The sequence below is a fragment of the Odocoileus virginianus genome, chromosome 9, assembly GCF_023699985.2.
Source record: "Odocoileus virginianus isolate 20LAN1187 ecotype Illinois chromosome 9, Ovbor_1.2, whole genome shotgun sequence".
Taxonomy (NCBI): Eukaryota; Metazoa; Chordata; class Mammalia; order Artiodactyla; family Cervidae; genus Odocoileus; species Odocoileus virginianus.
The window spans coordinates 68,544,159-68,688,021 of NC_069682.1; the positions used below are offsets into that span (position 1 = coordinate 68,544,159).

General features: G+C 43.1%; 4 protein-coding genes across 4 annotated transcripts; 2 read left to right on the forward strand and 2 right to left on the reverse strand.

Annotated features, from left to right (window-relative positions):
• Nucleotides 1–3,744: 3,744 nt before the first annotated feature.
• On the forward strand, nucleotides 3,745–93,376 carry STK4 (serine/threonine kinase 4). Its single transcript, XM_020911481.2, has 11 exons — nucleotides 3,745–3,852; nucleotides 9,333–9,413; nucleotides 16,247–16,375; nucleotides 19,210–19,324; nucleotides 21,780–21,944; nucleotides 24,138–24,305; nucleotides 27,055–27,192; nucleotides 30,394–30,522; nucleotides 31,403–31,589; nucleotides 50,994–51,151; nucleotides 89,112–93,376. Exons 1-11 carry the CDS (start codon nucleotides 3,818–3,820, stop codon nucleotides 89,268–89,270), a joined length of 1,464 nt encoding a protein of 487 aa, XP_020767140.1. The 5' UTR covers nucleotides 3,745–3,817; the 3' UTR covers nucleotides 89,271–93,376.
• A 5,912-nt stretch (nucleotides 93,377–99,288) lies between these two features.
• KCNS1 (potassium voltage-gated channel modifier subfamily S member 1) lies at nucleotides 99,289–106,224 on the reverse strand. The gene is made up of 2 exons (XM_020911417.2): nucleotides 105,199–106,224; nucleotides 99,289–102,377 (listed from the first exon to the last, which is right to left on the reverse strand). Exons 1-2 carry the CDS (start codon nucleotides 106,222–106,224, stop codon nucleotides 101,907–101,909), a joined length of 1,497 nt encoding a protein of 498 aa, XP_020767076.2. The 3' UTR covers nucleotides 99,289–101,906.
• Nucleotides 106,225–112,287: 6,063 nt separating this feature from the next.
• LOC110149079 (WAP four-disulfide core domain protein 5-like) lies at nucleotides 112,288–114,630 on the reverse strand. The gene is made up of 3 exons (XM_020911418.2): nucleotides 114,518–114,630; nucleotides 112,521–112,661; nucleotides 112,288–112,427 (listed from the first exon to the last, which is right to left on the reverse strand). The coding sequence occupies exons 1-3, from the start codon at nucleotides 114,600–114,602 to the stop codon at nucleotides 112,288–112,290; spliced, it is 366 nt and encodes a 121-aa protein (XP_020767077.2). The 5' UTR covers nucleotides 114,603–114,630.
• Nucleotides 114,631–125,370: 10,740 nt separating this feature from the next.
• On the forward strand, nucleotides 125,371–127,175 carry PI3 (peptidase inhibitor 3). Its single transcript, XM_070471852.1, has 3 exons — nucleotides 125,371–125,525; nucleotides 126,400–126,462; nucleotides 126,805–127,175. Exons 1-3 carry the CDS (start codon nucleotides 125,444–125,446, stop codon nucleotides 127,173–127,175), a joined length of 516 nt encoding a protein of 171 aa, XP_070327953.1. The 5' UTR covers nucleotides 125,371–125,443.
• The last annotated feature ends 16,688 nt before the right edge of the window (nucleotides 127,176–143,863 follow it).

Here is a 143,863-nt window from a genome sequence, read left to right on the forward strand (position 1 = left end):
CAACTGAATCCATGTGTACCTTTAGTTGCCCCTCTTTGTCTCAGGTTCTGCATCCTGGGATCCAAACAACCTCAAATTGTGTAATACTGTAGCACACATTTATTTGAAAAAATCCACATGGACCCATGCAGCTAAAACCCATGCTCTTCAAGGGGCAACTGTAATTATTTGTGTAAACTCATAACCCAACCAGACCTTAAACTTTCTGAGGGCTGGGTAGCTCTTTCATCTGAATCCCCTCAGTACAGCATAGGCCCAATACAAAAGCAAAGAAAGAAAACTTAGTGGGGTGGGCAAACCAGATCACTCAAACACACACACATACACACAAATGATTATCTACTCAACAACCTCCATCTTTACTTTCATAATTTTGCTTGAGATTGTCTGGGCCTAGAAAATGAATCAAGATTTCTCTAAAGCAATCATAATAATCTCATTCTTTTACCAATGATTGGGCAAGGAGTGAGCATGTGACCCTGATCTAGCCAATCAGACAGAAGCATGTGTGTTAGGTACTTATGGGAAAGGTTTCCTTCCCAGGTAAGAGATACAGGATTTCAAATAGCCTTTTTTGATGTTTTTCTGTTGGGTTAAGGATATGACACCTGGAGTTTTGGCAGCCATTTTGCATCTGGGTCAAGAAGCACAAGTATGAAAAGCCAACATGCTGAACTGGGCCAGGGGGATGATGAAATTGACCTTGTTGTGCCAGTGAATCAACCCGACAAGTGACTCCTGGACTTCTTAGTAATAAACAAGAAATGTGATACGGTTGGGCCACTCAAATGGCTGTTCTCTTATTCTCCATACATCCCCTACCCAAACAGAGCCTGCTTCACCTACACCCTACTTACATGACTGACCTTCCTATGTACCTGTCCCAAGCCCCAGCTAATCACAGCTTACCAAAGGGGTGGTGAATGGCTAGCCCCTTTGCTGGTTTCCTTGGTTACTAATGAGCCCACCTGAGATCCACTCCTCTATAACTGATAATTCCCCGTTTCCCAGCTGGGGAGCAAAGACTGCCACTGTGTCCTGCCTGCCATGCACTGCACACAGTGGGGTGTCACCCCAGGACCTTGCTTCAGATGTGTAACATCCTCCATCTATTAAACCACTGATGTCTCTGTTGCTGATTTTGGGCTCTTTCTTTGGTCTAAGCTTGGCACACACAGGCCTGCAGACATAAGGAGTGCAGCCCAACAAATGCATGATGTCTTAAGCCACCATTTAAAGTCTTCTTCAACTGTTTGAAATGGAATATATACTAAGTGTTACAGCAGGCACGTAGTATGCCAGACAAGTACACGGGTGGCAAGTTGTATTTTCTCCAAATGACTGAAACAATATTCCCAGTTCTCCATGCTCTTCTAGAACCTTGTCAATCCCCTAACAAGAGATGGAATCTCATGTCCACTCAGCTTTAATTCACGAGTGTCTCTCAGTTGCCCCTTCAACAGTGGAAATGACATTACGTATCTGCCTACTCTATGCCATAGAATGGCATGACACCTTCCTCCTCTTCCCAGAAATAAACTTTGGAACTCAGCCTTCATTCTGTGAGGCTCAAGAAAAGAGGAATCCACCCCCGCCACCCCCACCCCAAATCCCTGATCACCTAGTGGGCTCCCAGCCAACAACCCGCAGGAACTTGTCAGCCACGTGAGTGAGCCACTTTGGACAGAGATTCGTCCAAATGCTGATGCCCCTGTCTGACACCAGGAAGCAGAATTATGAGGATAACTCCTATGTCGTAAGGTTTTAAAGATTAAGTGATAGCTTAGAATTGTGCCCAGCACCTAGTCGATTTTCAGTAAATATTTTCCTCATGTGTCAGGAGAATGACCCCATTACTCTGATTTTAACACGCGGTGGTCCATACCTGGTGACCCTGAAAGGTGGTTTGCTCAGGTGTTAAAAGTTTTGTAGATGGCGTACCAGAGGCTGCTTTGAGTAACTTTCTCTACAAGCAAACTGGGATTTTTCCATTTTCTTAATACTCATTGATGGTGGTAGCAACTGAGGATTTATGAATTTCCATAGCTGGAACTGGAGTTCTGAGTGGAGCCAAAGCTTTGACTCTCACGCCGAATGAGAGGGTCCAAGTGGTTGTCCAGTTTGGTGGTGCAGGCTCTGGAATTCTATCCATCTGGATTTAAATCCCCAAACCTATACTTTTAGCTATGTGAGCTCACCTCTCTGGCCTTATGAGAGTAATATTACCCAACATAAACAGTTTTAAAACTACTAAGTGAGTTAGTAGTAGTAGTAGTAGTAGTAGTAGTAGTATTTAGTCTCTAAGTTGAGTCCGACTCTTGCGAGTCAGACAGTAGCCTGCCAGGCTCCTCTGTCCATGGGATTCTCCAGGCAAGAATACTGGAGTGGTTGGAAAAAAAAAAAAATACTGGAGTGGGTTGCCATTTTGAGGTAGTAGTAGAGTATCGAGAACATGATAAGCAGTGGAAAATAATAGATAAGACTGGGATAATTACAGGCTTGATATAAGGATTAAATGAGATAATATAAAATGGCAAGTACATGGTTAAGAGCTTCAGTTCAGTTCAGTTGCTCAGCCCTGTCCGACTCTTTGCGACCCCATGAATCGCAGCACGCCAGGCCTCCCTGTCCATCACCAACTCCCGGAGTTTATTCAAACTCATGCCCATCGAGTCGGTGATGCCATCCAGCCATCTCATCCTCTGTCATTCCCTTCTCCTCCTGCCCCCAATCCTTCCCAGCATCAAGGTCTTTTCCTATGAGTCAACTCTTCGCATGAGGTGGCCAAAGTATTGAAGTTTCAGCTTCAGCATCAGTCCTTCCAATGAACACCCAGGACTGATCTGCTTTAGGATGGACTGGTTAGATCTCCTCGCAGTCCAAGGGACTCTCAAGAGTCTTCTCCAACACCACAGTTCAAAAGCATCAATTCTTTGGCTTAACGTGTGCTAAATCGCTTCAGTCGCGTCCAGCTCTTTGCGATCCTATGGATTGTACCTTGCCGGGCTCCCCTGATCATGGGATTCTCCAGGCAGGGCTACTGGAGTGGGTTGCCATTCGCTCCTTCAGAGGATCTTCTCCACCCAGAGAGGTTAACACGAGTCTCGTCTCCTGCACTGGCAGGCGGGGTTCTTTACCACTAGCGCCACCTGGGAGGCCCCAAAAGCTTAATAAACCTTGGCTATTTTTATGTCCTCAAGCTGAGTCAAAGGTAAGGCTCTCACGAGGGTGGGGCAGTTTGTAGGCTGATGCTCCGTGACATCCAAGGAGACGTTATGCACGTTCCAACGTCCACCTGGAACAAGAATTCAACCACGGAAGAACGGCAGAAAACCACAAATAGTTCCAGGGATACCGGCAGCAGCGCTTCCCAGCAACAGTGAAACCTTGGCTGGTTAAGAATTGACAGTTTTTTATTAAGTCGGTTCTTCGCAGGAAGTCTCAGTATCTGTGTCTGAGAAACGAGGGGGGCAGGGCCCGAGGCAGAGATGAGTTCTTGGGTCTCAGACCGAGTTTCTTGGGCGAAGTCTCGCAGAGAGACAAGAACGCCAAATTTCGAGACCTGACTGAAATTTCCTCCCGGAAGGAGCCTCCACAGTTCCGCGATTCTGGGCCCGCGCCCTAGCGCACCACGTGACTGGTGTCCGCACCACGTGAGCCGGGGGCCAGCCCTCGCGGCCCCGCCCCGCTCCCGCGCCCCACGCGGCTTCCGGTAGGGGCGGAAAGCGGAAGTGTGGGAGGGTCTGCTGGGCGGGATCGAGGAGGTCCCGGGGGAGGATGGAGCAGTGAACGGGTCTGGGCGGCTGCCGGCAGCGCCATGGAGACGGTGCAGCTTAGGAACCCGCCGCGCCGGTGAGGGGCCGCTGGCTAAGAAGAAGGGGGTGGAGGGAGGGAAAGACGGGGACCGGCGGAGGGGAGACCCGGGCGTGCGAGCCCCCTTGGAGGGGACGGACCTGCGGGGCGAGGTGATCCGGCTGAAGGGGCACCTGCTGAATGGGGGAACCTCCGGCCGGTGGGGGTCCGGCCCCGGGGGATAAACGTGGGGCTGGTTAGAGAGATCGCTTGCCGAGGCGGACATCCTGGCGGAAGGTGGGGGACAGATGGGGAGGGCAGCCGCTGGGGGACTGGAGACAAGTTAGGGAGAGCACCTGCTTAGGGCGGGGGCCGCTGGGTGAAGCCTGTCCTAGAAGGGACTCACTGAGATAGGGAGGATGCTTAAGCCAAGTGAGGACCTACGAGGGGGGTCTGGCTAAGGGGTGGGTCGGGAACTAGCAGACAGGAGAGCTGGGCAGACTTTCTAAGGGAGGGAGTCCCACCAGAGGTGCAGTGGGGAGGGTCCGTTGAGGGGAGAAACTTTGCTGCCTGAGGCCGAAGGTGTGCCGTGCCAGGTGGACGGTCTAGTAAGGGAGGCTTCGTGCAGGGCAGCGATTTAGATGTTTTTGGTAGTGTCTCCTCTCTAGATGATGGCATCTTTCCTCTCTGATATCCAGGATCTTCCTAATCTTCCTCACTCCCGCACTGGGAGGTAGATAGAGAAATAAGAGACTGTTTTCAAGATGGGCAAATTGAGGCCCAGAAGAGTTGAGAGACAATCCTGTGTGTTTCCTTTTTTTTTTTTTTTTTTGCTCTAGGTCTGGCTCACTGGACTCAGCCACACTGTGCCCTTTTTTCAGGTCTCTATTGTTTTGTATCAGCTCCAAATCCTACTGCTCCCTGGAACTGTTTTAAGTCAAGATCGGGGGAGTGGCCTATCCCAGATAGTCTGACCTCCTGAGTTGGTTGCAGTTCTTTCAGTGATTTACTCTGTGGATCCCTGGGGTTTTTCAATCACTCTGCCACATCTGGAGAAAATGGAGAGTACTGCTTGAGGTGCCATGAAGTTTGCTTCAATTTCATAGAGCCCTCTGACTTCCTGTAGCAGAATGAACTCTAAAGTAGGAAGTGTTCAGTGTGTGGGAGTGCGGGGCAGTGGAGAGGTGAAGGGAAGGGTTCCACAGCTGGGCCTGTGCCCTTGGCTTTGTTTGAAGTGCACAAACACTGCAGAAGGCAAATAGCTGGTTGGGACAGACTTGTAAGTCACCCTACTGTAGTGTGCTGAGTCTGAAATAAAATGATTATTGCATCCATCTAGCACTTAACTGGGTGCCAGACATTATTCTCAGTGCTTTCCATGTCTCTCATTGAACCTTATGGATTTGCTGATATTTGACCATTTTTGATGTATAAAAATACTAGTTTCATATGATTCACCTTCACTGTTGACTCGTTTGACCATCACAGCAGTCTTCTCACCTGTATCTCTGTTTTACAGGTGATGAAACTGAGGCCCAGAGAGGTTAGCAATTGGCCAGAAGTTGCAGTTACTAAGTGACAGAGCTGGGATTTTAATCCAGGCAGTCTGGTCCAAAGTCCATGCTCTAGCTGTATCACTCTGATTCCTCTCTGGGAGTACACTTGTTTCACAGGGCCTTGTGTGTATTAGCAGGTATTTGCTGTTGCACCATAGATCCAATTATAAATGGACACTGGTTATATTTCCTTCTGAAATATGTTCGTTCTCTCCTGGACGCGCTGGTTTAATTGAAGAGAGGATTAGGAATCTGAGTTTTGTTTCTGCTTTTACTTATGCTGTATAATCTTGGGCAAAAAAGTAAACCTTTTTGGTTTTTGACACACTCATTCCTGTGCCTTTTGGATTAAAAACAATTTTTTTTAATGTGCAAGAGAAAAGTGTTGCAGGGTTGAATTTTTTTTTTGTATTTGAATTTATTTTAACTGGAGGATAATGACAATGTTGTGATGGTTTCTGCCGTACATCAGTATGAATTGGCCACAGGTACCCATGTGTCCCCTCCATCCTGATACCCTCTCCTACCTCCCTCTCCGCCCTGTCCCCTCAGGCCGTCACAGAGCACGAGCTTTGGGTGCCTTGCTTCATCCGTTCTGTGTTTCACATATGGTATTGTATATGTTTCGATGACGCTCTTTTCTGAAATCATCCCATCCTCCGCAGGGTTGAATTCTTGAATGACAGGTGCTTTCCTGCTCATCATAGCTAGTGAACTGCCTTTCAGCCAGTTAACTTTATTACCAGTGATATTAGTTTGTTGGGACTGCCACGTTGATCTCACAGATGGCATGAGTTAACAGAAATTTATTTTCTCACAGCTCTGGAGGCTAGAGGTCCGGGGTCTGGGCATCAGCAGGGTTGTTTCTTTCGAGGCCTCACTTCCTGGCTTGCAGATGGCTGCCTCCTTCCCGTGTCTTCACACGGTCCTCCCTCTGTACCTATGTCCTCATCTTCTCTTATGAAGACACCAGTCGTGTTGGATGAGGGCCCACCCATATGACCTCATTTTTACCTTAATTAGCTCTTTAAAGGCCCCATCTCTAAATACAGTCACATTCTGAAGTATTGAGCATTAAGACTTTAACCTGAGTTTGAGGAATTGGGGTGGGCACGTAAATTTTATTTTCATTGAAAAGCTCCATCCATTTATCTTACATATTTTTTGTATCCCATAATGAATTCTGTGTGGAAAGAGAATAGGTATATATAAATAAAATGGACCTTACAAAAGTTCTAAGATGGGAGAAAGAGGTTTAGGAGCTAGCCAGACCAGTGAGTTATGACTTCATGAACATCCTTATTTGTGTTTGGAAAGGTACTGGTGTCTTTTCAGAGATTCAGATGGCATGTGTTTCCAATAAGGGAAAACGATCCCAAGGTAGGAAACGCTCTTTGTGTTCCTGAGTTTGATATTTGCGTGTGACTAAGAGAATGGTGATGGTGAAGAGCCCACCCGCCAGTGCAGGAGTCGGATTTGATCCCTGGGTCAGGAAGACCCCCTGGAGAAGGAAATGGCAACCCACTCCAGTATTCTTGCCTGGGGAATCCCGGGGACAGAGGAGCCTGGCGGGCTACAGTCCATGGGTCACAAAACAGTTTGTCGTGACTTAGCGACTAAACAACAACCAACAACAAGAGAATAACGATAAGGTTGACAGGTTGCATAGGAGTTTTATGTTTTTTCACTTTCTGTTTATTTTTTAGAAGTTTATGATTTTAAGAAGTGAGTTGCCATTAGATACAAATACCATGGTGGAGTGTGTAGAGTGCATTTCTGGGATGCTGACCATCCATGCAGCTGACTTAGGAGTGGAACATCCCCTGGTATCCGGTCCTTGGGGGCTGCGTTGGCTTGGCCTGTTCAGTTATGAGCAAGCACTGAAGCTACCTAGGACCTGGGGAAGTACAGTCGAAAGGGCTGAATCATCAGAGTTGGGCGGTTTGCTTAGAGTGCTTCTTCCGTGAAGACTCATGTAGAAAACATCATTGAGTCCCTTGTCAAAAGTTTTTCCATAGAGTTGTTATTTGTTGATAGCACAGTAGTACTTTCTCGGGGCGAACTTCTTTTTAATTTTGAAAGCTCATGAAGAGTACTGAGAAAGGTTTATGATTCTCATCATTGCATTCATTAGTCCATTTAGCAAATGTTCTTATAGACCACCTCTAGGTTCAGGCACCAGAGATGATAAGATCCTTTAAGCCCAAACCAAACAAAACCCCACCTAGACTGTTTTAAAGGAGCATCTGAACACTCATATAAAGTTTGTCTGTCAGAATATTATCAGAGGCCTGCAGCTGTCTCATGGCAGTGGCGGTTTCCTTTGTTATGCCGTGTTTCTAATAGTTGAAATAGTGAGTTTTGCTCTTTATAAACCACAAAGCCACCACTTCAAAGGGACACATTGATCTTTCTTTACATAAACTGTTTATAAAACTTTATACTTGAGAAAAGAGGTATTGTGTCCATTGTTTATATAGTTATAAATCAATGCTTTACCCACTCCTGCCCCCCCAATCCCCATTGTGAGATGTTCATTCTGATTTCTGGGTTCATAGAAATTTCACTTCTGACATTGAAGTTTCAGTTCAACCCTTTTTGTTTTGAACCTGGGAGTTTTTGTGATGTCATTGGAATTTAATTTTTAGGACCTTTTGATTTTCAAAGGTCAGTGTGGTTGTTTCTTTGGTTAATTTTCAAGTCATGGCAATTATTGACCTAGAGCAGTTCTCCCTTTCTCTAGTCTTTGATATTTTATAAAGTCCTGTTGAGATTGTCTTCTTGAAATCAGCGTTTACTGGAAGATACATTTGATGTGTTCAGGTATGTGGGGGTTTTTTGGCTTCTCTTACCATTTTACCATTTTCTCTAGGAAGGTACACATTTGTGTGCGTGTGTATTTTAGTTCATCTTTCCTTGTAAAAGCTGGTATTGTCCAGCTAGTTTAAACATTTTTCTTTACAAAGAAATTTCCAGGGGACTGCTTCCATATTTCACCACTTCCTGAGCTCTCCTTTCTTTGTTGTCCTTTGTAGTTTCAGGAAACCATGGTGTAGAACTTACACATGCACGCACACAAGTGCTCCTTAGCAGACAGCTCATCTAAGACTGTTAACAATTTTCACAGTCCTCAGTTAAAAAAAAACCCTATGCTTAATATATAACCTCTATGTTGATCATGGTTTGTCATAGAAAAATCTGAATTATCTGGAAGTTGTGTGCAAAATCTTTGATTTTGGGGAATAGTCAGCTACACAGTCACCCCAGGAGAGTCTTGGTGAGACTATTTGAAACTTCCAGCTGTCTGGTTATTTTTTCACTTTTAATCACATCTAAGCATGTGCTCTCCACTTTCTGTTTCTGTGATACCTTATAGAATCCATGTGTTTCAACAAAAATAAGTGCCAAAATCTTGCTAATGGAGAGCAAGATTCTTCTCCATCTTCCTTGACCTCCAGTCTAAGACTATGTTTCAGTTCATTACCAAGCTTGCATTAAGCATCTTTTCTGAACAGAGTTATGCCATCTTAGTTGACGGAATCTCAAGATTTAAACGGATTCTAGCTAATGCTTAAATCTACTCTACTGCATTTCAGCTACACAAGAACTCGTTTTCTGTCTAGATGCTCCAGTGATGGGAATCTAGGGACTTCTTAATTGCAGCCTAAACCACTTCAGAGCAGCTTTTATTGTTAGAAAATTCTTACACCTGTGGAACTGAAGTCAGCCTTATGATAGCTCTTTATCCTCCGGTAAAGAGGGTTTTTGCTCATGAAGGTGACCCGGACACAAGTAACATTTCCACAGACCAGCCCTTCAGCTTCCCTTAAAGGTCTCTTAGCTTGCCTTTATTGGCATTTACCAGCATAGGCTTTGTAGAGAAATTCCTCAGATGCTAATTGTAAAATAAATAATGTGTTTTGTGTTCTCGCAAGTTGCTGGTAAGTACAATGTTATTTTATGCTTAAATTTCTTCATTCACAGGCAGCTGAAAAAGTTGGATGAAGATAGTTTAACTAAACAACCAGAAGAAGTGTTTGATGTCTTAGAGAAACTTGGAGAAGGGTGAGTGCCCAGAAAAATATAGGTGGACTGCTGCTAAGTCGCTTCAGTCGTGTCCGACTCTGTGCGACCCCGTAGACGGCAGCCCACCAGGCTCCGCCGTCCCTGGGATTCTCCAGGCAAGGACACTGGAGTGGGTTGCCATTTCCTTCTCCGGTGCGTGAAAGTGAAGTCACTCAGTTGCTCAGTCGTGTCCGACTCTTAGCAACCGCATGGACTGCAGCCCATCAGGCTCCTCCATCCATGGGATTTTCCAGGCAAGAGTACTGGAGTGGGGTGCCATTGCCTTCTCCATAGGTGGACTAGTAGATCTCAAGTCTTTTTCCTGCCCCAACACCAGCAAAATATGAACCTTTCTCATGCAATAATTTGTAAAGCTAAGGAAAAGAAAGGGAAATATTGCATATCAGCCTTGCTGTGGGTGGGGTGGGAGGTAAATTTACAGCTTGAAATGCCCTTTCTCTCATCCCCCAATCACTCAATAGACAGAGTTAGTGATTGCTGGTCTTTTCAGTACCATGGACATCTGTTGTTTTCTCTCATAAAATCTGTGGTATGCATGATTACATCTATTCAACAGATAATACTAATTAGTTTATACTTTGTTCAAGAAATTTTATTAATCAGACATACTTTAATTTTCTGTTTGTAGCCTCTGAGAGATATGCAATAACTTGTTTCTTTCTTTCTTTTTTTTTTTTTTTTAAATAAAAAAGGAATCCAGCATTTTAGTTAGTCACTTTGGGAAATACAGAAAATAAATCAAGGACTGTCACTACCTTTACAACTTCCTAAGAGATCTAGGATCCCAGGTTGGGAACTGCAGGACTTCTTGAAACACAGATTTGTGAATGAGTTTATAGAGTACAAGTAGTATGATATTTGGTAATAGATAGTGACCATCATTGGCTTTCATGATACAACAAAGATCACATCATAATTTTTTATACTTTTGATATTTGTATATTTATTTCTTTTTCTGTAATGACCAAGACATTAAAATATCAGATACCCTTTCAAAGTTTTTGTTGTTCATTTTTGAATAGGTAATCAAGTCACATGATTCAAGATTTGAAAGGCATAAAAAATGGCCTGAAAAAATTCTGCCTCTTATCTCTCTCAGCTACCCAGAAGCAACCAGTATAGCATTTTTTTATGTATTTTTCAGAGGTAGTTTATACATCAATAAGCATGTAAATGTGTGGGTGTGTGTTTGTGTATTATGTAAAATCTCTTGGAAGTAATTCTGGTTCAAGAGAAGACCTGAAATGTTAATTTATAAAAATGTCTATTGTCTAATTAGTGTTTGTTCTTTACAATCAGCTTTTATATATCATAAGTTTAATTTGGAGTCAGTGTTATTTATGCCTAATATAGATAACAAATGCTAAACCCAATCCTGGATTACATGGAATAGGATTTCATGGATTACCTCCTTGTGAAAAATATTAGTCATCATCTTTTAGAAAGTTGGAAAAATACTCTTGGAATCAAGCAGGAAATCAAGCAGAGAAGGGAAGTAAAAGATGACATCTGTGCTACTAAAAGACAAGTACATGGTGAATCTGAAACTACAAGTTGACTTGGCATCCTTAAAGGTATGGGGAAAGAAAATCCAATCCCTCTATGTCTTTTGCCTGCCATTTTCAACTCTAGCATGATATCCTCTGTAGTTTCCTCCATGTAGTGAGTGCAAGGCCCTTAATCTAACCGTGCTCACAGGTTATACTTAAAATAAGATCAAGAGTGGTAGGCATAATTGACTAGGTATGTAACTGACTTGTTTTATTTATTTATTTATTTTTGACTTGTTTTATTTTTAATGAAAGTGTGTTACAGTAGTAAGAACATAGACTCTGAAGGTTGATGAACATCTTGAAGCTTCACAAGCCTCAGCTATGAAGTGAAGATATTAACATCTCCCTCATAGGATTACATTGAGTATTACATGAGATAATGAGACTAAAGTACGTAGTACAGTGTCTGTCATCTAGTAAGGGCACAGTAAATGGCAGCTATTATTTTATTTTTAAATATATCAATCGAAGCACTTTTCAGATCTTATCTTGCCCAAACAAAGTTAAATCTTAAGTCTTAAAGTATATTTAGATGTTCTTGAAGGGAGCTCTGTTTGGGTGGATTGGGTTTGAGGAGTTTCAAAAGAAAACTACAGATAGAGAGTGATCGGAAATATAAGGAGAAACTAAGCTAATTATGATTGTTTTAAATTACATTTTAGATCTGTGGATGTCTTCTTTAAGGACCTTGGAAATGTCCCTGTAAATCTATCACGAGAAAGAAAATAAACAAAGCTTCACATCTTCGCATGTTGTCATCATATTGTTGTTTTAAATGTTACCACAAGTGCTTGCATTTCTGTCATCCTGACTGAATGAGCCTGAACAAGCTTCATTTAATCAGCAGAATCCTGAAGGAAGACCTGAACTGCACTTCCTTCCTGAACACAAAAGACCATGCCATGGTTCTGGAAAATGAATGGGCTGTGAACTCGCATGGATTTGGGCCTTGTGTAGTGAGCCCTGGCTAAAGGATTGTGTCGGATTCCCAAGACTGCTGCCATTCTGTGTTTGAAGGAAATCGTGGCTCTGTGGCAGAGCAGGGCCACAGCTCCAAACCAGAATGGATGGACAGCCCTGGAAAGTGTTTTGATTAGAGCTCTCACCTTTCTTCCTTCTATTATATTTAAAGTTTTACCCATTGACTCATTTACGTTTTTAATCAGGGGAGAAGAGCAAAAACATTTTGCCCATGGTTTTGTAATCAGTGAGTGATGTGGTTAAGACTGATTGATACCTGGTTAATTTGGCCTCAGATACTGTGTAATTTCTAATTCTCTGCATTGACCCTTGCCTTGCAGAACTTGTGTGAAGCACCTCCTTTGTAGTAGTATTTGTTTTGTTCTCTGCCAGTTAAAATTCATTGAGTCACTGTAGGTTTTTTTTGTAGAGAGTCAGGTCTTGGACTTACCTTCAGCAAGTGGTTCTTGCTGAAGCCTTCTAAATTGTACTCTTAAGTGCAGTCTGGAATTGTGAATCTTAATTATTCATATGAGCTCTTGGAGTTTTCTTGGCTGTCAAGATAGCATAGCGAGGTGTGGAGGGTTTTCTAGTCAAGATTTCTCAGTAAGTGCATGCAGGAACCTCTCTTTTCCATTTCAAATATACAAGAATAATGAATGAAAATTAGTTTTTAAAATATAAGGATACATAGCCAGCTATAGACCAGGGATAGAAAAGATAGCTGTCATAGTAATAGGAGGGAAAAGCATTTCATGTTGTTGTCGGGAGATTGGGCTTCCTTCAGGAAGTTTTTGTATCAGTTGCCTGTGGCCTGGGGAAAAAGAGGGACTAGTCTGACTATAGGAACTGGGCCTGGAGTGTATTTAGGTATGGTGTCTTGAGGGCTGAAAACCCTAAATCCTAGTGCAAGATCTAGTTTAAATTGTACAGCCTAGATGACTGAGCTGAGGAAATCATGAAACCATCATGATGTCATGAAATGCTCAAGAACAGTGAGCACTGTATAGAAAAGAATCATTCAAAGTAAAACCCATACGAGGAAATCCAGTGCCATTAAATAATCAACAGACGTAACAAATAGGAAATTCCCACCCAAGGAAATAGAAATAATGGAGCAATCTGAAATGGAATTTCATGTTTGTTTACAATTTTCAAAAAGATAAAAGGAGGGAATACAATCCTTAAAAGACAAACACAAAATTATTAACATGAACAGCCCCGTGAAAAAGAAACAGTTGAAGGGCTTGACAATGAAAACTATAATAATTGAAGTTCTAATACCCAATAAATTGCAAAAGCTGTCAACTGGATAAACTGAAAAGAGAATTTGTGACTTGAAAGCTCGAAATGAGATTGATCACAAAATGCAAGACAGAAATGCAGTGTTGGAAACTAGGGAGACAGCATGGATTGACAAGATCCACTATAGGTCCAATAGGAACTCTAGAAGACAGTTGGAAGAGACAGGAAATAAGTAATACTAGGAAATTTCCAGACTTGAAGAAAGACATATGCCTTCACACTGAAGAAGTTTATGAAGTGCGAATAAATCGACTGCTAGTTATAGTAAAATTATAGATTGTGAAGGATAAAGAGGAAGTCTTAAGAACTACAGCAGAGATTGCCCAAGATTACCCATGAAAAATGATAACCTGGTAACAGTTGACTTCTCTACAACAATAGAAGCTGATAAACTATAGTACAAGTGCTGAGAGAAAGCTATTGTCAAAGAAGAATTCTATATCCAGTAAAATTCTTTCCAAAGTGAAGATGAAATAAAGAACTTTACACATATGGGACCTAGGGCAGTGGTCCCCAACAGTTTTGGCACCAGGGACCAGTTTCATATAAGACATTTTTTCCAGGGACCGGGAGTGAGGGGAATGGTTTTAGAATGATTCAAGCATATTGCATTTATTATTGCCTTTGCTTCTAACCTGTGGCAATCTCAGGCTATTCTGCCTTGACTTTAGGTTAGGATGTGTGCTCCCATGAGAATCTAATGCCACTGCTGGTCTGACAAGGAAGCAGAGCTCAGGTGGCAATGCGCGAGGTGGGGAGCGGCTGCAAATCCAGATGAAGCTTCACTCGCTCAGTTGCCCTCCACCACTCACCTCCTGCTGTGCAGTCTGCTTCCTAACAGGGAGTTGGGGACCCTTGACCTAGGGTATCAAGAGTAAATTTGGATGAAAGTTACAGACTCCCCAGTTAACAGTGGCTAACCAGTAAGGGCATTTAAATAACGAGCAGAAAAGTCTGGGGTTGAAAGATTCCAGAATGGCTAAGTGTTTGATAATGATTTAGCATTTGTGTAAGTCACAGTCTCAAGATGGCCACTTTAGAAGCAGGTGAAAATGGGCCACCTTATAAGCTGCTTTTTTTTTTTAATCAGGGAAGAAAGTCTTTCCCAGGGACCCTTCAGAAGAATTCCTCTCAAATTTCACTGGTCTGTACTAGGTCTTAGACTTACTGCTAGTTCAGTCACTGGCAGAAAGGGATCAGAATCTTGGGACTGGCTTGGACCACCAGGCTTTATCCCCTGGGACCAAGCATTTGGTCACAAAGATTTGGTCACAAATCTTGGGGTTATCCTATCAAGGAAGATAAGGCAAGGCATGTTTCCTATGGATCTTAGTTCCCTGACTGGGGATTGAACCTGCAGCCCCGGCATTGGAAGACACAGTCATAACCACTGGCCCACCAAGGAAGTCCCCCTTGCTTTTTTTCATTATACTTTTGTGGTTACTCTCAACTGGCTAATACCCTCATTTTTCTTGATTGGAGGGACCAGAGTAAGGTAGCAGTTTTCTTGTTTTGTTTTTTGGTAATAGTTTCTTTTGTGCATAAGATATATGATGGCAGATTTTTCTAGTGGGCAAGGAAGAAGAGGCAGTGGTTGGATCTTCCACACATGGACAGTGGTTGTCTTTCCCTTGCAAAAAATAAGTTTTAGGCAACATTTAAATATCATTATATTAGTTTTGCCAATAAGAGAGTCTGATGGAATGGAAATTTTTTATGTGCTTTGCATAGACTTAAAAAAAAAATTTTGTGTGACTTTCACATTGAAACAATCCTTGAGTAGCATTTTGTTAGCTAGAGCACTCAGCTACTTTGATGTATTAGGTGCACTGTTATTTTGATCTTTTTTTTCACCAAGGGAGTTTGAAGAAACAGGTGTGTTTGGGAACTATGAAAGACAATTTGCTCATTATTTCACTGACAGCCACCCAGGATTTAAGCGAAAATATAATCTATGTAAGATAATGATAATGATACCTCATTTAACAATTGCAATTCTCTTGTAATGTTGTCATCTTACAGGTGAGAAAATTGAGGTACAAGGTTAATAATATGTCTGATATATACTGTAATACTGTAATAATATTGATAAGTAGTGGTGGTAGGACTCCAGTCTTGGGTCTTTAGATTCTAAATGTATTGCTTTTGCTGCGGCTGCTAAGTCATCGCATCAGTCGTGTCCGACTCTGTGTGACCCCATGGACTGCAGCCTACCAGGCACCTCTGTCCATGGGATTTTCCAGGCAAAAGTACTGGAGTGGGTTGCCATTGCCTTCTCCTGTATTGCTCTTATAGCCCCCAAATTGAAAGGCTACCTAACCTTTTATTTATCTTGATAATAAACTCTTAAGGGAAGATGAAGCAAAAGATAAAAAGAATTAAAGAGAAGTAAAAATTTCCTAATATTTTAAATATTATTGCAAGTAAGAGGAGCAAGGACTAAAGACAGCAAGGACTAAAAGACCTTGTGATGCTAGAATGAGTGCAAGAAAAGGAAGACCCCCCCCCTTTTTTTTTGCCCTAATACAAATGTAGAGAGAATATAGGCTTTGTGTTCTGACACACCTGGATTCATATCCTGGACTGACTGCTTATTTATCACTTAATGTAACCTTGGGCAAGTCGTGTAACTTCTCTGAACCTTTTCTCATTTGCCTGTAATAATGACCCCTTCATGGCTTTTCTGTAAGGGTGAACCTCAGAGTATGCTGCTTCCAGCAGACGTGGTAGCTACTGCCCTTATGACTGTTACTTCATACTTATACATTCAGTAAACTTTAAATTTAAGTTTATAAGATAGAAGTTCTCTTAAGGACAGTTTTTCCCCAAAGTATCAATACTTTAGCTATCTGAGTTTTGCAAGTGTAGCTAAGTATATATGTCTCGGGCGCCTGGGGATGTAAATTAGAATGGTGAGTTGTTTGAATTTTAATTACTTTTTAATCTCTTGGCTTGTTTTGACTTTGTACGTATCCTTGTCCCCCCCAATTACAGATCCTATGGCAGTGTGTACAAAGCTATCCATAAAGAGACCGGTCAGATTGTTGCTATTAAGCAAGTTCCTGTGGAATCAGACCTGCAGGAGATAATCAAAGAAATCTCTATCATGCAGCAATGTGACAGGTAAAGGCTTATGGTGTTGCTCTGGAGATAATAACAGTTTTGAATTTGCTGTGATTATTTAGAGTTTGATTCCTAAAATTGCATCGACTTAGATATTTTGCAAAAGGGAGAGTTAAGTGGACTTACTACATGTTTCTTTTCAGAAAAAAAATGATGAAAAAGTTTGTGTGTTTCAGCAGCTAAAGTTTCGGAGTTTCTATTTCTGCGTTGTTTTGTTTTGTTTCAGTTTAGCTCTTTTCAAAACTAGGAAGAAGAGGCAAAGAGGCAGAAGGTGGTGCTGGCTAGACTTTTTTTTTTTTGATAATGATCTCTCTTACTTCCTACTGAGAAAACATTTCTGCAGACAACTCAGAAGAGATAGTTCAAATGCTTTTACTTCCAGAAACCTTAGAGCAGCAAACGGTCCTATAAAAAGAGAACACTTATTTATATATTACTGTTCTGTTCCTTCCTTCACAAGTTTAAGAAACTATTCCAACTGAGAGTAGTTAAGTGTTTATTTTTGAGGAACTAAGATTTGTCAAATGCTGCAAGCAGGAAGTTGGGCCACAGGCGACCGCAGAAATGCACGTGGTTTGCCCCGAATTTCCATGACAACATGGTGGGGTCACTTCAGGGGAGCAGGCTTCCTCAGTTCAGACTGAGAAACACAAACTGAGGGGCTGGGGCAGCTCTTGGGAGTTGAGAATGAGATAGTCGTGCAGCCCAAGGCTGTCTTTGTACTTCTGAAGCTCTTTGGGTCAGCAGATCAGCTCAGTCTCTCCTCTTGGTAAAGCTTAAGATAGATGGGGCTACCTGCTAGGCATTTTGCCCAGGAGCCCTTCAGTCTTGTAGACTTGTGAATGCAATCACTTCTGTTCTCCCCACCTTTTTTTTTTTTTTTTTCCTTTTCAGGAATAAATTTGTTAAAGATTTTTTTATATGGACTATGTTTTTGAAGTGTTAGTTCCTCAGTTGTGTCTGACTCTTTGCAACCCCGTGGACTGTAGCCCGCCAGGCTCCTCTGTCCATGGAATTCTCCAGGCAAGAATACTGGAGTGGGTTTCCATTTCCTTCTCCAGGGCATCTTCCTGATCCAGGAATCAAACCCAGGTCTCACACAGTCCAGCCAGATTCTTTATCATCTGAACCACCAGGAAAGCCCTCGACCATGTTTATAAAATCTGTATTGAATTTGTTACAGTATTGCTTCTGTTTTATGTTTTGGTGCTTTGGCCATGAGGCATGTTCCCCGTGGATCTTAGTTCCCTGACTAGGGATTGAACCTGCATCCCCTGCATTGGAAGACACAATCTTAACCACTGGACCACCAAGGAAGTCCCCTTTTCTTTTTTTCATGATACTTTTGTGGTTACTCTCAACTGGCTAAAACCATCCTTTTTCTTGTTTGGAGGGACCAGAGTAAGGTAGCAGTTGTTTTGTTTTGTTTTTGATAGCAGTTTCTTTTGTCTTATGCATAAGATACATGATGGCACCTCTTTCCAGTGGGCAGGTTGGACTTTGTCACTTTTGATAGGCTGTGTAAGAGCCGTGTTTCAAACAGTGTGCACATGTCTCTAAAGAGAGATTTCAAAGAGCCTACTCTATACTAAGCATCATAAGTAGTACAGAGAAATTCAGGGCAGCATGCTTGTCCTCTTGGAGTTTGCAGATTGTAATTGGACAGCCCAGGCTTATATATGCACGGAAAAATCTAGTTGATGATGCATGATTGTATAGGATATATTCCAGTAGTAAATACCTGACAGTAATTGCCTTATGGAGACAATAATTACTATAGAAATTCAGAGATGGGATTGCAGATGTGGTACTATGTATCTTAAGAGATTTATTCATCCATTTCTCCATTAATATTCATTTTGCGTGTGTGTGTGTGTGTGTGTGTTTTCCTGATATCCTGTCATTTTGTTTAATTTGTTTGTTTGTTTAATTTGTTTCCCAAGGATGAAGGGGCATTTGAAATTTTGAGAGTTAATGCAACTGAGTTGGTTTTAGCCTGTGCCATTACCATATTGCGCAATATAACTTAGCCCTGATAATGATCTAGCTCGTTAAAGCTGGTAGCTTCAGAAGATGCATTCTTTTTTTTTCTTCAAATTATTTCATTTTAAAGGGATTTTGACTTTTTCCTGAAATCTTTCTTCAAGACTTTATATTTCAGGTCTAATTCTGAATATTTTTCCCTTATAATAGATTGTAGTGTAGTTTTATTTTTCCTTATTATAAAGTATATGTAACTTCTTGGAAAAATGCAAATCAGAAAGGAAAACCACGTTTCCCTTTGGAGAGATAATCATTGTTAAATACTCCCTGGTATACATGTCCTTCTGTAAGTCTTGGAGTTTTACTGTGCTCACTATTATGTAACCTGCCTTTTTTGTTTGTGTTTTGGTAAACAGAATCTTCTTATCAAGTATTCTTCTATTACATTTTCCATGGATTCATGGTTATTCCATTATACGGATATATCATTATTTCTTAAATAAACTCCCTAATGTCAGACATTTAGATGCTTTCTAAATTTTCACTTTTTTAAGCAGTTCTGTGACTATGGTAACTATTTCTTTTTGAAATCTGTGATTCTTTTCTTAGGGTGAGTTGCAGACTTAGAAATGCTGGGTTAAGGGACCCACACAGTTTTTGCACTGCTGTTATTTATTGACCTCCAGAAATCAATACAATTTTAATTTGTTATCAAGAGGGTGCCCATTTTAACCTTGAATACGAATAATTGATCTTTTGAACTGAAAAATGGATTTTCATGTATTTTACAGCATGAATTCATAGGGATGTTTGAAGGTTGTTCCACTAATTAGTATTGTTTCTCTCCCTAGCCCTCATGTAGTCAAATATTATGGCAGTTACTTTAAGAACACAGACTTGTGGATCGTGATGGAGTACTGTGGGGCTGGTTCTGTATCTGATATCATTCGATTACGAAATAAAACGGTAAGTTTACCTTCTGGAATCGTGCAGCTGCGCTGGTCTCTCACACTATCTTCTTTTCTCTGCTCAGTATTCATGTACACTCTCCTACTAATGTATCTAGACAGATGACTGTTTCATCTTCCCCTTTCCATGGTTCTTTCCCCTCTCTGCTTTTTGTTGTCTACTAAATGTGGCAGTTTTGATACCAACCAACCTAGTCCAGTGAAATGCGTTACTTATTTCTAACTGGGGAAAATGACTATCAGATCTTAGTTAGGTCAGGAGTTCTTTCTTGTGTTTTGGCCGTGCCAGGTCTCCGTTGCTGTGCTGGCTTTTCTCTAGTTGCAGCTGGTGGGGGCTCCTTTCTAGTTGCAGTGCACGAGCTTGTCGTTGCGGTGGCTTTTCTTGCTGCGGAGCACGGGCTCTAAGACGCGTGGGCTTTAGTCGTTTCAGCTCTCATGCTCTAGAGCACAGGCATTGTGGTGCATGGGCTTGGCTGCCCCGTGGCATGTGGGATCTTCCTGGGTCAGGGACTGATCCTGTGTCTCCTGCATTGGTGGGCAGATTCGCCACCAGGAAAGCCCAGCAATGAGTTCTGAGTGTTTAAAGTTGGTTGGGTTTTCTCCTTCTGCCCCGGTGTTCACAGGTTAACTTCCACTAAGTCCTCATTAGATTCCTCTCTGTGAAAGATAGTTTGCTGTTACTCTGATGTCTGGGAGAAAAGCTAGGAGTCATGGTTTCTAGTTTTGGTTCAGTTGCGTTAACTCTTTGTTTATTCATTTAGTAAGTATTTCTAGAACACCGATCTAGGCCTTCGGGATCCAGTAGTCAGTAGAACAATGACCCTGCTCTTGTAGAAGTGCATTTTCTAGTTATTATGGATTCTTCCATGCCTTACTATATCGTTTGATTTTTGTGACACTCTTTAAAAAAGGTGATTTACCTATTTTTCTAGATTGAGAAACTGAGATTCAGATACATTACTAGATAACTTGCTTAAGTCATGACAAGGAAGTAGAGCCAAGGCTAAAGACTAGATCTTTCTAAACTCAAATCACATGTTTTTTGCCCCACTGCATATTCTCTAAATGTGCGTTGTTGTCATGAGGGGGACTGACTGAGGGTCTGTTGGTTGAATTTGCAGGACTGGACTGGGAGCAGCGCAGAGGCAGCTTTGGACTGATCAGGTGTTCTGTGTCAGCCTCCTGCATTCTTGCTTACATTTATTCATCATCATTTAACAGATATTTTTTTCAGGACCTGCTATATGCCAGGAGGCTTTCTTGGTGCTGGGATCCAGTAGTAAGCAACTCAAAGGCATTTTAAAATGGAGTTCACATGTTTAGTAGTGAAGATGTCACATGAATAGGTATACAGATTATGTATAGTATGTGAGAGGGTGATAATGTTGCATTAAGCTATAAGTACTATAAGGGGATAGAGAATGATCTAGGAGTGGAGGGATCTGGTGAAGGCCTCTCTAATTTCCTAATGAGGTGATGTTTGGGCAGAGACGGTGACGTAAGGAACCATCTCATCCAGAAATCTGGTTGAAGGGCACTGCAGGCAGAGAGAACAGCAGATAAATGGGCCCAGAAGTGGGAGTGTGTTTAGAATGTTTGTGAAACAGCAGGGAAGCCTACGTGGCTGAAACAGGATGAACGAGGTAGAAGGTGGTAGAAGATAAAGGTAGCTGGGAGCCAGATAAGGGGAGGCCTTAGTGAGAACTTGACTTAGGAAGCCATGGGGATTTTGAGCAGATATTGAGCTAACTCTTAGTTGCAACATGTGGGATCTAGTTCCCTGACCAGGGATCAAACCCAGACTCCCTGTGTTGGGAGAGCAGAGTCTTACGGACTGAACCACCAGGGAAGTACCTGGCTTACATTTTAAAAGATTCGTTTTGGCTACTGTGTAGATATACATTATATAAGGTTAAGGGCAGAAGCAGCGAGACCAATTAGGAGATTATTAGAATAATTCAGGCAGGGCATGATGGTGGCTTGAATCAGGGTGAACCCAGAAGATATAATTGCATATAGTTTGAAGATAGAGAAGAGCCAAGCATGACTTCAAGATTTTTGACCAGAGCAGCTAGAAGAATTAAATTCCCTTTTACTGAAAAAGAGAAGACCGTGGAAAGAATAGAGTAGGTGGGTGGTATGGAAAGGGGTAGCTTGGTTGTAAAAATAAAGAATTTGATTTTGACATGTTATGCTTATGATGCTTGTTAGGTATTCAGCTGGAAGTGTGGTGTGGGAAGATATATAAATCTGATTTTTGGGGCGAGATCTGGCCTGGAAATATAACTTTGGGAGTGGTCAGCATAGCAATGGTACTTTAAGCTGTCATGCTCTTTTACACATTGAATGAGATCTTATTTATATTTTGGGAGAGGAGTTTGGATCGAAATTTTTTCTCCTTTCTCAAATGTGCTGATGTAATCTAATAGAATTTTAATTTTTCATTTTTTCAGTTAACAGAAGATGAAATAGCTACAATATTACAGTCAACACTTAAGGGACTGGAATATCTTCATTTTATGAGAAAAATACACCGAGATATCAAAGCCGGAAATATTTTGCTCAATACAGAAGGTCATGCAAAACTTGCAGATTTTGGGGTAGCAGGTCAACTTACAGTAAGTGAAAGTGTTACTTGTGTTGGTAACTTTCAGGTCTTTCTTGAGAACTGTTCTTTTTATTATTTAAAAATGTAATATTTGATATAATTGTGTTGTAAAAGATTAAAAAATGTGCCAATGGGTTACAAATGAGCTGGTAGGTTACTTTAGATCCTTCCTTGGAGCTCAGGTCCCATAGTTTAACTCTGTTTATCTTGAAAAAAAATTAAAAGCTAAAAACAGGAAATGATAGAGTAGATGTTTAAATTCTTTTGGGCTACATCATCCTATTTACAAAAGGAATAAAAACTAATCAGCTTTCCTTGAATAAGAAATAATGTCATCTCATTCGCCCTCTAGGTAGCAATTGGTAGCTGCTTTACTGAAAGCATTCTCCTCATTTGGTTCCAAAATACAGGCTGTTGATTTTCCTCCTACCTCAGTAGTGCATGGCCGTGAAAAACACTATGCTTTCAAAACAGGAAGTCTAAAATTACATGATTTTGTAAAATACATAAGATGTGTGAAATTTGTGTAGAAAATAGAGTTCTAGACAGATGTATACAAAAATTTGCAGCAATGTCATATATCAGGTTTCTTGGGTAGTAGACAACTATATATGCATATATAGTTTGTTTAGGGCTGTATCATGTATATTTTTTATTTTTAAAAAATTTAAATGAAAAACAAATCAAAAATTGCTTTGATGTTATTAAAAAAATAAAAAAAACCAAAACCACCTCAGGAACTTACTCCATATCATGATTTGTGAGCCCTTCAAAAGATTTTGTTGTTAATACATAAGTAAACAATACCAAACATTATTATCTAAATTACAGTCTTAATAAGGAAACCAAATTGAAAAGAAAGATTCTTCTGGAACTGTGTAAAAGATATTATAAATTTAAAGTTATCAGTTGTTTTTAGTAACTGATGATTTTCACAGAAATAGAAAGTAACACTCTTGAAATTCATATGAAACTAGAAAAGGCCCCATATATCCAAACCAGTCCTGAGAAAGAACAAAGCTGGAGGCTTCATACTTCTTGATTTCAAACTATGTTACAAAGCTAAAGTGATCAACACAGTATAGTATTGGTGCAAAAATACACACATAGACCAATGGAATGGAATCAAGAACCCATAAATAAACCCATGCTTAGACAGTTAATATTTGACAAGGGAGCTAAGACTGCTCAACGAGGAAAAGATGGTCTCTAATAAGTGTTCTTGGGTAAACCTGATACTCACATGCAGAAGAGTGAAACTAGACCACTTTCTTACACCACTCACAAAAAATTAACTCAAAATGGATTAAAATAAATGTAAGGTCTGAAACCCCAAAACTTCTGGAAGAAAACATAGGGGAAAAGCTCCTTGACATTGGTCTTGGCAATGATTTTTTGGATATGACACTAAACATACAAGCAATAAAAACAAGAATAAAAGTGGGACTTCATTTAGATTTTGGTTGGGATTGAACTGAATTGTGTTGAGATTGTGTTGAATCATAAATCAATTTGAAAAATACTCCCATCTTCATGATGTCATGTTTTAAAGTCCTTTTCTGCTCCAACCTTATATAACTATTCATCTGTACTTTCCTTGAGTGCTTTTTGGATTTTGTTCTTTACATTTAAAATTTTAACCTATTTGAACTTATTTTGCTGAAAGTATAAGTTAGGAATTCAGGTGTATAGTTTTACAAATGAATAGACAGATGCCCTTTTTCCAGCCCTTCTATTATAATTATTTTTATAATACCTGTGCATCTATCTTGGGATAGTTATACATAGGATACATTTCTAGAAATAGATTTCAATCAAAGGATATGGACATTTAAAGTTAATAAATATTGCTGAATTGCCTACTAAAACATTGTACTAACTTATGTTCCTTTATCATTGTATTTTGATATCTGATTTTTTTCTATGCTATTATCCATATGAGTTATTAGTAATCTTTTTAATTTTTGTTAGTCTCATTTTAGTGTTTCATTAACTGGTTGATAGTTATTTTTGTGTTTTAATAATTGATTGAGAATCTTTTATGTTTCAATGTCATTTGAATTTGTTTTGTGACTTACTTACTTGATTGTGTTTGGGTATGGTTTGTGTATGTATTTCAAGCCCATGACAGTTACTATTGTTAGAAGGACTCTTTCTCAACAGTTTCAGTGGTTAATGTTGATTTCTCTCCTTTCTGTTTCAGGATACCATGGCCAAGCGAAATACAGTGATAGGAACACCTTTTTGGATGGCTCCAGAAGTGATCCAGGAAATTGGATACAACTGTGTAGCAGACATCTGGTCATTGGGAATAACAGCCATAGAAATGGCTGAAGGAAAGCCTCCATATGCTGATATCCATCCAATGAGGGTAAGGAAATGGACAGGAAACCAGTGGGATGGTCAGTTACTGGTGATAATGAGAAACTGAGTTAAATGAGTTTCTTGGTTAGGTACCAAACAGTAAATGAATTAATTGTAAATAATTGATAAGTGTCAATCTAGACTTATCAGATGACTTCAGATGATACACTTCCACTAGTTGTAATCACTAATTAAGTCAAATGTAATCCACCCCTGTTCATTCTAGAGGTTGTGTATTGATATCCCTCTGGCAGGACTTGATTGGTTTGACTTGTGCAGTGTATATGTTTTTAGTAATTCAAGCACTCACATATTAAAAATTTTTTTTTTAATTTATTTTAAAAATTTTGACCGTGTTCCGCAACATGTGGGATATTAGTTCCCCAACCAGGGATCGAACCCACACCCCCTGCATTGGAAGCATGGAGTCTAAACCACTGGATCACCAGGGAAGTCCCCAGGTGCTCATATTTTAACATAACAACATTAATTGGAGCTGAGAAACAGTCCTCTCCTTTATACAGGGCATGGGCCTTGCACTGCCCTCCCCAGTTCCCTGTTCACCCGTATCAGTTATAATGTATTGCTGTGTTTTCTGTTTTTCTTACGCTAGCCTTAAGAGGAAAGCATATTATTCTTTTCAACTCATATCACTAACACTCAGCCTGATTCATTGGTTGTCTTCTTCCTGCCTGGCCTGGGTAGGGATTTACATGTGCAATTTCTAGAGGCTCTGTGCTCCCTGACCTCCATCCAGTTCTGGAGTGTGAAGAGCACAGATTGTTTCCATTGACACTCCTTCAGTGTTTCTACATTAAGTGGTTTCCTGACTTTGCCCACCTCTAGAACACCTCATCACAGCACTGTTACAAGATCTCGACTCCTGCCTTCCTCAGAGGCTCCAGAGTCGTTTCCATACCACCCAGCTCAGCTCCTCCTCTCCTCTGATTAAGCAGTGCTTCTTTTAATAGACTTAACAGTTTTTGTTTTTTGTTTGTAAGCTATTCACATGCCCAAAGGTAAGCACGTCTCTTTTTTGGGGGACAGAAATAGAGAAGGATGGGAAGATGTACTGGCTTTATTTTTAGATTCAAATAACATAATTTAAGCTGCCTATTGCAAAGAGTTTTATTTTTTTTTAAATCTGTACCTTTTCTATTGGAAACTCAATAAATAATTTTACAAGCGTACCTTATGTTATTGCACTTTGCCTTATTGGATTTTTATAAATTGAAGGTTTGTGGCAACACTGCATCAAGAAAATCCAACAGCATTTGCTTACTTCATCTCTCTGTGTGACATTTTGGTAATTCTCACAATATTTCAGGCCTCTTCACAATGATTGTATTTGTTATGGTGATCTGTGATCAATGATCTTTGATGTTACTATTGCAAAATAACTCCCTGAAGGCTCAGTTGAAGGTTAGCATTTTTTAGCAATAAAGTAATTTTTAACTAAGCTATATACATTGTTTCTTTAGATATAATACTAGTGCATACTTAATAGACTACAAAATAGGGTAAGCCTAACTGTCATATGCACTGGGAAACTTAAACAATTCATGTGACTTGCTGTATTGTGATATTCACTTTACTGCAGCAGTCTGGAATGGAACTTGCAATATCTCCTGTAGTTTTCTTTTTTGAAATTGTAAAATTTCAATGCAATGTAGTGGGCCAGTTTTTAATTTTCAAGTATGTAGAGTTGCTGTGACTTGGAGGTTGATGAATCCCTTGTGATTTGGGGGGACTTCTGGTTTTATGACCTCCTCGCAGTCACCACTTGCATCCAGTGGTGGGGGTAACTTTCAGGAAGGAGGGACGTTTAACAGCTCTGAGGCTGAGGTCATGTTCAGGATATCGATGCTCTTAGAGCTCGCCTTTTCACTTTGAAAGGCAACATGGTCAGCAAAAAACAAACAAAAGTCGCTGGATATTGTTTCAGTTCAATTTGGTCACTCAGTTCTGTCCAACTCTTTGAGACCCCTTTGGCTATAGCACACCAGCCTTCCCTGTCCATCACCAGCTTCTGGAGCTTGCTCAAACTCTTGTCCCATCGAGTCAGTGATGCAATCCAGCTATCTGTTGTCCCCTTCTCCTCCTGCCTTCAATCTTTCCCAGCATCAGGATCTTTTCCAGTGAGTCAGATTCTGCACATCAGGTGGCCAGAGTGTTGGCGCTTCAGCTTTAGCATCATTCCTTCCAATTGAGAACTGATTTCCTTCAGGGTTGGCTGTTTATTGTTTAGGGGACAAGAATACATACGCAGGAGAGGGCGGGAGAAAAGAGAGCAGGAGGGAGCAGGAGAGCTTCATCAGATTCTCTAATGCAGTGGTTCCCAACGTTTTTGGCACCAGGGGCCAGTTTCATGGAAGGTAATTTTTCCACACTCTGGTTGGGGTGGGTGTTGATTTCAGGATGATTCAAGCACGTTACATTTATTATGTTGCCGCTGTTCTGACAAGATGTGGAGCTCAGGTGGTGATGTGAGTGATGGGGAGCAGCTGTAAATCCAGATGAAGCCTCGTTTGCCTGCCCACTGCTCACCTCCTGCTGTGCAGCCTGGTTCTTGGGGACTCCTGCTCTAATGGTCATACTTCCTCCTTTGAGATACTTAGATTTTTGTTGCAATTAGGATGGTCTTATAGAGGAGAAGAGGAAAATAATTTTATCAAACTTTGAACTTATGTCTAGTCATATTTTTGTTGGAGTATCACTTTTATTTTGCCAAATCATTTTTTTTTCTTTCCAACCAGGCCATCTTCATGATTCCTACCAACCCACCCCCCACATTCCGAAAGCCGGAACTGTGGTCAGATAGCTTCATGGATTTTGTGAAGCAGTGTCTGGTCAAGAGCCCTGAGCAGAGAGCCACAGCCACTCAGCTCCTCCAGGTATGACTCACCCTGGGATGCTGCCTTTCTCTCTGTTTCATTCACAAGTTATCCATCCAGGATGCTGTTGACCCACCCACATGGAGATGGTGAAGAGCTGTAAGGCATATTCCTTGCGTCCTGTGAGGTTTGAATGTACCTGCTTAGAAGAACATAGAAAAGAATGTTAAATCACTGAACAGGACAATCATGCAAGAAAATACAGGACTGTATGAGATTAGAGAACAGGAATTGGCCTTTATTGAGCACCTGCTGTATGCTAGATACTTTACATGTTGTGCCATTTAATCAGCACATACACCCTGTGAGAGAGGAGTGTTATTTTACTTTTATAGATGAGAAAACAGAGATTTGGAGAGATTAGCTCATTTAGAGCCACTCGGTTGGTAAACAGCAAAGCCAGTCTTAGGAGCTAAGTCTTTTTGATTCCAAAGCAGGAGTGCCATACCCAGTTCTGGCAAGAACTGGGATCAGTGGTAGGTCTACCATTTTGAACTGGTGATGCCAGGACTGCTTTCCTGGAGGACGTAACTTCTGACCTTGGGCCTTGAAGGATGGGTAGAATTTGGCAGGCAGTATGCTTAGTTGGCTCAGACAGTAAAGAATCTGCCCGCAGTGTGGGAGACCTGGGTTTAATTCCTGGGTTGAGAAGATCCCCTGAAGAAGGGAATGGCAACCTACTCCAGTATTCTTGCCTGGAAAATTCCATGGACAGAGGAGCCTGGTGGGCTACGGTCCATGGGGTCGCAAAATGTCAGACACAACTGAGCGACTAACACTTTCACACTTTCTTGCTTAATATTCAGGAGCTTGGATTCAGGAGCCTGACTGCCCAGGTTTGAATCCTGGCTTCCTGTTTGCTAGCTCTGTGACCTTGGGCAAGTAACATAACCTCTCTGTTTAGTTTTCTTATCTATACGGTAGAGATCAAGTACCTGCCCCATAAGTTGGTTATGAAGATTAAGTGATAAAATATGTGTGACTTTGAATAACATTTTCATATATTAAAGATAGTATATTATGGATTTGACATGTAGCTATTATTGAGCTAGGCCAGTGGTTTTCAATCATGTCAGATCCATTGCTCCTTTACCAATACAAATTTTTTAATACTTATTACCTTTTTGGAATGAACCCCATAGATACTAAAATCTACTTGTGCCCATAATTTAAAAAGAAACAGTGTAATATCTGTGATATGATGGAGAAATATAAAGATAATTATTTATAATAAAGTAATATATGTGTTAATATAGAAATGCTCCAGCTTTTCAACTTAGAGACGTAATGAAGTAATCAGACACCTGTACTTAACATCATGAATGAGTTTAAATTTAAGAGCAGTAAGAAGAACAGAAACCGTTCCATTCAAGAAACACAGGAAAATGAGTGGGTGGATACTAACAGAAATCTTATGTTAAGTAATAGCAGACTGATTTGTATAAGAGGAGGGAAATGACCTTATGGACTTGCCCAGTGGGGAGAACAAGGAAATAGTTACTCTTGCAGACGAGCTGAGTCCTTTTTCTGAGTAGTGGCAAATTCTTTTCCTGCCTGGATGAGGTACTGATACAGTTTTATAGAAAAGATATCTCCCATATTTAAATCCCACTACACGTTGAGGCATACTGTCCACTTAGAGTTCTTGCAAAGACCTTGCAGCCTGTATCTTCTGATGGGTGGTAGGGAACAGAGAATGGATTGCAGATAAACACTGGGGACAATGTTAGAACAAGTTTGGAAAACAACAGCAACCCCCACCCTTCCAGAAAAGAATTTTTCTGTGTAACTTTCACAGCATAAATTTTTTTATTGTGTTATAAAGGCAAACAACAAAATTGTAAGATGATATTAATAATAAAAACTTTGAGCCTAGGATGGATGATCAGCAAGTTCCTACTGTATAGCACAGGGAACTATGTTCAGTATTCTGTGTTAAACCATAATGGAAAAGAATATAAAAAAAGAATGTCTATATGTGTATAACTTCGTAACTTTGCTGTACATCAGAGATTGGTGCAACATTGTAAATTAACCATATACTTCATTGAAAAAAACATTAAAAAAAAAAGACTTCCCTAGTGGTTCAATGGTTAGGACTCTGCTCTTTCACTGCCAAGGGCCTGGGTTCAATCCCTGGTTGAGGAACTAAGATCCTACAAGCCACATGGTACAGAAAAAAAAAAAAAAATCCCAAAAGTTTTAAGTCCTTTTTTCTATTGAGGAAAGTCAACAATATCCCTGTGTTTCAAGTGCCTTTGCAGAGGCATAATACTTGGGCTTACATCTGTTACATATTTGTGACCAGTTGTATTATTTCTGCAGTAACTATCTTTTGGCACTAAAATCTTTTTGCATATGCATGCATGCTCAGTCATTCAGTTGTGTCCATCTCTTTGCGACTTCATGGACTGTAGTCTGCTAGGCTCCTCTGTCCATGGGATTTTCCAGGCAAGAAAATTGGAGTGAGATGCCATTTCCTCCTCCAAGGGATCTTCCCAACCCAGGGATCGAACCCAAGTCTCCTGAATTTTCTGCACTGGCAGGCGGATTCTTTACCACTGAGCCACTTGGGACGCTGCCAAATCCTTTTTACCCAAATACATAGTTGGAAATGCTATAGGACATTGAATAGAAAGAACAAGCAAGATGAGTAACCTGTTCAGTGATTTCTAAACAGTGTCTTTATCCCACTTATGCCCCCCTCTCCAAAATCACCAACTCTCTAGAGTTGCTAGAAATGGAGGAAACATTCCAGCCAAGCCAAAAACCACATGGGCAAAATTGAACGTACCTGCTCAGAGTTATAACGCAAGTTTGAGTTCAGTTCAGTCGCTCAGTTGTGTCCAACTCTTTGCAACCGCATGGACTGCAACACTCCAGGCTTCCCTGTTTATCGCCAACTCCCGGAGCTTGCTCAAACTCATGTCCATCAAGCTGGTGATGCCATCCAACTATCTTATCCTCTGTTGTCCCCTTCTCCTCCTGCCTCCAATCTTTCCCAGCATCAGGGTCTTTTCAAATGAGTCAGTTCTTCGCATCAGGTGAGAGTGTGCATTAGGGTTGGCAGTTGTCCAAAGCATAAAGAGAACAATTAGATTCACTGGTTGAGTCAGCAAAGACTATAGCGGGCCTTCTCTGTGCTGGCTAGTATTTTGGCACCAGTGCCACGTAAACCATCTTCAACTTTTCCTGTTGAAGCACCCGTTTGTCAAGAGTGCCAAAGGAGTGTCCATACTGCGGGACTTGATCAACGAAGCCATGGATGTGAAGCTGAAACGCCAGGAGGCCCAGCAGCGGGAGGTGGACCAGGATGAGGACGAAAACTCGGTGAGTGCAGGCGTTGTGGTGGGCCTCAGGCGTTCATGCTTGTCACTTTGTGATTGCCAGCCAGGTGAGACGAGTCAGAGTTATGGGATCTGCCTGGAGCCGGAGACGCTCCTTGCCGCACCGTGTCCTGTCATGGAAGGGCTTGCTGGATGTATGTTTGTTCTCCCAGTGCTTCCTGAGACACTGCCACATTTTGTTCTTTTGCCTCCATATCTTTTCTTCAGTTTAACTTTTTATTCAGTAAAGAGAACATTCAGGTCTGAGACTGTGTTTTTCTGTGCTCTTTTGGGGCATCTAGTATCCATACTAGCTATGTAGACTTTACACTGATAGACTCTCTCACAACCCTGAGATTCCAAAGGTGTGTACCTTAGCTCCTTAGAGCAGTGTTAAAAAAAATATGCAGGTTAGATATGCGGCTTTCATATGGATAAATGCATGCTCTTCTTTGGTTGACTAGGAGTGTTCTCATGGAGTATAGCTTTTAGAAATTGTGAATCAATATACTGTCACCTGTAACATATATAATGGTCACTCAGCGGTAAAGAATCCACCTGCCAATGCAGGAGACGTGGGTTTGATGCCTTGGTCAGGAAGATCCTCTGGAGAAGGCAACCCACACCAGTATTCTTGCCCATGGACAGAGGAGCCTGGTGGGCTACAGTCTATGGATTGCAAGAGTCAGACACAACTCAGCGACTAAACAACAACGACCTGTAGAATACTGTACGCCAACCACACTTGAATTAAAAGAGTGTTCTTAGTTCTACGAATAAGCCTGAAATCCAGAAATATTTGCAACAAGATGAATAAAAGTAATTCAGAAAACTCAATCTTTTTAAATCAAATTAGCCCTCATTTGGATCTCCTCCTTTTCCAGGAGGAGGACGAGCTAGATTCTGGCACGATGGTCCGAGCGGCGGGGGATGAGATGGGCACCGTCCGCGTGGCCAGCGGCATGGGTGACGGGGCCAATACGATGATCGAGCATGATGACACCTTGCCATCCCAGCTGGGCACCATGGTGATCAACACGGAGGACGAGGAAGAGGAAGGCACGATGAAAAGTAAGGCCCTGCTTAAACAGACTCACTTCACACGCAGACCTGGTGCATTCCAGAGAAAGCAGATCTCGCAGTCCACGTGGACTCAGTCTTGAGGCTCCACTCTGTGGTTACAGTCTGAGGAGCGAGAGCATTGGAGCCTTGGGGCAGCAGTGGAGGGTTGGAGGAGGGAGGAAGCTGGCATCTGCAGTCAGAGGCAGGGAAACAGCAGCAGTGAGGACTGACTTTCGGACCTGAACGGCCATTCACTTTTTGATTGTCATTTTTTTTTTTCTTTTTTTCCTTGATCTGCAGAGGCAAGCACATACATTGTTTTTTCTTTTTTCCTCCCAAAGTGATTGTTTATTTTATTTTTAATGTATAGTGTTCATTGTTGATTTAAGTGATTAGATGACTGTTTGTATTGCCCAAATCAGTAGTTCCAGTGGTTATCTGGTCTACTTGATGTGGGTGGTGTTTGTCTATGCAGACAATCTAGCTGGTGTGTTGTGGTATTTCATAGTGGTTTTAATTTACATTTCCCCATTGACTAATGCTTTGGAGCATACTTTTGTGTAGTTCTTGGTTATTTGTATCTTTTTTTGCTTCTCCCTCTTCTCCTTTGTATGTTGTTATACATTTTACTTCTAGAGTAGTGCATACACCGTTTTGATGCGTAATTCATAGTGTAGTGAAACTGAGCTATTTACCATTCGGATTATCTTCAGTCTGTTGTCATGATCTTTAGTCTGTGTGTCTAAATCAGGTTTATGAATTCTCAGTCAGTATCTTAAGGATGAGTGTACGAATTGAAGCATCCTGTCAATCACTTCTAGTTTAAACACATCTCTAATGTTGCTGAAAATTTTTATTCGGCCTGTGACTGAGGCCGAACTGTGCTCAGTTCCCATCGAAGGGGGCCATCCTCCCCTCTCCTTTGAGTTATTTTCTTTTCCCCTGTCTCTCTGCATCACAGACCAAGTCACAGAGGAAAGGAATTTGGGAGTAAAACGTGGTAATAATAATAATAGAGTTGAATCCTAAACATACAGTGTAGCCTAAACTCTGTGTGGGTTTAAAGCATTAAATATCTATGGTCTTTTCATCATTTTTTATTTTTTCTTCATCTTTTAAAACTGTGAGCTTTAAACTTCTAAATCAGGGGTTATTTGGCAAACTACGGTCCACAGGCCGAATCCAGCCTGCCCCCTGGCTTCGGCAGTGCAGTTTTCTTGGAGCACAGCCATGCCCGTCCCCGTGCTCGTTGTCCATGACCACTTCCACTGCAAGGACAGAGCTGAGCAGTTGTGAATGAGACCAGGTGGCCCCCCGAGCCTGAAGTGCTTGCTGTCTGATCCTTTACAGACAGAAAAAGCTCGCTGACCAGCGCTTTAGACCTGCTGCTTTGTGACTCATTCATTCATTCAGTAAACTTCTCTTCAGTGCCTACTGCTGTTTCCCAGGTACTTTGCTAGATGCTGAGGATACAGCAGAGAAGGAAGAAATAGCCCGTGCCCTGAAAGAAGTCGTTGTCTAGTCTGGGAGACAGACCATTTAATTATACTTCAGCGTACAAAATGGGCTTTAAAGCAGAGGTAATCCGAGGGTGTTGGCGAAGCAGAGTGGAAGACTATTTAGCTTAGGCTGGGGATTACTGACAAATTCCTGGAGGGAAAAGGCAGGGAGGTTGGCAGTGAGGAGGGTGGGTAGAGAGATGCCAAGAGGAAGCCGGGTCCACAGCATCCAAAAGGCAGTTCGTTCAGGGGAACCGCAGCTGGTTTATTGCAGCTGGAACAGACCGTTCCAGAGCTTTGGTTCTCAGGCAGCCCCCTCGAATTTTCACCTTCCAGGTCTGTGTGTTTATAATCAGCCCTTTGTTTCTGAAGGGAAAAGGTTTTCTTGTTTTCTTTTTTCTAGTTTGGGGCCCAGGCTCATCATCTGTGTTTGACTCTGGGTCAGAATTATACAGATGGTGAAAGAGTAGTCACACTGCCGATGGATGTATAAATTGCTCTGACTTTTCTGGAATGTAGTGTGTATCAAGAGTTTAAAAAATGCAAACCTTTGACCCAGTAAATTCCATTTCTAGGAATTTGGCCCAAGAAAATAATTGAAGATCTAGGCAAATTAATATTCCAGCTTTATAAAAGTAAAAAAATAAATTAACATGTTAATATGGTCACAGAAAAAAAAAGACTAAAAAAAAAAAAATCAAAAGACTAGAGAAAAATCAACCAAATATTAAAAGTAGGTAAAGGGATTATAAATAGGTACTTTCAATTGTGTTTATTTTCCAAGTTATTTTCTAGAGTTATTCTCAGAGGAAAAAAATACCACCAAAAATACTGCTGATATCATAGTGTATCCTGTAAATTATTAATAGGACTTTGAATTCTGCATTTCCTTAAGAATCTTTGTTTTTCTTCCTTCTTAGTCCTTATATTGTTGTTTATGGCCTTAAAAATGGATATTTACAAAGAGTTTATGGGCTTCCCTGATGGCTCAGATGGTAAAGCGTCTGTCTGCTACCTGAAGACCTGGGTTCGATCCCCGGGTCGGGAAAATACCCTGGAGAAGGAAATGGCAACCCACTCCAGTATCCTTGCCTGGAAAATGCTATAGACAGGGGAGCCTGGTAGGCTATAGTCCATGGGTTGCAAAGAGTTGGACACACCTGAGCGACTTCACAAAGAGTTTATAAAAACATTTTCACTCCCTGGTAGTCTCAATTCTTATTACAAAAGTGTTCTTAGGGTATATTTCATCCCCTGAATGAAAGATTTGGTGTTCCGTAAATTGTCAAGTGAATGCTATGTACTAAATTTAGTTTTTCTTTTGCTCTTTTAAGTAGCTAGCCTATGTAATTTGTTAGGTTTGTTTGTTTTGCAGTAATGAGCTGTTGACTCCTGGTTCTTTTCATTGACTCTAAATGCTATATCGTCTCCTTGTTTTGAGGGCTTTAATTTTGAAGATGATTATAATCCCTATGTGATATAACTTGGCTGACCCATTAATGGGTGTTGTGCATGCACGTGTTATGGAAAATCTGCCTTTTTTAAATTTAAAGAATTCATTTTGTTCTAAAATTTTAAGTGTCATATTTTAAGTGCTCATTAATTCAGTGGGTTGTTTGTTCAGTTTCTGAGCTTGGACAGTGTTAGAATGTCTAATGAGAAACATGCATCTTTTATTATAGACATGAGGGAAAAACCCACTTAAAAGCCTCAATAGTCACAGCTAAGTGACATTAAGTAAACTTTGTTCACAATCTGTTTCAGGTTGTATAATTCAATTTTTGAGTCACAGGTTAGATTTGCCACTTATTTTGAGATCTTTACTTGTTACTTTAGGAGTTGTTGAAACTTTTCACTATGGAAAATTAAAATAATTTTAATTTTCAGAATAATGTCATAACCTCTATGGACATATAGCCAGTTTCAAAAATAAGTCACTGCCCATCATATTTCAGCCTTATGCCAAAAAAAATAACAAACTGAATTAATTTAAAGCAGATCTCAGACATTAGACCATTTCTTCAGAACTGAATTTTAAACATTTAAAGGAGACCAACCAAGCCTGACTCAGATACTGTGTTATGTTGGACAATTCTCTTTCCTTGTATGGGCCTCAGTGCCCCTAATCAATAAAAGCAGAGTTATCCATCTTATTTTTTCCCTTGTCCCTTTTAGTTCTACTTGTCCACATGTTTATAAAAATTATAGAACTCATGACTAATACAGAACTGAGATTTCTGCAAGTTTAAATTTTGTGATAATAAATAGGCTTTCACTTACTACCTTAGAAAAGGTACTGCAGTTGCCTCTGTTCTTATTTACTGTATTCAAAATTATTTGTGTCAGCAGTATTCTAACAGTATCAATGCCCTCTCGTAAAAGAAATTAGTTCACCCCTAAGTCCTCTCATCCCAGCAGATCACTCCTGTTCTTGACCATATGCCTGTATAGTTCCTATATGATAATAATTTGCCTAGATGTTCTACTGGCTGATTATTTTCTGCTGAAAAAGCATATACATTTTCCCTGTTGTTTGTATAGTCCTTTTTATATTCATCACACTTAACAGTGTTTTTTGGTCATTTACCCATTGCTGGGCATTTTGGCTGTGTCTAGTTTTTCACTATTATAAATAACTCTGCAGGGAACAAACATCCCACATATAAATGTTGCCTTCCTTTTAATGTTTCCTTGGGAAAATTTCCTAGGAACAATTTTTGTTTGAATACTTATTTAAACAACATAATGTGCACATGCTACCATATTGTCCTCCAGAAGGCTTATACCAGTCATACATTCCACAAGGATTAATAGCAATTATCAGTATCCTTTGTTTCTCCCCTGGACAGCCAGCTATTTCCCCTTTGTAGTTTCCATCTTTAAATCTCTCTGTGCCACTTCTTGAGTGTTTTCCCTGGGTTTATCTTCTAATTCTAAAATTCTTTTTTGAGTCATGTCTAATCAACTGTCTGACCCAGACATTGTGGTTTTTTCAGTAGCTAATATTTGCTGATAGTCATATGGCTAGTAAACACTGGAGCTGGAAATTGAAAGAACTCCCAAGTCTATGGGACTTCCCTGTAGCTCAGATGGTAAAGAATCTACCTGCAATGCAGGAGACACAAGTTCAATCCCTGGGTCAGGAAGATCCTCTGGATAAGGGAATGGCAACCCACTCCAATATTCTTGCCTGGAGAATCCCATGGACAGAGGAGCCTGGTGGGCTACAGTCACAAAGAGCTGGACACGACTGAGTGACTAACACTAAAGTTTCTTAATCGTAGTCCCAAAGTCTATGCTCTTTTCATTCTACTGAACTTGTGGTTTGTTTGGGAAGCCTATCCTTGTGTTAATGTGTATTGTGTGTGTGCACACACACACACGCACACACATACATACTCTGTTGTATCCTGCTCTTGGTGACCCCCTGGACTGTAGCCCGCCAGGTTCCTCTGTCCATGGAGTTTTCCAGGTAAAAATACTGGAGTGGTTTGCCATTTCCTTCTCCAGAGAATCTTCTCCACCCAGGGATCAAACCCGAGGCTCCTGCCATGTCTCCTGAATTGCAGGCAGTTTCTTTTACCCCTGAACCACCGGGGAAACCATAATGTGCATTAGATCCATAACATAAACCTATCAAAATTCATGTTAAGACTGGTGTTGGCTTCTGAGGAAATTCCAGAGGTACCTTTTTTTTTTTTAAAGAAACAGTTGTTTTTTATGTATATTAACTGTACCCCAGAGGATAGATGTTATAACTGGTAATGATAATCATTAATGATTAGACACTTAATATCTACCAGGTGTGGTGCTTAATCCTTTGTAAGCATCTCATATCTTGTAATCATTGCAGTCATGCTGTGTGGTTTTCCATAGCCACCTCCACCCCTTTCAGAGCAGCAGAAACTGAATTGCAAAGCGATTAAGTAACTTGCTCGTGATTACATAGTGAGCAACAGAAGAGCCAAGACCTGGGGCCAGATGCATCGGATTTCCAGGCTCATGCTCTTAACCATTATGTTACCCTGCCCCTCAGCAGAGCCCCTTCATTAATTGTGGAGGGACAGGACCAGGGCGTCTGATGGGAGGTCTGAGCTTGCCGTGATCCATGCTGGTAGCTTGAGGAACTCACCTCTCTACATGTTTCCCCAGGATTTCCAGAGGCAGAGAGCACAGAGTTTTCTGAGGGGACCCGCCTCTGATGATTCTGTTCACATCTGAGGGAGTGTGTCTTGGTTGTATGTGTCTGACTACCACAAGGAATCAGATTGCAGTTGGAGAGAGGGTTGAAGAGGGGTGCGGTATGCTTGTTTTATGAGCGATCGCACGAACCACCTTTCACAACCACAAAGGTCAGTCATGGCCCACACTACTTTGAAAACCCCTGTCTGGATAAAATGCCAGTTTGGGGATTTGGGTAGGCTGCTTCTGTGTGTCTGTGTCAGTGGGGTCTTACTTTTCTTTTTGCATAAGGACTGGAGAAGAACTTTTGCCCCCATGATTCGAAGTTCACATTCCTGAGATGACTTGAGAGGGTTCTGTGTCAGTCACGGTCCTCGTACTTTCTCCGCACCAGTAGAGGGAGCCCTGTCATAGGTTATGAGTTTAAATGGTATTCTCACTTGTGTCCACAAATCCCCTTTCTATGGAAGGCTTCATTCTAGATCAAGGCTGTGAATTATTTATTTTAACACCTATTTTAAGTAACTACAGCAACACTAGGGCAGTGTCTTTATTTTATTTAGGTAGGAGTTTGAATACCTCATACTTGGCAAAGTTCATGTAAGACCAAAGTCGGTCAGAACGTCTCAAAATAGCTTAAACTTTTCCTCTCTCTTCCCAGATTTCTCGGTAGCCCTTAACCAGAAGTGAGGTGTTCTTTCTGCAGCATGGTACCATGCATATAGTTTTGAAACTATCATCTGCCAAAGTGTCCCTAACAAAGTAACTGAATATATATATATATTTTTTAAAAACTTAAAATTCTTCTGCAGAAACTGACTTGGGAAAAGTTATTTTATGTATCATAATAAACATTAACAATGACAGTTTATATCTTTTCTTGTGTAGCCACTTTAGTTTTCCTCTAATTTATTTCTATATTGACTTCACAAATCCAATACTTCCTTTGAGAGTAGATGTTGTCCTTTTTTTTTTTCTTTCTTTTTTTGTTACTGGTTTGCAGTGGTTCTTTGTGTGTTGGATACTAATTTTTCATCAGTTATATGCATTGTAAATATTTTTTCCCCAGCTAGTGATTTGTGCCTTTAATTTTTCAGGATCTTTTCTTAGAAAGCAACTTTTGTTTTCATGAAGTCACATTTGTCAGAATTTTCTTATACCATACGTTTTTTTGTGCCTTAAGAAATTCTTAATAATGTATTTTAAAAAATTTTATTTTTATATTGGCATATAGTTGATTTACAATGTTGTGTTAGTTTCAGGTGTATGGCAAAGTGATTCAGTTATACATACATCCATTCTTTTTCAGATTCTTTTCCTGTAGGTTACTACAGAATATTGAGTAAGGTTCCCTGTGCTATATATAGTGGGTCCTTGTTGATTATCTATTTTATATGTAGTAGTGTGTGTATGTTAATCCCAGACTCTTCATTTATCACTCCTCCTACTCTTTTGGTAATCACGATGTTTACTAGACAATGCATGGTGATCATTTCATAATGTATGCAAATTTCAAATCATTATTTAATACACTGAAACTAAAATAATGTCATGTGCCAACAATATTTAAACTAAGAGAAATTCTTTGCTACTCAAATGTCTTAAAAACTGTCTCCTATTTTTTTTTTTTTTCCTAAAGGTTATAAAATTTTACTGTCCACATTTAGGACTTTAATATATCAGATATTTTTAAAACTTTGCAATATGACCTATAGTCATCTAATTTTATTTCTTCCTTGTGAAAGATTTGCTTTTCCCTCCATTCAGATCTTTGGTCCTGTTACCTTCTCAGGCCTTCCTTGCCTATCTATGAAAAATAAATTCTCCTTCTCTTGTTTTTCTTTTCAGTTACAGGTTACTGTTGAAATTTGTGTTAATCTTCCATGCCAATTTTAGTATCAGTCTATGAAATTTTGTAAAATACCTCTGGGATATTGACTGAATTGCATTGAATACACAGATTAATTAGGCAGAATGGCCATCTTTATGATGTTAATTTTTCCTATTCGTGAATATAGTTTATCTTCTCGTTTGGCTTATATCTTCTATTCTTAGATAACTTTATAATTATATCCATAAAGATATTTTAGATCTTTTTGTTAAATTAATTTTTGTAGATTATTTTATTTGTTCTAATAGGTTTTTTTTTAAATGAAGACAATCTAATTGTCTGTGAATTGCATTCTTAGTTTTTCCTTTTGATCTTTTTTACTTAATATATTTTTCTGTCTTACTAAGACCTCTAAAAATAGAGATGGTAGTGGGCATTCTTGTCTGATTCCTTATCTTAAAGAAATTTCTTCTAGTAATTTCCACTAAGTCATTGTAGTGGATCTGGTATATTATCAAGTTAAAGAAGATGTTGTCTATTTCTAGCTTAAGAGATTTCTTTTTTAATCAAAATTGGTAATAAGTTTTATTGTTAGTTTTTTTGGTTGAACACAGCTGTTCAGTTTTCTTGCTTACTATTGTATTCAGCTAACATAATTTTTTCTCGAAGTTCAGTTTTCTCTGCATCCTACAGGTTTCATATGTGGGACATTGTAAATATTTTTTCCCAGTTTGTGGTGCTTTGTGCTTATTACATATTTCTTTTTTAACTCTTGAATTATTCAGAAGTGCTTTTTAAAAACCAAATTGAATGAATTTTTTAAACTACTTTAAATTTTCAATTTCAGAGAATTATAGCTAATGAACACATTTGACCTAATATGTCAGTAAATTTTGTTTAATGTTGTTTGTGGGCCTTAGAAAGAATGTGTGTTTTCAAATTGCTTGTAGGAATCTATATGTATCTGGTAGATTTAGCTTACTAATTGTCTTCAAATATAGCTATTCACAACTAATTCTTGATATTTGATCTTTTGGTTTCTGAGAGAGATATGTTAAAATTGTTACTCTGTGGTTGTGATTTGTCTAATTATTTTTGTTAATTTTGAGATTTATATTTTTTGGGGAGAGGTCTTTTGTATTTTGAGGTTGCATTGTCTGATGCATATAGATTTAGAATTGTTAACTCTTCCTGGGAATTGTACCCTGAGATACGGGTTTAATCAGTTATGAACTTCCTGCCATACATAATGAGGAAGTTCGGGTTAGAAGTTCAGTGTCTTGTCTAAAGTCACCCTAGGCAAGCCTTTGGCTTCTATCCTCATTGCTTCTGTGATTTAGGGCATCTTGTTAAAAATTGTGAAAAGCCTGCCTTTCTTACCTTTTGACACCTATTTCCAGGATCTTGAAACCTAAGACTTTGGTGTTTTGGGTTATCAAGACTCACAACTGTGATAAGGTTTTATAGCTAGCTAGCTAGGTTGACTGAAGGATGATAACGCAAATACAATAAGATGTTAACATTTGAGGAGTCTGAGTGAAGGTTATCTGGATAGTCTTTGTAACCTTGAAGGTTTTGTACATCTGGTACATCAGCATAAAACTACATTATTTTTAACTCATGATTTTCAGTTTTTAGAAATAAATCTCAAGAGGCTTAATTTGAGATATAAGTTTGAAAGTGCTTCACTTAACAGTTTCCTAATAAAATAATATCTAGAGGTTGCTGGTTTCTACTGATTCAAGTATTACATCTGTCTTTAATACTGATAGAAATATGTGCTTCAGAAAATCAAGCATATCCCACAGATTTATAAAAATGTTAATTTTTTAAAAAAAATTAGCAGCCCTCTTAATTGAAAAAAATTACAGTGTCCATTTTTTAAATTGAGGTATAGGTGTTTTACAGTGTCATGTTAGTTTCAAGTATACAGTACAGAAAAGTGATTCAGTTATATTAATTATTAATATATGTCATTCAAAGTAACATATTGGGCACTGAAGATCAGTAGTAGTGCTATGAAGATAATGAAATTTTGTTACATGTGAGGGTTTTTTTTGGTGTGTCTTAATATGCAGGAAAATGGCTTCACTATTTCATCCTCAAGCAAGCATCTTTTCTTAAAGGAAGAGAATTTCTTCTGTTTTACTTCATCATGATCAAATAGGATATTATAATTAGGAGCTCAAATGAGAATTTCTACTTCTATATAAGAAGTAGACAAAGAATCCAAGCTTTTAAAACATATGAAAAATATTTATCACATAAACTGTGTTATTATACTTTAGTGATACTTTAGAGTATCTTTGAAAATAACAAAAAAATTTTTTTTCAGAGGCAGAGATAACAAAAAAATCTTGGAGCAATTTGAGCCTGATTGGCATAAATTAGTAGTTTAGCAGTTAATGCTTTTGTCCCAGATGAGGAAATGACAGGCCAAAGGAGGACCCCTTAAAATATGTACCTCATGTGCTAAAGATTTGACACGCAGTGGTTCTCCCTTCCAAGACTCATTGGCTATGATAAATGGTTTTCTTGTCCTCACTGCATTCCCAAGAGATACATGATGGCCTGTTCCTCTCCTTATCTCCAGGCTGATTAGGCCATTGATTAGGCAGAACTTGGACCACTGAATTAAAAGATTATTTCCACTGACGCAAGCCTTTTTAACTAGACTAAGTGAACTAAAGGGAGGGATTGGATAGTTTTCATTTGAAACTTAAATTTCTAATTGCATTCTAATCTCTTGTTGTTGTTCAGCCTCTTAAGTCGTGTCCGACTCTTTGAGACCCTATGAACTGCAACACACCAGGCTTCCCTGTCCATCACCATCTCCTGGATTTGCTCAAACTCATGTCCATTGAGTTAGTGATGCCATCCAACCATCTCATCCTCTGTCGCCCCCTTCTCTTCCTGCCTTCAGTCTTTCCCAGCATCAGGGTCTTTTCCAGTGAGTCAGCTCTTCTCATCAGGTGGCCAAAGTAGTCCTTCTAGTGAATATTCAGGGTTGATTTCTTTTAAGATTGACTGGTTTGATCTCTTTGCTGTCCAAGGGACTCTCAAGAGTCTTCTCTTGCACCACAGTTCGAAAGCATTAATTCTTCAGTGCTCAGCCTTCTTTATGGTCCACCTGTCACATCTGTACATGGAAAAACCATAATTTTGCTTATACGGACCTTTGTTGGGAAAGTGATGTCTCTGCTTTTTAATACGCTGTCTAGGTTTGACATAACTTTTCTTCTAAGGAACAAGCATCTTTTAATTTCATGGCTGCAGTCACCGTCTGCAGTGATTTTGGACCACAAGAAGATAAAATCTGTCACTGCTTCCACTTTTTCCCCATCTGTTTTGCCATGAATTGATGGGACTGGATGCCATGATCTTAGTTTTCTGAATGTTGAGTTTTAAGCCAGATTTTTCATTCTCTTCTTTCACCTGTATTAAGAGGCTCTTTAATCTCTTCGAAATATTATTTTATTTTTTAAAGATGTCTTTGCTGTGGGTCATTTTTAAAGTTTTTTATTGAATTTGTTACACTATTGCTTCTGTTTTACATTATGGTTTTTTGTTTGTGCGGCATGTGGGACCTTACTAAGCTCCCTGACCAGGAATTGAACCCACATGCCCTGCATTGGAAGGCAAAATCTTAACCATTGGACCACCAAGGAAGTCCCGAAATGGAATTCTAAAGCATCATGGCATTATTAACTCAGAGCAGCTCAGAACTATGTTTTGGGTAAACTGCTGTGATAGTATTATGTGATAAAAACTTTATGTATTCACAGTTTCCCAGAAAGTCCTAGGTCTCGTGAAGGCACCTATTGTTGTGAGTTTGCTCATGTTAAAACCAAAGTCGGGATCTTGTTGAAATAATTTTATTTCAACACCATCCGTCAGATGCTAATTTCAGAGCCACATAAGATGGAATTCTTGACTCACAGCCTGTTTTCTTTCCACCTGCAGTTTTTTGAGAGGACTTTGTAACACTGCCTCCCTTGTGTTTTCTCTGTCTCATTCTCTCAGACTCAGATTTTAATATTTGCAAGGATGGTAAATAGGATATAAAGTACTACAGAATGTGTTTTAAAGCCTCTTTACTACAGTGACCTTACTGTCTGATTTCAGATCCCTTCAGATTGTTTAAAACTATCATCAGAGAATATTTGTATTCTCAAAAATACAGTCCATATATCTTTGTCATGCACAGCATCACATGAGAGTTTCAGATAGCATTAGTGTGCTTGTATGTACCAAAGCTAAAAGCTAAAACATGTGGTTTGGTTAGAAATGTATCTCTCAGAAAGGGTAGGAGAAAGAAAAAGGAGTAGTAGGGGGAACATTAATTTTTGGAATCAGAATCTTTGGTTTGAAACTTTGTTCAGAATCCTATAAACTTTATCAAGCTTTGGCAAGTTACTTCCTTTTTGGAGCCTCAGTTTCCTAGTCTGAAAAAGTGGAGCATATAAAAGTTCCTATTTTGTCAGATTAAGATGGTAAGAAATACATATTTAAAATGCTTAGCATAGAAAAGCTTAAAAAGAGTAAGTAGTATGATATTTGATATAGGGTATGACAGTGGGTTTTTGTGTTTGTTTTTTTTTTAGTGTATGATGGTGGGTTTTTTTTTTTGTTGGACCTTCAAAAATTCCTTCAACCAGAGCTATACTTTTCTGCACTGTATTCCTTTTCTCTTGCTAGTCATGCTTTTTTAATTTTTACTCTTGGTATTAATGGTATTTTATAAGTGCCACTTCTATGGCCCTGACTTGAAGCTGATTGATCTAAAGGGAGGTCACTTGTCAATTTCAGTAATGTTTTTAAAATGTGGAGGAGGGAGGGTAGGAGGGGAGACCTAGGGGGAGAGAAAGACAGATTAATTCTAATTCCTTGGCAAAAAGGTAACAGATGTTTTGAGACTCTGTTAAGTAGTACCTCAAAATATGAGACTGTAGATTTTAGAGGCTAGATTTTGGATCCTTGTGAGCCTTCCTTTTTGAAGTTTCAAAAGGTTATCTTAATACTGTGGGATTTATTACCCACTTGATTTTTTTTCCATCCCTGAAAGATAATCTCTGGCGTTCACTGAGCATTTATCAGAAGCTCCCTCTAGGGTGGGATTCACAACAGAAGAGCAGAAATCTTGGTCTTTAGACTATTCTTACAAATAATTTTTGCACAAGTAATTCAAGGTCATCCTGCCAGAGCGGAGACTAAATCCTAATTGTTTGTGCAGTTTTTCTAATTACATCCAGATGTCGGGCTCACTTTTATCTTTGGAAACCTTCTTGATTCTTGTGGGATGAGCCAAAAAGCCCAGACACATGGTGCCTGAAAATTCGTTCAAACCCCTCATTGCCAGACCACATATTAGGATATGAAAGTACTGGATCTCAGTGTGACGTGGCTGAAGGGCTCACAGTCTATATTTTGGGGAAGATAAGGTGCTGCTCCACTAGAGTTAGGTAGGTGAAAGGAGAGCCAAGAATAGCCATGGGGGGAAAAATCTATTTTCCAAAAGAGGGTAGTCATAATGAAGATCAAAGGGAAAAGTCCAAAAGATATTCTTTGGCTCTTATGTCTAAGAGGCTGATAAATCAGTTTTGATCAGTTAGGGGAATATATTTTCCTGGTGCTCTAAGCTTTCCGACCTGCTTACCCTTGTTCAGCAAAAAGATGGAGATGCATTATGATCAAATTAAATGGTCCCAAAGAAAAAGTAGATGATTCTTTTAAATGTTTATGCTCTAAAAAAAATCAGCTTGGAACCAGTACTTGTTAAAAAGAAATATTTAATCCCAACCAAATAATATTTATTAGGTATTCAGTATGTGCCCTTACTGTGTAGTGTACAAAAAGCCAAATGAGACGTTTGCAGCCAACCAGGAATTTGTAGATTGAAAGGAGATGATGACATTTGTCATTATCGTTGTCTTAACACGTATGGAGTGCCTACCATATTCTTAACATTCTTTCTAATTCCTTATGTATCTGGAGCTTTACCCTGGGTGCTTCTGATAGTGGTATTTATGTTGACATCACTTAGTTAAGGAGGACCTTTGCAGAGGCAAGTAGTAATGTTAAGCCAAATACTCGGTAAGTGATTCAGAAAAGTGTTAAAGGATTTGTGAGAACTTAGGTATACAGAGAGGTGGGAGGATGATATACCAAGCAGGTGCAGACTCAGAAAGGAGGGGGTATGTTATATATGAAATGTTAAGTTTGGCTGAAGTGTGTGGGTGTTGCCCAGATACTGGAGAACCTTGAATGCCAGAGTAAGAAGTTTGAACTTGATCTTGTTGGTAATAAGGTAGTTCAAAGACATTTTGATCAGAAAAGTGATATAGCAAAGGGTTTTTTAAAAAGGAGATTCAGTTGGATGATATGGAGTTTGAAAAGACCAGGAACAGTAAGACCAATTAGGAAATTGTTGCAATAACCACAACTGAGTATGGATCATTCTCATCTGTGAACCTTTTGTGTCTTTTTGGGTATGCCGCCTCTGTTGCTCTAGTCAGTAACACCTTGAAATCTGGACTTAGATCTCTTGAATAGGTATATGGTAGCATACTATACTTAAAGAACCAGAGCATCATTGCCCAGAAGTCAGTTTACATAGAGGCAGTTACCAAAACTGGTTCCTAAAAGAGTTATTTGGGTTGGACTCCAGGGAACCTTGTAACTTAATCATTCTGGCAATTCTTAGTGGTTTCAAAGAACATTCAAAGGAATATTTATGGCCACATATAGAAACTTGGATAATAACTTGTGCCATTAGATGGGTTAATACATGTAAAGCACTTAGGTGTCCCAGTCTGGAAACCAAAAACCACACACATAATGAAAGTTAGATTAAAAAACAAAACAATAACCCTATGATAAGGCATATTATTCCATGCTAGAAGAAAACATGTGAGAAAACTTGTTTTCTTGTAAATATTCATGCATGAAACAGAGAAGAAAATGGAGACTTTTTCCAGTTCTGTAGTTTAAACCAGGTAGGAAAGAGTGACTGTAGAAGTTAAGGAAAGAATAGATTGACCATTGTGGATTACTTAGTGACAGTCTTAAAAATGAACATTTTAAATGGAAGGCCATGAAGTTTGGTGTCTAATAGATGGTCATTCCAAAGGAAAAGGGCCCTCTTTGGTCAAGCTTCTTCCCAGTTATGACTGCCTTGGCATTGTGTTATAGTTCATATAAATCTAGAAATATAAGTAAATAGGGAAAAGGGGTCCTTCTGTTCTTTTAATTGAGTTTGATATATAATTCACTCATTTAACATGTACAGTTCAGTGAAATGTACATGTTAAGTGAGTCTAATTTTTTATGGACTCACCATGGTCTAATTTTTTAAATTATTTTTTAATTGAGATATAATTCACATATAAAATTCACCATTTTAAGGTTACAGTTCTGTGGTTTTTAAGAATATTTTAGCAGGGTTGTGCAATCATAACCACTGTTGAATTCCGTACATTTTTGTTACACCTAGAATCAGTGTCCTGTTAGCAGTCACTTCTTGTTACCCTTTTCCCCCATCCCAAGGCAACCATTGATCTGCTTTCTGTCTCTTAAGGATTTGCCTATTCTGAAAATGTTATGTAAATGGAATCATGCAAAATGCAGCCTTGGTATCTGGCTTCTTTCACTGAGTTTATGTGTTCAGGGTTCGTCAGTGTTGTAGCATATATCAATAGTTATTCCTTTTCATAGCTGAATAATATTCCATTTATATGGATATAGCCAATTTTGTTCAAAATCTAATTTTCGAACATTTTGATCACCCTCTAAAGAAACTCTGTATCCATAATACTCACTGCCCCAATAACCCTAGGCAACCTCTAATCTACTTTTTGTCTCTGCAGATTTGCTTGTTCTGAACATTTCATATAAATAGAATCATAGAATGTGACTTTTTGTGACTGGCTCCTTTCATTCAGCATCCTGTTTTCAGGGTTCCTCTATGTTGTACCATGTGTCTGTATTTATTTTTTATCTCCCAATAATACTCTACCGTATCTATATATAGACATTGTCATATTTTATTTACTCCTTCATCAGCTGATGATTTTTGGATTGTTGTGTCCTTCTGCTTTTACATAGCATTTTTTCAAAGAAAACTAAATATAAGATACAGTTGCTTATGAATTTGCCCTTTTGTGGACTTTGACAGATTGTCTATTTAATTTATCAGGTGCTGCTTACAAAGAGAAACAGGCCTGTCATAATGTAGGAATTCAGGGCTTTCCTTACATCAGATGAAAGAATCACAGCAAGACATGGCTGTTTTCCGAGTTTGACTTTTCTATTGAGTCCGTTCTCCCAGTGGCTTCAGGTTTCTGGTATTATCATTCAGTGGAACGTCTTCATTTCCTGGGATACACCTGAGAAAAATACCACAGCTCACATTGAAACTCAAAGCCCACGGGCTGGCAGAAGCCCTGGGGATAGCATTGTCGTTAGTCAGCGGGGAGCGGTTCTCTGACACCTTTCAATGTCGTCAGGCTGTTGTCCAGCATGCCTGATGCTGTCCTCAGGAGTGCTGAAAGAAGAGTCCAGAGATAATGTTACTGGGAAAATTCCTTTCCCCCGGTCTTTCTGCACTCAGCCTAATGGCAGTTTGGACATGTCAAGAATTTTCATTTTGATTTTAGAGCATTTGCAATATGAGAGGCAGCCTTGAAGCCTGATGATCACGGTTCAAATCCTATCCTTGTATGACCTTAGGCAAATTTCTCATCTAGAAAGTGGAAGTGATAGTGGTGGTGGTGGTCTAGTTGCTAAGTTGTGTCCGACTCTTCTGACCTCATAGACTGTAGCCCGCTGGTCTCTTCTGTCCATGGGATTTCCCAGGCATGAATATTGGAGTGGGTTGCCAGTTCTTTCTCCAGGGGATCTTTCCAGTCTGGGTTCTCAAAAGATGGGAGGACAAAGGGAAACGATACATCGTGTAGCACTTGGTAGGTGCCGACAAGGGCAAATCATCTTCCCTCCTACTTTATTTACATGGTGTTCCTGAAGTTTGGATGGCAGCATCCTGTGGAAGCATCAAGTCAAGGGCCTGAAACTTAGAAAAGCATTCAGTCAATATTAGTTGCATTTGAACCTGAGTTCCCAAAGTCTGGAATTCCTCTTTTAGGTATAGTTTGATGTGTGCTGGGTGTGATGGAAAGAGATGGAGACAGATCTCAGATACTGTATCAGTCAGTTTTTGCTGTGTAACAAACCGCCTCAAAAACTTAGTGATCAGCTGGGGCTGACTGGCTTCCAGAGGCTTCATCTAAAACCATGTTGTCAAGGCTTCTCTTTGCTTCCAGGTTTTAAATACATTGCATTTACACATGTTTTCTTCTAGTACTTATGATTTCCATTTTTATAATTAGAGCTCTTTTTCATTTGGAGTTTTCCTGGTTGAAGATAGGAGGTATGGTTACAATGTAGTCTTTCCCCAAACAGCTGTCCAGTTGTTTGATAATTTAGGCTTTCTGCCTTGTTCTGGTTATTCTCTTCAGCTGGTCCGAACCAGTCCTTTTTGTTTTTTGGTGGTTTGTTTTTTGCTGCGCTGTGTGGCATACAGAATCTTAGTTCCCCTGACCAGAGAAGAAACACATCCCCCCTGCATTAGGAGCACAGAGTCTTAACTACTGGATCACCAAGGAAGTTCCAAGATATTTTGTGTAAAAGCACACTGCTTACTGCCTGTGTCAGCCACCTATAGCATGTCACAGTTGTTTGGTTCAAGGAGGCCCTCTAAGCACCCATTTTTATTTGTAGGATTAGGGGTAGACTTGCTACAGAGTTGTCTCTGAGCCAAACTTCTCCTTTGGTGATCTCCATAGGAAAGGACTGATCAAAAGGACTTTATGTCCTAACTTGTCAGAAAATCCAAAACACCCCCATTTTTACAAGTTTTATTTTGTTGCAGTTCCTTCAGAACTATATTATGAAATAATATCTTAAATTTAACTTTAAAAGTGTGTAAAAAAATTAAAAAATAAGTGTAAAAAGCACTTAACATCGTACCTAGAACAGACATACCAAAACAGACATTGAACACGATTATTGACTGGTCCTAGCAAATATCGTGTTTAATCCCTAATAAATGAGGGGGCAATAGTGAAGTAAGCTACTGGCAGCATCTGGAAGTGGGCAGATCTGGGAAATGGGCTGCTGTTGAACTTGGCAATGGTGATGGTAAGTAAGACAAACATCTGAGAGACAGTCAGGATGCTAGCTTGAAACTGGGACTGAGCAGATGTCAGGAAATGAGACTGCAGGGAACAGGGGTGCTTGGAGAGAAACACGTGCCGTTCTTTATGTTCTGGGCCCCTACCTGTCCACTTCTTATAGCTCTGAACCTTTTAGTCTTTTTTCCTGGTTACTGGGGGAAAAGGCAGTATAAATCCACATGCAGAATACTGGGGGAAAAAAAAGCTTCTGAATTTCCCAGGATTAGATTGTGGTGAACTAGGTACCTTCAGCCAACTAGGTTTTTAAGTCATTCCAGGTAAAGTTGCTCTTTCTGCGATTGTTACTAGTTCTAGTGAGTAACTGCTGTATTCTGCTCTCATATGATAACTGCTGTTACATAACCACTGATTCTGCTCTCTAAGCTGCCCTGCTGTGGGACTGCTAACCTGAGTCCTTCAACCAGTCTTCCCCGACCACCTGTCTTACAAGATCTTGCCGTCTCCTGGGCGTGTGTAACTCTTACAGTCAGCTCTATCTATTTAATATCCTATACGATCTTCTTTACATAGTGAAGTAAGTTAGAAAGAGAAAAACGATATATTAACTCATGTATATGGAATCTAGAAGAACGGTGCAGAGGAACCTGTTTGCAGCACAGGGATAGAGATGCAGACGTAGATAGCGGATTTGTGGACACAGCAGGGGTAGGAGAAGGTGGGACCAAGAGGAGCACTGAAACGTATGCATCCCCATTTGTAAAACAGATAGCTCCTGGGAAGCTGCTGTTAGCACCGGCGCGGTGCTCTGTGATGACCTCGAGGAGTGGGATGGGGTGGGGGGTGGGAGGGAGGTTCTAGAGGGAGGGGTATATGTACAGTTATGTCTGATTCACAGTTAGATGGCAGAAACCAACACAGCATTGTAAAGTAGTTATCCTCAAATTAGAAGTAAATTTTAAAAAGTAAGGAAAAAATATTTAAAAGCATTCAATAAAATCACCTATAATCCTGCTATCAGAGATAAATCCTGGTAACATTTTAGTCATATTTTCTTCTAGTCATGTTTTTTCTCCTATGTATATAATTTTACTGAGTTGAGATTGTACTGTATATATAATATTGTATCTTATTTTTCCTCCTTAACTTTATCATAAGCCATCTGTAAACAGTGTTTTAAAAGTTATATAATATTTCACGGAGCGGATTGTGACATACCTGGATTTTCTTTTTCAGACCTGTTTTTCTCATTCGTCAAATTAGATCATGAGATTGCCAAGGGAAATCAATCAGTCTGTGGTGTCATCCCCTTTCCTGACTCTGATGCCTATGGAACATGTTATATATGTAGACGATTAATAAATATTTTGGCTTGTGTGCCTCTTTTCCGTCTAAATGTTATAGAAAACTCTTTGCTATCAGGGATCCACAAACTAGGGCTTGCAGCTGACTCAGAGTCGTTGCATCACCAAGTCTCTCCGTTTAGGAAAAGGGACCCGGAGGGGCTGTGAGTCCTCTGAAATCCTATGGAAGGTATTATGAATGAGAATTTTTGGGGTGCATTTTCCTGTACTTTTCACTAGAACATTAAAGGATTATCTAACAAAAAGCCACTGATTCCATAACAGTAGCCCACCTGGAGACAGATCCATTTACTAAACTTGTCTGAAATCTGAGATAGTATATTTCACCTTGTATTTGTCTTGGTTTTCAGGAAGGGATGAGACCATGCAGCCTGCCAGACCGTCGTTCCTTGAATACTTTGAACAAAAAGAAAAGGAAAATCAGATCAACAGCTTCGGCAAGAGTGTCCCTGGCCCACTGCAGAACTCTTCAGATTGGAAAGTTCCCCAGGATGGAGACTATGAATTCGTAAGTAGAGTTGGAAGCAGATGGTCATGTCTGCTGTGGAAAGCTGTTTGAAAGATCACATATCCAATTCTGTTTTTACTCTCGAAGTGCAAAGTGCTTGAGCATTTTCTTCTGCAGCTCACACTTCCTCCAAATGCCCCTGGCAGTAGCTCCTGGCCCGAGGGCCTCCAGGGTCTTGAGACAACATTTTGACTGACATTTGAACTGTTCCGAGGACCCCCAATTAGTGGCATCCACTTTTTTTGTGACCATCCAAAGCAGCTTTAATAATTATTTCCTCACTTGTCATTTTTCTTTTGTTGAGTTTGAAATTGTTAACGGTAAAAGAAATATTCAGTCATCCGATGAAGATGCACTGTCTTTCATAGCCTATCTGGGCTTGTGATTTTTTTAAGAATTAGACCGCAGGGAAATTAGTGCTGCTTTATTGCATCTTTGTTGTTTGGTTAACCATTATCCTAATATTAGGCTCTCTGACAGGATTATTCTGAATTTTGTCTGAGGATGAATATTAAATCTTTCCAAAGTTTCCTATGAAAAACTGGGTGTGTTTTTCCTTTTTCTGCTGTGGAACATTCTCCTTCAACCACAGACACTTGCTAATGTTTGCAGAGATTTAATGAGTAGAGTCAGTTTAAAAAAAAAAAGGAAAAAAATAAGCTAAAGAGTCTGCATTCCTTTTCTAGAATTTTCTCTTTAGGATTATTTAGTTTTTATATTTGTCAATTCTGTCATAATTTTGTTGTTGTTTATAAGAGCTTAGTTTTGGGCATTCTGTTTGGACTTGGGGAGACTTTCCAGTCCTGGCTTTCTCCTGTCTTACTAACTGGCCCAGAGGAAATGGTGTCATTCTTCCACAACATAGTTTCTGCTTTTGTAGAGTAGCAGGAATGTCAGAGTTTATACAACTAAGGATAACAATCTTCTGAGGACCAGAATAACTCACCTGAAGTTACTTAACCTGTTAGTCCCTGAACCCATGTTAGGACCCAGGTTCCTTTGTTTTTATCATCTGTTTGTTTACTCACTGATTTATTCATCATCTGCTATTATCTTCTATTTTTTCATTCATTTATTTATTAATTCTTTGGGTGCCAGTATGTGCCTGACACTTTGCTAAGGGTATAGGGGTGAACAGAACCATCAGAAACTCATTCCTCATGGAGGTTCATTTTAGAAGAAGAAAAATTAAAAAAAAAGAAGAAGAAAAATTAAAAAAAAAGAAGAAGAAAAATAAGAAAGTAAACTATTGTGTCTGATAGTGATAAGTGTTGTAGAAAGTATGGAGCAGGAGAGGGAGATTGGTGGGGAAGGGAAGGGAAAAAGGAGGTGTGGGGGGGAGTGTGTGTGAGTGTGTATAAATATGTAGCAGTTTTAAATAACCAGTTGAGGAAGGTCTCATTGGTAAGAAGATAAGAGAGTGAACTTTGTGACTATCCAAAGTGGCTGGAATAGCAAGTGTAAAGTCCCAAGGCAGCGATTTGCTTAGTGTGTTGGCAGAACAGTGAAGTGAATGGTACATCTGGAATGGCATCAAGGGGACATGCTGTAGCAGGAAATGAGATCAGAGGAGTAATGAGGAGTCAAATAACATAGGGCTTTTTGTGTAATAATAATAACTTCAACTTTTACTCTGAGTAAAATGGAAAGCTACTGGCAAGATGTGACTTGATCCTACTTAATGTTTTGAAAATATTATATTGGTTGCTGTATTGATACACTATAGAAAAGCTAGATTTGGTGAACACAAGTGTACCTGTTATACAAAACAGGCCCGTCTGCTGCCTTTTCTCTCTTCTAGATCTTTGGCATTCATGGTTTTGCACTGTCAGGATTCAGCTTCAGAATCCTCCTTAAGACAGTGTTCCAGGCTGCCACTATTATTTAGAGTAGACCCATGAGACTTGAATCATCAGGTTTGCAATTCCATCTTGCCTCTGTAGTTGTCTTGGACATCTTTGAAAGGACTGATTTTCTCAGTGAGTCTTTAGGCAAAGTGAAACAATTCCCAAGTGCCAAATCACATCACCATTGTGTTGGGATGTTTGAGAATCCTCAGATCTGTAGTCCCCAGGTCTAGTTAGTGATCCTAGAGATTCTGGTCACTTTAATCATTAATTTGGGATCAGTAGTTCCCATGTTTGAAGAACTCATTTCTCTCTGCCATCGTTTTCCCAAACTCAGATCCCTGGCAGAGAATTTATTTGGACGGGCAAGCTACTTACACACAGGGGCTTTAGTAGGTCTTTAGAGAAAGAGCTTTTTATTTGGGAAGCAGATGACCACTGGGGCGAGTGTGCCTATGAGCACAGTGACTAGATTAGAACTTTGCCCAGCATGTATTCTTCCCGGCTGGTGCAGGAGGAAGGTTCTGAGACTTACCAGAAGTTATTACCTGGCATCATCCAGCTCACATACCTTTATTTGTGTCCTATGCAGTGTTTAAACATTTTAAATTAGTTGCCTGTGTTTGAAAATTGAGAGCTTCTACATAAAATGTTGGAACTCCAGCTTATTTTGAAAACTTGGAAGAGCTGACCGTAAAAGACCTACATTAGAAGGAAATCTATTTTTATTAACGTATTGGTTGTGCTGGGACTTCCTTGCTGCGCAGGCTTTTCTGTAGCTGTGGCAAGCAGGGGCTGCTCTCTAGTTGCGGTGCGCAGGCGTTGCCGTGGCTTCTCTGGTTGCCAAGCACAGGCTCTAGGGCACTTGGACTTCAGTAGTTGCAGTGCGTCGGCTCAACAGTTATGGCTCCCAGGGTCTAGAGCACAGACTCAGTAGTTGTGATGCATGAGCTTATTTGCTCTGAGGCTTGTGAGGCTTCCCGGATCAGGGATCGGACCTATGTCTCCTAAACTTGCAGGGGGACTCTTTACCACTGAGCCACCAGGAAAACCCCCAGACCTACATTTTTTTAAAAACTTTTTTTTTTTTTTTTTTTTTGGCATTTTTGGCTGCACTGGGTCTTTGTTGCTGCATGCAGGCTTTCTTTGAGTTGCGGTGAGTGGGCTTCTCATCATGGTGGCTTCTTTTGTCGTGGAGCTGAGGCTCAGGCGTGCCGGCTTTGGTAGCTGTGACTTTCAGGCCCTAGAGAGTGGACTCAATAGTTGTGCTGCAGTGAAGAGTTTGCATGCTCCAAGACATGTGGGATCTTCCAGGACCTAGGACAGAACCCATGTCCCCTGTGTTGGCAGGTGGGTTCTTAACCACTGGACCACCAAGGAAGTCCAAGATACACGTTTTAAAAATTAATTTATTTATTTTAATTGGAGGCTAATTACTTTACAATATTGTGTTTTTTGCCGTACATTGACATGAATCAGCCATGGGTGCACATGTGTTCCCCACCCTGAACCATCCTCCCACTTCCCTCCCACCCCATCCCTCTGGGTTGTCCCAGAGTACCAGCTTTAAGTGCCCCGCTTCATGCATCGAACTTACACTGGTCATCTATTTTACTTATGGTAATATACATGGTTCAATGCTGTTCTCTCAAATCATCCACCCTCACCTTATCCCACATAGTGCAAAAGTCTGTTCTTTACATCTGTGTCTCTTTACTGTCTTGCATATAGGGTTGTCATTACCGTCTTTCTAAATTCCATATATATGCATTGGTGTATTGGTGTTTGTATTGGTGAATTGGTTTTGATGTTGGTGTTTCTCTTTCTGACTTACTTCACTCTATGTAATAGGCTCCAGTTTCATCCACCTCATTAGAACTGACTCAGATGCATTATTTTTTAGAGCTAAGATCCATTTTTGATTGATAGGTTGTCTGGAGCTGAGTAGAAGCTGCTCTCTTCAGATCTGACCACCCCAGTTCTCCTCAAGATCCCATTGACTTCACTCACTTGTATTAAGTTTCTGACCTGTCTGGCGTATAAGCCATTTGATCTGGGGATTCCTGGTCTAAATCATTTGGATTTATATATGTCCACTTTGTGTCTGAGTCACTCCATCCTGACAAAAAATTTTATTCTAATGTTACCTTGAAAATTTCAAGAGAATCCGCTTCTAAGAGAATTTCAGACTAAGCAGTGAGAGAAAATTGAGGTAGGATGTACATGGTCTGGGCTTCCCTCGTGGCTCAGATGGTAAAGACTCCACCTGCAATGCAGGAGACCCGGGTTCGATCCCTGGGCTGGGGAGATCCCCTGGAGAAGGGAGTGGCTCCCCACTCCAGTGTTCTTGCCTGAAGGATCCCATGGACAGAGGAGCCTGGCGGGCTACAGTCCACGGGGTCGCAGAGAGTCAGACACAATTGAGTGACTACCACTTCTTCCATACATAAGCTACTACACCAAAAGTTTCCAAAGATCAGATGAAAACTGTTCTTAATGCCTCAGTACTCTTGCTGTATGGCCTGAATCCCAAATCAAGTACTTAAAATAATAGTCCTCTGTCCATGGAAGTCTCCAGGCAAGAACACTGGAGTGGGTTGCCATTCCCTTCTCCGGGGATCTTCACAACCCAGGGGTCACACCTGGGTCTCCTGCATTGCAGGCAGATCCTTTACCGTCTGAGCCACCAGGGAAGTCCCCTAATCTAAAACAGTGTTTCTCAAAACAGAAACAGACTCACAGATACAGAGAACAGACAGGGAGTTGACAGAAGGAGGGGTATGGGCAAAATAGGTGAAGGGGATTAAGAAGTACAAACTTTGTTAAAAAATAAACAAGTCATAGGCATGTAATGTACAGCAGAGGAAATATAGTCAATAATATTGTAATAACTTTGTATGATGATGAATAATGGACTGATCATAGTGATTAATTAATAATGTATATAAATGTCAAATCACTATGTTTGAAATAACATAATATGTCAACTACACCACAATAAAAATAGAAAATAAATTAAAATAAATAAATAAATAAATAAAACAGTGTTTCTCAAAGTGCAATTCCCAGACAAGCAGTGTCAGCATCACCTGGAAACTTGTTGGAAATGCAGGTCTCCCGCATTGCAGGTGGATTCTTTACCAGCTGAGCCACAAGGGAAGCCCTTCTTTTCTCAGTTCAGTTCAGTCGCTCAGTCGTGTCTGACTCTTTGCGACCCCATGAATCGCAGCACGCCAGGCCTCTCTGTCCATCACCAACTCCCAGAGTTTACTCAAACTCATGTCCATTGAGTCGGTGATGCCATCCAGCCATCTCATCCTCTGTCGTCCCCTTCTCCTCCTGCCCCCAATCCCTCCCAGCATCAGGGTCTTTTCCAGTGAGTCAACTCTTCACATGAGGTGGCCAAAGTATTGGAGATTCAGCTTCAGCATCAGTCCTTCCAGTGAACACCTAGGATTGATCTCCTTTAGGATGGACTGGTTGGATCTCCTTGCAGTCCAAGGGACTCTCAAGAGTCTTCTCCAACACCACAGTTCAAAAGCATCAATTTTTTGGTGCTCAGCTTTCTTCTTTCCTACTAGATGCTATAAAAATTCAGAAATCAGGGTGAATCCATATTTTAACAACATGGCATGATTTTTAAATTTCCTTTCTACTCCCCTTTTGAGTCTCCTGTACTCTTAGTAGAGGAACCAAAGCAATACCTAAAATCAGAGAAGTGTTTGTGTGAAAGTGACATCTGGCAGGGACTTCCCTGGTGGTCCACTGGCTAAGACTCTGTGCTTCCAGTGCAGGAGTATGGGTTCGATCCCTGGTCAGGGAACTAGATCCCATGTGCTGCAATTAAGAGTTCACATGTCGCAACTAAGACCCGGTGCAGCCAAATAAATAGATATTTTAAAAAAGGAAATATAAAATGACATCTGGCAAAGAAAGAGCCAATCCATTGAGTGAAGAAAGTGTTCTGAGTAACCCCACTAAGCTTAAGAGAGAGGGGTGTGTGTCAGACAAGCTGCCATGTTCCCCTCAATGGCCTTTCAGAGATTTTCTGATTTCCCAGCAGGCAGTATTTAGTTATAAAGAAGATATTCTCTTTCTTCCTGTGAAGGCAATTGCTATTTTGAAATGATTTTTTTTTGCCCAGACATGGCAAATGGGAAGTAATTTAATCAGTCAAAAGTGGCAGAATTTGATACTGACAAAAAAACTTATTTTCATCTGCAACTGAATTCTTGTTGCATTTTTAAAATTGAATTGCCTTGTTTGCCACACTGAAAAATAACAAAGATTTCCTTTAATTTTTGAGACATAATAGTAATTAAAGTATAAATAAAATATACTTATAAATGCAGTGTTCTCTCAAATTTGTATTTCATAGTCTATAAACACATGCATTTTTGGAAATGAATGTTGCTTTTATGAGAGTTCAAACCCTCCCATTTGCCATCATAAAAGCCACAAAAAGCTGTCAGCTTAAACCCGATTTGGCTCACGGACCTTCCAAAAAGACACTGTAGTATTTTCGTCTAAGGAGGCTCAATACCAAGGGGATGAAGAAGACAGACCAGCCCCAGGCTCTCCCGGAGTTGACTGTGGTGAGGGAAACAGACATTAAGTCAGATAATATACCAGTTCAGATAATAGTGGCTATTTTTATTTTAAAGGAGCTCAGTAAGAGATGGTGTAAGAAAAGGCCTTGCAGAGGCAGAGCTGAGAAGCCCACCTGTGTCTGTATAGGAATTTTTGTGTGTAATAGTGATAAAATGCAGAATAATGCAAACAGTGTGATAGCATTTGTATAAATGTTTTAAAAACCACAAACCGTGCTACCTGTTTCTGTTATGCACACATGCAACTGAATAGGTAGAAAAGGATATGAAACTACTTGGTAAGAGTCACTACATTTGAGGAGAAGAATTTCCGTTTTAACTGTTTCTACAGTGAGAATGTATTGCCATATTAACGTATTACTTGCGTAAATTTAAAAAATAGAGTGAGGTATGTCTTTTTAAAATTCTCCTGAGGTCTTCCTGGTTTTAGTCTAAATGGAGTAGCTGGAACTTCCGCAGAACTAGATGAACCACGGTACTTTTCAATCTTAGTAACTTTGCAAAGATTGCTGATCATCAGCTCTTGGTATATAAGGTCTAAGAGTAAGTTTCGTATTTATTCAAATAATGTTTCCAGATTTCTTATGACTTATTCTTTAAAAAAAGAGTTGATAGTAACTGGACCCCACATACTCATTCAGTCTGTGTACACTGAGTCTTCTATGTGTGAGTAGCCAAGACTGTAAGATCCTTGATGGCTGGGAATTTTACTCATCTTCATATTCCTAAGACCTAACAATCGCCTGGCTTATAGTTAGTACGGACTTTTCAGTTAACCTCAGAGACAGTTTCTGAATTAATTGATTCTCTTAATTCTTAAAAATTAAGAGTAATAATTCTTTAATGCCATTAATTAATCCAGTTAACTAATTGAATTAATTCAACAAATATAGTCATTACCCTGAGAAAGCACATATGTAGCATAAAAAGGTAATCAGATAATTTCGATACCTTGTGCCTATAATAGCTTACATTGCTTGAGAACTTACCGTGTGCCAGGCATGGATCTAAGGTCCTTTATAAACATTAGCTCAGTTCTCATAACCATTCCAGGTGGTAGGCAATATTATTGCCGTTTTATGGATGAGAACACTGAGGCTTAAAGGAAGCAAGTCATTGATGAAAGTTGTACAGATTGTAAGTGGCCGAGCAAGGATTCAACTCCAGAGCCTATCCTGTAAACCTTGTTTTGGCCTCTCTCTAGGCTCTTCTCGTAAATTCTGTTCATAAAGTACTTACAAAAAATGCCCAGAAGAGGGAGCAAGAACCTCAGGAAAAAGAACCCCAAGAACAGCATCAAGAAATCTCATTTGAAGTGTGTTTTGAAAGATGAACAGGCATTCTGCAGCTGGAGGAGGGAGGGCCCCGCAGGCTGAGACACATGCAGAGGGAGGGCGGTGTGTGTGCGGGCAGCAGGGGTGTGGCATGGACGGAAGTCGCGAGTCGTGGTGCCCGGAACGTGGGTGTGGGTGTGTGAGGACGGGGCCGGGGGCAGTGCTGCTGTGCCCTTCAGGTGAAGTACATTCGTGCCCGCTGTGCCCTTTTTTTTTTTTTTCTGGAAATACTTAGCACCCTCCTAGATTTTTTTCCTTGATGTAACAGAGAAATTAAAAATAGAATCCAATGCAGAACAAAGAACTAAGCTAACAGCCCTCTGACATTGTCTGATAATGGGTCCGGCAGGATACAAAACCACCAGACTCTTAATTCAAAATTAATTTGATCAACAGAACCTGAACAAGATTGACTGTTTGGATTCTGTGCATAGTTATAAACCATTTGGATGGCTTTTTGTGGTAGTGAAGGATACATTTTAGCCCTGACTTTTTCCCTGGAGGGTGACAAAACCCTCTGATTTTGTGAAACTATCTTAAGCATTCTTTCCTGGATCAGGCCTTCAAATCCGATTGTTAAGTAGAGATTTCTTTGGGCTTTTATTAAGCTTTCCTGAACTGTCAGGACGTAGTCAGTTACTAATTTCTTATTGGATGGCACTCTTTGCTTTTGGCTGTACACTTTAGAAGTTAGACATTTGGTGAGTGATGAGAATTATTGCTGTCTTATTTATAATTTAAATTCATGATTGGTATGGTGGCAGAAATGTTTGATTTACTCATGTTTAAATTAATACTGCTAAGGATGCTTCTTAATGTTTTCTGGGAACCCAAATATCTACAACTTGAAACTTTATCTGCCATTTTATGAAAATAAAAGGAACACTCCTAAAACGTTCTATCTTTGGATTTATTGTCCATTTGTTTCAAGATGAGTTTTAAAAATGCATATCCTCAAAAAAGACAGGCTCTAGTGAAGCTCCCGTCACTCAGCTGTAACAGCCATCAACTCATGGCTTATTTCCCCTAATCCTCCTCTTCTATTATTTATCACCCCTGCTGCATGTTTATTCTGAAGCAAATTCCAGGCATACTTCACCTTAAAATACTTCCATATGAATCTATAAAAGATCCCTTTCAAAAAATACAACCATGATACCATCATCATACGTTTAAAAATTAAGAACAATAATTCTTTAAAGCTGTAAATTACCCTGCCGGTATTCAGCTTTCCTCAATCGTCTCATGCTATTTTCTCATTGGCTTTCTGTTTTTAGATTGTTTTTTATTGTTTTTATTTTTATTTTCACTTTATAATTCTACAAACTAATTGGTTCCAAAGACAAACTACAAAACAGAATTACTCAGATTTGGCTTCTGTCCCTATCCTCTCTACTTTATTTCCTCCTTTTTCGGTTGTTTCATTTCAGTTATATATATACACACACATACACACGCAGCCATCTCTCAGCATCTGTGGGGGATTGGTCCCGAGCTGCTGATGGCAAAAGCCGAGGATGCCGATGTCCTGTAGTCCGCACTATATCTGTGAGTTCTGCATCCGTGGATTCAGCCAACCATGGGTGATCCCCTAAGGGCCAACTTTATACAAATACATGGATATTTGTACTTCCATTCTTAAATAAGTAGATACACGTTAAGATATCCCATTCTTGGTTAAGTAGATACACATAAGATATCCCATTCTTAGATAAAGATACACATTGTTATCTGCCTTTCTGTTTTCACTAAACTCTATGTCCTAGGAATCACTCCACAGCAGTATATAAGGATAGCCCTTATTTTGTTTTTCCTGATGTTTTAGCATTATATTGTGAAGAGGTACCATAGTTTATCCAGCCAGTCCTCTGTTGATAGACGTTTAGGTTGTTTGTAGTGGTTTTCAAGTTGATTACTTCGTAAACCTGTTCATAAACAGAGATTGAAACTTTTTATAATTGCTACCTTCGTTTTTTAAGGTATTTAATAGCTGTAGCCTTTCAGTTTTGAGAAGCAAGTTACATACTTTAAATCTCTAACTTTTTTTTCTTTTTTATAGTTATGTTGTCTTTTATTAACAATGAATAGATTGATTCTGTGATATCTCTCTGCTACAATCTGGGGCTAGTGATGATAAACTAATGAAATTCTAATTTAGTCATAACACTGTGTCACAGGAGTGTGCATAATCAGTGTCCCAGCGAACATTGTTAGATGCTCCTGATATCAGAATTTTGCCAGGCTGGTTTTAAGAACTGAAGCAATTCCTGGAGGTCTGGGATTCCCAATTGCTGTAATCAGAACCTGAAATTTCCTTAGTTTGAATCTGTTTACACCTGAAGCCAGATTTGGTCAGTTACTTTAATGTTTCTAAGTCTGAAGTCAGAAAAGAAAAACTATAAGTTTAGTATCATTTACTTGTCCTCAATCAGAAGCTTCCAAATACTTAAAAATGGGAATTCGTTATTAATCTAGAAAGTAGTTTTCCATTTTCAGTTGTGGTGTCAGTTATCTTTTTTTCTGCTGAATCCACAGCCATGACATTGAATTGTGGTCTCATGTACCCAGACCTATCCTTTTTCACTCTTCTTCCTTTGAGCTGTCAGATCCTTTCTTCAGTCTTTCTTTACACTTCCCCTCCCATTTTTTTCTCACATGGACTCTTGGCAGGTCAGTAATCTATATTCCTGGGACGTGAAATGTTGAGAAAGACAGGGAAAAGGTTTATGCCAATTTTCTCACCCCCACCCACAGACACTCTCTGTTAGAATTCTGAAAGCAGTATTTGCTTTTGTAGCCCCAGTGCCTTTGAAAGAAGGAAGATAATGCAGGACTCTCCTCATTCCCTGAGATGTAGTACGTATATCATTTCCCTCCCCAAATGTGACCATATTTACTTAAAAATCCTGGTGCTTGTTCATCACTCAAGTGAAATACAACAGAATTGAGCATCTTTTGTCTTTGCTGACATGTTCTCTCCAAGCACCAATAACTGAGTAGAAAGCGTGTCTTTTCCTTTCTTCATCTCACCATTGGAATTAGATGCTAATGTTATTGGGATTTTGAGCTGACAGTGTAAGAAAGTATTGACAGCTTTGAGAAGATGACTCAGTGAGGAGAAGGCTGATCCATGGTAATTTATTGTATGGTAAAGACACAACTCACTGTGTGTTATTGATTGCTCGAGACATCCAAGTTTTTGGACAGGAAGAGTGTTAGATTTCACATGCATTTAAATGTGAAATGGTGTCTGTTTCTAAGAAAATATATTATGCTTGTGGGTAGTTAGTGTTGATTTTGGTTGAGGTGGTTTGTGTGCCTGGGGTGTTTAGATCGTACGGTCAGACCTTTAGGTTTCTATTCCTGACTTTACCATTTATTGAGTAGTTCGGGGCTAGTTTCTATTCTCTACGCCTCAGTTTCCTCACTGTAAAATGGAGATAATACTATTACCTATAGTATAACTTTCATGTGGGAGTGAGAATTAAGCATGGTAATGCTTATAAAGTGCCTTCAACACAATAGGCATTTCATAAATGTTAACTTCCTTCTCTTTCCCTCCCCCCTCCCCTCCATTCTTGAAACATCATCCATGGAGTAAATTTCAGTGACCTAAACACCTTTCCCCAGTGATTTACCATTGACTTTCATTATTAAACCAGATATACATTCCTAAAGAAAACTTGCTCCCAAAGAGACTGATTTAAAACTGCTCTAAAAGAAAGGAGTCAGAACTTTTACCAAAAGTGATTACCCAGAGTGGTCATGAATCACATTTTTAGAACATCCCAGTGCTTGCTGGCTTTCCCCTACTTCTCTATTCCATGTTTTTTTGCCTTGTACCCTCCCCTCATTTCATAAACTGTTAACATTACTGATCTTTTTCAAATCTTAAAGCACTGAGCCTCCACTGCAGTGCACACTTTCACCAGTAGATGTCACCATCTCTCTGCTTGTGTGCGCAGCTTCCTGGGAAGAATTCCCTTATGATACAGAGAAGTTGCCAGCTGCGTCAAATTAGTGATAGCATTACTCCATCAGCCTGGAAGTTGGACATTATGTGAAGTGAGTTTCCTTGAAAATAGGGGTGCCTTGTAACTCTCCTAGACCAGGAGAATGAATAGCAAAGTATGTCAGAAGAGGGTTGAATGGCCCTGGCTTCAGCTGGGAACTAGGATGGGTGACTTTTCTCTTTCAGGCTTGCGTTTGAGGTTTGCAGTCTGTAAAAATCAAGTGTAATTCCACCTGTCCTGCCTTTCCTCCAGGGTTAGAGGAAGGATCATGTGACCGTCGGGTGGGGGTTTTTTGAATCACATTTATTTTTAGAACAGTGATAGAATTCTATTAGCAGAGGATTGTAAGGCTGTTTATGTTTGCTTTTGGTTCATTGTATATTACTGTTAGTGCTTACTTTATTATTATTATTTTACTGTTTATCTTTGTAAAAAAAACTAGGTCTTTGAATAAGAACAGATAATCCAGAGAGAAGGCCAAAGGGGCAGTTAAGCCCAGACTTCTGGAATGCATCTATTGCTCATGACGGTAATATTATCATCACTTTTGTTAATACAATATTTAATACAGTTAAAGGTGCATTCATATTTTCCTCTTTAACTTGGCTATTCTTAAGGGTACCTCTGAGGGGGCAAGACGAGTTTTCTTATCCCTTTTATAGGTTGAATATCTGAAATCCAGATGCTAAAAGACAGCTTTCCTACTTAATGCCAAAATTAAGTCTCGAACCAAAACTCCCAGGTTGCTTCCTACCTCTGTTGACTCTTGGGTATTTTCTCACAGGAAAAACAAAACAAGCTAATTGTGAGCTCCAGTGACATGCATGCATGCATGCTCAGCCATGTCTGACTCTTTGTGACCCCATGGACTGTAACCCACCAGGCTCCTCTGTCCTTAGAGTTTTCCAGGCAGGAATACTGGAGTGCGGTGCCATTTCCTCCACCAGGGGATCTTCCCGACCCAGGGACTGAACCTGCGTCTCCGGTGTTGGCAGGCAGATTCTTTACCCAATGACATACTGCGTACTTACTTAACTTTACAAAGAGGGTGAAAGAATCCTCTTTCAAATAATACGTGATGGGGGTTCTAGTGACCAGGAAGAATGGTTTCAGGTTTATCACATCTTACTGGGAATTTTGTAAGAAGAGTATTTATTATTGGCTTGAATTTTTTTCATGCTTATTCAGAGTGCATGCAGATTGGCCAGCTTTGCATTTCATTATTTATATAACTAATCCCCCTTGTCAGAACAACGTGATTTTTACCTTCTCTTGATGTTCTTTATTATTTACTTTGTAACTGTGGGTGTTACAGTAATCGTGCTGTTGTTCAGGAAATGTCATGCTAACTGTAAAAAGACATTGTTATTGAGTTTTGATGAAATATAACCTCTGTGAAAACAAAGGTATCAATTGTAGAGAAGTCTTAATAGCTACAGCAAACAGTTGATATGCCCTCAAGTGCCTTTTGGTCTCATTCAGGCACTCATTCCCAAATTTTTCCTCCCTCATAACCCTGTTATCTCTTCAGTGTTAACTTTTCTGTCAATTTACTCTTCTTACCTTAGTGGTAGAGACTGAATATTTTTACTAACTTTTTATTAATTAAAAAAATTTTAATACAATTGTTAAAGGTCCCACTCCATTTACAGTCATTGGAAAGTGTTGGCTGTATTCCCCCGGTCATGTGATACCTTCTAGCAGCCCGTCTTACACCCAGCAGTGTGTACCTCCCACTCCAGTAATCATATTGGCTGTTCATCATCTTCTTTTCCTTCCCACCTTCTGTATTTACTTTATTATATAATTTTTGTGTTTTTGATAAGAACACTTAACGGAGGAACTACCGTCTTGGCAGATTTTTAGGTACATACAGTACAGGATTGTTTGCTGTAGGCACCGTTGCGGCATGGCAGTAGATCTCTAAGACATACTCATCTTGTGTACCTGAGCTTGGTACCCTTGGGCTCATACCTCCCCATTCCCCTGTTCATCTCCTTTTCAGTTTTACTGTCGGGGACATGTGCTCTCTTCAAGTTGTAGAATTTGAGAAGAAGTGATAATAGCAGTTACTGTGTGTTTATCCTGTGTCCGGTCCCTTAGGCATCTTGGTCCATTCGCCTCTCACAGCATCTTGGCCCAGAAGATGCCAGCTCTTCCCCCTTGTTGACTGAGAGGCCCAGACACTCGCTCATGTGCCCCCCCTCCCCCTCGCCCCCAGGGCACCTGATTCGTGGATGGTGAAGTTAGGCTCTCAATTTAGATTTTCTGATGTCAAGACCATTTGCTTTTTTCAGAATAACACGCTGCTGTGGCAGGAAGCATCACACATGTGCCGGTGGTGAGTGTTCATTGATTCAGGGGCTGAATTGTCTTTCTCAGTGGGGCCCAGCCCTTGGCAAATTCCTGGGGCACACAGGCGCTCAGAAAGCATCATTTGATTACATTGTTCAGATCCTTTGTGCCTTCTGTGACAAATTTTCCAGTCTTTTCATATTTCTTCCTGTGATATCCATTCGTCTGTGTGTAGAGGATCATGTTAACCACCTTGTAAAACTGATGTGTGACATTTAAGTCGAGGTCCCCTTCTGTGGTCCATGTTAGTAGAAAGCATTGATTGGAACAGCAGTGTTGGGAAACCCCTCCCTCAGAGTTGGAGAGAGGTGTAAAGCATCTAGCAAAGTGCCTGGCATTCCTGCTCTATTATTAATAATGTTGGTTCCTTTCAGAGTGAGAGCTTAGATGTGGTGAAAGAGCGGTGGGTTGGCAGCCAGACCTCGGTTGTGACAGTAACCAGCTTTGTGTCCTTCAGCAAGCCACCTAATCTTTCTGGGCTCTCGTTTCTTCATCTGCTAAGTAAAAATGAGATGAAAAAGTCTTCAAGAGCCCTCAAATTCTCTCAGGCTTTGTTCGCTAACCTTTAAAACAGAGATAACGCATGCCTGTCAAAGGGGGTATTTGAGCTGGAAAGACAGAGCCTGTGTAAGGCATATAAAATGCTCAGCATATGTCAGGCTTTTGTCCTTCCTGTCCTTCTACAATGCGGGGAGGTGCTCTGGACACCCTGGAGACCAACATGAAACCAGGAGGCAGGATGACATACTGACCAGAGCCAGACACACCTGGATTCGGTCCCGGCTTCACTGTTGATGAGATCTCTAGCTCTGGGCAAGTCCTTTAACCTCAAGCACGAATCATATTTACTACAGGGTGATTGGGAAGGTTAAATTAGAAAAAGCTTTTAAAGTGTTTTAAAAGAGTGCTTCACACACAGTAGGCATTTAGTAAATTTTCTATTGATTTGTAAGATGTTGGTAGGAGAGATGAACTACCAGAGGGAAAGAGCTAAAGACGATGAGATGTGTTGCCCCAAACAAGAGAGGCAGGAGGCAAGCCCCAGACTCACTCACAGCTCTGTCTAGGGCCTTGCTGCTGCAGCTGCCGCCTCCTAGTTAAATGGGGTTTGCCTTGAAGTATTTACTTAACACCTGTGTGAAAGTCACTCAGTCGTGTCCGACTCTTTGCGACCCTACGGACTCTACAGTCCACGGAATTCCCCAGGCCAGAATACTGGAGTGGGTAGCCTTGCCCTTCTCCAGATCTTCCTGACCCAGGGATCGAACCCAGGTCTCCCTCCTTGCAGGCGGATTCTTTACCATCTAAACCACAAGGGAAGCCCAAGAGTACTGGAGTGGGTTGTCTATCCCTTCTCCAGGGGATCTTCCCGACCCAGGAATCGAACTGGGGTCTCCTGCATTGCAGGCAGATTCTTCACCAACTGAGCTATCAGGAAAGCTGCACTTAACACCTGAAATGAGCTTAATTCTGTTGAGACTTTGTTGTGCATGGAGTTTGAATATCAAACTTAACCAATTCCTACAGACCTTGTGTGTCTTCTCTGATGAGATCACTTCCTTTCTGTGCCTGCCTGGAAGCTGTAGGACCTGGAAAGTTCTCACATCGGTGTTCTTTTTCAGGACAGTTTTAATCCAGATGGTTGTGGTTGTTCATATAAAATAGCTCATGTGAATGTGTATGTGTGTGAGTGAGTGTGAGAGAGGATGAATGAGATAAAGATAGAGACCCAGGGCCATATCTGGGATCTGTCACCTGCCAAGTGCCCTGGCCCATGTAGCTGAGTTCAGATTGCACACGTCAGATCAGGAGGTGGGCAGCTACTTGAGGAAGAGCAAACTCAGATCGACTTTACAGACCCCACCCATCACTTCCGTTTGCTCTTTGCTTAGCACAGTCGTAGTAAAGACTGTTCTAGGATTTTGTAGCCTTCAGATTTGGATGTCCCTTTTTAAAAAGGAAAATAGATTTTTATTTTGAGATAACTGTAGATTCACATACAGTTGCATGAAATATTACAGAGAGATCCTGTGTACTCTATACCAGGAGTCCCCAACCACCAAGATCTCATGTTTGATCATCTGAGGTGGGGTTGATATAATAACAATAGAAATAAAGTGCACAATAAATGTGATGTGCCTGAATCATCCCCAAACCATATCCCACCCCTCCTGGTCCATGAAAAATTTGTCTTCCACGAAATTGGTCCCTGGAGCCCAAAAAGGCTGGGGACCACTGCCTTCTCTACAGTTTCCCCAGTGGTCACATCTTGAGAAACCGCAGCACAGTTTCACAATGAGAATATCTAGATTCATCCACCCAGACGAGAGACGAGCATCCACCGGGCATGAAAGAACAGTTCTGTCACCACAAGGACCGCTCCTGTTGGCTTCTACAGGTATATCCTCCCCACACCGTTCCTCATATGTGGCCACCACTCGTCTCCATTTGACCTACCTCTTTGGGAATTTAACAGATCTTAAGGAAGCGGTATTTAAAATGCAGTAAAATCAAGAAATTGGCTGTTCTCTCCCAAGGGTTCTTACCCCAGATGGGGCAGGACCAAGCAGCAAGTTATTTTCTCTGGGAAGAAATGTTCCATTCCACATTCAGGTGGACATTTTCTACGTCTGACCTGCTGCCGAGACTGAAATTATAATCTACAACCATTCTGGGATGAATTTGGTTAAACCGGTTCCTAGGATGAATTAAGATCTTGTGAGAAAAATACCACACATCATGTCATATTATCCGTGGCAGCCCTTCCCTGTGCCAGCTTGGTTAATGAGGACAACAGCTGCCCAGAAGTCTATTGCCGAAGGAACACGTAACAGTGGTGCTGGGCACTCAGCACTTCGTGCAAGAATTCTCAGAAATCATGCCTGATTTCCTGGTATTTGATCAGCATGTGCAGTTTTAGGGACACTTCCATAGAAGGTATGTGATTCGGAGGACTTCGCCTTTTTTCATTCATACAGCCTTTCCTCCCGTCTCAGTTTTGTTTTTATGAAAAATGAAAATCCCACAAGAAAGCCTTCTTCCCTGACTGCTGGCCTTCCCCCCATCCTTGCCTTCCCCTCCCCCTGTCTTCCTTCTGTACCTGGGACTGTTCAACAAGGCGGAACTGACCATAGCCTCAAGGAAACGTGGAGACAATGACCTTCACGGTTTTATCCGCTCTGGGAGCCAGTGATGTTGCCTCAGTGAACTCTTGTAGCTTCTCCAGTGTGATGGGCTAGAGGAGCATCCCGCATTCACAGTAAGGGGGTCCTCCTGCGTGTCTCAGAGAGACCAGGCTGCCGTACGTGCTGTGGATCACACATCAGCCCTGAGGGACCGTGGAGACTGGGGAAGGGAGAGCCAGTGTGGCCATGAATACGTGATTTTTATCATTTGGATTACCAAAAGGGTCTGAACTCTCCAGTTCACCCCAGATCTCAGCACTTCCTGCTTCCTTGTGTTAAAACTAGCCCATTGAGGTCATTTTCCTTGGCCGTACTGACTTATGAAAACAGCTGCATTTGTGACCTCTGATTTAAGTAACCCCCAAATCATGGACCTCAAGGTAGCGGCCAACTTTTGATACTAAGCAAGCTTTAATGAACCTCTTTGCACGATATGTATGTCCTTAGAAGTAATTCTTACAAGTAGAACACTTGAGCGTCAAACCTTATAAATTTGGGATTGTGATACAGATGGTCACATTCCCCTATCATTTTGGTGTCTAAATTGTCACTTTGTGTTATTTGTCAGTGGAGTTTTTATTTTCCTATTGATTCCAAAGAGTTCTTCATATATCAAGTGAGCTTATGAATTTTTAAATAAAGGTCTTTTCCTAGTTTTAAAAAACTTTATGTAAGGTGTCTGTTCAGGTATTTTTAATTCTATGTATTTTCATTTAGCAGCTTTTCCTTTGTGGTTTCTGGGATTTAATGCCACGTTTAGAAGTTTTTCAGATCCCAGCATTATAAAAATATTGACCCTTACTTTGTTTTAGAATGTTTATTTTTTTCTTTTTCAATATTTATCTTGTCAGGATGTGTCTTGGTATGAAGACTAAGGTTGCAGTCCAGTTTCATATTTTTCTAAACAGCTAGCCAATTTCCCTAACAACCAGTATTTTTATTATACATGGTGAATTTGGAATTACCAAATCTCAATGACTTCTCATAGCTACTAAAGTGGCTTTGTTTTTACAGATAGCAAGTTTCCACTTCAGACTTTGAGTTTAAATATTTTTCTGCTTTTAAAGCCTCTAGAAAGGAGCTGTGAACAGAACACCATATTGGTTTTGGCATTAACTTTAATGCATCTCAAAGAGGCTGATTCTACAGAATTTAATCCAAAGCACTTCTATGTCTTGATGCCTTTTTTGCCAAGCAAAATTGATTATTTCTGACCAAAAGGCCTTCAGTGCTGGACTGAAAAAAGAGTCAGGATCCTCTTAGGCTGGTTGCAGGTTATATAATTTGGCATCAAGTACAATGCTTTTTTCTTTTTCTCCTAAGTTTCTTTCTATTCTCTAGTCTTTAAGAGTCAGTGCCCCTTTTTGCTGGGTACTTCATATTTGGAGGGCAAATTCAGTTCCTCTTTGTCCAAACCTTAGTAATTATAGCTTAAGTATGCTAAGTCGCTTCAGTCGTGCCCGATTCTTTGTGACCCCACAGACTGTAGCCTGCCAGGCTTCTCTGTCCGTGGGGTTCTCCAGGCAAGAATACTGGAGTGGGTTGTCATGACCTCCTCCAGAGGATCTTCCTGACCCAGGGTTTGAACCCAGGTCTCTTATGTCTCCTGCATTGGCAGGTGAATTCTCTACCACTGAGAGAGTTCAGTCTCTCAGTGAACTCTGCAGCCCCATGGACTGCAGCACGGCAGGCCTCCCTGTCCATCACCAACTCCCGGAGCTTACTCAAACTCATGTCCATCGAGTCGGTGATGCCATCCAGCCATCTCATCCTCTGTCATCCCCTTCTCCTTCTGCCCCCAATCCCTCCCAGCATCAGGGTCTTTTCCAATGAGTCGGTTCTTCACATCAGGTGGCCAAGGTGTTGGAGTTTCAGCTTTAGCATCAGTCCTTCCAATGAATATTCAGGACTGATTTCCTTTAAGATTGACTGGTTTGATCTCCTTGTAGTCCAAGGGACTTTCAAGAGTCTTCTCCAACACCACAGTTCAAAAGCATCAATTCTTCAGTGCTCAGCTTTCTTTATAGTCCAACTCTCACATCTGTACGTGACTACTGGAAAAACCATAGATTTGACTAGATGGAACTTTGTTAGCAAAGTAATATCTCTGCTTTTTAATATGCTGTCTAGGTTGGTCATAACCTTTCTTCCAAGGAGCAAGCGTCTTTTAATTTCATGGCTGCAGTCACCATCTGCAGTGATTTTGGAGCCTAAGAAAATAAAATCTGTCACTGTTTCCATTGTTTCCCATCTATTTGCCATGAGGTGATGGGACTGGATGCCATGATCTTAGTTTTCTGAATGTTGAGTTTTAAGCCAGCTTTTTCACTCTCCTCTTTCACTTTCATCAAGAGGCTCTTCATATCCTCTTCTCTTTCTGCCATAAGGGTGGTGTCATCTGCGTATCTGAGGTTATTGATATTTCTCCCAGCAATCTTGATTGCAGCTTGTGCTTCATCCGGCCCAGCATTTCTCATGTTATACTCTGCATCTAAGTTAAATAAGCACAGTGACAATATACAGCCTTGACGTACTCCTTTCCCAATTTGGAACCAGTCCGTAATTCCATGTCCAGTTCTAACTGTTGCTTCTTGACCTGCATACAGATTTCTCAGGAGGCAGATAAAGTGCTCTGGTATTCCCATCTCTTGAAGAATTTTCCAGTTTGCTGTGATCCACACAGTCACAACACTAGCGCCACCTAGCCAGTCTCTACCTCTAGCACCAACTTAAAATGCTTTTATTTATTTATTAGTTTGATGAATAGCTACCTGAGGTCTTTTTTTGACAGTGATTCCCAGCTTTCTCTTGTATTGTAGAATTCAGCTGTGGGTTGAATTTGTTGTGCTGGTATATTTTCACCTACAGTGATGATTCACTCTTTCACATCAGTTCTCTTTAAAACTTTAATTGAAAGTGCTTTTAGTTTTTCCAGTTGGAAACTCAAACCCAAGTATCTTAGCATCTGGGCAGATTCCTCTTTTGTAGTCATTCTCCTCCATTATGATAGTGTCTTTTCAAGATTTTTATCATCGATGCTTGTTTCTAGGTCCAGCTTGCAGGCAGAAGGGCAGATTCTGCTGTTGTGTTCGAGAGGTGGTGTAAGTCTTTGTTAAAACCACCAGCCATGGTGGAAGAAAGGTTATGACCAACCTAGACAGCATACTAAAAAGCAGAGACATTACTTTGCTAACAAAGTTCCATCTAGTCAAATCTACGCCTTCATGTCCTGTCTTATCCATCTGTTATGCCTCCTGGCTAACCTTCAGTTTCCTTATCAGATGTGGATAGAAGTCACTCTCATCTCACAGGGTTGTTGTAAAAACAAATGTGCTAATGCATGTGAAGCCCTAAGGACAGTTGCCTGGCCTGTACTAAGCCCTTAATAAATGCTGTTTCTTATCTTCTTTTTCAGTGCTTGTTTGCTCTTCTGGCTGTTGCTGTGGTGTTTTCCTGCCTTTAAGGTGTAAAAAGAATACATGCCCATTGTATAACATTTAGAAGTTTAAAAGCTTGGGGAAGACAATTTCTTCCATGGTTCCACCACCCCCCACCAATAATCCCAGTTCACATTTTAATATATTCATTTCTGATTTCTTACACTTAGATATTGTACACAGCTGAAATCATTTTGTGTATATAATATGGCATCTTGATTTTTTTTTCACTTAACATGTCAGATATTTTTTTCCTATCATTAGAAACATCTATAAAATTATCATTCTGATGGTTATGTAATAGTTCACCACATCTTGTGATTTATTTATTTTTTAAAATATTTATTTAGTTATTTGGCTGTGCTGGGTCTTAGTTGTAGCATTACAACTAAGTACGTTACAGAATGTGAACTCTCAGTTATAGCATGTGTGATCCAGTTCCCTGACCAGGGTTTGAACCCAGGTCCCCTGTATTGGGAGCCTGGAGTCTGAGCCACTGAACTGCCAGGGAATTCCCCCACATGCTATTTTGATTAACTTCCTCATTCTCCTTTCATTTGATGTTCAGTATTGGTAGAGTTTTTGGTTGCAGTTAGGTTGCTTTGAGGAGCTTTCCAGGTGGCATGAATGATAAATGCAGGAGACATAAGAGACCCAGGTTCAGTCCCTGGGTTGGGAAGATTCCCTGGAGAAGGGAATGGCTACCCACCCCAGTATTCCTGCCTGGAGAATCCCATGGACAGAGGAGCCTGGCGGGATACAGTCCATGAGGTAACACAGACACACGACTGAAGCAACTTCATACGCATGCAGGTTGCTTTGAGATCATTCGAACTTATTAAGCCAGGCTTTCTCTCTTGTCAGTGAGAGGTTTAGGAATTGAGGCTTCCTGTTTGCTTTTGTTGGTGGTGTTTTGTCTGGGGAGTGTGTGAATGAAGTCAGGATTTTAAACCTCAGATGCTATTCTCTCTGTAGCGGCATCTCTTGCCACCATCTCTCTGTCCTGGACTAACTCCATTTGTGTGCTTGTTAACCTTCCCTTGATGACCTTCTTTTCATAATCCTGTGCTGAAAGAAAGGTGAGCGGAGACTGTGATTAGTACTCTGGCCTCCTGCTCTGCAGTGCCTTGTGAGCGCCCAGAGCCAGCCAGGATAAACACCAGTTGCCCATTAATGGTCTTTACTGGGGTAACCACGCCGAGCAGCTCCCGGTGAGAAGACTGTCCTAAATTGTTCCTGACAAGGTATACTATTTTTGTTTCAGATTTCTTATTTTTCCTGTAAAGCTGGGCTTAAAGTATGTTAAGGCTGAATTCATTTGTACGCAGGAGTATAACGAGATCTTGTACTTTTTACTGTCAGAAAACCAGCCAAGAACAGCAGTCGGAAAAAGAAATATGTATCCAAAATTGCCCGGGCAACCTGCTGTTTAGATGTGCTTTGAGAAACCACATGGCAGATGAATGTCGTCTTTGTCTCGAGTCACAGCGGCCTTGTTCTGCTGGGGAATCGTGCAGCTGAGGGAAGCTTGCGTTTGACTTGGTTATTGACATGTCTCCAAGAGCACGGCTTCAGCACTGTGGCTCGTGACCCCAGAGGGTTGCTTAGAACGCTTTCAGCCCGGGGTGGGGGGATGGCGGGTGGTGGGATGAACTGGGAGATTTGGATTGACATATACACCTTACTATGTATAAAATCGATAACTAGTTGAGAACCTACTGTGCAGCACAGGGAACTCAGTGCTCTGTGATGACCTGAACGGGAAGGAAATCCAAAAAAAGAGGGGATATATGTATACGGTGCAAGAGAGGCAGGATCAGTCCCTGGGTTGGGAAGATGCCTTGGAGTAGGAGATGACAACCCACTCCAGTATTCTTGCCTGGAAAATCCCACGGACAGAGGAACCCGGTGGGCTACAGTCTATGGGGTCGCACAGAGTCAGACGTGACTGAGTGACCGCACACACACGTGTGTGGCTGATTCGCTTTGCTATATAGCTGAAACTAACACAACCTTCTAAAGCATCTATACTCCAGTTTAAGGGGGAGAAAAGAATGATATCAGCCTGTGTGAGCTTGACACTCTTTCTTATTGCCTTTGTTTGGTTCTGAGGTGGCCTGATCCCTGTCTGCTTGGCGCTTTTTTCTTTTAAGTTCTGTCTTCATGGCCAGTTATTCTCAGCTGTTACAACATAGGATGTTTTTTTTTAATCTCAGCCACATGGTGAGCCAAAGAGCAGAGTCCAGACCATGGGTTCCATGAATTTGGGTAGTGGCAGTGAGAACAGGAGTAAGAAGTAATTTAGATCTTGATGGCTTAGAACAGAAGAGCAGAAACAGCTCCTAAGCCCCATGAACGGTGTACTGACAACGTCAGGCTCTCGGAAGGGCTGTCTTGAGGTCGTGTCCACCAGGCTTCGCAGAAAGTGCAGGCAACAGCCTGTGTCTCGGACTCCTGGAAGCCGTGTCTCCCTCCCGAAGCTCCTCTGGCCCCGTGTCGGCCAGAAGAGTGTTGGGCTTTCAGAATGGAAAGGGGCCTTAAAGGGGATGTGTTCTAGTCCCACTATGTCTCCAGCAAGAGACATCGTCTGGCATTTCCTTGCCTGCTTTTTAAAAATATATATATATATTTTCTCTATTCTGTGGGTTGTCTTTTCCTTGATTTTTTAACGTTTATTTATTTGGCTGTGCTGGGTCTTAGTTGCCACATGTGGGAGCTAGCTCTCTGACCAGTGATTGAACCCTTGCCCCCTGGGAGCGTGGAGTCTTAACCGCTAGAGCACCAGGGAAGTCCCTTCTTGACCACCTCTGGTCATTTCTGAGAAGAGAGGATTCCGTAGTTGGGAAACACACATACTGTTGTTTTAAAAGGTCTGCCTGCAGATACTGTGCTTTTTGATTTCAGCCAAAGTTTGTCCTCAGGTGACCTCTACCCACGTGTTTATTTTGGTCATTCCTCACAAAACCTTTCCAAGAGGTTAGCTGGGATTGTCTGGCTTTTCCATTTTACAGATGGAGAAAGCCAGTCAGTTTGGGTCTCCGTCTCCTGCTGACTGTAACCTCAGGCAAAGTATGTCATTCTGCATGCCTCAGATTATCTATACAATCAGGTTGACAGTCACAGCTGTAAGATTTAGTGACAATCAAACGAGACAATACACAAAAAGTGCTTGATGTAGTGACCGGCTAAGAACGTTTTCAAAATACTGGCTTATATAATTGTAATTATTACTATAATCATTATACACTAATTTCCTTAAATCTTAGCCTTTCACCAAGGCAACCAGGGCGGTGGGGTGGTGGGGGCTTCTGTTTATCCTTCCATTCTATTGTCCTTTATATTTTCTTGATTTACCAGGAACTGCACTGTTAGTATGGAGAAGGCAATGGCAGCCCACTCCAGTCCTCTTGCCTGGAAAATCCCATGGACGGAGGAGCCTGATAGGCTGCAGTCCATGGGGTCGCTAAGAGTCAGACACGACTGAGCGACTTCACTTTTCACTTTCATGCATTGGAGAAGGAAATGGCAACCCACTCCAGTGTTCTTGCCTGGAGAATCCCAGGGACTGGGGAGCCTGGTTGGCTGCCATGTATGGGGTCGCACAGAGTCGGACACGACTGAAGCGACTTAGCAGCAGCAGCACTGTTAGTAGTATAAGAAGATAGGATTACTGTTATTAATACAACAATGATTCTGGCCCCTGGAGATTTCCCTTCTTCCATAGGAGGAAGTTTCAGAGGAGTTCTGCCAGTAATCTGCCTTGTTGGGAGAACTGGAATTCAGTTCATCCTGTATCCTTCGGTCCATATTTCTTAGTCCATGGTCTTTTTGGTTTGATTCCAGGTAAATCTATGGTATTTTCCCCCCCACCTGGAAATCTTCATTTCGTATAAGTTTTTGGATTTTTTGACATAAAGGTTTAGATTTAAGAATCTATAGAATCAGTAGTGCAGCTTGCTTTTCATTCCTAGTAGTTTTGTTTCCTCTTTTTTTCTTGATTAAACTTGTCAGCAGTTTTCTGTGGGTTTTTTTTTTTTTTCCTTTTAGTCATATGAAAGAATCAGCTTTTGGTTTGGGAGATCCTTGCCACTGAGCTTTAACTTTTGAATTCATAATTTTATATTACCCATATCTACTTTCTTTGGTTTTTTTCCTGGGCTTTTTATTCTTTAACTGGATAATTAAATGTAATAATTTTAAATCATCTCTGTAATCTATCCATGTAAGGTATAAAATTCCCTTTAAGTATTACATGAACTACCTTCCACAGTTGTTTTTTTTTAATTAAAAATCATTTTTTTTGGCTACTCTGTGTAGCTCGTGGGATCTTAGTTCCCCAACCAGCAATTGAACCCAAGCTCTCTGAATTGGAAATGCAGAGTTTTAACCACTGGACTGCCAAGGAAGTCCCCCTCAATTCTTTATATGTATTTAGTTTTTTGCTTTATTAAGATCAGGTTTATTGAGGCTTAATTTATATACCATAAAACTGGCTTATTAGTGTGCAGTTTGCAGAGTTGTGACAGATGTATACAGTGGTGTAAACACAACCATAATCAAGACATAGAGCATTTCCATCGCCTCCAAGAGTTTCCCTCACGCCCTGTCATTTGTCCTGATAGTTTTATCTTTTCTGTGATGCTATCTGGATGGAGTCATTCAGTGCATAGTCTTCTGTGTTGGGTTGTTTGAGCATTCCTTTTTGCGATTCATCCATGTGGTTGCACGTACCTGGAGTCACTCCTTTGGGCCACTGAGTAGCTTTCAGTTGTCTGACTAAACCACGGATTGTTTATCTGTTCATCATTAGTACAGTTTTCAGTGGGAGCAAATGAGAGTATTTTAGTTCCTCATTGGGGCTGTAAATAAACATACTAGGCTCTTCTGGATTTGAGATTGTCTGGGCATTTTCACACGGGAATTTTTCTTGGGGTTTGGCCTTGTGGATGTTTCTCCGTTCGTGGGCAGGCACGTGCTCACGTTGTCCTCAGTGGCGGCCTTCCTCCCGGCAGTAGCCTGGGTCCAGTCAGGAGGCAGGAGCCGCATAGTAGGTTTAACAGGGGAGGTTTCATATGAGGAGTCATCCAGCTGAAACACAGTACAAATGGACTTACCTGCAAAACAGAAATAGACCTACAGATGCAGAAAACAGGTTACGGTCACCAGGGGCCCAGGAGGGGTGGCATAGATTGGGAGCTGGGGATTGACGTACAGACACTACTGTCCATGAAACGGGACTGGTAAGGGCCCACTGTGGAGCCCAGGGGGCGACTGCGCTGTGATGACCTGTGTGGGAAAGGGGTCTGAAAAAGAGTGGCTGTATACGTGCATGTGTGTGTATGTATGTGTGTATGTGTATATATATGTGTAACTGATTCACTTTGCCATACACCTGAAACTAACACAGCATTGTATTAATAAATCAACCATACTCCAATAAAAATTAAGAAAAAATACAAAGAGTTACTACCTGTGATAAATGAGGAACTGCAAGGTGTAAGAAAACTCTCTGTGGTTCCCTAGGGCTGAGGGAGTGTCCCCAAGGAAGGACAAACTGCCAGGGAGGGGTTCAGACCTCAGTAGAGAAGGCAGGGTTTGGCCGTGGCATCGCAGAGGAGTTTGCTGGTTTCACTGGACCCAAGCTGGCACATGAGCTCTGGGGAAACCATAGATGGCCCTCCGGAGTGCAGGCAAGGAGCAGGCAAGCGGCGGCCAGTGCCGTGGATGTGCACTGGGGGCCTGGGTACCAGTGGGACCACGAGACCTTCAGAGCCCACCAGCCATGTGGGGGCACTGGTATCCACGTTGACAAGACTGCCGAAAGATTATGGCCAGGCTGAGGCTGCAAGGTAACACAGGAACCAGGTCCTGGGGTGTGAGTGGGCCACACTCCACCAACTGACCTCCCGCCCACACGGCCCGCCCCAGGGCTGGGCATTCAGGGGAGCCACCTCCTGCTTGAATTGTCCCTCCACCCTCCTGAGAAAGCTTAACATCACACATGCTTGAAAGGAGAAGTGCTTTAAGTGCGTTTGTTTATTGCAGAGAAAGGTGCTTTCAGAACTGAGAGGCAGTAAATTGGTAACTGATACACTCTCCCTGTTCTTTTTAAAAGAAATACTATCAAGTCAAAAGCAGTACTAACCATGTACCCTTGTTATTAACAGTTAGATATTTCAGCAAGGAAAGCAGGTTTAAGAAAATGAGGCCGTACAAAGACTCCGTTTATAGACACATATCAACATTATCTGAATCATGAAATATACTTTCCCATGCCATATTAGCGTATATTATATAGTGAGTGAAAGTCGCTCAGTTGTGTCCGACTCTTTGCGACCCCATGGACTATATAGTCCATGGAATTCTCCAGGCCAGAATACTGGAGTGGGTAGCCTTTCCCTTCTCCAGGGGATCTTCCCAACCCAGGGATCGAACCCAGGTCTCCTGCACTGCAGGCAGTTTCTTTACCAGCTGAGCCATAAGGAAAGCGTATCAGCATATACATCATGGTATTAGCATCATTCTCCCCGCCCCCTGTCATTAATGATTCCAAATTTTATGCCAGACCCCAGGTTGGAGATAGTTTCTTTCTTCATGCAGCTTGCTCATTATAGAAAATATTTAGGACACACATTTTAAAGAACAGTTTTACACCAGAGGAGTTAAGTGGTTTTTAACTTGAGCTTGGATGAGCTTACTGCTAAGAATATGGTGATCACTATTTCTAAACCAAAAAACTAGGACACATGGTCTTTACAAAGAGTGCTTTCTGGTTTCTGAATTTATACACATTTGAAAAGTATTACCATGGCATGAATTAAATCACATTTGATTATCCATAGTGATTAAACATTGGCGGAAAAGAATAAAGAACTGCCTCAAAGCATCTAGGACACATACATATTAATACTTTTATTTTTCTGATTTAAGTTTTCTAAAAAAAAGATAACTATAAAAAAGTCTTAAGTCAGAAAAAGAAAAGAAAATGGTAAAAATCCCTGTTTAGCAGTTTTGTGGTTTGGCAGAATAAAAAAGTATTTTATACACACATACATACACACCCCCCTATCTATCTAGACCTGATTTTTTTCTTTTTGACAAGAATTTTGCAAGGAATTTAGGTCCCAAAACTTGATGGCCATTGCAGAAAGATGCTGACATGCCTTGCAGATAGAACCTAACTGCTTTTGTTGCAGAGTTCTTTTATCAGAGGATATTGAGAGAATGTTTCCTTGTGGGTGGGCTTCCCTGGAGGCTCAGATGGTGAAGCATCTGCCTGCAATGTGGGAGACCCGGGTTTGATCCCTGGGTCAGGAAGATCCCCTGGAGAAGGAAATGGCAACCCACTCCAGTATTCTTGCCTGGAAAATTCCATGGATGGAGGACCCTGGCAGGCTACATACAGTCCATGGATTTGCAAAGAGTCGGACATGACTGAGTGACTTCACTTTCTTTCTTTCCTTGTGGGTATTTGGGTTATAAATCTCTGACTCTCCATTACACGGGAGCACCCAGCAGTAAGGCTCATGGAGGTTTCCAGAAATTGAGTGCTATTCACTTACAAGTTTTCCCACTTTGAGAAAGCCCACGCTGAAAAAACTCAGGCCTGCAAAGTAGCTTACTCAGAGAGCTTTTACTTTCCTTCTTTACCGGTTTTCTGTAAACACTGTTATTTTAATGTATTTAGATTGGGTTTTATTTATCTCTGAAGATACCTTTGGAGACTACCTTTATGAAATAAAGTGAGATTAATTTATATTTCAGTCTTCAGAGTTTGCTTTAGGATTCTTTGAGCTTCTTTCATTTGGCCAGATAAGAGAGAAAAATAGCCTGGACTTTTTGTTATGTTGGAAATTTCCAGCCCTAAAAAGTGTTCAAAGGCACAACCAGTAGGGATTTTTGTGTGACTAGCTAGCTCCTTTCCTGAATTATTCAGCTGCATTAAAACAGCAGCTGCTTGCTGCAGTTGGTGCTTTAGGTTTTCGTATCCTCTGAAAGATTAATATCCTCACAAGAGTGATACTGTTGATGTCTCCCTTTAGTGCTTTCAAATATCAGGGCATCATATTCAGCACTGTTCCTATACTCTTCCTCCTTTAGACATCGACAGTTATTTTAGGACATTTCATTATTCTAGAAGGCTATGTGTTTGCTAACTTCCTGAAAGTTTTCCTTTTATAGTTTGGCTTCCTTCAGTGTGCAGTCTATAAACCAATTTAGAGCCACTCATTCTTAAAGTTTATTTATTTATTTTAGTTGGAGGATGATTACAATATTGTAATGGTTTCTGCCATACATCAGTATGAATCAGCCATGGGTATACATGTGTCCCCTCTATCCTGTGAACTCCCCTCCCACCTCCCTCCCCACCCTATCCCACCGGGTTGTCACAGAGCACTGGCTTTAGATGCCCTACGTCATGCATCAAGCTCACACTGGTTATCTGTTTTACATATGGTAATGTATATGTCTCAGTACACTCTGAAAGTAGAAATGTTCTTAAAAGAGCAGTCATTAGCAATCAAGACCAGCGTGGATTTTTCTGTCCATTTTCTCTTGTAACTTTACTGCAATCATAAGAGTGGATGAGCTGTTCATTTTGATTTGGGCCTGCATTGATCAGTCTGGAGTAACTGACATAACCTTATTTAACACTCTTACATTATACTCAGGCTTATTTATTGATTCCACATTTTCAAAGCTTCTGAAAAGCCTGGTGTCTTACTAGTAATTGCTGGAACCCAATAAAAAGTCAGTATCATTTTCATGCAAAACCTTCAAGATTGAAGGATCTGTTTCTTTATTAACTATTCATTGAGAACTCTCTTATGCTGTCCTGACTCTCTGAAAATAGACATTGTTCCCACTCTTAAACAGCTCCCACTTTAGTAAAAGAAAAAGGGAATTGGAGAGAGACACAAGTGGGGGGTTGAGCTGGGCTGCAAGGTTGAATGGGCATTCCCTAAACCGAAGACAGAAGTCTGTTCTGCAGAAGCCTGGAGGCATGAAAAACTGGTACCCGAAGGAATTTTGAGGAGCTTTTAGTGATACTGATACAGAACTCATACATCCCTTCATTTACTCAGCCTAATTTTATTAGCTCCCTGTACCTCAGATGTGATAGTGCCTTGAAATAAGATTTGCATTTCAATTTTGAAAGTTCTGCAATTCAGTTAGTGCCCCTTCTGTGCACAATAAATGTATAAAAAGACAAAGTGTTTCTCTCAGAGACACTGAGCACAGGGATTCTTCCTTCTCTTAACTGGAGTACATGTTGTCTTGATGCAGAGTTGGCTTGGCTTTGCCCTCAGACAAGCAAGGGTTCGTGTCCTAAGCTGAACACTTACATTTATTAGTTCTGGGGTCAGGGGAGAAATTCCTGTATCTCCCTCAGTCTCAGTTTCCACCTCCGTAAAATGGATGCTTATTTCATGGACTCGTCTGAGGCTCCCATGACGTGATGCGTGTAAAGGGCTGAGCACACAGCACTCAGCTCAGATCAGCTCTCGTGAGCCGTCATTGGGCACTTGCTCGGTAATGCCTCATATGGTAGCGTGGTTCTGTGACTTATCTACCTTGTTTATCTCTGCTGCTTGTGTGAAGGGACACGCCATATACTTTTGTCCTGTATACACCGTTCCTTGGTCATATCCCTCTATCATCCATATTCCTGCCCAGTCCATGCCAAGCACAAGTGCCTGACACAGAGCTGGTACTCACTGCATCTTTATAAAGTTATAATGTTAAATATTAGCAATGCAGTGCCTCTTGAGATCCATTATTCTTTTATATTTGGGGTATGAAATTTCTTTTTGGGTTTTTGCTGTGAAAAGCCCCATTTATAAAGTCCGGGGAAAATCTGGGTTTGGTCAAAACCTGACTACCTTTGGCCAACAGCTATTATAAAACTCACAGAACCAAACCAAAGCAACAAGAAAAAGCAGGTGCACTGTGATTTTCAGAGTAAGTTGTGAAAGTTCATGCCAGAACAGAGTTGGAATAAATTCTAAGCATGTGAAAGTACTACTTCAAAATTCCATTTTGTCATGGAAGTTTAAGGATGACTGTGAGTAAATCACAAATAACTAAGAGAATGCAAGTACTGTATATTATAGTAAAACCACATTATTTAAAGAAACATTGTGTTTTTATTTTGTTATTGTTTAGTCTCTCAGTCATATCTAACTCTTTGCGATCCCATGGACTGTAGCCTGCCAGGATTCTTGGTCCATGGAATTCTCCAGGCAAGAATACTGGAGTGGGTTGCCAGTTCCTTCTCCAGGGGAATCTTCGTGATCCAGGGATCAAGCCTGGATCTCCTGTATTGCAGGCAGATTCTTTACCGCTGAGCCACCTGGAAAGCCCACTTTTTATTTATACCATTTGTCAAATTACATCCTTCATTCGCACACACACAATTCATACTGAGCCCTCTCTGAGTGGGAGGCTCTTTGGATGCAATCTGCGGGTTATCTGAGGCCAATCTTCTGACCCCTATCAAAGCTCTTGTCATTCCTGCATGGAGCCAGATTTGTTTCACCCAGCCTCAAAGTCTGCATTTCATTCCAGTCATCTTAGTAAATATTTTATACACATGCAGTCATGTCTTCTTTGGTTAGAATTCTGGTAACAGTTCCATGTATTGATTCGAAGTCATCATAAACTCAGAATGGAATTTCAGAAATAATTTACTGCTAACAGTTTTGCCACTTTTCTTCCTTATTGGAGAGGCATGAGGAAGATTTTATAAGGTGGAAGCATGATCTGGCATGACCGTAATTTGAGTCAGAGGCAGTCACTCATTAAAATTCTCACAAGTCTTCTTTGAGGAGCAGGATCTTTTGAAATGGAATGGTCCAGTGCTTACTTAATCCTCACAGCTGTCATTTACTTGTCAGCATCCTTGCTCTTCTGCATCACTATCTTCTCACTCACCTGCTGAGAGGTGACTGCATCACCAAGAATCTTACCTTACTAAAGTCCCCAGTCCCCAGTCTTGAATCCATCCCTAGATAGAGACAACGTCACATCAGGAAAGGATACCTATCTTTGGTGGATCTAAATCAATGTCTTCAATGCCTTTTGCCTGATGTTTATACGTTTTCTCTGTTGCACTTTGGCTAACGTCTAGGGGAGGATATTAAAGATACGGAGAAGGGACTTCCCTCGCAGTCCAGTGGCTGAGACTCCGTACTCCCATTGTAGGAGGCCTGGGTTCCATCCCCAGTCAGAGAACTAGATCCCACATGCCGCAGTGATCGAAGACCCACATTTCACAACTAAGACCCCACGCAACCAAATATATAAATTTTTTTAAGTATGCAGTGGCATCCTGGTAACTTCCTCCGACTTATAGCCTCTGTCAAGCTTCCTTGTCATCTTGCAAATTCCAAAGGTGTGTTCTTTTGTGGTTCTTGGCCGCAGTAAAACATCACCTGTGCCAGGACATCAGCCTGACTTACCTGTTCTGTGAAAGGATGATGTGCTTGAGTTTCTTTTTTAGGGACGTATTGTGACACCATTCTCGCGATAGATTTCTGAGGTGAGTTTCTAGTAGCCACAGAGGAGGACTTAGAAGAAGGTCTAAACCCTGTACCTTGGGTTGTGTGTTCAATATGGGCCTCATCGTGAAGGCAGGAAGAAACTCTGCTGTACATGCTGATACGTTTAGTTTAGCCTGATTCCAGTGACTGCTCATTGTCATTGTAATCTCTGTGACTTGTCGTGTGTGATGAAACACCAGCGGGATCTTCTCGGTTGTTCTCGAGGCCACTTGTGCAACTGACATTGACACGGTGTCGTTCAGAATCTCAGAGTTGCTAAGGCCATTTAAGAAGAAGTCACTTCCCGTCAACCTCATGGATCCGTCCTGATGCTGGGAAGCTGAGGACTTGGCTGTTCTCTGACCCCGAAGAAACAAGCCAGGTCCATTTTATTTGGGGTCTCTCCCACAGAGTTTGGACTTCCCAGGTGGTGCTAATGCTGAAGAGCCTGTTTGCCAATGCAGGAGACACAAGGGACTCGGGTTCCATCCCTGGGTCGGGAAGATTCCCTGGAGAAGGGCATGGCAACCCACTCCAGTATTCTTGCCTGGAGAATCCCTTGGACAGAGGAGCCTAGCTGGCTGCAGTCCATGGGGTCACAAAGAGTCGAACACGACTGAAGTGACTTCACACGCACGCATGCACCGTCAGTTCACTGGAGACCGTCTGTGAGTGGGGTGTGTGGCCTGTACCATCCTGAGCTCACCAAGCTCAGTTCTTAGAACAGCAGCCACTGTTTCTTTTACTGACCTATTTGGTCCGTTTAAAAAAAAAAGATTTAAGGTGGCAGCTCCCACTTGCCCACTTTCTTTCTGGGCAGCAGACACTGTGTTCTGTACTTGACCGGCCCCTCTAAGCCTCACAGTTGCCCTCTGGGAAATCCCGTTATCCTCCACTGAAAAGCAGACAGGTGAGGCACGTAGTAGAGACTTGTCCAGGGCTCTCCAGCTCGCAAGGGCACAGGTTCCCGTGGAGCCAGGGCCACCTGACTCAAAGCCACTGCTCTCACCCTAAACCCACCCACTCCTCCAACAGCCTTTCTGGATGAGATGGTCAGAGAAGGCTTGCTCGAGTTCCCTGAGGAGTTCACCCCTGAGCTGAGGCCTAAAGGATAAGGAATGACTGGGGACAGGCCATCCAGGCAGAAGGATTGTTAGCTGCATAGCCTTTGAGGCCAGAAAAATATATCTGACAATCTGAAATAAAGCTTGGCTAGAGGGTCCTGAGCAGCTGCAGGTAATGAAGTTGGAGGGGATGATGGGCCAGAGGTGTAGGGCCATTGTAGACCCTAGTGCACTGTTGGATTTTTTTCTAAGTGCAATAGGCAACATATGGGCAGCTCATTTCTGTATTTTTAATTGTGGCTGGGAGATGTTGGTGGCCTGAATTGAAGAGTTGAAGGCAGAAATGAAAAAAATGGTTGAATTTGAGTTGTACGAGTATTTCAGAGATCGAAGGATTGGATGTGCACAGAGGTGGTGACAGAAAGGGGAGAATCGGGGTGATTTTGAGCATCTGGGAGGATGGGGGCACCATTCCTGAGATGGGGACGACTGGGGAGTAAGGAGAAGAGGTTCGGAGATGAGGAAAGGGTGGGTCTCAAGACTTTGGGTCTGGATGTGTTGAGGGACTGAGATAGCTGGTAGGATCTGATTGGAGTTTGTGAGTCTGGAGTTCGGAGGAGAATTCTGGTCTAAAGGTAGAATTGTGGGAGTTACAGGGTAGAGAGGAGATGCTAAATGGTGACCCTCCCTTTAGCTAGTGAAAACCCCTCAAGCTGTCTGTGTGGTCAGTGTGAGCATTTACTCTCTCAGGATGCCGGCTGCAGCGGAACTGTAGAGCCATAGCTCTTTTACTGCAGGAAATCCATTTGAAATTTATTTATGCCACCAAGAACCACGACGGTGAAATGCTACACTCAGAGCCATAAAGCCATTCTCTTGAGCTCATTTTCAGAAAAATCCATATCTGGATGGTGTGACTGGCTGGCTGTGTTCTAATAGGTCAGGTGTAACTTTCAGCTCCAAGGGCCTTACCGCAATCTGAAGGTGGCTGAGATAAAGTCAGGGTGTTTGTTGTGGCCCAAAGATTAGAATCAAGGGCAAAAGATCCCCAAAGACATTGGAAACCTGGAAGAAGCCTCGACCAGAGACACACAGCAATGACTGTGAGAATTTCACTGCCAGGAAAACGAGAAGGAAGATGTAGGATCGGGCTTATCCCACTTGAGGGCTTATAAGAAACACCTGAAGAGCATCTTTAGCGTCTGAAGCCCTGTCCCTCCCCTCCCAGGGAGCCTGATGAAGTAGCTCTGACTGGGGACGCAGGAGTCTGTATTTTCAACAAGTGATTCTGATGCAGGTGACCCATGGGTTGTACTTTGAGAAACACTGAATTTCAAAAGACCTTTAAGATCGTCTTGGCAGCCCTTTCTTACAAGTGGGGAAACAGGCCTAGAGGGAGCAGGGGCTGCCTGAAGCGGCAGGACAAGCTGGCAAGCCAGTGCAGTTCCATCGACTTTTTTTTTTCTTTTCATTTCGTTTTAAAAGAATATTTATTTGTTATTTGTTTACTTATTTGGCTGCTGTGGGTCTTAGTTACCGTATGAGAAATCTTCAGTCTTAGTTTCAGCATGTGGGATCTAGCTCTCTGACCAGGGGTCGAATGCGGGCCTCCTGCGTTGTGAGCTCAGTCTTAGCCCCTGGACCACCAGGGAAGTCCTGCCACTGAGTCTTTATCTGAATGGATGGACCAGGAGTAAGCCTCCCACCCCAATCCCTAACTCCCCTTCCTTCACTGTATGTTTTCTTTTCTTTTTTGTATCACCTTCTAATCTGAGTCATTTACTAATGTACTATGTTACTTGCCATATGTCTGTCTCACTTCACTAAAATGTAAGCTTCACAAGGGCAACGATTTGGGGAGTTTCTGTTTTTCTTTTCACTGAAGTATCCTCTGTGCCTTGGACAGTGCCTAGCCCTTAGTAGGTATTCAGCGAGTGTTTGATAAATGGATGGATGAAAACTGTTTTGTTAAAGACTTGTTTTAACAGGCATTGTGGGAAAGTCCCAGTCCTTAGGCACTGTTAATGCAAACTAGAGTAGGATAGTTTCATTTTCACTCATCTGACTCTGGTTTGGATCAGAGATTGTAGGAACAGCTTGTTGATAGGAGATTTGTTGTTGTTTAGTCACCAAGTCGTGATGGGAGGTTAGAGACTTTCTAATAATATTGTTAATAATAATGATAATATTAACAGCAACAAAAATCACAGTTATTAATAACATTGATAGCTACCATTTGTGACACGCTAACTATCCACCAGATACATGCGACAATGAAGTCCTGCACTGTGAGCGCCACACCTGTTATGAACTCATCTAATTCTCATTTCAGCCCAAGGGGTGGAGGAACTGGTATTGTCTGTTTTCCAGAGGACCAAAGTGAGGCTTAAAGAGGTCAAGTTATTTGTCCAAGGTGACACAGCCAGTGAAGAGTTAGGATCTGTCCTGAACTACTAGTAACATCCAGTTTTAGGTTTGAGGTGTCCTCTCTTTGGAGAAGGGCTCCAAAAAAAAGCTAAAGACTAGGCAAGCATCGCTCTCTGGGGTGTCCCTGGGCCAAGAATACCAACCTCTGAGATGGTATAAAGCCACACAGGCTGGAAGCAAGATGGAGCTTTTCAGCCCAACTTTCCAGCATTCCCCCACCCTCTCGAGTCTTTCCATTCTCACCTCACAAAGAACCTTTCGTCTTGAACTATGAGGCTTTTCTCACGTCTCAGACCACCTCCCTGAAGCGGGCCAAGGGACATTCCTGTGGTGACTGGTCATTAAGCCATTTCTGCCGAGGCCACTGGAGTGCTTCCCACTCCACCCTCTAAAGGGAGAGGGGACAGAAAGAGGCTCCTTCACCCACCTTTCAACCCCGCCTCCCCTGCTGAGGCCTCAGGAAGGGGCCGGGGCAGCCGATGAGTCTATAAATCTCCTGTGACGCTTGAGTGAACCTTTTGAGTTCCTGAAACACGGCGCCTGTCAACCGGCCGTGGGCTCACAGAATTTCTCACCACCTGCTGTGGAGAATGTTGGCATTCATCCCCACCCCTGCCCGCCAGGCCTGGCCTCGCTCGGGTGCAGTGAACGCTCCACAGAGACGGCCACAGCCATGAGGGCACGTGCCTGACAGCTGCAGACACAGGTGGAAGACGGGCCCCCCGCCCCGCGCCCCCCAGCCGTGGCCAGGAGAGTGTGTTGTCACACGCACTGCCGTCTTGAAGCACACAGGGCTCTGGGTGCTGTGCCAGCCCAACAGCCCCGCTCTCATTTAATTCTTACAATAAACATGGTGAGGCCCCGTGTCCCGCTTCCGTAGATGAGGATGCCCCGGAGAGACTGGCCACTGGCCGGAGTCCCACAGCGTCTGCACAAGGCAGAACCATGTTCCCGACGCAGGCTGAGTGGGTTCTCAAGCCCGTGCCTTGGCCGGCCTGCCTTCCCCCAGTGCTGGTCAGAGCAGGGGCTCCGGGTTTCAGTCTTGACTCTGCCACTTCTCTGTTTTCCCCAAGATTTTTTTGATGTGGACCTTTTTCTTTTTTAAGCCTTTATTGAAGTTGTTATAATATTGCCTCCATTTTTATGTTTTGGTTTTTCAGTTGAGAAACATGGCATTCTAGCTCCCACAACCAGGGATTGAACCCACACCCACTACACTGGAAGGCAAAGTCGCAAGCCCTGGACGACCAGGAAAGTCCCTTGACTTGGCCACTTCTTGCCCACTGGGCAGGTCATTGAGCCACCTTCTTCCTTGGCTTGCTCATCTGTAACGTAGGGATAATAATACACTGAAATCATAAGATTGTCCTGAGGATTGAATTAATGGATGTATAATATTAACATACATCAAGCACTCAGTGTCTGGTGCGTGGAGAGCACTGGGGAAACGCTTGCCTTTGTTATTAATGTAGATATCAGGTCCTCTTTTTTTTTTTCTTTCTGCCTCATGGAAAGTTCATCTTAGAAGTTTCAGGGCTTCTCCAACTACCCCCCACCCACACTCGGGGTTTGTGTCTATTCCTGAGACACTTACGTAGAGGATCCCTGTAAAGTGCTTACTTAGAGTGGTGCCCCCAGTAAATGCCAGCGATGACCCATCAGTGTACCAGTGCCAAGACAGTGTGGGAGGCGGGACGGTGCGGGGAGCAGCCGTCCTCCTGGTGCAGCGTCCAGGAGACACGGCCGCCGTGCACACGCCCGGCTTATGGGTAGGACGAGAACGAGGAAGGAGCCATTCTGCTGATTATATACCAAATTACTGTTATGTTAGTGCCCTGACCATGAATCCAGTGTCATTAACTTACCAGAGAGGGGAGGCGAAAGTCTTCTTCATTAGGTTCCTGGTCAAGGAACAGTAAATCAAAGAGAGTAGCACTTAGAACCCTTCCCTGGGGGGATTTCTCTGGTGTTCCAGTGGTCAGGACCCCACACCTTCAAAGCCAAGGGTGCTGGTTCAACCCCTGGTCAGGGAACTAAGATCCCACAAGCCAAGTGGCGCGGCCAAAAAAAAACAAAAGGCTAGGTTGTCTCCAGAAGCCACTGACCCGGGCCTTGTCGTGACTGTGCTGTCTGCCTCTCTCGTAGCTGAAGAGTTGGACGGTGGAAGACCTTCAGAAAAGGCTCCTAGCCCTGGACCCCATGATGGAGCAGGAGATTGAGGAGATCCGGCAGAAGTACCAGTCGAAGCGGCAGCCCATCCTGGATGCCATTGAGGCCAAGAAGCGGCGGCAGCAGAACTTCTGAGGGCGGCCCGGCCCCAGGCCACCAGTGAACTCCCGCTCGCCTCCCTCGTCTCTCCAGAGCCCCCTCTGTGAACTCAGGAAGCAAGAAAGTGCGCCAGCGGCCAGGGCTGCGGAGCCAGGCGGCACACCGCCCCGCCATGTGTATTTGAACTGGACAGGTATATATCATTTCCCAGGACTCATGTGGGCGCTTTGAACCTCAGACTTTCCCACCCCAGAACCAGAGACTCCTCGTCGAGTGAGCGCTGGGAAAGTGTCCCGCGGTCTCTTTGTTTTTCTTCTCCCAGTAGCTTTCAGTGGTTCTTTCTGGAAGACTTTTTTAAAAAAATATATAAATATGCACATATATATATAAATTATAACTAGATTCCCCACGTGGTGTGGTGGCATCTCTGTACAGGTACAGTTTTAAAACAGTTGCCTCTTTTCTGTAAGATGACGGTACTGTGGAACATGAGGGCAGAGGACACCAGGAGGCTGCGGGGGGCCCTCCACCCCCTGGAGCCGGCCTCACCCTCTAGCTGGGCTGTTGCTGACAGACGAGGTTGGGCTCAGTCCCTTCGCCACGCTTTCAGCCTTACGCGGGCCACCCCTGGCTTCCACAGCTATTGGTGGTGTCCTGGGAAAGACAATTTGCATTGGCTTTCTGAGTCCCAGGAGAAGCCTGGCGTCCTCCTTGCAAGCTTGGCCTTTGCAGTTTCAACACCCTTCATCCACCTCCGCTCTCCCAACTGCCTAGAGTCACAGCACAGACACTGCCCAGTGCCTTAAGAGGAGACATGATCCAAGCGAGGGCACAGGCCTACCCAGAACTCCCGGCAAAGTGGGGCTGCGTTCAGTCCACGAAAGGGGAAAAGGCTCTCCAAGTTCTCGTCATTCACGTGAAGATGACACCCGTGGCATTTTGCTCCACGTTCCTTACAGACAGGGGATGGGGCATTGCTTTTGTGACCCACATTCAAACATGTGACTGTTTTCTTTTTTCATTTTACTGCTTGGGGTCTGGAAAGGGTAAATGAATATCAGACTTAAGATTTGTCCTCCAGGAGACTCAACCCAGATGTGTAGGATGCCGAAGCTGGAAGGGACCATGTAGACATCATCTGGACTAATGGCGGCCCAGAGCAGGGAAGTGACATGGCCCAAATCACAAAGCAAATGAAAGGAAGCGCTGGGACGGATGGTGGGGCCCCTCACTCCTGCTTCACTGGGCCAAGCAGCCCCTTCTCTGAAGGAAGGCGCTCGTGTGCATTTTGGTAAAGTTCCAGGGAACCCTGCTAATGGGAACTTGCCCGGCTTTTCTCTTCAGTAGGCAACTGGCTGTGAAGAGAGTCCCCCGGGGAGCCAAGATCATTCTGTTTCAGCCATCCCACAAGCTCTGCGGCATCTGCCGGGTAGCACATGAGCATCACACAGGCAGACGCAGAGCCTAAAGCAGGTCAGAGGGTTTTGCAACAGACAGCATCGAGCCATCCCTCTGCGGCTTTGGCTCTAGGCCACGTGTCACTTAGTCACATGGCTGAGAGCAGACAGTTGGGAAAGGCAACTGGCTTTTTATTTTTTAGAATCTCTTCCCCTCAGATAGGGGAGCCGTGACTGGGTTGCACCTAAGGATACTGTAATTTGACCCCATAATTGCTCTTGCTGCCCAAACCTGGGAATCAGTGGAGAGTCAGGGATGTTCCTCTTTGGCCAGATTCTGTTCTTTGCAATGACAGCAAGTTATTGAAAATGCAAGAGGCCATTGTTGGTCTGCAGGGCTTGGCCAGTTACACAGCTGCTTGGCAGATACAGAGAACAGAGGACAATTTGAAAATCCTGCTATAATAATAAAGGGCAGCTAGCAATCATGACCCCTTACTATATGCCAGGCACTGAGCTAGGTAGGTAGGCTCTCTATGTCAGCTCCAACCTCCCCAGTAACTCTGTGAATTAAGTATTTCTTCTTCATTTCACAGAGGATGAAGCAAGTTCAGACAGGAAAAAAGTTCTTTCCCTAGGTCGTACAGCTGGTAAGTGGTAAAGTCAGGATTCACAGCATCACTATGTGGGACCAGTATTTACAGGGAAAAGGAAAGTCACAAGTCTTCTTTTTAAAATTTTATTTTATTCACATATAGTTGATTTAGTGTTTTGTTAGCTTCTGCTGTATAGTAAAGTGACTCAGTTATACATCCCTTTTCATATTCTTTCCTATTATATTTTGTCACAGGATATTGAATATAGTTCCCTGTGCTATACCGTGAGACCTTGTTGTTTATCCAACAAGCCTTGTTAAAAATGAAGTGACCACTTTTCTTGCATGGACTAAAAAACCCTAGCTGGCATTCTTAGGTTGGGAAACCACTGAATCAGTCAAGTCTGACAGTCAAGTGAGTTAAAAAACAAAGTGTGAAGCATGAATTTCCCTGTCCCTATCTGCTGTGCTGATTAACAGTCCTACCCCAGTTTCCCTCTCTCATTCCCTACCTCCCTCTCTCTCTTTTTTTTTTTTAAAAAGGATTTTGCACTTGGCCAGACAGGAGGGGAATGCCCATTTTCTCCCTTCCTAAGCTAGATCCAAGTAAAAGAAGATTCCGTTTTTCCCCATAAATATTCTTGGGTGATGAGTCTTGATCTGAAGTTTATTTTGTTTCAGCTCCTTGTGTGTATCCAACATGCTGGTCCAACAAAGTGCATTGCTTTCCAGTTGAGCTAGACAAAGCCCTTTGGCCAGAAGTCAGTTTATTTTGGATGAGATAGATTCTCTGACAAGGTGTGTTTGTTTTCTTATGCCAGGAAGGCAGAGAAGTCAATCCTAGTCATTTTTCTCCTTGGATACTAAATTCACGATAGGTCAGCTGGCTTCCTGTAGAGCCCTGAGCTTCAATCATTTGTGATTCCAGCTTCCATGGGACGCTGGGCCTCTCACTTGTTCTCCCCTAATAAACAATGACCCAGACCTAACTGTGTCTTTTAAAAATCTCAGATCCTCCAGGAATATCTTTATTGCTTCCTCATCAGTAATTTTGCAGCAAGTTTCTATTTTTTATTTTTCCTTGTCTCTTCTCCCAGCCACCAGCTGATAGACAGATGGACCGGTGGATAAATGTTTGGTGTGATGGATAAACAGACAGACAGACAGAACCAGTACTCTGAAGCAACTTAAGAACTATGGCCTTGATTCCTTGAAGCTGTAGGTTCTGATCCAAGAAACATTTATTTAGCACCTACTGCCAGAAATTTATTATATCATTTCAAACTCAATAGCACTTACTGTATCAGGAATGAGAGAGGTGACATCAGTATAGACCCTACAGATATTAAAAGGCTAATAACAACTTAAATAAAACAGACAAATTCCCTGAAAGATACAAAGTACCAAATCTCACTCACGAAGAAGGAGATAATCTGAACAGCCCAACATCTACTAAAACTTAATTATCTCTGAGAGATACAGGTATCTTTGTCCTCATTTTACGGAAAAGGAAACTGAGGCTCTGAGAGGTAAAGTCTGTTGCTCAAAGTCAGGAAACTAGAATACAGCAGGGCCAGAGTTCATATCCAGGTCTTTTCTTCCAGTGCCCTTTCTAGCATACCATGTTGCCTCTAAAGACTGCAGCTCCTTTTTTTTTACCTGAAAATTGTTCCTGCCCAGTGCACATCCTATCACCCCATCCTTTCTTAAGCACTGTGTCTGTGTTTTCATCAGGATTTCATCAGGATTATAGTCATTGTATTTGGAATTGATGTACTTTTTTGTGTTTGGGAGGGGGGAGAAAACCTCTTCCACCAGCTTGCACTCGGACCAACTTGGGGAAAAAAAAAAAGCTTAAATGCTCTTGCAGACGTACAACTTAAAAATGTGAAGTTTGTAGCTTTAACTTTTTGTAACAAAAACTAATAACACTGGCTTAAGTGCTGACTTGAAATGCTATTTTATAAAGTTTGGATGTAAATAATCAATTGAGGTCAGCAGTTTGTATATGTATGAGACATAGCTTCCTCCATTGCCCTTTTTTTAAAAAAAAAATTGAGATGCTTCCTATGTGCTTTTATGTTAGAATTGTTCTCCCTCCTTCCTCCACTTTTGTCACCTTTGTTTTAAATAAACTGTTCTTTGGACCAGAGACTGTTCTCTTTTTAAAAACAACATCCTCCATCTATAGCCTGGATGATGGTATTGTGAACCATTGACTCTGTGCTGTGTTTATTCTAGAATCCAAAGCCAGGGGAGAGGCAGGTGGCGTAGGGAGTAAATTTTTGTTGGACACCTGCCGTGTGCCAGGTATTGAGCTAGTTGTCAGGGGTTTAAAGATGGAACCAGACACAGGTCTGGCAGGCCACTCGGGGAGTCGGTCCAGCCCACGAGCACACAGCACTGAAAATATTATGGCAGAAGGAAGTATACAGCCTGCGGACACAGGAGGAAGGAGCGACAATCAGTTCTTCTGGGATGCCCCAGGAAGCTTTTCTGGAGGAGGTAATAACATCCTGAACTTACTAATACAAAATGAAAAAGGGAATTTCCCTGGTGATCCAGTGGTTAAGACTCCCTCCACACTTCCACTGCAGGGGGGCATGAGTTCGATTCCTAGTTGGGGAACTAAGACCCTACATGCCCCAGCGCAACTAAACTGACAGGCCACAACTAGAGAGAAGCCTGTGCACCTCGACTAAAGAGCCAATGTGCTGCAACTGAGACTTGATGCAGCCAAATAAAAAAGCATTTAACTCATTTAAAAAAAGAAGATAAAGCAGAGTAATGAGGTTGAGAGCAGTGTGTGTGTGGCGGTGCGGGGAAATACAGCTCTACACAGAGGGATCTAGGCCTGCCCCAGAAAAGATGACTTTTGAAATGAGTGACAGGAAGCCAACCAGGTGGAAGGCATGGACAATACCCTTTCCAAGCTGAAGGAACAACAAGAACTAAGGCCCTGAGTAAGAACAAAAGCTTGACTTGCTACAAGGACAGTCACTGTTCCTGAAACAGTGTTCGAAGGACAGAGTAGGTGGCAGTGAGGTCAGAGGAGTGAGACAAGGGCATGCAGGGCCATGTGGGATGGGGCCTGGGTGTTTATTCCTGATAACACGGAGGCTGTCAGAGGGTCACCACCCAGCCCTGTGCACACATACGGGGTAGCTACTCTTTATCCCTCAGCATTTGTCTCAGCCACCATCCTGCTTTGATGAATGATGTAACTGAGGCCCCAGATTCGGCCACATTGAGTCTGAACTCAAATTCGGGTTTCTTGACCCCACTGTTCATTCTGAGACCCCAGCTGGGGCCTCGAGTAGAAGAATGAGCCTGACTTGTGATCTCTGGACATGCGACTACTTCCTTTCCTGTGCCCTCTATGCAGAGTTGCTTTACTAAGGAGAACACGAGCTCCGAAAGGGGTTGCTGAGCTCTCTTTCCTATGTATATTTTGAGGGTTAATATATAATATTACAGTACCAGGCATTTTCACATGTATTATCTCACTTGAACTTGATATTAATACTCTGAGTTGTAGGAGTTTATTAGATCAAGACAAGTAAAGAACAGGCTCAGAGAGGCAAAGAAATCCAACTAAGGTCACACAGCTCCTAGTAGAAGAGACTCAAGCCCAAGTCTCTCTGGCCTCAGAGCCCATATTCTTTCCTCTGAACCACAGAGTAATGCTCATAGTCTCCCATCCCATACAGATAATTTTCACACCTTCCCACCTGAGAACAAGCCAACACAGGAAAGCAGAACAGGGAGAGAGAAGCTGGTGACCTCAGCAGAACCTCTGGACACCTTGTTGGGTTTCTGTCACTCGTAACTGAAAGAGCTTTACCAATCCGAGAAGGGAGGAAGAACTGGGCTTTGGCTACCAACCTGGTTGGAGGTTGGCCCTGAGATGGGCTTCTTGGAGACCCAACAGGTCCCATCCAAGGTCATGCAGCTGGTAAGTGGTAGGGTCAATATCCGAACCAGATCTGACTCCAAGAGCAAGCTGTGCCCAGTCCCTCCTCAATGCATGGTTTTCCTGAAGGTTCTGAACCTATTCCTTTGGAACAAGAGCACCAGTCAACATCTGTCCTTGTCCTACTCCTCATTTCTAGCAGTCATGATTCTGAAAGACACTGTCCCTTTCATCTCAAAGGCTCCTGCCATATGTGGTTAGCTTCTCAGCTTATTAAAACTTTCTGGAAAATTCTTTCTACACTCAGGCACAGGACTTGGTTGGCCTGAAATGAGAGGGCTGGTAGTCATCAAGGACTATCCCAGCCAGCACCTATGCACAGCGTCCAGAACCCGGAGGAAAGAAGCAATTCATAATGGGACCCACATTTCAAAGTCACTTCCTTCAGCGATCCCTGGGGAGTTAAGTTTGGCAGAGAAAGTGATGACAGTGGGACGTGATGCCAGGTGAGAACACGACAGTATTAGGAAGCCCGAGCTTGAATCCCTGATTCACTGCTCTTTTTTATTCACTACTTTTTGACTTTGACTAGTTTCCTGAATCTGCCCAATAATGATTACACTATTTTATTACTGTTGCTGCTTCCTTGCAGGGTTATTGTGAGAAGGGTATGAGATAATGGACGTCAAATCACTTTAACTGTAGTGTGCCAGATACATGAAGGGTGGTTATTATTAGTCCATAAGAAGTGAAGTCGCTCAGTCGTGTCAGACTCTTTGCGACCCCATTGACTGTAGCCTACCAGGCTCCTCTGTCCATGGGATTTTCCAGGCAAGAGTACTGGAATGCTTTGCCATTTCCTTCTCCAGGGGATCTTCCTGACCCAGGGATTGAACCAGGTCTCCCACACTGTAGGCAGATGCTTTACCATCTGAGCTACCAGGGATGATCTTTACTCTTGAGAGCCTCAAAAATTACCTTATGAGTCAACCAGCTTCCCTTCCACCTCCACTTTCCAGTATGAACACAGTGTGTGACTGTGTGTGTTAGTCGCTCAGTCGGGTCCAACACCGCATGGACTGTGGCCCACCAGGCTCTTCTGTCCATGAGATTCTCCAGGCAGGAACAATGGAGTGGGTAGCCATTTCTCTTCTCCAGGGGATCTTCCCAACCCAGGGATCGAACCTGGGTCTGCTGCATTGCAGGCAGATTCTTTACCATCTGAGCCACCAGGAAAGCCCTCAAAAACCCTGCTTGGTCCTTATTTGAGCTAAAAAGCTCATCTCCACACAGACAAACTCAAGTATGACTGTGAACCTCCCTGGGTCTCTGTTTTCTGATCTGAAATAAGAGATTGCGAATGGGGCCCTGACTTAAGCCACTATGATAGTTACAGACCGCCACCCAAAACACCCAGGCTTGAGTTCTTTTATTGATAGAATGAAGCATACACAACTAACCTGGAGGAAGGACTCCGGCATGAGTGGAATGTGAACATTTCTCTTGCAGAAGGACTTGTGGCCATTTTCCAGGGTAACTGGGTGTGGAAGAAACGGAAAGACCCAAATCTTTTAGGGAACTTTGGATGAAGACTTCAAGCTACTACCAATTGTCAGGGACCCAGAGGACCACTGTAGGTCCACCAATCATGTGAAAAACCATGTTTTGACTTTGGTCCCTATCACTGGAGGTCTAGTGGGATCCCAAAGCTATCCTGTATCTTCAGTTTCGGAGTGACAGTTGGAAAAGATTCCTACATTGGCTCCAGATCCATGGAGGCCATTATAATACAAAAGGCCAATAGAATTCAATTAACTGTTTCAAAATGGAGAACTCAACAGAGATCCCACATCTTTAGGGAGGCTGAAAGATTAGTGCTTCTACCAAAACTCCTGCAGGGTGATGATTCCATTCAAAACACCATTCAGGGGACTTCCCTGGTGGACCAGCGTTTAAGATTCCTTGCTCCCAATGCAGGGGGCCCGGGTTTGATCCTTGGTCAAAGAACTAGATCCCACATACTGCAATTAAGACCCAGCATAGCCACATAAAATTTTTTTAAAGGATGAGATAATAAAATTAAATAGAATTTTAAAACAAAACAAACAACAAAACTGTTATTTTCCAGTTTGGTGCAAAACGAGAAGAGTCTTAGAAAATGACATTAATCAAGTGGCAATTCCCATTTTAGCTTCTGTGTTAGAAACACGCTCCTAATTACAGTCCCTGGAGCTAATACACATCTAAGGGTTTCACTATTTGAAGAAAAAGAAACCATAGGAAGCACTTTACTGTTTGCTTGAAAGGATAACAGTTTTCCAACTCACAGGCAGACCTTAACTCTCCAGCTCTGCAGCAGGAAGACTGATTCCCTGATGATCCTTGTTCCACACATCAAACTGATCCACTGCATTGATTAAGTCACATTAATAGGGCCTGGAGAGCAAAAGGATATTTTTAATTATATACAAGATGGTTTCCTCATGTTAGAAACTTTTATAAAATTGTGCAAATTGGGAAGAAGATGCGAGACTATGATGTGGTGGGCAGTCAGGGGTTGGAATGTAATTACACCTGCAATTGTTGCCTATTAACATTCCTCCCCTTTATTTTGCTGACATCATGTAGATTTTCTTTGGGTAACTACCCTTCTTCCACCCCAAGTGATCTGTTGTAGCTGTTTATCCAGGTACCCTGCCCTCCATCCCCATCAAGGGAGAGGCATATGACTCAAGCTAGACAAATCTACCTCTCTCCTGGGATTGGGACCACAAGGAGAAGGATACAGGGAAGGGAGGAGATTGGACATGGATCATTTGAATGGCTGTGTCCTCAGCAGAAGGTTCATGGGTCCTGCCACTGAGATCCCTAGAGCTCCCCTCATTCCTATGTTTTCTGAGTACTGGCCAGCTTTTCCTTTGATTGGGTGAACTTCACCCATTTTTAAACTTTTTATTTGATTTTGGCTGTGTGAGTGTTCATCGAGGTACACCTCTTCTCCGTGCAGAGCAGTAAGAGTGCACGGGCTCAGTAATTGTGGCAAGAGGGCTTAGTTGCTCCGAAGTATATGGGATCTTAGTTCCCCAACTAGGGATCAAACCTGCATCTCCTGCATTGAAAGGCAGATTCTTAACCACTGGACCACCAGAGACGTCCCCTGTGAACTTCACCAATACCTTCCTGTTGTGGGCTGAATCGTGGTTCCAGAGATATGCTCACATCCTAATCTCTGGAACCTGTAAATGTTACCTCATTTGGACAAAGGGTCTTTTTGCAGATGTGATGAAGTTAATGATCTTGAGATGAGATTATCTTGGATTATCCTAGTGGGCCCTAAATGCCATCACAATTCTCCTTATGAACAAGAGTTTTTGGGAGATCTGACACATAGAGGAGAAGGCAATGTGACGACAGAGGCAGAAACTTGAGTGATGCAGCCACAAGTCAAGGGATGCTGGCAGCCCCCACAAGCTAGAAGAGGCTAGGAGCGGGGTTCACCCTGGAGCATCTGGAGGGAATGTGGCCCTGCTCACACACTGATTTTGGATTTCTGGCTCCCAGAACCGCGAGAGAATAAATTTCTGTTGTTTCAAGTTTGTTTCATCAAATTTGTAGAAAATTTGAAACCACCAGAAACTAATATACCTTCCAATAAATTAAGTATCATTTTAAGGAAGTCAGTTTCTCTTGCTTGTAAACAAAGAACTCTAATTGTAACTGTTGTTCATCATTTCAATTATTTACTCTAACGAATTATGCTTTTTGACTAAGTAATCAGCTGGATTCCTGTTCCTATCACTTATGTGCTAAGTCAATTCAGTCCTGACTGTTTGCAACCCTATGGACTGTGACCTGCCAGGCTCCTCTGTCCATGGGGATTCTCCAGGCAAGAATACTGGAGTGGGTTTCCATGCCCTCCTCCAGGGGATCTTCCCAACCCAGGGATTGAACCCGCATCTCTTATGTCTCCTGCACTGGCAGGCAGGTTCTTTACCACTAGCACCACCATCGCTTATAACCTGTGCCTAACTGAAGACTGGAACCAGAGATTGCAGATTCTGAGTCACTCCACGTGTCACCCTCCATCCCCAGTCATCCAGAACGCACACCAGCCAGTCAACTTCACACAGGCAGACACAGGTCCCTGGACCCAGACTCTTTATTTGCATCATGGTTTTCACTGATACACAGGAGTGGGAGTAAGCTGTTGCTTTTCTGCCAGGACCACATGTAGCCTCCTGATGGACGCAGGCCAGACGATTCTTCCCTGAGCTTTCCTCACACCCGCTCTAGGGGCTCAAAGGCTGGAAGCTATCTGGCTCCTTGGTATGTCCAGCAAGACCGTAAGGGTGGTGCATGCAGCCCTTCCGGTCTCTGTGCCCTGACCTGGGCAGAGCTGGGCTAGGAATTAGGTGAGTGTGTAGGAGGGCTGGTGTGTGCGTGGTGAATTCATAGGCAGCCCCTTGGCTTAGCTCCAGTCTCTGCTCCAATCTGGAGACTCAGAATCCATCCACCTGTGAGGACCGACTGTGTCCTAGGCCCTGTATGGGACCCAAGGCCTTTGCACATGCTGTTCCCTCTGCTTGAAACACACTTCCAGGCAGCCTCATTGCCTGATTTGGTATTTATCCTTATGATGGGGTGACCACTTGCTCAGAAAAGTCTTCTCTGACCTTCTTGGTTAATGGCTCCTGCTCCCTTACAGGCTTACAGTTCCCTTTACTTCATAAAACGATTACATATTTATGTGATTATTGGATTAAAATCTACTTCCTCCACTAGTCTGTAAGTTTCATGAGCACAGGGATATATATTTTCCTCCCCATTGTATCTCTGGAACCTAGTAAGCAGTTAATAATTCAAAAGCCAGGTGGGTGATGTAGATCTGAGAAGTGGTGAGGCTGACACAGTGGCGCCTGTATGTATGAGCAGGTATGTGGGAAGTGGGGGTTGCTATGGGGAACTGGAGAGAGTGTGCCTGCCCCAATGATGTCTGAATTAAAAAATATACTAGAAATACTGTTCGGCCAAACAAAACACATCTGCAGGCCACACGTGTAGTCCCAGCGTATGCCCCTTCCAAAAGGTATTGGTTGAATGAGTGAGGAAAGAATCTATAAGGAAATCATTTTTAAATCCTCAAAAATCAAGGAGGAGGGAGGCAGAACCTCCTTTTCGATCTCGTCTCCGCCCTCTTTCTTGAGGACAAGTTCTCTATTTTCTTTCTCCTCAGCGCCCAGCACACAGTGGACTGTACAAATCGGTCAATCCATTCAACATTGACAAAACACCTGGTCCGAACCAAGCCGGGCTCAGTGGGACAGAGTCTTCCATCTTGGAGCTCAGCGTAGGGAAAGACAGAGCCATAGTCCAGCCATGAAGGTCAGAGCCATAGTCCAGCCATGATGGTCAGAGCCATAGTCCAGCCATGACGATCAGAGCCATAGTCCAGCCATGATGGTCAGAGCCATAGTCCGGCCATGATGGTCAGAGCCATAGTCCAGCCATGATGGTCCTGCGATGGCTCTCCTAGCCACAGTATGTGGAAAGGGCTGCAGGAACCCTTCCCTCCCAACTTTCTCAGCAAGTAGAGAGAGGAGTCAGCAGGTGAGTATAAGAGACATAGCCCCAGAGAAGATGAGAGCTGGACCTGGCCAAAAGGAACAGGAGGCTCAAGAATTTGCCTGGCTGGCGACCCAAGGCAGGGCTGGAGGTCTGCGTCACGGCGAGAAGGGACCTGCCAAGGTCAGCCTAGGGGATTTGGGAAGGGGAGACAGATGTCCAGGCACAGTAGCTCCTTGCCATCAGTACTTCAGAGCTGAGTTGGCTCTAAATCAATGCCACCCCTGAACCATTTGGCTTTCATCTCCCTCTGGGGCACAGACTGTGACCATCTGATACAAGGGCTGAGATGTGGAGATGGAGCAGCCCTAGCACAGCTGAGTCTAGACTTCGGGCCTCATGCCGGGGCCCCTTCAGATTTTCTGGATCTTAAGCCAGCTCTGGGAGGAAGCCTTAGGACTATCGCTTAGCAAGTCTTACCCATCCACTGAGGAGGCAGCCTCCTAGTCCTTCCTCCCAGACCTCCTCTTTGAGAGCTAACTCTTGTTGGAAGGTCCTGGAAAAGAACCACAGATGAGGTCCAGGGATTCTACATCTGAATCCCCTGTCTGGTCCTTTCCCTAGCTCTAACAGAAGTGTCTAACACTATGAACCAACTCTGGGGGTCCATGAACCACCTAAAACCACCTGCAAACTTTGTGAGGGTAGAAGAAAGACCAGAGCAAGAAATATTGGCCTTGGCAGATCAACAAGTTGGGATTCCAACCTTGGCTCCACCTCTTTTAGCCGTGTAATATTTAGGCAAGTCATTGTGCCTCTCTGAGCCTCAGTTTCCTCATCTGTGAAATGGGGATAATTCTCATCTTCTAACATAGGGTCAATGTGACATGGCTAACAGATAGGAAGTGCTCAGGAACTGTTAGCATCCTTTTGACTTTCCCTCTTTGGCTCATGCCTGTACTATAGGTGGCTTGGAGGTTCATTTATAAAGGTCTCTGGGTTGCTCTGCAGGCTCGTAGAGTCTAGGATAACACTATGCTTCCCTGTGTCTTTAGAGGAAAGGACCCAGCCTCCAGGTGTCATTTCTGAAGCCAGAGTGAGTGATCCTGTGAGGTCATTCACGAAGAAGTTAAGCAGGGGAGGAATCTCTGCTCCATTTCAGCTGACTGCAGGGGTGTGGGAAGGGGGTACATGGAGCCCTGGTTTTAATAAACCTGAGCGTTTGGAGGCCCACTGGAGGCCTGGGCCTCCAGGTCTTCAGACCTGCCCTCCTGGGAGGTCTCGCGAGAGGTCTCCAGAGATGCCTCTGACACCCCATCGATGCTGCTCAGCAAGTCCTCAAACTCCCGGTGGTCACTGTTGCGCACGGCAGCTTCCAGAGCCTTCTGGCGCCGGTAGAAGTGGGAGAACTTGTTGAAGATGATGGTGATGGGGAGTGCCACCACCAGAATGCCCCCCAGGATGCAGCCCGAGGCCGCCAGCTTGCCAGCCACCGTCACTGGTACCACGTCTCCATAGCCCACGGTGGTCATGCTCACCGTGCCCCACCACCAACAGGCTGGGATGGTGTCAAAGCCCACGTCCTCATCTTTCTCAGCTGTGTAGGCCACGCCGGAGAACACGGACACCCCCACGGCCAGATACAACAGCAAGATGCCCACCTCACGGTAGCTGTGCTGGAAGAGAATGCAGGAAGCCACGTGAGAGTCAGCTGGGCTTACAGACCTTGTGTTGAGCAGGTGTGGAAACTGAGGCTCAGATAGTCCTAGAGGCAGGCCTGAAGTCACCCAGCAAAGCAGAACTGATGCCAACACCCAAGTCCCCCTACTTCACACTAAGATCTTTGAACTACGATAGCCAGCAGATTGCCCTAGGATTGAACACAGGCCTGATTTCTGTTGTCCAAGGTGCCTGCCAGCTAAGCCATGACTATTTCTTCTAGTGCAGGGGCCACTGGTGACACCAGCCAGTTATGGAAAGCTCATAATTTTTTCCACTGTTGAAAAACCAAGAGAACCACAGCTTATATTCCACAATGCAAAGAGGTGGGTTCATGTCCTTTGGTCTGTCCTAGTTCTGATAAGGACAAAAATATTTTCTGCCACTCAAGGAAGCTGAGAGGATACATAGGTTCCCTGGACCACCTATTGAATGCACTTGCCTGTGGGTATCTATATTTATTCTGCCCCTGAGGCCAAGCCCTATGGCACTGATTCTCTAGGGTGACTGTGCCCCCACGGGACATGCAGCAATATCTGGAGTCATTTTGAGGGCAGGTGTGCTATTGGCATCTAGGTAGAAACATCTACCTAGTACTGGCATCAGTGGTAGAGGCCAGGGATGCTGCTAAACACCCTACAATGCACAGGACAGGCCCATCAACAAGGAATTATCTGGCCGTAAATGTCCCCAGTGCCAGGGCTGAGAACCCCTGGTCCGGAACAGGGCCTCCCAACTATAAGGTGGAGAGACATCATGTCTGCTGATGTGCTTAGTTGCTCAAATGTGTCTGACTCTTTGCAACCTGTGGACTGTAGCCCGCCAGGCTCCGCTGTCCATGGGGAGTCTCTCAGCAAAAATACTAGAGTGGGTTGCCATGCCCTTCTCCAGGGGATCTTCCCAACCAGGGATCAAACCCAGGTCTCCAGAATTGCAGGTGGATTCTTCACCATCTGAGCCACCACAGAAGCCCATACGGTGGAGAAATCAGGTAGGGAGGACCAATTCAGTATTTCTGGGGTTATTACTTAGTTGCCAAGTTGTGTCTGACTCTTGCAACCCCGTGGACTGTAGTCTGCCAGGCTCCTCTGTCCATGGGATTTTCCAGTCAAGAATACTCAGGTGGGTTGCCATTTCCTTCTTCAGGAGATCTTTTCAACCCAGGGATCAGACCCAAATCTCCTGCATTGGCAGGCAGATTATTGCTGAGCATTCAGAGAAGCCCAGGTCTGCGGTAGAGCCAGAGATTTTGTAAATGCCCGGGTAATAAGAAAGTGGCTGCTGGCCAGGGGCCTCATCAGGAGTCTTTCACCCGTGTCTCAGACTCTGCTGCTTTGGTCAGTACTCTTCTCCTTCCTTGAAAAAGTTAGCAGCATCAGGTCCTGGCTCCCTGCAGGGTGGAGGCAGGGTTCTGGGGCGCTGGAGAGATGCCGAGTTCAGGAAGTCTGGCAAATGAATTCCATCTACCTGTCCCAGCATTCTGCCCAGCTGCCCTGCTTGCATTCAGCATCCTAGCTGCCCTGCCATAAGAGCATGCAGAACGTTTTCCTAAGCTATGCATGGAAGGGACCTTTTAGCATCTTTTAGGGATTCTTAACAGGGTTGCATGGACCTTCAGGAGAAAAAGCTGAGGTGCTAGAGTCAGGACCAGCTGGACTCCTCTCTGGGCTGTCCCACTTACTCCCTGAGGAACTTCTGACAAGTCCTGCCACCTCTTGGAGCCTCAGTTTCCACATCTGCAAAGTAGTCATAGAAATACCTACCCTGTTTAAAACTCTCACAGGATCCCCTATTCCCGCGGGATAAAATCCAAAGCTGTGGGCCAGGGACTTGCCGGGCGGTCCAGTGGCTTAGAGTCCATGCTCCCAGTGCAGGGGGCCTGGGGTCAATCCCTGGTCAGAGAACTAGATCCCACATGGTCCAACTAAGAGTGCTGGTGTGCCACAACTAAGACCTGGCGCAGCCAAATTAATTAAAATAAAACATTTAAAAACAAAATTGAGGGCCCTTCAGTACCCTGCCCCCCTTACCTCTCCAGCCTCCTCAGTGGGCATGTCCTTCCCTCCAAGTCCCCCTCCCAGCATCACCCTTATTCCTCTCCAGACCTTCATCCAAGCTGTTCGCATTTCCTCCCTCCTCCAAACAGGTCAATTTCACCCCCTTGAGGGTAAGCTTGCGGGGCAGGGATTCACCACCAGTGCAGGGCCTGACACAGGGCGGCTGCTCAGTAAGTTCAACCAGGCTTTAAAAAGCCAACCCTCGGACCTCAGCTTCTTCATCTACTGGAAGGGAATAAATAAGAGCATCTTCCTGAGGATAAAGTTGAGAATGGATATGAAACTGGCACAGAGGCAGCATTCAGTAAGTGTTAGCTCTGGACCCACTGCTAGACTTAGCCTAGGCAGAGAGACCTATGATACCTGTGTTCTTGGATAATGCTAGCACAAAGGCTCACTGGGAGAAGCCAGCTTTGCATATTTAACCCTGCTTTGCCTATTTTTATGATGGTTGACTTGCAAAGAGTTGGACACGACTTAGTGACTGGACAGCAACGATGTTTTGACAGATAGCTCCAAAATAATGTCTTTTTTTTTGTATGTTTTTGGTTTCGTTAAGCTCTGCCTCGATTTTCCCCTTCTCCCCTGGGAAATGGATAACAGAAAGACCTCCTGTTGAAATGCACACCTGGTATCCTGAGCCTGGACACCGCTGACCAGGAAGGGCCCCTGCTCACCCGCCCCACGGTTACACCCACCTCCCCGAACCCCCACCCCCTACCTTGAGCGTTGCGCCCAGCGAGCGCAGACCGGTGGAGTGGCGCGCCAACTTGAGCACGCGGAAGATGCGCATGAGACGGAACACCTGCACCACCTTGCCCAGATCGCCCAGCTCCTCGCCACCCGCTCCGCCCCGGTCTCGGAGCGCCGCGCCGGCCAGCAGCGTGAGGTAGAAGGGCAGGACGGACACGATGTCGATGAGGTTGAGCGGGTGGCAGAAGAAGTTGCGCGTGCTGGGCGCTAGCAGCAGGCGCGAAGACACTTCGAAGCTGAACCAGGCGATGCAGAAGTACTCGAGGCGCCGCAGCACCGGGTCGTCGCGCACGCCCTCGGGGCTGCGGCCCGCGGCCACCGCCGCCACCGCGGCCGCCGCCTCGCGGGCCTGGTACTCGGGCAGGCTGTGGATGCACATGGCGGCGATGGAGGCGAGCACCACGCCGATGGAGACGCAGCTGAAGAGCTTGCTGGGCAGCGAGTAGCCCGGGTTCTCCATGGTGAGCCAGAGGCGGCGGCGCAGGCGGCCGCAGCGCGCCGCCCCGTAGCGCGCCAGCTCGCGCTGCACGTCGGAGATCTCGTCGGGGCACGGGTCCACGCTGCTCGGCGTGTCGCTGTCCTCGTCCCAGGCGCGCGGCCGCGTCACCCGCCGCTCCAGGTAGCGCGCGCGGCAGCACGTGGCCAGCGCGCTCTCGCTCAGGCCCCAGTAGTCGGCCTCCTGGCCGAAGGCGAAGACGCACAGCTCATCGAGCACGTGCAGGTGGCCGGTGCGGTAGAAGTGCAGCAGGCCTAGGAAGAAGCCCGGGTGCCGATCGAAGTAGAACTCGCGCGCCGCCGCATCGTAGTCATCACACAGGCGCCGCGCCTGCTCCTCAGACGCCGCGGCCTGCAGGCGACCCAGCCGCGTGCCCGGGAAGCGCGCCAGGGCGCGCGCGCTCAGCCGCCGCCGCACGCCGCCCACGTTCACGCGCAGCGCTTCGTCGCTTCGCCGCCAGGGGACCCGGGCGCCGGGCCCCGGGGACTCGCTCACCATGGCTGCGGCGCCCTGGCCTACGGACAGGAAGGGTCACGCTGAAGGGGGCGTCCTCGGACCTCCCTTCCCCAAAATGAAAGTGAGGTCGCTCAGTCATGTCTCATTCTTTGTGACCCAATGGACTGTAGCCCGCCAGGCTCCTCTGTCCATGGGATTTTCCAGGAAAGGGTGCTGGAGTGGGTTGCCATTTCCTTCTCAAGGGGATCTTCCCAACCCTGCGCGCATTGCAGGCAGACGCTTTACCATCTGAGTCATCAGGGAAGCCCTAGTGCCTAGCCCCTTCCCCAGAGACCAGGTCTAAATCCGCCCCCGCGCCATCCACCAGCCAGGCGTGTTGGAGGCGCCGTGTCAAGCGTCTGGTGTGCCATAGGCGCACGGTGAGTGTCAGGTGCCCTCTGGCCTCAAGAGTCAGGCTTGGGTTTGAATATCTCTCATTCCCCGACGGGGGGTCTGTGGCCAAATCACCGAGTCCGCCTCCTTCATTTACGTAAAGGAAATGCTGAGCTGTACCTTGGATGATGAGTTATTGAAGGCAGGATGTCCTGGCACCTGCTGGCTGCCCATACAGTATGTCTCCTTGCCCAAACTTGGATTTTTGCACACCAGAGGTTTCCTACAGTATCTTGGACAAGCCGGTACTTTGAACCTCAGTTTCCTCTTTTACACAATGGGATAGTAATGCTTACTATCTAGGGTTATTGGGAGAATCAATTTAGACCAGAAGATCTTAAGGTGCATTCCCTGAGCTAGCAGCGTCATCACTTGGGGATTTGTCAAAGATGCAGCATATTCTTAGCTTGCTGGGGACTTGCTGAATCACAGACTCAGGGGAGGAGATTCAGCAGTGTGTGTTTCAACAAGTTTGGAGGGTGATTCTGATGCACGGTCAGGATTGAGAGTCATTGGCTTAGACTTTTTAAAACATCTGCAGAGCCTGTCAGAGGGCTTCCGTGGGGGCTCAGCAGTAAAGAATCCACCTGCTAATGCAGGAGACATGGGTTTGATTCCTGGGTCAGGAAAATGCCCTGGAGGAGGGCATGGCAACCCACTCCAGTAGATTGCCTGGAACATCCCATGGACGGGGGAGCCTGGCGGGCTATAGTCCATAGGGTCGCAAAGTGTCAGATATGACTTAGTGACTGAACAACAACCCTAAGAGTCAATCAGACAGAATTTTGGCACTCTTGTGTGACCATAAGGAAGTCATGTCACCTTTCAGAGCTTCTGTCAACCATTGCCAGGCGTGGTTAAAAAAGTTAAATGATCTAACGCCTTTAGCAGGCCTGGCTCCAGAAGGGTGTGGTAAGTCTTTCACCTGTTTTACTGTCTCCCAGAGTTAGGCAAACCTGGGCTTATCACCACCCCAATGCAGCTGGAGCCTTGAAGAAGATGCTTTTCTCCAGATTTCTGTTTCTGGCACGATGCACAATTCACAATGCAGACAATAGCACCTGCTCTCAAAAGCTGGAGGATTAAGGTAGGTTATGGACATGATCAGCCTTAGTGGATACTCGGGAAATGTTAGCTCCTTCCACTGCTCACTGTCTCCAAGCTCTGCTGGATTCAAGGGCTAGTGACTCACCTCCTGACCCTCAGTAATCTCATCAGATTACTGAGATTACTTCAGTAATGCCTGCTTCTCAGGCTGGACCAGGGACTGAGTGTGTATCCAGCTGCTGGCCCAGTGCCTGACAGGAAGCACACAGAGTACCTTTCACTCACCCTAGGCCTGGTGTTTAAGTAGGTGTGGATTTTGTCCTTACCTCTGTCACTTGTGTGACCTCTGGCCAGTCTCCTGCAGCTCTGGGTTTTAGCTCCCTTATCTACAGAATGGAGATAATACATTCCGGTGAAGAGTTATTGTGAGTATGTGTGCAGAGGCCCCTGGAACACAATAGATGCTCAATAAATGTCAGTTCATCACACTTCCCTCATTAGACTTGGGTTCAAATTCTGCATCTGCCATTTACTAACTGTTGACCTTGACCAGAATCATGCCCCTCTCTGAGCTTCGGTTTTCTCATCTGTGAACTGGGGAACATCTTAGGTTCTATGAGAAGTTTGGAGGATTAAATGAGGCAGATTGTTTATGGGCAGCACCATTCCTGGCACATAATTCGTGCACAATAAATACATATGTGATGCAGCCTCTATGCCTCTACTGGACTTGGAGTCAAAAGATGGGGTTTCTATTCCAGTTCCATCACCCATTAGGCACATGACTGTGGGCAAATCCTTTTCCCTCTTTTCTAGAACTCACCTTCCTGCTCTATGAAACAGGATGAATAATTTAACGAACCTTCTCTGACAAGAATCTGAATATCAGTAAGAAAGATTAAATGATTTGCTGAAAATTATTATCCAGCTAGCCTATGGCACAGTTGAGACTGGAGACTAGACTTTTTGATTCAAGACTCTCCATATATTAATTTTGAGCACCTAGTATGTGCTGGTCACTTCTCTGGGCTCTAGACACTCTTCACTGAGTTTAATCCCTCCACCAACCCTGACTGGGAGGTTTTTGACTCCTTCTGTACAGATGAGCCGATGGGACAGCCTCAAAGCTCAGCCAGTTCCACACTGCTCACTCCTTGAGGGAGTTCTCATCGTGGGGCCGTGGGCACTGGGAACCCTGGGGCAGCCTGGCTTCCTATTCTTGCAGCCCCTGTCCCTTCCCCTAACCTCGTCGCTTCCCACCCCCCAAGGGAGGTCCCTTACCTGTAGGGGCCCTTCCAGGGCGCCCGCGGGCTGTGTGGTTCCCCAAGGCGAAGGCGCAGAGGCAGGAGAGCCGCTGTCTGGCGGGATCTCTCTGCCCCGCGGCCCCTCTGTGCCTTTGCAGCCTGCAGCCTCTGCCCAACCTTCCTCCGTCCCCGGTGGCTCAGGTCTATTGATCGCTGCCGCTGCCCGGGGAGGGAGCCCGGAAGCGGTGGTTTCTATTCCTGACTCGGTTGAGAGAGGAAGGGGGGTGTGTGGAGACTGGGCCCCCACAGCCGGGACATCCTCACCAAGTCAGAGGCCAGGGGATGAGGGGTAATTTGGTGGGGGGGTCCCTGTAGAGAAGGACAGCAGTAATGATAGCTTTCTTAGTTGAGTGCTTAATATGGGCCAGGGGCTGGGCTTCAGGTGACTTATCTAAGTTCTTGCCAACAGGGTCTTCTGTTCCCTGTTTCACAAGTGTCACTTGCTCAGGGCACTTAGCTAGACCTTGTGGACCTGGGATGGGGACTCACATATTCCAATATTTCAGCAGGGACATGTTGAAACAGGGAAGCCTGAAACAAATCGTTTTGCCCCCGAAATTCAGTGTCCTCACCTGCCCACAGATTCCTGATTCACGGTGGCAAGGGTAAGATAGAACCCTGCCAAAGAGCTTTGTCAAGGTGTGTGACCCACAAGCTTTTATTAAACACCTACTGTGTGCCTGGTCCTGAAGATTAGGACCTGGATACAAGAAAGGATTCCTACTTTACAGATATTGTTATTAATAATGATGATTTATTTATTGGGAACTTACCTTGGTTCCAATATTCTATAGACCTCATCTCTTAAACTGCAAAATGTTTGTGACATAGGCACTATTATTATTACTCCAATCTTGCAGATAAGAAATGTAAGGCTTTGAGGGGTGAGGTGACTTGCTCAAGGTCATATGGTCGACTTCTGAGTCCTCTAGGCCATCACTGTCTGATAGATGTAATGTGAGCCACATATTTATTAAGGCAACTTTTAAAAACAGTAACAAGAAAGGGGTAACATTAGTCTTACTATTATATTTTATTTCACCCCAATATTATTAATATAATTTCAACATGGAATCAATAAAGGAATTATGAATGAGATATTTTACATTTTCAATTTTGTGCTAAGTCTTCAAAATCCAGGTATTAGTTTGGGGGGTTGTTTGTTTTTAATATTTATTTATTTGTCTGTGCCAGGTCTTGGCTGCGGCGTGTGGAATCTTTACGATCTGGGCCACCAGGGATGCCCCACATGTGGGCTCTTTTACTTGCAACATGTGGGGTCTTTTTCCTTTTTTTTAGTTGCAGATGCAAACACCAGGGCTTCCCTGGTGGCTCAGATGTTAAAGTGTCCACCTGCAATGCAGGAGACCTAGATTCGATCCCTGGGTTGAGAAGGTCCCCTGGAGAAGGAAATGGCAACCCACTCCAGTACTCTTGCCTGGAAAATCCCAAGGATGGAGGGGCCTGGTAGGCTGCAGTCCATGGGGTCTCAAAGAGTTGGACACAACTGAGCGACTTCACTTCACTTCACTTCATGCAAACTCTTAGCTGTGGCATGTGGGATCTAGTTCCCCAACCAGGGATTGGAACATGGTCTCCCTAGTAACTTGAAGAAATATGAAATTAATCACCTCATAATTTCTGTGGATCAGAAATCTGGGCATGGCATGGCTGGATTCTCTACTCAGCATTTTACTAGGTTGAAGTTAGGTGTCAGCCAGGGTCATGGTTCTCATCTGGGGTTTGGGGTTCTCTTCCAGCTCAGAGAGTGTTGGCAGAATTCATTTCCCTCTGGTTGTAAGATGGACCTCCCTCTTTTCCTGCTTGCTGTCTGCTGGGGATCACTCTCAGGAATGTCCATTGGGATGTCTGTGTGTGTGTGTGTGTGTGTGTGTGTGTGTGTGCGCGCGCCTTGGGTACGCGCACGCTAAGTCGCTTCGTAGTGTCTGACTCTTTGCTACCCTATGGACTGTAGCCCACCAGGCTCCCCTCTCCATGGGATTCTGCAGGCAAGAATGCTGGAGTGGGTTGCCATTTTCCTTCTCCAGGGCATCTTCCCGACCCAGGGATTGAACCCTAATCTCTTACATCTCCTGCATTGGCAGGCAGGTTCTTTACCACTAGTGCCACTTGGGATGGCTGTCATTCCCTTAACACCTCCACTCATTAAGCTCTGGCCATGGACCAGGCCCACAAGAAATAGAGGCCAGTGACTTATTATCCAATGGTAGAGTCAGACCCACCCATAAATAATGACATCTCAACTGTTCAGACAACGTTTCCCCAAATGTGGAGGAAATGATCTTAGGGTGTGTCTGGATGCAACATCGTACAACAGTGACTCTTGCATCGAGAAAGTTCTTTTCAATCCTGAGTATACTGGCAAGAACATCCCAGATTAGAGATCTGTGTCTTTAACGTCTCTTTAACCCTCGTTAATCATCCTTTATCACAACAGAGACAGAGAGCAGGCTTCAGGCTCACAGGCAGGTGGCAGTATCTAGTCAGAATCTAATATTATTATTTCATATAATTTAATCAGACATGATTTACTTACATGGAAGTTAATTGCTTTAGTTGCATCTGCTTTTACACTTACATTCTGTTTGTGACAAGTGACCCTGTTTATCCCATTTAAAGTAGTGATATCTAGTTTCTCTTTTCAAGTAAATTTATTTTTATACAAAAGTGAGTCCCTTGGAAGAAAAACATTAGGTCAATAGGAGTACAGGCAATACACAAAATATCATGATGCTATTTTACAGGTATGGCGAACATTGTGAACAGATTGACATTTAGAAAATTCTTCTAGAACAGTGTTTATTAGAAGGTTGGAATTTCCACTGGCAGAGGGGCTTCTGTCTGGGTTGCTAGGTCCCAGACCCCACCCATCTTCATATCTTCCTGCAGAGAACCCCATCCCGAGGTTCTGGATCCTAAGCCAGAATTAGCCTGAGGAGAGACAAGGAAAAGGTTAACCCCCTTTCCATAATAAAGCTCTGGGTTCTGGGTCTGATTCCCCCATCCAGACCCCATCAGCCCAGCCACGAGGGCAGGACCCCCCACCCTCCTTCACAAGGGCAAACTGAAGCTCAGAGCGTTAGGGCCGTGGTCCAGGTGATACAAGTTCAGCAGGAGGACAGGGACACCCAGTTCCTGTCATCCTAGGAGGACCCCTCCCACCCCATCCACTTCTCCAGTGCTGGCCACAGGAGGCCCAGGCTTCTGGGAAGGTTCCTGTTCAGCTGGTTGAACTCGAGGGATCTCTTAGGGCTGGGCTCAGAGAGGGAAGGAGTTCGCCCGAGGCACACACAGCCCTACCTCAGACAGGGTTTCTGCAGTCCCGGCCGCAGGCACCCAGGCAGCACCGCTTCCGGCCCTGGCAGTCCGAGTCTTTGGAGCACAGGTGCTGCACGGGGCTCAGGCAGCGCAGGCGGTCCTCGGGGCATCTGCCCATCTTAACTGCAACACAGGCACCGGGGGAGTCCTGCCTGTGCCCCGGCCCTGGGGCTTGGGGTCTGGCTGGCGGTCAGCACGGTGGAGAGGGACCCTTACCTGAGACCTTCCGCACGCACTGGAGGAAGCACGCTTGGCGACAGCACTTCATCCTTGAGGGACACTGGCTGTCGTGCAGACACTGATCAGGCACCGAGAGGAGGCAGGGCCCGTCATCCGGTGGGCAGCCCCCAGGTTTCTCTGTAAGAGAACTCCCCAGATTTTGCCACTGGAGGCAGTTCAGAATTCAGTATAAGCGCTGTCCTGGGGATCGCGCGATCTAAATTCTCCACTCCATATTTCTTTGCCCATCGTTTGCAATTTTTTTTTTAAATTTTGGAATGGACTTGCTTGTTTTTTATTTATTTTTTATTGACATCTAAAGTGAAGTGTAACATTATATTAGTTTCAGGTGTGCAATGTGATGATTTATTTTTGTATGTCCTGCAAAACGATCACCACAGTGTTCGTTCACGTCGGTCACCATACATAGTTATAATTATTTTTCTTGTGGTGAGAACTTTTAAGATCAATTCTTTCAGCTACATCCAAATGTGAATTGTAGCATTATTAACTGCAGTCACCAGGCTGTACATTATATCTTCGTGACTTATTTTATATCTGGAAGTGTGTACATTTTGACCCCCTTCACCCATTTCACTCCCACCCTTATCCCTATCTTTGGCAACAACCACCAACTCTTTTCTGTATCTATGAGCTTGATTTTTTAAGATGATACCACACAGTATTTATCTTTCTCTGTCTGATTTGTTTCATTTAGCACAATGCCCTCAAAGTCCATCCATGCTGTTGTAAATGGCTGGCAAGGCTTTTTTTTGTTGCTGTTGTTTTAGTTTGGTTTGTCCTCCAAGCCTCAGTTTTCTGTCTGTGAAATGGGAAGCTAGACTTCATCCTCCTAGGATTGGTTTGAGACTCAGATGACATAAAAGGCAGAGGAATAAAAAACAATTTTAAATTCAAAATCTCCACCTGGGCAACTAGACCCTGCCTGGTCTGGCCCCAGCCCATCTCTCTGGTGTCTTCTACCCTGTTTCCACTTGGCGGCTCCTGATCAACTCTAAGCTGCTTCTCTTTGCAGGCCCTGTTTTTTGGCCTGTGTATTACTCTCAAGTTTGCATCTGCCTTCCCTAACCTTCTCTCCAAATCCAGGCTCCGCACTCACAGACATATACACAGAGACACAGTCATATACACACACCAGTGTGGCCAGAGTGTTACAGGCCCAGAAGGGATGGAGGTGGAGGCATCGCCTGGGTGGGGAGGCACCTTTCTGGCTATCTCTGCAGCCCCAGCCTCTCCCATCTGTTGACAGGTCAGACTCAGCCTTTTAAAGGAGGCGGAGGAGAAGAGAGGTAGGGTAGGTAGAGCTTCCTTCTGAGAGATCCCCAATCCCAGAGACCACGCCCCTACTCAAATCCGGGGTCCCTTTCACAGATTGGGCTGGGAGACAGAAAGCCTGGAGAAGGACACAAACAAGATGGGCAGGAGGCCAGACCAGACCTAGTTGGCCATGGAGGATGACAAAAAAGATAATCTCCCTGCCTTGCAGACCCACAGATCCAGACACCCCCATGGAGACACCAAAGAACAGGGACTGACTGTCCCCTCCCACCCTCTGCAGAGGCAGAAGAAGACACGTGTTCTCATATGGATGCCCATGCAGGCTCAGACACACATGTGTGCGGTCGTCCCTAGGGATACATGGGCAGACTCAGATCACACCGACGCTCAGGCACAAAGCTACACGTATAACTAGAGGGAGATGCATGCGTGTGAACACAGTCCTACAGTCAGACGTGTAGACAGGCAAGCACCAGGAAACTGGCAAGAAGACATTTACAGCTGCACATGCAAGCAGGCTGACAGGCATGAAAATGTACAGACAAGAGGCAAGCTGCTGGAAGTACTAAGAAGTGGGCACACACACACACACACACATTTACACTTCATTGCCTGCCTTCCCCCAAACCCTTATTCTTGCCTAAAAGGTAGAAACCACCTCTGTCCCTGGAGCAGAGGAACCTACCCATACTCACCTCCCTTCCTCCTGCCCAAGGCAGCAGGTAACTGGCTCCCCAAACCCAGGAGGGCCACCAGGAGGAGGAGGCTCTGGGCCCTCATGTTTCTGTTGCCGACACCTGATAAGGTAGAATCCAGAGGCCCCCAGATTAACACCTACTAACCTGGGGGAGGCTAGAGTAACTGAGTTGAGGGAGGAAGGAGAGGGGATAAACAGAGTGGTATGTGTCTGCCTCATCCTGGCCCCACCCCCTGCCCAAGAGCCACCGTGCAAGGGTGCTTGTGCAAGAATGGATGATGGGTGAGGACCCGCCCTGGGTGTCCGGGCTGGAATCTGGTTCTGCCTGTATCTCCTACTTGGGTTGTGATTTGGACAAGCCTTGTTCATGTTTGGACCTCAGTTTTTCTCATTTGTATGAAGGATAAGAGTTATTGAGTCAGGTGGTCCCTTTCCTGGGTCTCTAACATCTTGAAGACCCAGCCATGCCTTGTGTGGAGGATAGAAGTCGGGTTTGAATGTCCAGGAAGGGTTTGCAGAGATCTGGACACTTGCAAAGGGAAGCATTCGCGTTAGGGTCAGCGCTCTCTGCTGGAGACGGCTGGCCCAGGCTGGCACGGTGAAGTGGGGCCAGCCCTGGTCTCTCCTCTTGGGCTCCGTAGGATGAGAGAGAGAGACCACTTTGCCTTTGGTAAGATCACCTCCAGTGGCATCTGGTAGACCTGCCCTCTGCCTGGAGCTGGCTAAGCTATCAGGGGTGCACAGAGTGAGGCTTTAGGTTTGGCTGCAGTGGCTAGTCACAGAGGATGAAGGTGGCCTCTGGGATCCCTTCCCTGGCCCTAAGGGATCCTGAGCAAACGGTCATCTCAGCCAACCCGCACCCCCCCCTGCCCCCTGCCTAGATTTCACATCATCTGGCTCCTGTGTTTGGTGGAAGAGAGGCAAGTGGCACTCAGAGTCCTAAGGGGCCCCAAGTGGAAATGCACTGAACCTGAGTCACTCACCAGAACAGGAGGAGATCAAGGACATCCTCCCCGCCCTCCCATCTGAAAGATGAGGGAACAGTTGCCTGTAGATGGGAGGGGGCTGGCTTAAGGACACAGTTAATTCTTAACTAGGCTGGGACGTCTCCTCCATGGGAACATCGCTTCTCTGTGATCCCCATCCTGTTCTCGGAAGTGAGGCGATCCCTCCTCTGACCCTGAGAGAGGAAGAGGGTGTTCCAGTCCAGGACAACCCTCACAGTCAGGAAGTGCTCCCCAGGGTTTAACCTCATGCTGTCTTCTAAGCTCTCAGGAGAAGAGCGGCCCTGTAGTTCATGATCTGATGTGACTTTGGGAATTCTGGCATCCCCTTGGCAGCTCTCTTTAGAAGGAAAGTTTTATGAGGCTGATTTTTATTCCTGATTACAAACTACACAGACTACTTGGCTGTTGCTCACAAGCAAGGTCAATAAAAATCGAAACCCCAAACTGAAGCTCAGAGAAGGAGAGTTATTCTCCTGAGGTCACACAGCAAGTTCGGGGCAGAGCTGAGACTGACTTCCAGGTCATTGTTCTGGAAGTCATTCACAGTATCTCCTCCCAGGAACTTGAACTTCCTTGGCACCTCCTTGGAACAGGACTGCGAGACCAGTGCATGGACAGCAGAGCCATGAGGTCACTGGGGTCTGTCTAGGAAAGTCCCCCTTCCACTGTCGGTTCCTGCCACCCCTTAAGTCTTCCCTACCCCCAAATTCTTATTGTCTAGAGAAACGCTGGGCTGAATGAAGCACAAGCTGGAAATAAGATTGCTGGAAGAAATATCAGTAACCTCAGATATGCAGATGACACCATTGTTATGGCAGAAAGCAATGAAGAACTAAAGAGGCTCTTGATGAAAGTGAAAGAGGAGAGTGAAAAAGTTGGCCTAAAGCTCAACATTCAGAAAACTAAGATCATGGCATCCGGTCCCATCACTTCATGGCAGATAGATGGGGAAACAGTGGCAGACTTTATTTTTCTGGGCTCCAAAATCACTGCAGATGGTGATTGCAGCCATGAAGTTAAAAGACGCTTACTCCTTGGAAGGAAAGTTATAACCAACCTAGATAGCATATTAAAAAGCAGAGACATTACTTTGTCAACAAAGTTCCGTCTAGTCAAGGCTATGGTTTTTCCAGTAGTCATGTATGGATGTGAGAGGTGACTGTAAAGAAAGTTGAGCACCAAAGAATTGATGCTTTTGAACTGTGGTGTTGGAGAAGACTCTTAAGAGTCCCTTGGACTGCAAGGAGATCCAACCAGTCCATCCTAAAGATCAGTTCTGAGTGTTCATTGGAAGGACTGCTGTTGAAGCTGAAACTCCAAGACTTTGGCCATCTGAGTCGAACAGCTGACTCATGTCAAAAGACTCCAATGCTGGGAAAGATTGTAGGCGGGAGGAGAAGGGGACGACAGAGGATGAGATGGCTGGATGGCATCACTGACTCAATGGACATGAGGTTGGGTAAACTCTGGGAGTTGGTGATGGACAGGGAGGCCTGGCGTGCTGCAGTCCATGGTTTGCAAAGAGTCGGACATGACTGAGCGATTGAAGTGAACTGAACTGAGAGGATGGCTCATGCCACTAAATTATTCTAACATATCAGAGACTCAGGGCGTTTGGCTTATCATTTATTTTTCAAAAGAGACCACAGGAAGGAGGTTACTATGCCATCCAGGCAGATGGAGTGCCTGCCAGTGGAGCTGAATCTCAGACTCCAACAGGAGGGATGCGTAAAGAGCAGGGACCTCCCAGTAAACTGTTGCAGCAACACTTTCTGATATTCCTGGGACATAACGAGGTGAGATGACAGGGCTAGCAGAGCTGAGGGTTGGTGGTCTGGGTTGGAGCCTGCAGTGAAAGTGAGTGTGCCCAGTAGGGAGCTACCTGCAGGTGTGGGGAAGGGATTTTCAAATGTGCAAGACCCAGTGTGGAGGCTTCATTTTCCTCCACTGTCTGTACTGGCTTCTGGGCATTAGATCAAATAGCAACGTCTTCCAGTCTTGAACATGTGACAATGTATAGGAGAGGAACCTTGTTGTCCCACTCTCCCAAGCTCTTGGTTGTGTCTCGAACCCTTGTAATTGTCCAAGCCACCTTCTTTGTTCTTCATGGCTAGAGGGTGTGCCAAGACCCTCTCCAATGTGAGTATTTTCTTGCTTGCCCAATCTGTAGCACTGGCTCAACTCATTACTGCATTTCTTTCAATGGCTTTGTGTTGTAGCTGTCAACTTTGTGTGAGCAGGGGTGGAGGTGAGTTGAGGAGCCTCCTGTGTCTCAGTCATGGACCAGAACTTCCTGTTTTCAGTTCTTTTACGTATACATCTGGGAGTGGAATTGCTGAGTCATCTGGTGATTCTATGCTGACCTTTTGGAGGAACTGTCAGGCTGTTTCCACAGAGTTTACACCATTTTACTTCTTCCCCAGTATGTACAAGGGTTCCAGTGTCTTCACCTCCTAGCCGATGCTTGTCATTTTCCATTAAATTTTTTTCTTATAATCACACTATTGGGTATGAAGTGGTATCTTGTGATTTTGATTTGCATCTGCCTAATGACTAATGATGTTGAGCATCTTTTCCTGGTGCTCACTGGCCAATTGTGTATCTTCAGAGAAATGTCTAAGTTCTTTGCCCACTTTTAAATTGGGGTGTTCATCTTTTGAATGTGGAGTGGTGAGAGATCTTCATATAGTCTGGGTCACAGGCCCTTATCAGAGAACTGGTTTGTTGCTTCTTCTCAGCAGGATCTTCTCATTATCCTGGTAGGATCCTTTGATGCACAAGTTTTTAATTCTGTTGAACCTTATGTGTTTTAAATATCCTTTGACTTGCAGCTATTATATATAAAGCAGTCAGTGGACTTATTCTTTGATCTATCTCTCTCCCTCATCCTCCTATCTGACGGAAGTTTTGCTATTTGTACATTATCACAGAAGGTCATATTTCCATACTATTTATTACTCCTTCATCAGACTTAATTCCACAATTAAAATGTTCAGTACTCAGTAATAATCATGTTGCTAATTCCCGCAAAATTTTCTTAATTGACTAAATTTTGTCTCTTGGAAACTCCCCAGGAAAGTTCTCAAAAACAATATTTCTTGAGTTCTTGCACATTTAGAAATATATTTAGGTCAAGGACAAATTAGTTGTACAAAAATCCTCAGTGCATATTTTCTTTCATAGAGTGTCTAAGTTTTGCTTCACTATTTTCTGGCATTGATCATTGCTATCTTACAACCTGATTTTTTAAGGCTTTGTTTCTTTTTTAGTTGGAGGGGAGAGTGTTGGCGTCCTGAAAGCTTCTATTTTTATCTCGAAAGATCACAATTTTTACTTGCATTTATCTTATGTTTACTATAATGTGAGCTTTTAATATGTAGACTGAAATCTTTTATTTCAGAAATATTTTCCTCAAACATTGTTTTAAATAATTTCTGTTCTTCCTGGTAGGACTTGATTTTCGTGTTGGTGAATCTTCATTGACTTTTTAACATTTAAGACTGTGTGTTTAAGCTACTTCTTTCTTTAGTTTTATTTTATGTTATATGCTTTTCCTGTGTTTCCCTTTTTCTTCCTTACTTTACTTAGTCCTTCTTTATGAAATATTTTTGTCCTTTTCTTCAGTTCTCTTCTCTCCATCAGTTTCTATTCCACATCCTCCGGTTACCTTGCTATCTCCTCTTTGAGTTTCTATATTTCTGTCTTATGAGGGTTCCTGATTCCTTTGGGCTTCCAAGGTGGCTCAGATGGTAAAGAATCTGCCTTTAGTGTGGGAGACCTGGGTTCAGCCCCTCGGTTGGGAAGGTCCCCTGGAGAAGGAAACGGCTACCTACTCCAGGATTGTTGCCTGGAGAATTCCATGGACAGGGAAGCCTGGTGGGCTACAATCCATGGGTTAGCGGAGTTGGACACGGCTGAGCGACTTTCACTTCTCCTCGTACCTTTAATTTGCTTCACTAATTTTAAAAATCGATTTTAGATTATAATTTTTTCTCAGCTTTGTGGTGATATTTTACTGGGGATTTTAAAACTCCTCTTTCAAATGCTTTGAAGGTTTGCTTCTCATTTTTGTTGTTTTAAAAAGGAGTCTCTTTATACAACTTATGTGATTTCCAAATTTCTTTCTTATTTTGAAATCAGAGTCAGGGACTATCTTTTGAAAGGAGTATCTTATCTGAGTGGGAAGGGTTGGAGTAATGGGTTTCTTAATTTAGCTCAAGGGCGCCCTCCTCTGTTGCGGTTCTCCTAACACAGACCTGGACTCTTTCTTAGGTGCTTGTCTGAGAGAGGAGGGCTCCCACCGTCAGCCCTGGCCACTATGAGGTGTTACTCCAGCATTGCAAGGTAACGACTGCTCTCATAAATACCCTGCGTTCTTCTCTTTTGATTTTATTCATATCTCCCAGCTCTTGTGTCCTGCCTGGCTTATTCTCAGACCCACTCACTTCACTCCCAGTCAAGGTGGGCACTTTGCCTTCTGAGAGGTGAATAGTTTCTAACTGGACATGTAAGTATGGGAGGGAGCTGGGGTATGGCAGGTGCTGGGCAGTGTCTCCATCTGCATGCATTTCAGCGGCTCCCAGAATGCCTTCCTGCAGGGGTTGTAAATCAAATGCCTCTCTTTTCCCAGACTCTTTCATATCCAGGATTTCACATGTGATTCGGGTTCTTACAATGAGATGTCCTCATACAATAGCTGAAATTCTCTTTCTGGTTGAATTACCTAGGTGATTTCTTTTCACGGCCTCTGATTGATGCACTGTTTTCCTTTTACATTATGACATATTTTAAACATCCCTTTGTAACACTTACATTAATGATTATATGTATATATAATCATTTCTTTAGATGCAACTCTCAATTACTCTGTTTTCTCCACTCATGTGATTACTTGAGTGCTTTATTCTAACCTGTAATGAATTTTGGTGGTTCAGTGGTAAAGAATCTGTCTACCAATGCAGGAGATGTGAGTTTGATCCCTGGGTCAGGAAGATCCCCTGGAGAAAGAAATGGCAACCCTCCCCAGTATTCTTGCCTGAGAAATCCCATGGACAGAGGAGCCTGGGGGGACGGTACACTCCGTGAGGTTGCAAAAGAGTTGGACACAACTTAGCAACTAAGCAACAACAAATTATGAATTTTAATTTTCTTTATTCGATATGTTCAGATCATAAGAGATTTTTGCTGTGATGAAATAAAATTCTTATTTCCTGGCAGGATAAGAAAAAATTAAGCACAAAATTCTCTCTCTGCATCCGTTTGGGCCTCTTTCCTCCCTCCCTAATGTGTAGTGTGTACCTGCATTACATATTAAACAAACTTCCTCGAAGATAGTAGTGTTTGCTTGACCATAAAGATAACATTTTCCCCTTTCTTCTCACATTAGCAATACAATTTCTTCAAAGGATAGCATTCTTTCCCCAACTCTGCGGGGGATCACAGACTTCCCTCTCTCTTTATGCGAGCTTACCGTCACTATGTGTCCTTGGTGAACTTTGTATAAAAGTATCAGGATGTCATTTTGATGTATGATCCTTTGTCTCAAAAATGTGTATGACTGTGCCTTCAACTTGTACCTGGCGGAACAGTTTCTCAGAGCTTTCTGAGAGTCTCTCTTCCGGGTTATAATCCTCAGTCTGGTTCAAATAAAATTCCCTTTCTTCTTAATAGTTAAACTGAGCTTTCATCGACAACTATAACAAGAAAAAAAATTAGAAACTAATATGGATAAAGGCAGAGCTACTTGTGCTTGTCCTCCTTCCTCTCCCATCATCATCATGTAACCAGTAGTCACAGCAGTGGATATTCCTTCAAACCCTTTTCCTTTTACACACATAAGTATTTTCATATACAGGAGTTCTATGTTCAACTGAAATTCTATCAAAACCCATATAGTACTCTCCAACCTTTGTTCTGTTGGTAAGATTGCATGGACATCACTGGAAGTCAGTAAACAGAGATCTAGTGATATTCATTTTTTGGTAATGTATTTATAAATGTAACAGGATCCCATCAGACATGATGAGTTTTTGATAAAGCAACACTTATTTATTTATTTTCTTCTCCTTTCTTCTATCCTGCCTTCTTAACCTGTATCCTCCTTCAACCACTTAGGGAAAGTATATTAATATTATGATGTGCAGCCTTCTTAATATGACAGTAGCGATATTTGTTTACTATAGCCAAGTTAGGAACATACTCTCATTATGTGCAAGTCATCTGTCTGGTGATTTTCTATTTTTTTTTATTTGCATATCTATGGTTGTAATACCACTTTATCATAATTATTACAGCTTTTTTTTTTTACAGCTTTAAAATAAAACTTGATATCTCCTACATCAAGTCTTAGTAAATTATTCTTCTTCAAGAGTATTTTGGCTATCTTGCCTTTTGCATTTTTTGTATGCATTTAGAATTGCATTGCCAAGTTTCTCTTGGTTTACTTTTGTAAAAACTTTTCTGGGGGTTTGAGTGCATTTAGACTAAAAATCAATTTGAAGAGAATTGCCATGCTTATCATATTGAGTCTTCCAATCCATGAACATGGTATACATACCTGATTTGGGAGTGTTAGAAAATATCTCTCACTAAAGTTTTATAATTTTCTCTGTAGTGATTCTGCACAAAATTCATTACATATATTTATAAGCTTTTCATATTTTATATTATTATAAAAATTATTAAAATTTCATTTGCTGACTTGTGTTGTTAATGTATATAGTACCATTGATTTTTGTACATTTCCTTTCTATGCATCTGTCATGATAAACTCTCATTGATTCTAACAATTATATGTAGATTTGTTTGGAATTTTATGAACATTGTTGATTTTTATATTCATGAATCTGTGTTCTATGAGTGAAATTTGCTAAAATTTCACTTTTTAGCAAATCTTCCTTTTTCATAGAATCCTTGTTGATAATTTTATTTTTAAACAACTTTATTGACATATAATTGGTATAAGTTCTTATTAAGCTCTGGTATCAAGATTATGTTTACTTCATAAAACATAAGAAACTGGGAATTGTTTCTTATTTTTATTTAGGTCATATTAGAATTAGTTGTTCCTTGATTGCCTTGTAAGAGGTCTAATGAAGAGGTCTTATGAAGAGATCTAATCCTGATGCTTTAATTTGGTCAAATATTGTTGGCTGTTGTTTCCATCTTTGTAATGGTTACAGTATTATTCAGATTTTCTACTTTTTCTTGTGTCAGTTTCAGTTTAGAAAGTTATTTTTTTCTATGATTCATTTGTACCATTAAGATTTTTTTTGGCACACAAATTGAAAAAAGATTAATGAACCAGTTTCACCAATCTAAGGATATCATGAAGCAGAAGTGCAGAAATCCAGAGCAGAAATAACCAAACAACAGTAGGTAATCTCTAGATAAGAGGAGAAAAGAATGCCACCCTGACTTCCTGGTGGCTCAGATGGTAAAGCGTCTGTCTACATTATGGGAGACCCGGGTTCAATCCCTGGGTCGGGAAGATCCCCTGGAGGAGGAAATGGCAGCCCACTCCAGTACTCTCGCCTGGAAAATCCCATGGACGGAAGAACCTGGTGGGCTACAGTCCATGGGGTCGCAAAGAGTCGGACATGATTGAGCGACTCCACCACCACCGCCACCAAGAATGAGTTAAAATTTTTACTTGCAAACCTTATCACAGATAAAGACCTTTATAATATGTAAGGAGTGCTTAGAAGTTGAGAAGAAAAAAGCTAATGACTATATAGGAAAATGAGCAAAAGAAATGAATGTTTTCAGATAAAGAAATATAAGTGGATTTTAAGATATGAAAAATGCTTGAAATAATTGAAAACTTCTGTCCATCACCAACTCCCGGAGTTTACTCAGACTCATGCCCATCGAGTCGGTGATGCCATCCAGCCATCTGACCCTCTGCCATCCCCTTCTCCTCCTGCCCCCAATCCCTCCCAGCATCAGGGTCTTTTCCAGTGAGTCAACTCTTCGCATCAGGTGGCCAAAGTATTGGAGTTTCAGCTTCAGCATCAGTTCTTCCAATGAACACCCAGGACTGATCTCCTTTTGGATGGACTAGTTAATTTTACTAGCTGATGCCAAATTTATTTTCAAATAGGTTGCATGAATATTGACTCTCACTAGTAATGAGTGAGAGTTTCTTCTCTCTACAAACAATGAGAAAAAGGTAGACAACCCAGCTAGAAATGGGCAAGATGCTTGAGTTAACAGAAAATTAGAAAATCCAAGATAGTGGTTACCTCTGTGGAAGATGGAGAGGGAAGAAATTGGTGAGGATTAAATGTTGATAGGGCCTATATACAGGAAATAGTCTCCTTTTTGTTCTTGGTAAATGAGTGCAGGCTGCCATTTTAATGCTTTAATTCTTTAAAGAATATAAGTTCTACACACTTTTTTTTTGTTTGTATAATTTATTTTGTGATGAGGGTTGTTTTTTTTTTTTAAGTAGCCTGCCAACTCCAATGTCTTGCATTTATTATAGCTTCTTAATGTTTCATCAGCATTGGTGGGCATGATGAGGTCTGAGTCCAAAGAGACAAAGGATGGAGATTTAAACAACTGTTTGACTATAAAATATTTAGTTTGCTTTCATTCCTGTCTCACCCAGAACTCAACTATTATTTCCACACTTCATTTCTGTTCCTGACAATATCTAACTTCTGTGTATTCATTTTTATTACTCTGAACTATGACAGCAGTGACAAAATGTGAACTCAGACTAGCTTAGGCAGTTTATTGGGTCATAACTGAACTACGGCAAAGGTATGGGAAGAACTGCTCTCAAGATAGAGGGGAATGAAGGGCTGGCTTCCAAAGCTTAGTCCCTTCCAAAACCTCTCTTACCATCATTTCTCTGCTTTTCTAATTGAATTAAGTTTCTTTTTCTCAAACAGTTGCCTCCCTCCCAGACTGGAACCATAGCTTCAGGAGTTCCCAGGCTCATCTCTCTTACCTTTACCAAAATGAGGGACTTCCCCTTAGTCTCTACTTAAATAAAGGATGTCAACTGAGCACACACACACACACACACACACACACACACACACACACACCGTGATCTGTGACTGGGTGTCAAGCTTTCATGATCAACATCCCCACTAGATCCCTAAGTTGATGGTACAAAGAAACAGGAGTCCTTCAGAAGAAACAGGGTGCCTGTTTTAGAAAGGAAGAAGCCATGCTGGATGCATGCACTGTAGATTCCACCTTATAGATGACTTCTATTTTCTTCCCTTTCTGGGTGTTCCCTCTCTTCTTACTGAGATTTCAAGAGCATCATGCCACTCCAGATGTCGAATGCCACCTTCCCTATTAGTTTTTTGGTGCGTTTCAGAGACTGCCTGTGAAATGGAAAAGTATAATGATTAGTCATTAAATGTTCAAGGCAAATTTGCCTTTGAGAGTTTTTCTTGGGATCAGAGGGAGAATGAAAGAAAAGCCTAGCATGATGCTGGGAAGGGTAAATTGTTAGGGTAGGTCTGGGTGGGGCTTGCAGGAGCCGGGGAGTAATGGGGGAACACCTTGGCTATGAAAACAGTACACTGGACCTACCACTGACTTGTTGAATGACTGTGGATGATTCCTCTCTCTCCTTTGGGCTTCATACTCTTTAATAAAGAATTTGGTCATGATGATGCCTACAGACCAGCCAGCCCGACTTCTTTGTGAGAATGTGAGACAGCTCTTGGGGCTATTAGAAATGATGTAACAGCCACCATATCTCCCCGTGGATAATCCCTGGGGAAGGGCCCAAGGTCCCTCCCAGGATGGGGGTGGATATTTCCTGGTAGAACTAAGAAAAAGTAACTCTTATCCCTTGTGAAACCATAGATCCACCCTTGGCACCTGACCAATCTGAAGCCGCATAAAACTAGGCTTAGCTTCAGCTCTCAGTCATACACCTTCCTGACAACATGAAGACCAGAAGCTTCTTGGTCCAGGTTGTGGTCCTTCTCGTCCTTGGGACGCTGGTGGCAGAGGCAGCTATTGTAAGAGGTGAGTGGACAAGTGGCCTGGGTGAGGCCGGCTTGGGTTGAGGAGAGGTTGTTAGGGGCAGCCTGGGTCTTGACAAGGGGCAGCATGCAGAGCTGGAGCCCACTCTTCAGCCTGGATAGCAGGCTAAAGTTTTGAGTGTATCCAGAGAAGTAGGAAGTTGCCCACTAGACTCCATGTACATTCCGCCCCAGGACTGAGAAATCAGGGCTGTTTATGGAAGGAGTGTTGTAACATGACCTTGGCCTCAAGCACTGATACTTGGACTGAACATGAAATGAAGTTGAGGAGCCCCAGGAATCTGGGCCCAGGGTGGCGTCTCTTCCCTGCATTTTGCTCCATCAAAGTACCTGAGTCATCAGTCCTGTAATGGGAGGTTAAGAACTAACAGGGCCTCAGAAATCATGGAGTCTGAAGACTTTTGTTTTCCAAAGCAGGACACTGAGATCCAGAGTGAGGTGAGGAATTGTCAGGGCAATCTCCAGAGCCAGGCTGGAGCTCAGGTCTCCTGGCATGTGTCTCACAGCTCCTTGCCCTTCCACCAAGTGTCGTCAAAGATGACAATGTGTCCTCATCTCCTGAAAGTCACTCCTTCCTGGCATATCCTCATGAGGCCCAGGACTCAGAATGGAGGGTGAGGGGAAGAAATGGGCACCCATAGGAAACCTGGTCCTATGGACCTTTTCCCCAAAGCCCAGGGACCAGCCATCTGAGAGTGCAGACCCCAGCGAGCCCTGGTGAGCCTCCTCTGTCTCAGTGTCCCTCAGCTTAAGGGACACCACAGTGAGCAGTGGCTGGACCTGGAGGAAAGACTAGATAGTTGAAGAAGACACGCTGGTCTAAATATTAGTAATAGTAGGGATATTTCTTTCAACAGGTCGCCCAAAAGGTCAAGGCATTAAGAAAGGAAATGTTGTCAAAAGACCAGATCCAGTGAAAGGTCAGGGTCCAGTGAAAGGTCAAGGTCCAGTGAAAGGTCAAGATCCAGTGAAAGGTCAAGATCTGGTCAAAGGACAAGAACCCGTCAAAGGTCAAGATCCAGTCAAAGGACAAGAACCAGTCAAAGGGCAAGATCCAGTCAAAGGTCAAGATCCAGTCAAAGGACAAGATCCAGTCAAAGGTCAAGATCCAGTAAAAGGACAAGAACCAGTCAAAGGGCAAGATCCAGTCAAAGGTCAAGATCCAGTCAAAGGACAAGAACCAGTCAAAGGACAAGATCCAGTCAAAGGGCAAGATCCAGTCAAAGGTCAAGATCCAGTCAAAGGACAAGATCCAGTCAAAGGACAAGAACCAGTCAAAGGGCAAGATCCAGTCAAAGGACAAGATCCAGTCAAAGGACAAGAACCAGTCAAAGGACAAGATCCAGTCAAAGGACAAGATCCAGTCAAAGGGCAAGATCCAGTCAAAGGTCAAGATCCAGTCAAAGGTCAAGATCCAGTCAAAGGACAAGATCCAGTCAAAGGTCAAGATCCAGTCAAAGGACAAGACCGAGTAGGAGGTCCATTCCTCACTAAGCGTGGTTCCTGCCCCAGGGTCCTGATCCGGTGCGCCATGATGAATCCCCCTAACAAGTGTCTGAGAGATGCTCAGTGCCCAGGAGCCAAGAAGTGCTGTGAAGGCTCTTGTGGGAAGACCTGTATGGATCCCCGGTGAGGTGAGAACTGGGTGGAGGAAAGGGTGACCCGTGAGGGCACAGAGAGGCTGACTGGTGGAGGGTGATCCTAGGCTAGTGGGGGAAAGGACACGGGGAGGTGATGGAGAGACTGAGGGGTCTCAGAGGCTATAACTGGGGTCCTGAGAAGGATGACATGTAGACTTGGGCCTCCCACTGCCTCTGAGTCTTTCACCTGCTGACTCACATTTCTGACTCTCTTTTCTTCTGCCAGGTAGAGTCTTCTTGCTGCACCTGTGACGTCCCCAGGGATGTAGCCCCGGTGCCTGTCGCACGACCCTCTCCCACACTGCCCCTTCTCCCTCTCATCCAGGAGGCCCAAGCTTGAGCATGGACTGCCCCCCTCGTGGACTTTCCAATAAAAGACTGCTTTCAACTCCATTTGTTTCTGGCTCCTGTGACTTCTGGGCTCCCGAGAGCTCTGGGTGTGGGTTTGAGACCTCCTGTCCCCAGTGGAGAGTGGAGTGGGACCCATGGCAGATGTTCTTGGGGTGTGAAGGAGAGCAGGGGCAGGAATAAGAGGCCTATTCCTAGGATTCACTGTAGAAATCCAAAAATCAACCCAAGAACTGCAGCCTCCATTTCACCAGGAGATGGAAACCAAGACATTTGGCCTCTGGCCTCAGACCAGGGAAATAAACCCCCCAAACCTTCCCATTGACCTCCACTTCTGACCTGGCTGTGATCAACCCTGCCAGTGTGACCAGCCAGCCCTCCTGGCTAAACCTCTGGCTCCCTCCTTCCCTTTCTCTAACGTTTCCCATGAATCTGTATCCTCCAAGAAGACAGAAAGACAGATGCCAGGAAATCCCTGCTCTCGAAGCATTTCACCTGTTCACACCTGAGATGACCTCCAATAACACATAATTCCTTTGGGTGAAGCAATATCCTCTCCCAGCTTTCTATTTCAAGATGTGAATGAGGAGGCAAGACACATCGATCCTTCCATGTCATTGCTGAATAACATTCTCTGGGGACATACAAGTTGGGGTAGAGTAGACTGGAGAAGTGAAGACAGCGGGAAGGCGTATGTTGGGTAACCTTGGATGACGTCATGGCTCTGCTGTTGGCTCATCGGCCCCACTGCCCTTGTGCAATGGAGTTCTCCAGGAAGAAGTGGGAGGGGCACTGGGGTTCAGCGGGCACCCCACTTGGGAGTCAGGGGACCTGAGTTCTCGCTCTAGGCTCCTCCCAACTTGCTAGATGACTGCAGATAAATCTCTTTCTCTCTCTGAGCCTCAGTTTTGTCTATTCAGTTTGAGGGGAGTTGGGTGAAATTCTTCTGGAAGTCTAGTAATGAATGTCAGTTCAGCCCTGATATTCTGGCGCTGAAACATGTCTTCTTTGTGTGTGTGTGTTGGGCTCTGCTAGAGGGGAGGTGGGGAGCAGAGGCCTTGTTGGGAGTGAGAGTACAGATAGCCCAGTGTCCCTTAGACACCACGCCCCAGGAGCCAGGGTTCCCCTCTGATTCTCCAGGGGATGGACTGGACCACGCATCTTGGAGCACAGACAAGAGCAGGGCCTAAACTTCTGGCCTGAGAAACATAATACACCACTGGTGGAGAGAACGGTTTCTGTTTTAGTGTTTTGTCTCTTCCAGATCCTGTACTAAACATGTCATAAGTATTGTCTTATTTCTCATTAGAACTCCCTCAGATGGGTCATATACACCTCTTTAATGTTGTTAAAAGATTGAAACCATGGGACTTCCCTGACAATCCAATGGGCCAGACTCTGCACTTCCAGTTCAGAGGTTGTGGCTTTGATCCCCTATCAGGGAACTGAGATCCTGCAAACCACACAGCACAGCCAACAACAACAACAACAACAACAACAACAAAAAGATTGAGGCCATGAGAGCATCATTAATCACCCAAAGACACAGAGCTAGTAAGTGACGAGAAGTCCAATTTTTTCAAAATTTTTTATTGAAGTATAACTGATTTACCATGTTGTGTTCATGTCTTTTGTACAGCAAAGACATTCAGTTATACATATCCATACACATTCTTTCATTCGCTTTTCCGTTATGGTTTATCACAGGATATTGCATATAGTGCCCTGTGCTATACAGGAGGGCCCTGTTGTTTATTCATCCTATGTATTATAGTTTGCACCTACTAATCCCAGATTCCCAATCCATCCCTCCCCACCCCCACCCCCTTGTAACCGTAAGTCTGTTCTCTATGTCTGTGAGTCTGTTTCTGTTTCATAGATAAGGTCCTTTTTGTCATATGTTAGATTCCACATGTAAGTGACATCATATAGTATTTGTCTTTCTCCTTCTGATTTATTTCATTTAGTGTGATAATCTCGAGGTTCACCCAAGTTGCTACAAATGGCATTATTTCATTCTTTTTTATGGCTGAATAGCACTCCATTTTGTGTATATCACACCTTCTTTATCCATCCACTTGTTTTTGGTGTTTTTTTTTTTGTTGTTCATCTATTGATGGACATTTCGGTTGTTTCCATGTATTGGCTATTTGAAGAGGGCTATATGAACATAGGGGTGCAACTAAATCCTATTTTATTTTTAAGATTTGGCTGCACCACATAGCTTACAGGATCTCAGTTCCCCAATTAAGGATTGAACCCAGGCCCAGCCCATGGCAGTGAAAGCACCAAGTCCTAACTAGACCCCCAGGGAAGTCCCATGAATTCTATTTTTATTATAAACTAGCAATAATCAGAAAATGGGAGAAATTCCCAATACTAATATCAACACAATTAAACCACTCAACAAATTAACTTAATGAGAGAAGGGAGAACTTTATAAAAGAAATGTAAACAAGTATTCACGTAGCAAATAAAAAAGTCTTGCATAAATAATTAACATGTTCCAGAATGTGAAGATTCTGTATAGTGAAGACAGAAATATTTACCCCTTTGATTTGTCTCTTTCCTAAGTTTTATTGAGATAAAATTGACATAAACATTGTATAAGTTTAAGGTGTATAACCTGGTGATTTGATATATGTATACACTGCAAAATATTTGCGAGAATAAGAATAGTTAATAAATCCTTCTCCTCAGGTAATAGCTATTTTATTGTTGTTATTGTTATGGTGAGAACAGTAAAGCTCTACTTTCATAGCAACTTTCAAGGCTGCAATAGTTTTGCCCCTGCACAGTCTCCCTTGGTGATTTTGGCACCAGATTAACAAAACAATCCAAGGAAGGGGAGGTTGTTAGTGTTGTTGGGTCGTTCAGTCACTCAGTCACGACCGACTCTTTGTGACCCCATGGACTGCAGCAAATCAGGCTTCCTCATCCTTAACCATTTCCCAGAGTTTGCTCAAACTCATGTGCATCGAGTCAGTGATGCCATCCAACCATTTCATCCTCTGTTGCCCCCTTCTCCTCCTGCCTTCAGTCTTTCCCAGCATCAGGGTCTTTTCCAATGAGTCAGTTCTTCGCATCAGGTGGCCAAAGTATTGGAGCTTCAGCTTCAGCATTGACTTTAGGATTGACTGGCTTGATCTCGTGCTGTCCAAGGAACTCTCAAGAATCATCTTTTAGGGTTTTAAATAGCTCAAAAGATGAAGCAAGGGGTCAGGGACAATAAAATGTCTGTAGAGGGGACTCACTTGGTGGTTCAGTTGGGTTCACCTGCCAATGCAAAGGACGCGGGTTTGATCCGTGGGCCGGGATCTGGGAACCCACATACAGTGGGGCAACAGGCCCACAAGCTGCAGCTACCGAGCCTGTGTGCTCTGAAGGCCACGCTCTGCAGGAAGCAGAGCCACCGCAGAGAAGCGTGCACACCGCAACTAGAGAGCAGCGCCCTTTCGCGGCAACTGGAGAAAAGCCTGTGCACAGCAGTGAAGACTCATCGCAGCCAAAATAAATAAATAAACAAAATTAAACAAAAAGGAAAAGTCTGTGGGTAGATGTACTTTCCCTTTTTGTTTTATATCAGTTGTACAAGGAGAAATTTAGGAAGAAATGCTTTTACCAATTTCACTCAGCAAATCAGGGCCACCAAGACCTGATTCCCTCTCTCCTAGACCATATGTTCATTCTCCCTAACATTGGAACTTGCTGATTTGATCAAACTCTTGTAAATGTAAATTTCTAAGATTCCGACTGATGCCTGAACATTTGTCTTCTGACATGTGGAGCGCACTGGCATTAAAAATTTTTTTATCGTGTATAGTCTGAAGGGGTAGTTATTCACTCAAAGAAAAGGGATTCACATCATGATAAGGGGCCCAATTGGGGAAACATGACTCTGGACCAAGTATCCATCAGTTCCATGTCCCCATTTGGACCAGGTTCTGCTGACTTGGGAGCCTGTACCTGGGCAGAGAAGAGAGTCTTTTCATTCCTATTGAGACATCCAGCCTCATATTCCTTCCAGGTACCTGCTATTCTCTGTCCTTGCTGGATTCAGAAGCAGGCAGTACTGTGCCCAATCCACTTAGACTCAGAGAAGTTCCACACACTCTCTGAACCTCACTGACACCATCTGTAAAAGAGAAGGCCAGAGCAGGTGGAGGTTTTCAAGCTCTTTGCACTAAAGCTCCAAATAACCTAGAACCTAATACAGGCATATCTGACATGTGAATAACTCCAGCCAGGAAGTCAGGGGGAGGGTCAGAAAATGGGTTTGTGACTTTCAGGCACTGTTAAGGTCACACACACACACACACACAGCCCTTTGAGCTATGCACAGTAGCTTGAGAAGAACAAACATCAAATGTTCAGTGCCAGTGGGAGGACTCATTCTTGCTCCCTACTTCCACCTGCTGGATCTAGCATCCAACAACCTGGAGCGCCCATCAGAGGCTGGGAGCCTTCTGCCCGTCTCTGAGGTTTCATGGTCATCCCTGAGACAGAACAACTGAGCATCACTCAAAGGTTACAGAAAACTCTAAGTGCTTCTGATGCCCTATCCAAAACAGGACCAGGGACGCTCTCTTTCCACTGGGCATGTGTGTCATCCTTCTCAGGGTGCCAGTCCGAGGCGTCAAAAACATGCACCCGGTATTTATCAGCTCTTGGCAACTTCCCTGATCACACAGCCTTCCATCTAGTTAGAACAGGCAGTACACTTTGAGATTATCATGACCCACTTCTTTACTTAAACATGAAAAACCCGAGGCTCAGAGAGGAAGATAAAGGGCTTTCCAAAGTCACAGAGTGCGCTCCAGCTGGGTCCACAACCAGGATGTAGAGCTGACTTCCTGACCGTCTGGTCAGTGCTGCATCGTCTGTTTCCTGCAGGGCAGTCCCTAAGATGAGATCAATGTTCTTGAGTGATGGGACAGCACATGGAAATATGTTGATGGAAACAAACAGAAATGGAGAAGATGGTGCAGATGCAAGCAATTTGGCTGAGATGATCCTCTACAAATCTGTTGAATCAGCTATTCTCAATGTTAAGGCAATTATCCTCAATGTCAAGGCAGTTATCTTCAGTGTCAGGGCAGTTATTCTCAATGGGGTCTCTGGCTCCCCCTTATTCTTCCTTTTCAATGATCTCGGCTCCTTATGTTTTCCACATTCACAATACTGAGAACAACAGCTCCTGTAGAATCTTTCAGCCTCTTTCACCGTTTAAGGGACTGATGGAGCCCTTGGCCACAATCTCTCCAGTATCCTCAGTTTACAGTTGATAGAACTAAAACCCAGAGGAGGGAAAGAATTGCCCAAAGTTGTTAGTGAATCAAATATATTGTAGTAAAATGCAATGGAAACCATGTTTTTTGAACTGGCATTTCATGATCATGAGATGGTGCATCTTTCATATTGATTCAGGTGTTAGTTAACATTTTCTCCCCCCTCCATGTGCTACCTTTTCATGCCCTTGTTCCTTTTCTATTGAGCTGTTCTGATTAGTTTAATTGCCTTGTCACAGCTCCTCCTTTTACATTTATTTTATTTATTTTTAAATGGAAATATATTTGACATATAACTCTGTAAGTTTAAGGTGTGCCACATATTAACTTGATACACATATATTGAAATATGATTGCCATTGTATCAATAATTAGTGTCTCCATCATGTTACATAATTATCTTTTTTTTAGTGGATGAAATAAGTTCTAGTCTCAGCAAATTTAAAAATCATAATACAATATTATTGTGCGTATTCAGTCTACTGTGGATTAGATGTTTAGGACTTATTTCCTACTTTTTACAAATTTGTACCCTCAAATAATCTATCTCTTACACCTCCCCATACCCTAGAACTACCATTTTTCTCTCTGTTTATATGAGTGTGGCTTTTTTAGATTTCGTATATAAGTAGTATCATACGACACTCGTCTTTGTCTGACTTATCTCACTTAGCATAATGTGTTCAAGGTCCATCCATGTTGTTGTAGGTGGCAGGCTTTCCTTCTTTTTCATGGCTGAATAATATTCCATTATATATGGATCTACATTTGTCACATCGTCCTTATCCATTCACCTGCATGGGCACTTAGGTTGTTTGCGTCCCTTGACTCTTGTGACAAACGTGGCAATAAATGTAAAGTGCACATATTGTTTGTCTATCTCGGACTGATTTCACCTAGTCTAGTGTCCTCAGGATCCATCCTGTTGTCACAAATGGCAAGATTTTCTTATTTTTTAACGGCTGAATAACATTTATATACATGAATAATAGAACGAAATGTTGGGAAAAAATCAAGAATTTAACATAAAGACCTAAAAAAATACAGAGTAAACCAAAGGACAACTAAAAGGAAAATAATAATAAAGATAAAACCATAAAATTTCTAAAATCAGGAATAGAAAAGCAGTAGAAGATCTAATCAATAAATAAAAGTCCTATTTAAAAACTACAAAATAGTGAGACCACGAGCTATTTAATTAGTTCTTTTTTTTTTTAAAGAAAGAAGCAGAACTAAATATAATAATGTGTGCTGGTGGAAATCACCATGGAATGAGAAAAAGTGATCCTGAGATATTTCACAGATGAGCTTCTTTTCTCGCCCCTTTTGGCTGCTGTCCTGGCCCCGAGGTTCTGAGGATGAGAAGGCTGGGTGAGGGATGAGCCGGCTGAATAATATTTCAGCATCACAAAGTGGGACTGAAAACAAAGCTCATGAGATTTAGAATACAGGCTTTGAAGTAGCTGATATGCCAAGCCAATCAGAAGGGATTTTTCCTAAACTTGAATGGCATCTCAGAGGGGACAGGCCCGGCAGAACTGGAGGAGAGCAGAGAAGATGCAGAGAGGAAAAGCATAATGTCTTGGTGTTACCTTCCCTACACGACCTGAAACAGACCAGTGCCATGACCGTGCCCTAGAAGGGTTTGCTGACACTCAGGATGAGGGTTTGGGTCGCACCACCGGGTAAGCCACTGAGAGTAGCTCTGATGGTAGCTGAGGACACGGAGACGAATGGGGTGATGAGGAGGGGTGATGATGATGGCCAGCAGCTGTGCAGGGGCTGGGGCTGTAGTCTGCCCCACGGACCCACACCCTCTATGGTTCCCTACGGGAAGAGAGCCCACCAGAGCTGTTCCCCAGTGTGAGCGGAGATGTGGATCCCCAGAGCAGAAGGAGGTGTGCAGCTCAGAGTTCCTTCAAGAAGCAGCTCGCCACCCAGCTGCGAGGAGTGTGCTGGCTGATCATGGACAGGAAGTGTCTCTCAGACACCTGGAACTTGAGCTGAGATCACACTATACCCGGGGAAGCCCCTGGCCAGGAACAGAGAAAGGCTGTCTTTCAAGGCTCTTTCCTTTTCTGCCTAATGGAGGACCCCCTCTTATGGAAAATCCTTGCTCCAGAGCTTCCCCAGGGGGCTGGCAGGGATGCGATCAGGTCAGCAAGGTGATGCTCCTGGTACCTAGTCCTGCATCCTCTCCTTCCCTTTCACAGATGTTACTTTGCCATGAAACTTGCACTGCTAACTCTGTCCCAGCTTCTGCTCCCTTGAGAATGTAATCTGCAAAGCGTAGCTCATGGAGTTATGAGGCTTCAGGCTCAGGGCGCTGTAAGAATGAGTGTCCAGGCAGCGTGACCACAGCCAACCACAGCTCAACAACTGTGTGATGTGAACACCTTTACTCTGGGCCTGGACACTCACCGCAGCCACCAGTGGTCCCTGAGTGGGTGCTGCTGTGGATGGAAATACTGCATGGTCCCGCGAAGGGCTGCCCTTTGGTCCTTGCTGCTTAGGGTCACTCAGTGGAGATCCAAGTGCCAGGCAGGAGCATCAGATTTGCCAGGCATCTTAGTGTAGCCCTAGGTATCAGGGTGAAGCAAAGTGACTCATTGATTTGTTCAGTGTCTGCAGCAGGGGTCCAGAATGTCCCTCGAGACTCAAGTATGGGGACTTCCCTGGTGTTCCAGAGGCTAATCCTCCATGCTCCCAATGCAGGGGACCCAGGTTTGATTCCTGGTCAAGGAACTAGATCCCACATGCTGCAACTAAGTGCTCGAATGCTGCAAATAAAGTTCCCGCATGCCACAACTAAAGATCCTGCCATAATAGAAGAACCCACCTGCCACAACTAAGATCCAACACAGTCAAATAAATTTTAAAAATGTTTAAAAAGAGTCAAGTATGAACTCAAAAGGGAGTACCAAAATACAGTGGGCAGTCAACAAACGTCAGATACCCTCTGCCTACTTCCCGTGAAACTCCAGAGACTCTTCACATTGGGGACAAAGGGGACATCACAAATGTTGCCACCTCTGAAACAGAGACCACACTGCCTGGTCACCATGGCAATGCCCCTGGAAAGCACCTTCTCTTATTGGACTCCTCTTCCACCAGTTTCTCTCTTAGCAGTAGTTGCTTTCACAAGGTCACTTTTAATGGATCTGAATCATTTTTTCTACCCATTTTATTTTTTTTTTTATTTGGTTGCTCTGAGTGTTAGTTGCAGCGCTTGGGATGTTTAGCTGCAGCATGTGGGATCTAGTTCCCTGACTGGGGATTAAACCAGGGATTAAAGGCCCTCTGCATAGGCAGTGTGGAGTTCTTAGCCTCTGGACCATCAGGGAAGTTCCTCTATCCAGGGAACCAGTAAAGTTGCTCAGTCACATCCGACTCTTTGCGATCCCATGGACTGTAGCCTACCAGGCTCCTCCATCCATGGAATTTTCCAGGCAAGAATATTGGAGTGGGTTGCCATTTCCTTCTCCAGGGGATCTTCCTGACCCAGGGATCGAACCCAGGTCTCCCGCATTGCGGGCAGACGCTTTACCGTCTGAGCCACCAGGCAAGCCCTGCTGCTGCTGCTGCTAAGTCGCCTCAGTCGTGTCCGACTCTGTGCGACCCCATAGACGGCAGCCCACCAGGCTCCCCCGTCCCTGGGATTCTCCAGGCAAGAACACTGGAGTGGGTTGCCATTTCCTTCTCCAATGTGTGAAAGTGAAAAGTGAAAGTGAAGTTGCTCAGTCATGTCCGACTCCTAGCGACCCCATGGTCTGCAGCCTACCAGGCTCCTCCGTCCATGGGATTTCCCAGGCAAAAGTACTGGAGTGGGGTGCCATTTTCTCCGAGGGAAGCCCTAAATTCCTCTAAAGTGGGATTTTAATCCCAGATTATCCTCCAGACTTCCAACACTAGATGGCGCTTGGTCTTCCCTAGTCTGCAAACGGAGTGTTTTTAGACAGTAAGATAGTAATTCAATACTTGTCCCAGGGTTGTTTACTCCTGAATCACAGTAGGGTGCCTCTATCCCTCACTGCCTTTGAGCAGAATGATGTCACATCTTGTCTAGCCAACACTGCCAAAGCCTTGGGCATGGAAGTGAGATGCTTCTCTGCTGGAAGTGAGATGCTGCAGCCATTGGCTGCTGGGAGAAATCCTCACTTCTTCCTTTCTCTGTGTCTACTTCTAACAGTCACTAGTCCTCACACCTATGACAGCGTGTGTGGGTTCTTAAAACCAGCATTTGTGCACACATAGTGGCTGCAAAGAAGGCAAGGGGGAGCTGGTGTCTGGACTTTCCAGCTGCTGTAGGGGATGAGCCTCAGCCTCCCACTCCCAAGACTGACCTGGCGGGACACCCCCTCCTTCCATGTATGCTTAGAAGTCCAGATGTGAAAGTTGTCTAAAGCACCTCATTCCGGCTGTGAGCACTGGAGCAGCTGCTCTGCACCCTCCTCTCCATTCTATGTTCTGGTCTCAGCTTCTTCCCTATAGTTTAACCACCTGTTAAAAAGAAAGGGATTGGGACTTCCCTGGTGGTGCAGCTGATGAGACTCCGCCTGCCAATGCAGGGGACATGGATTCGATCCTAGTCTGAGAAGATTCCATGTCCTCAAAGCAGCTGAGCCTGTGCACCAAAACTAGACAGTAGCCACTGCTCCCTACAACTAGAGAAAGCCTGTGTGCAGCAAGGAAGACCCAGTGCAGCCAAATATAAATAAATAAAGCAGTGTGCACATGTTAAAAAAAAGGTTTTAAAAAAAGGAAGGGAATTGGATGGAGCAGGATGGCTCCAATATTCTCTAAACCACCTACTGCCTCATCAAGCCTTTTCCACTCTGCCTGTCATGGTGAGGAGAGAACAAAGATGATGGGAAAGGTGAGAACTTCTGGGGCTGCATGATGTTCAGTTCAGTTCAGTCGCTCAGTCATGTCCGACTCTTTGCAACACCATGGACTGCAGCACGCCAGGCCTCCCTGTCCATCACGAACTCCCGGAGTTTACTCAAACTCATGTCCATTGCGTTGGTGATGCCATCCAACCATCTCATCCTCTGTCATCCTCTTCTCCTCCTGTCCTCAATCTTTCCCAGCATCAGGGTCTTTTCAAATGAGTCAGCTCTTCACATCAGATGGCCAAAGTATTGGCGTTTCAGCTTCAACAGCAGTCCTTCCAGTGAATATTCAGGACTGACTTCCTTCGGGATGGACTGGTTTAATCTCCTTGCAGTCCAAGGAGTCTTCTCCAACACCACAGTTCAAAGGCATCAATTCTTTGGCACTCAGCTTTCTCTATAGTCCAACTCTCACATCCATACGTAACTACTGGAAAAACCATAGCCTTGACTAGACGGACATTTGTTGGCAAAGTAATGTCTCTGCTTTTTAATATGCTCTCTAGGTTGGTCATAACTTTCCTTCCAAGGAGTAAGCGTCTTTTAATTTCATGGCTGTAGTCACCATCTGCAGTGATTTTGGAGCCCCCCAAAATAAAGTCTCTCACTGTTTCCACTGTTTTCCTATCTATTTGCCATGAAGTGATGGGACCAGATGCCTTGATCTTAGTTTTCTGAATGCATGATGTTAGTGAAGTTAATAAGAGATGCTCGCTGAGGTTCCCAGAATGGGTGCTGCAGCTGGGAAATATGTGGTTAATTGGGACCAGCTCAAGTGCTACCACACTCCGGCCAGAGACACAGTGTTCCCTAGCTGAGGAACTTTTTGCTAAGATGAAGCTCTGACATCATACTTGCACACTCTGTGTGTACCCCGGGGTCACTGATAATTCTTGGACATTCTTTGGCCACTTCTTAGGCTCTCCTTGTCCAGAACAGCCTTAGATGAGGAGACTCTGTTCTAGCTAGCCATGTGTATCTGCCCTCGGGTGTCCAGTGTGACAGGGGTCACGCACAGACACCACAAGCTTCTCAGCTTGTCCCAGATGCTCAGAGTCACAACACTCTGTTGAATTGGAGTTGGAAGTCTCCTTGGACATTAGCCAGACAAACACCCTCATTTCGAAAAGTAGAAAACGTTGACGTTCACACTAAGAGTCATGGACGGAGCTGGGGCTAGGAGCCACCTGTCCTGATACTATCTTTTTTCTCTTTCCATGGGGTGTTTTTTTTCATTACTGTATTTTATCAATGCTTTTATTTTAATAGCATTGCCTAATAACTCTTCCCATTTTATATAGGATGTTGAATAAAGTAGGAGGACAAGGAACTTTTCAAAGAAAGACTTCATGATCTATTCATCTGATCTGAACGGGATTTCAAGTTCATGGCAGGAATTCCAGAGTAATTCCAGAATTTCTGAACCCAAAGTGTAGAATCAGGGACTTCCCTGGTGGTCCAGTGGCTAAGACTCTGCTTTCACTGCAGGGGGCATGGGTTCTATCCCTCACTGGGGAACTAAGATCCCACGTGCCCATCTGGCACAGCCAAAAAAAAAACCAAAAACAAAACCCAAACAGCAACAACAAAAGGAACATAACAGGAAAAAAAAAATCCCAAAGTATAGAATTAAAGATAATAATCAAAGAATTGGGCAGGAGTTGAGAAGTCAGTTATGAACTGAGACTCTGCAATTTGCCAAGTCAGCAATTATCATGAGTATCCTGCATCATTTTGGCGCCCTCTCAAAGATGTCTCTGCTTTTCTCTCACCAATTTACTCCTCACCAGGCAGAGGCCTTTGCTTAGATTCTTGGAGTGTTTCTCCAGCAAGATGGGCCCTAAGGGACCAAGTCACCCATTTTATAATAGCTGAGACAGAGACCAGTGGTAGATGGAATTTGCGCCAAATCAACAGTGGGAAACCAGTCTTACGGGAAAAAAATAAGAATTGTGTTGACTTTCATTTGTAATTCTTTAATTATAGGCGCAGTTGTATATATGGATAAGTTTTCTGCCATCCATATGTTCCTGGCCTGTGTCCATGTTTCTCTTAGGTGATCTGTTTTCTTTACTGTATTGTAAAATGTCTTTCTATATATTATAGAATATATAATCCCATTGTATGTATTTACTCACATTTTCAGAATTTCTAATTTTTTTTTCCTACTGTAGGATTGATTTTGCCCTACAAAAGTTTTTCATTTGCTTGTGGTTAACTGTATCAGTTGACTTTCAGAAATCATTCCCACATCTGTATTGTACAAAACTTCAGTTAGGTATTCTTTGGGTATTTTTATAGTTCAAATTTTATGTTTATATCCTTGACCATCTAAAGCTTATTTTAAGATAATGGGTGGGGCAGAAGTCCAGTATTTCCCCCTGAATTGCTAATAATCTGTCTCAATATGACTTACTGGATTAGCTAACATTTCTCCAGTGATATGAAATTCTGCCTCTATCATTTATAAATTACCATAGGCACTGAGTTTCTCTTTTCTTCAATTACGTTGTGTGTGTTCCCTCACCGTTACTGTTACACTCTAATTCTATAGATATATTTTTATGGGAATTTTGGTGACATTGAAATTAGTTGGTGACCACTTCACAGTGCATACAAATACTGAGTCATTGTCATACATCTGAAACTAATATAATGTTTATAATGTTATATGTCAATTACACCTCAATTAAAAGATAAATTTATGATTTTAAGCACGTTACTAAGATGTTCAATGGGCTGTGAGGAAAAAAAAACCTAAAAATCAAATCAAATATCTGATTTAAAAAACTTAACCTTTGGGATTTCCCTGGCAGTCCAGGGGTTAAGACTTCACCTTTCAATGCAGGGGATGCAGGTTCAGTCCCTAATTGCGAGGTAGGACCCCACATGCCCAAGGCTAAAAAAACAAAATGTAAAACAGAAACAATATTGTAACAAATTCAATAAGGATTTTAAAAATAAAAAATCTAAAAAAAAAAAAGCTCCTGACATTTAAAATAGAACCAGGGCTGAAGTTCTCCTGCTGAGAATCTAGAATCAATGCAGCAGGATACCTGTAGGTATTGTGAGAAGAAAAGCCCCTGAAAAAAACAATTTTTCATGAAGGCCAGGACACAGAAGGACAGCTGAGCAAAATTTGCTTGATGACGCTGCAGAGGACTTGACATCCAATCATGTCTTTCCTTCCCTGAAAGTGCAAGTTGCTCAGTCGTGTTGGACTCTTTGCCATGCCATGGAATAGTCCATGGGATTCTCCAAGCCAGAATACTGGGGTGAGTAGCCCTTCCCTTCTCCAGAGGATCTTCCTAACCCAGGGATCCAACCCAGGTCTCCTTCACTGCAAACGGATTTTTTACCAGCTGAGCCACCAGCGGAGTCCAAATTTCCCCAAAGGAATTGTCCCTGATGAACACAAATACTGACCCAATATATCTAACCAAGGATTTCTTACTTTTGCCACTATTACCGTTTGGAGCCAGATACTTCCTGTGGTCATCAGGGCTTTCCTGTGTATTGTAGGGTGTTTTGCAGCAGTTCTGGGCTCTACCTACTAGACAGATCATCCCCTTAAGTTAGAAAACGTCCCCAGGCATTGCCCAGTGTCCTCAGTGGCAACATCACTTTGATTGAGAATCACAGATCTAGGGCTAATCCCATTCCCCCAGAACACTGGATCCCTTGAAGAACTAAATACACTCAAATCCTGGAACGTTTCCAACGAGCTAAGTTCTTTCCCACACCCCGACCCATTAACTATTACTTTGGGAAGCTTAGCAGCAGACAGTATCTTCACTTCTATCTCCTGGTTTTCCTGTTAAACTGTGTGACTCTATCAGCATAACACTCAGTTTTTAGTCTTCACTAAATTGCCAGGGGATGGCTCTTTTTTTTTCCAAAAATTCCCTGTGGCACAAATTGCTGGAGGCAGGGGGTGGAGGGTGGGGGGTTGCGGGGTCAGAGTTTGAGATGTACTGGCAGCCTATCCCTCCTGGGGAGATATAACCCTTGAGAGGGAGCTGGGACAATGAAATTTGCTATTTGCAACAACCTGGATGGACCTACAGCGTACTATGCCAAGTGAAATGAATCAGGCAGAGGATAACAAATACCATATGATTTTACTTAAATGTGGAATCTAAATAATAAAACAAATACAGACTCATAGTTGAAGAGGACAGATCAGTGGTTACCAGAGGGGAAGGTGGTTTCAGGGTGGCAGAGGGAGGGAAGTGGGTGAAGGGAATCCATTGTATAGCGATGGATGGTAACTAGACTTAAGGTGGTGATCCTTTTGTAGCATATACAAATAACAAATTATAATTTATATAATGCCAGAATTTTAAATTTTGCTATATAACAAATTGACCTTAATTAAAGAATGTTTTTTTTTTTTCCATTGGAAGCTCAATTCTAAATTTTCTAAAAGGGCATATGCAGTGCTGTGGAAAACCAGTTAATAGAGACCTGTTGTTCTTTCTGTTAAATGCCTAAATTTGCTGCAGATCTCTCTAATAAAACCTTTTTTTTAAGAAGGAAAGAAAGAGAGAAAGGCAGGTGAGAAGTTGGTGGACAGATTTGCTGCTCCAGGAAGCCATCTTTCCCCCCAGCATCTCTCTGCCTATCCCATCTGTTACCAACTCCCCTGTGTGTATCCATAGATCTGCTCCTCATCACTGCTCAAGACAGATTTATTCTTTGCCACCAAGCAAGTAGGAACAACACGCACTTTTACAGGAGTGCAGAAAAATCTAGAAGGGCTATTTGACCTGGGGTTCATATTCCAAGATGACCTCAGGTTAGACTTCTGAACTTAGTAAGAAATGAAGTTTATACAAAGTCAGGAAGACATGGAGGCAGGTGTTAAAAGCAGAAAACATGACTGCACTTAAACCAATCAGTCAGTTCAGTTCAGTCGCTCAGTCGTGTCCGACTCTCTGTGACCCCATGGACCACAGCACGCCAGGCCTCCCTGTCCATCACCAACTCCCGGAGTTTACCCAAACCCAGGTCCATTGAGTCGGTGATGCCATCCAACCATCTCATCCTCTGTCATCCCCTTCTCCTCCTGCCCTCAATCTCTCCCAGCATCAGGGTCTTTTCAAGTGAGTCAGTTCTTCCCATCAGGTGGCCAAAGTATTGGAGTTTCAGTTTCAACATCAGTCTTTCCAATGAGCACTTAGGACTGATCTCCTTTAGGATGGACTGGTTGGGTCTCCTTGCAGTCCAAGGGACTCTCAAGAGTCTTCTCCAACACCACAGTTCAAAAGCATCAATTCTTCAGTGTTCAGCTTTCTTTATAGTCTAACTCTCACATCCATACATGACCACTGGAAAAACCATAGCCTTGACTAGATGGACCTTTGTTGACAAAGTAATGTCTCTGCTTTTTAATATGTTTACTAGGTTGGTCATAACTTTCCTGGATTAAGCCAACTTTTTCACTCTCCTTTTTCACTTTCATCAAGAGGCTCTTTAGTTCTTCACTTTCTGCCATTGGGTGGTGTCATCTGCATATCTGAGGTTATTGATATTTCTCCCAGCAATCTTGATTCCAACTTGTGCTTCTTCCAGTCCAGCATTTCTCATGATGTACTCTGCATATAAGTTAAATAAGCAGGGTGACAATATACAGCCTTGATGTACTCCTTTTCCTATTGGGAACCAGTCTGTTGTTCCATGTCCAGTTCTAACTGTTGCTTCCTGACCTGCATACAAGTTTCTCAAGAGGCAGGTCAGGTGTTCTGGTATTCCCATCTCTTTCAGAATTTTCTATGGTTTATTGTGATCCACACAGTCAAAGGCTTTGGCATAGTCAATAAAACAAAAATAGATGGTTTTCTGGAACTCTCTTGCTTTTTCAATGATCCAGCGCATGTTGACAATTTGATCTCTGGTTCCTCTGCCTTTTCTAAATCCAGACTGAACATCTGGAATTTCATGGTTCACATACTGTTGAAGCCTGGCTTGGAGAATTTTGAGCACTGTTTTACTAGTGTGTGAGATGCGTGCAATTGTGCAGTAGACACAAAGAGATACCCCACTCCAAGGTAAGAGAAACCCCAGTAAGACGGTAGGCACTGAGAGAGGGCATCAGAGGGCAGACAGACTGAAACCACAATCACAGAAGACTAACCAAGCTAATCACATGGA

Bases quoted from the DNA above. Each gene is read 5' to 3' on its own strand.
- STK4 (XM_020911481.2), top strand. From the start codon at position 3,818: ATGGAGACGGTGCAGCTTAGGAACCCGCCGCGCCG. The intron at 3,853-9,332 runs GTGAGGGGCCGC...CTTCATTCACAG, and splicing joins CTTAGGAACCCGCCGCGCCG to GCAGCTGAAAAAGTTGGATG. The intron at 31,590-50,993 runs GTAAGGCCCTGC...CTTGGTTTTCAG, and splicing joins AGAGGAAGGCACGATGAAAA to GAAGGGATGAGACCATGCAG.
- KCNS1 (XM_020911417.2), bottom strand. From the start codon at position 106,224: ATGGTGAGCGAGTCCCCGGGGCCCGGCGCCCGGGTCCCCTGGCGGCGA. The intron at 102,378-105,198 runs GTAGGGGGTGGG...ATTCTCTTCCAG, and splicing joins CGCTGGGCGCAACGCTCAAG to CACAGCTACCGTGAGGTGGG.
- LOC110149079 (XM_020911418.2), bottom strand. From the start codon at position 114,602: ATGAGGGCCCAGAGCCTCCTCCTCCTGGTGGCCCTCCTGGGTTTGGGG. The intron at 112,662-114,517 runs GTGAGTATGGGT...GTTCTCTTACAG, and splicing joins CTTGGGCAGGAGGAAGGGAG to AGAAACCTGGGGGCTGCCCA. The intron at 112,428-112,520 runs GTAAGGGTCCCT...CCTGTGTTGCAG, and splicing joins GTGCGTGCGGAAGGTCTCAG to TTAAGATGGGCAGATGCCCC.
- PI3 (XM_070471852.1), top strand. From the start codon at position 125,444: ATGAAGACCAGAAGCTTCTTGGTCCAGGTTGTGGTCCTTCTCGTCCTT. The intron at 125,526-126,399 runs GTGAGTGGACAA...TTCTTTCAACAG, and splicing joins AGAGGCAGCTATTGTAAGAG to GTCGCCCAAAAGGTCAAGGC. The intron at 126,463-126,804 runs GTCAGGGTCCAG...ATCCAGTCAAAG, and splicing joins AAGACCAGATCCAGTGAAAG to GACAAGAACCAGTCAAAGGG.